General features: G+C 45.5%; 2 protein-coding genes and 3 long non-coding RNA genes across 11 annotated transcripts; 2 read left to right on the top strand and 3 right to left on the bottom strand.

The window, feature by feature from the left end:
* Positions 1 to 36,356: 36,356 nt before the first annotated feature.
* LOC148003153 (uncharacterized) lies at positions 36,357 to 48,702 on the bottom strand. Its single transcript, XR_015632219.1, has 2 exons — positions 48,061 to 48,702; positions 36,357 to 36,726 (listed from the first exon to the last, which is right to left on the bottom strand). It is a non-coding gene; the product is annotated as an uncharacterized LOC148003153 (long non-coding RNA).
* Fam20a (FAM20A, golgi associated secretory pathway pseudokinase) lies at positions 43,988 to 98,704 on the top strand. 3 transcript variants are annotated; one of them, XR_015630683.1, is made up of 11 exons: positions 43,988 to 44,957; positions 85,378 to 85,562; positions 86,167 to 86,217; positions 88,249 to 88,327; positions 92,740 to 92,832; positions 93,552 to 93,667; positions 94,095 to 94,275; positions 95,723 to 95,857; positions 96,505 to 96,586; positions 96,993 to 97,052; positions 98,077 to 98,704. XR_015630683.1 is itself a non-coding variant. In NM_001012237.2 (11 exon segments), coding segments are annotated over 11 exon segments (1,626 nt in total). In that variant the 5' UTR covers positions 43,989 to 44,553; the 3' UTR covers positions 98,342 to 98,604.
* Positions 65,490 to 77,606, bottom strand: LOC134480894 (uncharacterized). Its single transcript, XR_015632218.1, has 3 exons — positions 77,174 to 77,606; positions 72,207 to 72,449; positions 65,490 to 65,739 (listed from the first exon to the last, which is right to left on the bottom strand). It is a non-coding gene; the product is annotated as an uncharacterized LOC134480894 (long non-coding RNA).
* Positions 98,705 to 102,029: 3,325 nt separating the features above from the next.
* On the bottom strand, positions 102,030 to 120,553 carry Prkar1a (protein kinase cAMP-dependent type I regulatory subunit alpha). 4 transcript variants are annotated; one of them, NM_013181.3, is given in 11 exon segments: positions 102,030 to 104,264; positions 104,966 to 105,047; positions 105,782 to 105,903; positions 106,878 to 106,938; positions 108,634 to 108,792; positions 109,454 to 109,500; positions 110,466 to 110,527; positions 110,697 to 110,788; positions 111,523 to 111,693; positions 117,093 to 117,275; positions 120,462 to 120,553. In NM_013181.3, coding segments are annotated over 10 exon segments (1,146 nt in total). In that variant the 5' UTR covers positions 117,270 to 117,275; positions 120,462 to 120,553; the 3' UTR covers positions 102,030 to 104,091.
* LOC100912202 (uncharacterized) lies at positions 119,713 to 123,822 on the top strand. 2 transcript variants are annotated; one of them, XR_015632217.1, is made up of 4 exons: positions 120,482 to 120,614; positions 120,721 to 121,166; positions 121,730 to 121,956; positions 123,236 to 123,822. It is a non-coding gene; the product is annotated as an uncharacterized LOC100912202 (long non-coding RNA). The 2 variants fall into 2 exon arrangements; XR_015632216.1 differs by lacking the exons at positions 121,730 to 121,956; positions 123,236 to 123,822 and adding an exon at positions 119,713 to 120,271 and having other exon boundaries at positions 120,465 to 120,614; positions 120,721 to 121,250.
* The last annotated feature ends 20,357 nt before the right edge of the window (positions 123,823 to 144,179 follow it).

Raw genomic sequence — 144,179 nt, 5'->3', positions numbered from 1 at the left:
AGACAATGGCTTGTACCACATGTCTTCTTAGCATCTTAACTCTTCACCCAGACCGTACATTTTAGTGTTTTATGAAAGTTGTTTTTTTTGTTGTTGTTTTGTTTTGTTTTGTTTTTCCAGAGCTGAGGACCAAACCCAGGGCCTTGTGCTTGCTAGGCAAGTGCTCTACCACTGAGCTAAATCCCCAACTCCATTTTAGTGTTTTATATTGAGCGAGGTCACCTTCAGACACTACGGAGTACTTCTGTGTCTGAGTGGTAGCCAGATTTAGTGAGCCCAAGGAAAGTATTCAACTTCCTCTCTGCCAACTAGTTTCTTTCATATGCTAATTTTGAACCTTTTTCCTAGACCTCTCTATCTTACTCTCTGCCTTGTAATGTAAACTAAATTTCCATTCGGAGTGTTTAGTTTTGATATGGTTTGGGTTGGGTTGAATTTGGGTTTAAAGTCAAAGCCCAGAACTGTATTTGATAGACAAGGAATAATGATTGGTTTCTAGCAATAAATTCTAGGCTGCCAGTCAAGAGACCACTCTGGTACTTCAGACTCGATTCTGAAGTGTGAACGGATGGGTTTGGGACTAGAGGTCCAGCATCCTGTGATTTCTCTAACGTTCCTTAACCAGAGTCATGGGCATCTTGTAGCTACTGTATGTGGTGTGATTTCAGCCCCTGGCCACAGATAATTGCTTAGAGGATTATTCAAGGTAGTCCAGTCATTAGATGGCTCAGTAAAAGGTCAGTCAGAATTAGGGGTCGATGAGAATGGACAGTACCCCACCTCCTGCCACCCTCCTCATAATCAGCTTCAAGCCCTACCTCTCACGTCCCTGGTAACACACTAATTTATCAAGTGAGAATAGTCGTAAGTAATAAATGGGGGATGGGGGGTGGGAAATCACAAGTGTCTCTTCTTATAATTTGAAGTAATGTGCAAAAAATAAAGAGAGAGAGAAGAGAGAGAGAGTTACAATTGCTCCTCAGATGATTTAAAATATCATGTGGCAGTGTAGCTGTCGATTAGACACAGAAGAAAAGTTGAGAAAGCAGGATGCATGCAGGACTTTGTTAAGAGAAGAACATTTCCTGGGAAAGTAAGGGTCCTTTCATAGGCTCTGGGTGTGTGTGTGTGTGTGTGTGTGTGTGTGTGTGTGTGTGCTCATGCACACATACATAAGGGCCAGAGGACAACCTTGGGTGTCTTTCTGTCACTTGAGAAAAAGTCACTTGGCCTGGCACCCACTGATTCAGCTAAAATGGCTCGGCAGCAAGTCCTGGAAATCCAGCTGTCTCCATCTCTCCAATGCTGGCATCACACGCATATGCCACCAATACTCTGTTTCGTTATGTGGGCTCTGGGGATAAAACTTGAGTCCTCGTGAGCTGGAGAGATGGCTCAGTGGTTAAGAGCACTGGCTGCTCTTCCAGAGGCCATGAGTTCAAATCTCAACAACCACATGGTGGCTCACAACCATCTGTAATGGGATCTGATGCCCTTTTCTGGTATGTTGTGTCGGGCAGCTACAGTGTACTTATATATAATAAATAAATCTCTTTGAAAAATAATGGAAGTTGCTACAACAATGACTGTACTAGTAACAGTTAAAAAAAAAACAAACAAAAAAACTTGAGTCCTCATGTTTGTACAAGTATTTTCCTGACCAGGCAACCCCCACAGTTTTTATGGATTTGTTTGTTTTTCCTTGTTTGCTTGTTTTTCTTTCTTTATCTCTTCATAATCTGATCTACTATATGACTTTTGGACAGACGAGTAGACTCAGAGGAGCCTGGAATGTATTAATGAGCATCCAGCCCAACATTTTAAAATGCTACCAGATAGCATCTGAGACCTACAGTGGAGATGCTCCTGCTTTCTTGTATCCTGCCTATTGGACATATCCACAACCCAGTGATCCTCTGCTGTCCGATGAGACAGGCTCTCCCCATATCTCCCAGAATTTACTCATCCCAGACAGTATCCCTTCCCCTTAAAACTTTGAGCATTCCTTTTAGACCTTAAAACCCATCCTCATGAGAGATGTCACTTGTACTTTACAACAGCCTAGGTGACTTCTGTGTTCTCTTAGGGCCAGGCCCATCCTGACTCCCACAAGCATGTGTTTATCCCAGTCATTCTCCCTAGACCCTCACCTAGAGTGTTGTTTCTAGGCCAATAAGAAGTCTTACAGATCTACTGTAGGAAACCATATGTGCTTTGCCGAGAACTTCAATGTGAACACGTCTTAAGCTTTCCTGTACTCAGGGGCCCAAGTTGATTGCCGCAGTAATACTTTTTCCAAAATGATGCTGGGCTTAAAACCTTGGCTAAAGTACAGCAATCTGGATTAGAAGTCCTGGCCCATCATCAGTTACAATAAAATTGGGCTGAACTGAGTGGCATTCTCACCTGGCCCTGATAGCTTTTTCTGTGCCTGCTGTAAAGCTTTTGGGAGAATCTCCACCCTGTGTCATTTTTATTTTTTTCATTTTTAAATACTTCTATTTACTCTTTGAGGGGTTCGTGCATGTGTATAACATATTCTAGTCACACCCAATATCCTCCTACTCTTCCTACCGCCATCCACCCCATCGCCCTTCAAACTTTGTGTCTTCTTTTTGGTTTAATTGTTGCTCTTGATAACTTCCTGTGTCCAGTCAGTACTGCCTATATGCAAATGGAACATTAGCAACCTTCCTGCAGTCATGTCCCCAAAGAAGAGTGACTCTCCCATCCCCAGCAACCTTCAACAGTCAATAGTTCCCTGTCAAGCACGGAGCCTAGGGCCTCTTCCCATTCATTCTGGAATTTTGACTGGCTTCATCTTGAATGGGTCTTGTGTAGTCAACTAGAGTTGATGTGTGCAACAGTTCTGTCATGGCCAGAAGTCAGCATTTCATAGCTCTTCTCCTCGTCAGTCAACTCTCATTTTCCCATCACTCTTGTTCAGATGTTGGATGGGAGGAGATGGATGTTGAATGGAGGAGATGGACATTGGATAAGAGGGTATTACTACAGATGTTCCTTTACAGCTAAGCACCCATGGTTGCTCATGCTTGGCACTTTGACCAGTAACAATGCTTTACATTAACACCTACCCACCGGAAAAAGAAGCTTCTCTGACCAAGTGGAGATCTGCTCAAATCTATGGCTATAAACATAAGTGTTTAGAAGACATTTGGACATCATGATCATTTAACAGAACATCAACAGTAAGTATCCCACAGTTTCCCTAGTCATGGGCTTTGAGCCAGGTTTACAGTACCAGGCATGAAATCTCTCCTGTGCAGCAGGCTTCGTATCCAAGCGGAAAGTGATTGGTTACCCCCATAACTGTCCTACCACTATTGTACCATTGGGCGCACCTTTCCAGGCAGGTTGGTATCATAGCATGCGTGGTGCAGTGCTAGGTGAGACTACTGAAGTCTTCTCTCCCCTAGTAACCTTCGAGGCACCATATAGCACTATGTAAGCTAGCCAACAAGGAGAGACTTCTCTGGTCACTTGAGGTTTATTTCTCTACGTACCACATCAAAGTGAGTGGTGTCTTCAGCAGTAACAGCCTTACATTTAGTTATGGTGAGAAATCAAGAGCAATATCAATAGCCTGAGTCTTCAAGATGTATCTTGTGCTTGATATTTTCACTTAGTAGCCCATACCTTTGGAGAGTATCATTGTCCGCCTGTGGTGGACCCATCTGTTAAAACTCCTTTGAAAAATATATATTACATTTAAAAAAAGACTTGTTTATTTTTATTTTGTGTGTATGTGTTGGCCTGCTTGTCTCTCTGTGTACCATGACTTTTCCTGAGGCCAGCAGAGAGCATTGGACCCTCTAAAACTGGAGGTTTAGGAAGTTGAAAGCTATGTTGGGTGCTAGAAAGGAATCCAGAACCTCTGCAAGAGTGACAAGTGTTCTTGACCACCATTCTACCAGCCCTATATTGGGTTTTCTAATTGCTTTGCAAAGTAGTGAGTTTCTGTAAGGCTTCTATGCACATCCTTAGTTTGAGTTAGCCCACCCCTTACTACTCTCCCTACCCCATCACCTGTATCTCGTCTTCGCTTAAGCCTTTGACCCAGAGTACTTCCTCAGTTCTTCTGTAACATTTATCTTTCTTCTGTCCCCTCTGATTATAGTTTGTACTGACCACCCATGTTTAAGAGTGCCTTGATTTATGACCTTCTTTTGTTTGTTACTATAAATGCTTCCTAAAACTCTTGCCATGTGGATACAGTGTTTGGGATAACCTGCATTTGTGCCCTTGGGCTATGGTCACTCATGTTGAGCTCCAGAATAAACTCCCTTACTCCCTTTGAGGGGAAAGCTGTTTCCACTGACAGGCAATCATTGCCCCCTTCTACCCTTGACAGGGCCTCATATGATTCTGTAATAAACCCTGCCTGGCTTCTCACCCACCTCCCGTGCATCTCATTTGTGTTCTTTCTACAGAGATCACAACCCTGGGAAGCTAAGGGAAGCCAGGGCAAGATCCCAAGAACAAAATCAAAATACCTCCTCCAGGAACTTGGAAAACATCAGCCTCACTATTGACCGGAACTATAAATGTTAACCCTACGGTGACATGATAACTATCCTCTTTACAATTATTAAATGTTTTTGTTTTGTTTTGGTGTGTGTGTGTGTGTGTGTGTGTGTGTGTGTGTGTGTGTGTGTGTATACTAAGCTTCACTTACTCCTGTCCTAACTCAATAGACAGAAGTAATGATTTCAGGAAGATTGAAACTGACCTACTATATTATTTATGGCTCTATTCTCTCTCCATTTCCTACTCCCCTTCCTTCCCTCCTTTCTTCCCTTCCTCCTACTCTCTCTCTCTTTCTCAATCTCTTTTAGTCACACACATAAACAAAGGGTAGATGAACTCAAAGCTCCCCCTCTCGTGCATCACTTTCTGAGCCAGCTGCAGGCTATCCACAGCTCTCACTCTCCATCAGCTGTTTACAAGCAGCAAAACAATTTGACAGCTGGACGAAACGGGGTGCCAAAGAGACGGACAAATCTCTCCATAAGCCAGCAGCTCAGTTAGGTGTCTAAGCCGATGCCAAGCGAGTCATCTGGGTACAGTTTAGACATTTCAGCTTCTTCATAATCTTTAGTCAACCATTATTCACAAGCCTCCATCTTAAGAATCAGCTCTCAGAAGTAGTCACTTACAGGGAGCTTGACTGCTGAACCTCTACTGGACCACAGTCCTTTTCCAAGCCAACACTTTGCTCAATAAGAAGTAGACCGTGGGATTGATATTCTCGTGGGATGCTATTCTGGTGTAAATTATGGAAAGATAAACTGTTTCCAAGCCTCACTCTTACCATTAATGTTAAACAAAACCTAGGAGAGAGGCTTACAAAATTCCAAATGATTGAACCATATTTGGACCCTAGTATGGTTGAAGGACCATCTTATATCTACTCATTTTAAGATGTAGATGTTCCACTGAGTCTACAGCTAAATGAGAAGAAGCCCATAAATGATCTTCATTCACAAATGCAAGGTAAGACAGACACAAGAGGAAGTGTTGTTTGCCCAGCTTGTTTCCTGACTTGCTTTGGGGATTGCAGTTAAGTGATTGGATGGATCTCTGAAGAGACTTTGATCTTTGGACTTTTAACATTGTTGAGACTGCTATAGACTATGGGGACTTAGGAAGTTGGTCTAAATGTACTTTTTCATTATGCTATAGTTCAGTATAGCACCCATAGACTCCTGTGTTTGAACAAGCCTATGGGGTCCAGGGAGTGGAATGTGATGATTTGTATATGCTTTCCAAAGGGAGGGGCACTATCAGGAGGTGTGGAGTAGGTGAGTCACTGTGGGGGTGGGCTTTAATACCCTTGTCCTAGCTGCCTGGAAGCCTGTCTTCTCCTGTTTGTCTTCGGAACAAGATATAGAACTTTTAGCTCCTCCTGTATCATACCTGCCTGGATGCTGCCGTGCTCCTGCCTGGATGATAATGGACTGAACATCCAAACCTGTAAGCCAGCCCCAATTAAATGTTGTCCTTAATAGAGTTGCTTTGGTCATGGTGTCTGTTTACAGCAGTAGAAACCCTGACTAAGACAATGGTGGGACACTCACCTTGGCAGTAACCAACAGCCCTCTAATTGGCCTTAAGGCCCAATCAACAAGAGGAAAAGCATGCCTGGTACTTCAAACCTTGCCCACTACCAAGGACTAGTGAGGTCATGGCTCGTGGAAGAGAGCCTACAAATGCCACTTTACTAAATGAGTATGACCCTTAACTATATTCTAAATATTTGTCCTTATACCCACAGGTAAATGCAGGCCTCACCCCTCTACAAAAAAAAAAAAAAAAAAAAAAAAAAAAAAAAAAAAACTTCTCTTTACAACGGATGGAGACCACTACAGAAAACCACAGCTGATCAAAATGAATTGTGGAACCCAGTCCCAACTGACACATCTACGAAACAACTCCTACGCTTAAGGCTCATGGATCATTGCAAAAGAAGGGATGGAAAGATTCTATCAGCCAGAGGACAAGATGCTTGCCATCAGATTGCATGTGTCTCCTGGAAATTTTGGAAGCTACACCCATGAAGTCTCACTTACTTGGTTGCCCGAACGTAACCTGAACAGGGATGATTGTAATAACAATATCAGCGTGGAGGACAGAAAGCCATGGGGTCTCAACCTTAGGCAAAGAACTACAGGTGATCAAGTAATACTGGGTGGGAGGAATAGTTTTCCCAGGGGAAGAAGACACCGATTGATTATCCAACATCAAATCATCAGCATACACACACATATACATATGTGTAAACATATGTATGTGCACATATGTGTGTGACAGAAGAAAGAGACATCATATGATCTGAGAAGGGTGTGTGTGCGTGTAAGAGAGAGATAAAGAGAGAGGGATCATATGGACTGAGAAGGGTGTGTGTTGTATTTGTGTGTGTGTGTGTGTGTGTGTGTGTGTGTGTGTGTGTTTCTCAACAATTAAAGAAAACAGATGCCATAAATTTGAAAGAGATCAAGGATGGGGCACATGAGAGGGTTTGGGGGGGGGGGACAAAAGGAAAGGAAGAAATTATAAAATCATATTTTCAAAACTAAAATTATTTTTAAAAAGAAGTCTACTGTTTTATAGACTAGCTAAAATGTGATTTTTAAAGGGGTTAGCTTGATTGGAATTACTTTCCATGGGTACTTAAGGCTGCTCCCAGAAGTCACATCTTCCAAAGAGAAATCCCAGCACCAGGCACAGGATGCCTCCCCACAAGTTTTTTCTAAGATATCCCCCAGAGACTTCCTTAACAACATACACTGCTGTCATTGCTCTTGGATCCCCAATGGAACTAAACCGCAAGACCATTGCTGAAGACACTACACAGTCCGGATATAGGACCCAAAGGAAGCAAGTAGGAACTGACCTTCAAGCCTCTTCCATGATGATCGGCATTCACAGTGCCAGGAGGTGCCATGGAGGCTGATGAAGGAGATAAGCCACCAACCCTAGCACCTGACTGTAGAGTCTGTATGCTACAACACTGAACTGCTTGCCAAGCAGTGCCCACAATCATGGCATAAATGTGTTGAGGTACCTAACTGCTTCCAGTTTGTGTCTTAAATGGAACATACAACCCACGTACATTTGATGTAAATACTGACAAATCTAAGCAGTTGTCGTCATAGGTATTGGAGTTTCCACCCATCGGGTATCTGGCTCAAACCATGGGTATTTTTTCTCTGGCAGTGATAGAGACGACCTGCCTGAGAGCAAGAGGTTGTTTCTTCTGAGGTAACATCCTAGCTTAGCGATGGCTACCGTCTTTCTTTGTCTCCATTGGGTCTCTCTTCTGAGTGTGTGCTCTTGTACCTTCTCCTTAAACGATAGCTTTTAGGTTAAAAGCTCACTGTAACGACCACATGCAGCCACATTTACTGCCTACTTGCCTGACTCCCATTAGAACCAGTTTCTCAGATATTAAGAGTTACGGCCTGAACAAGTGAGCCAGGGGACACAATTCAGCCCATAATAGTCATAACCACTCAATGTGTACTTTTTTTTTTTACATATTCATTGTTCCCTCTTTGTCTCCTTGACTTTGAGGGTAGGGATGGGTTTTTATTGTCCCGACTTTTCTCTATTAATGTGAAACTCCACACACCAATCTTTTAGTGTTGTAGATATACTTGTGAATTATCAGAGCACAAGCCAAGTGAGTTCTTTATCCACATTCTAGGAACACTGAAGACCTCAGAACACTTGAACTCCATTTATCCACATGTTTCCTTGGCCTATGTTTCAGCTCAAAATACAGTTTGCTACTACTGGTTATGTGACCAATATTGATTTCTACTTACTTGCATGTTATTCCAAGAATAACATGTCTATTTCTTGTAGTTCCTATGCTATCCTTGGATAGAATACAGGAAAAGGGACGTTAGTCTTCTGATAAGGTAAGTAGAGGCAGGACTGACATTCTAAACTCTAGAGTTCTAAGGGAAAAAGACCAGGGAAATCAGAAAGTTATTCCCCGTAATATATGGATTCTATCATATAAGATGACATTGTTTAGCTTCTACGGTGTTTATTTTTGTTGTGTCAGTAGGGGAAAAGGCGAAAGAACATATCAAGGGTGAAGGAGGGTCTGTAGACGAGAAGGGGGACTCTTGGAAGACGTCCAAAGACCTAAGAGGGTTAGCTGGGAAATGTAACCACTGACTTCAGTTGGAATTCAGGAGTTGGTAAAGATTTGTCATTCCCAACCTTCAATCGCTGGATTAAAGGAGATCAGGAAATAAGAGCAGAGGCCCAGAAACCATGCTGGTGACTGCACAGTGAGGGCTTCTCCATATTTATGAACTCTCCCACAGTAAGCGTTCGCTGAAACCACTGTAAATACTGTCATCCTGTCCTCGGGCTTGTGAAAACCTGTCTAGAGCTTTGCAACCTGTGAATATTCAGCCTCAATTAATGCGAATGAGCCCCGTGCTCAGGGTGAGATGTCCCTGCCTCTGCCAGCTCTACAACTTGTATCTCCTTAGTGACATGATTCTGGGAGCAATGTGGACAGGTACAACCTACCCCGTGGTTCCCACAAGAATGTGAAGGCTTGCAGAAGGCTAGAGTTTGAGTCTGGCATATTAAAATCAGTTTTTGCTAAACTGACACCCTCAGAGGTATAGTGAAGCCATACTTCTGGTGGCAAAGAATCCCAGAACTTGGGCTGCCTGCAGGCCTAGAGGTCAGTTAAATGAAGGTCTTTGGTTCTCTTGGGTCTTTCCTTTCTCACAAGTGAGGACCAATCAAAGCGTCATTGGACGTGCTTCAAATGAGGAAGCTTTCAAAATATCAACTTTATTATTAGAAGATGATATTTATTCTGGGTTGGCCAAGGGAGGTGCGTTCATTGTACTCAGATCCCGTTCAGACATGGCCACAGTGCTGCCAGTTGCTCCTCTTATTGCCATATGAAAGTTTGGCAAGGTTGAATAGCTTACCCAAGGTCAACTATACAGGAAGTGCTAGGATCAATAACCAAACCTACCTTCAGGCTCCAATGCTTATGTCTTTGGCCATGACACAGTAACACACTAAAATGAGTTGTCCTCACTAACAGAATGAATTAACCCTAGTTTTCCTTCTTCTCACTATAAACTCAACATGGGTGAGCAAATGAAGAAAACCCATGTTCAAAACTCTGATCCAGCCACATTCTCAGATGCATTGCCTTATCCCCACTCCTCTTCCAGCGTGGGAGCTCTCTGGACTTCTTTTCAATAGACTGAGACAACCTGCAAAGAGGACAACTATGAGGGATTTCTCCTAAGAGAATGACAGTACTATTTAAACAGGAACGGAGCCAAGGGATGGTGGTGTAGCCCAATGGGAAAGCATTGAGAGTAGAGTAGAAGGAGGTTGAGATGCATGAGTGACACAAGTTGCATGATGGTTGTCTCATACTAGCTCATATTTAAAAGTGATAGATTTCACATATTGACCAGTTGTGGTATGGCATCTGTACACACATGTGTATGTGCATGCACATGTGCACAGCACGTGTGCACATGGTGTGTGTGTGTGTGTATGTCTGTCTGTGTGTGTGTTTGTCTGTGTGTTTGCATGTGCACATGTGTATGGATTTAGTGTAAAGATCATGTGTCTTCCTCAATCTCTCCCTACCTTATATCTTGAAACAGGGTCTTTCAATTGAACCTGGAGGTCACAGATTCAAGCCAGCACAGAACCTCCCACCCAGAGATTTCTAAATTTCTAACTCCTCTGTGTATCCCTACAGAATTGGGATGGCACATGCCACTACATCTGGATTTTGACACGGGTTCTGAGGATTAAAAGACAGATCTTCCTGAGTGTGCGGCAAGCACTCTACTGATAAAGTAATGTCTCCAATCCACACATCTACTTTGATAGCCATCAAAGTCATGTCTCTTGGCTGGCTCATCGTATAGGAGCAGGACATGGGTAAAGAGGAAGGCAGAGAATGTATATTTCCCTGGCTCTTTTGTTTTCAAAGCTAATGATGTCAGAGGCCAGGAAAGAGTTAACAACTTCAATAAAATATTTCCTGGAAAACACCTTTAATAAGAAAGGGTAAGACCATGAAGGAGTTATACCAAAAGGAACAAGGAAGTCCGTGGTGTCATGTTTAGGCCAACAAGGGAGGCTCAAATGGGAGGGGCAGATGTCTTATCCCATGCCCATACAACCAGATTATGTTCCTAAATTTTAAAAAAGAATCCAAGCACCGGAAGAAACTTCTTGTTATCCGAGATTAAGCTTTTCCACCTTCATTAAACAGGAGTTAGACTGAATTTCAAAGTGTCAGAAGTTGTTTTTCTTGTACACCTAAGCTCCGGGGCTGAGTGAGATTCACTCCTGTGACAATGCCCACCATTGAATGCAGAGAGGCAGGGCTCCAGTGGCTGACTAGGACAGGAGAGCAAGGAAGAGGTTAGAAACAAGTCTGGGAGGTTGGGGACAGCCAAGGGGACAGATGGGCCATGTTTCATTGCCAAGTCAGCTCGGATGAAAGGGCAGTTTGTCTCTTTACGGACAGTAGGGACGTCAACAATTTTGAAAGACTTCTGAAGGAAAGGCCCAAGATGTTCCACAAAGTTCAAAGGTGATTTACAGCCACAGGAGCAGTCCTAAGGCCAAAGCTTCTCTCCAAGTGTTCGGGGGTTTGTTTCCCTGAAAAGTAAGGCTATGGTTGTGCATCCAAACTGGATGCCATTGTTCATTTTGCTCTTAGCTAACAAATGAGAGGAGGGAGGGCTCCATGATTGGGTCCACACCGAGTCTCCTTTGAATGCCAAGTGTCTTGTTTCTTCGCTGCAAGTTGGAATCCAGCTTCATGCACCCAGGCACTCAGTGGATGCCTTGGAGACAGGGCAAGGGGAGGAAGGGCAAGAGGGGTGCATCCTGCATTCATAAAGGGCTCTTGACCTTTCTTTCCAAAACCAAGGCTCAGCAGAAAGAGTGGTGCCTGGGCCCTTGTTACAAATGCTTTGTTTGGAGGCCTACCCTAGTTTGGTTTCTGTTGTTGACATAAAATACTGTGGCCAAAAAAAACAATTTTTTAAAGGAAAATGGCGGCATTTAGCTCACAATTCCAGGTTACAGCCTATTACTATAGGAAACCTACAGCAATGGGAGCTTGAGGCAGCTGGTCACATCCCATCCACAAACAAGAACAGAGAGCAATGAATGTAGGCATGCTCACTTGCTTGTGCTCAGCTCAATTCCATCCATTTCATGATCCACTGCCTAGGGATTGGTGCCACCCATAGTGGCCCAGGTCTTCTCATGCCAATTAGATTAATTAAGAGAGTACCCTGCAGACATACTCAGAAGGTATCCCAGTGTAGACAACCCCTCAATGAGATGCTCCTTCCAGGTGATTCTACATTGGATTAAGATGCCAATTAAAGGTAACCATTCACCACGTCAAACCAGATTCACTTAATTAAAACATTTCAAGTTCACACAAGGTCCCCCAAGTGATTCAGAAAGCTCAAAACAGTGTGAGAAACTTTGCTCTATGGAGCCAGAGTCAGGTTTCTAAATAAAGTAGGAGACTCTCTCAGTAGCCCGGTGAGAAATATTCCTCCTTCAGGGAGTGCTTGCAATTACTCAACTGTCAGCGAAAGAGAGCAGATGCTGGGGTTAGTCAGACTGACTTAGGTGTGTTACAAAGACTTTGTTCTAAGGACTGGGAAGACAGCCCAATAAATAAAGTGATTGCTATGCAATCATGAGGATCCAAGTTCAATACCCAGCATCTATATAAAAATGCAGATGTGGCAGTGTGCACGAGGAATTGAAAAGGCAGCTCTCCGAGGCTCACTGGCCACCCAGCTCGACCTAATGAGTGAGCTCCTGGGCAGTGAGAGACACTGCCTCAAAAATAGACAGGGTGAATGGTACCTGAGAAATGACCTGCAAGGTTGACCTCTGCTCTCTACACAAACTAACGCAGAGAGAGAGAGAGAGAGAGAGAGAGAGAGAGAGAGAGAGAGAGAGAGAGAGAAAGAGAGAGAGAGAAAGAGAAAGAAAGAAAGAAAGAAACTGGATCTTTACAGAATGCACTCTGAAGCCATAAGCAATGTTATATCTGGGCCTGAATTTTTTCATCTGTTATATTAGAACAATGATAACAGCTGCCAATGTGGTTGTAAGCTTAGATGATTCAAAGTACATAAAATGTTTGGAATGGAGGCAGCTCGACAAGCCCTAAAAAATGTTAGTTACTGGCACTTTTTAACTAATTAATGTGCATGTATGTTTGTGTATGAGTGTGTGTGTGTGTGTGTGTGTGTGTGTGTGTGTGTGTGTGTGTGTGTGTGTGGTGTAGGTCAGAGGACAACTCTCAGGAGTCAGTTCTCCCCTTCTACCATGTGGGTTCCAGGGGTCTAACTCAGGTCACCCAGCTTAGCAGCAAGCCCTTCTACCCACTGAGCCATATCTCTGTCCCCAGTTACTGGTATTTTTTTTAGAGGGGATAGCTTTGATGTTTCAGATGCAAGACAAAGGTGCTAAAATCATCTTGTAGACTCCTCCCCCATCCTTCCTTCCCAGCTGAAGACCTGAGGCTGATTTGAAACCCTCCTGACAGTCCTGTGCCAAGACATGGGTCATGGAAAAAGTGCTAGGAAAAAAGTGGACTAAATCAGGGTTACCCAAACTTTACCCATTCCAGAAGCATCATCTGCACTCTTTTCTAACCATACCTATATACAACCCTTACGTGCTATTTTTATTTAAATCAATATACAATGAACTTGACTTTTTACAAATCACATCCTAAAACCATAAATAACATCTATAAAGTCAAAAGTTCAATGCAATGGGTCGTAATTCTTCCTACTGCACAGTAAAGTAAAGCCATAACCGTGAGAATAAATATGTTCACACATACATAAAAAGGTTGCAAGAGCTCCAGGCCGTCTCTCGCTTCCTAGGTTAGCATTTTTATTAGCTTCCAGCCGCACTTTGAGCTGGTTTTGACAGCAAATCTCTCTGCCCAAGTGACCTGTGCAAAACTTTTGCTTCAGGCCCAATCTTCTCCATCGAGGACCAGAACTGCCAAGTGACTTGCCTGAGATAATACAGCTAGAGCTGGGCAGATGGGAGAGATCAGGTCCCAGCTGTTTAATAATATAAGTGACAGGAGCACCTTTGCTGTCACTAAGAGCATGGAGACAGGGGCTATGCCTATGTCCCTATCCCACCCTCCCTGCTTGGTGACTTTTGTCTTCTCATTGTTTGATGTTAATTGCCTTTCGGATCTAATGTGATTGCTGAATTCATCAAAAAGAGATCTACAGACAATTATTCCTGACACCCACAGCTTTCATTTTGCAATCTTTCCGCGTTGGGAGATGGGGTGAGGATTTTCCTCAGCCTCAACCTGCCTGTCACCAAGCGTCCTTTAGGGAATAAGCTTCCGTCCTCTCAACTATTCATAGCTACCGCAAAGCACAGTCGTGAGCAATCGCAGTGAGGGTCGGCTTCCAGCCCCATTGCTTTCCTTCCGCATGTCTCCCCTCTCCGTGAATTCTCACTGCCGATATCCTGGAGATCCTAGTGTGTAGGAGAGAGACTGCAATGTATGCGTATGTGCTTTATGCACTTGCGTGTGTGCAGTGTGTATGCAGAAGGCAGAGGGGACTCTGGCGTTCTCCTGGACCACTCTGCCTTACTCCTTTGAGGCAGGATCTCTCCGTGACTCTGGAGCTTGAATTTTCCAGCTAGGCTGGAAACAAACAAGGCTTGGTGATCTTCCTGTCATCCCCCAAAGACACTAGGGTTACAGGCCTGTGTGAGACCATGCCTACCTTGATATATGCGTACCAGAATCTCAATTCAGATCTTCAAGCACTTTTAGCCACAGGGCTCTCTTTTCAGGACCTCTGGTGATTCTTAGCAATGTTATTCAGCATACAAGGAAGAACAGATTAGCCCTGTCTCCTGGGCTTCACGGTAGGTGTGGTAAGACCCTTGCATGTTGCCTATTCTACACTCAACTCCATTCAGACCAGCCACAAGTGCTACCTACTGGGAGGTCAAGAGTCAGTGTGGTATCTCACGGTCTTCATTAAAGGAGGATGTATCTGTTCCATATGGTCACCCCACCAATAAAGGTTTTCAGCTGTGTGTTTTTAAACCCTGCATTCTCAATAGAGCAGTTTTGCCTGGGGCCAAAAAAGGGTTCTTGAAAGCCAAAATATCTTACACATTACAGCCCCAAACAAAACATGTGACTCATGTTTCATTTCTCTCATCGGGGAGAAACTTAATTTAATTTTAATTGATTTAAGCAAATAATTCAATAATCTAAGTTTCAATTTTTTTCTTGGGGAGGAAACAGAAAGGGGGAACACTGGTAAATATTCATCTAGATGAAGGAAAACCTCAATGTGTCTGTCTGCCCTTGGTCCCAGCAATTGGGTTGCTATTATCTTCCTCAGAAAGAGCCCAAGAGAGAACAAACTGCTCATGGCATCGTCACCTCAGTAATAAAGCTCAGTATCCCTCAATCAGGGACGGCTCAATAAAGTACGATGCATCTCCTTTGAGAAATTCACTCGATGAGCTTCTGTGCTATTTTAATGGCTAGAAAAGGCCATTTGAAGAATGTCCCTTGACATTGGAAGGGAATCACCCCCAGGGCCCTTCAAAGATATTCAAAATCCTTCATTCAAAGGGGTGTGTGTGTGTGGAGGTGGGTGTGGTGCAGATGACTTTGTGGGTAAAGAACTCACTGATCAAGCGTGAAGACCTGAGTTTGAATTTCCCAACACCCGTATACAGCCAGACGTGGTAGCACTCATCTGTGGTTCTGTTGCTTCTCCTGAGAGAGGGGGTTGGAAGCAGGAGAATTCCGGGGAGCTCAAAGGCTGTCTGTCCTGCAGCATGAAGAAAACAAGCGGGTCAACCTCTAAGATTGTCCTCCGACTCCACATTGGCATCATGAGACACGCACATGTGAACTCACATACATGAATACACTCGCACACGGATACATACAAAAATTTTAAATAATAATTAAGTGATACACTAGCAGAGAGTTTGGGCACATCCTTCTTTATAAATCATCTTTAGATAGTTTACTATAACTAAACTGATGTAAGGGCTGTGTGAATAGTTCCTATGCTGTATTGTCTAGGATGTAATGACAGAGAAGAGTCTATACACATTCAATATGGGTGCTTCTTACACAAATTACATATTCTACCTGCAGTTGGTTGGATCTGCAGATGCAAAGCCTAGGGCTATAGAGTATGTTGATGTAGAGAGAAACATGTATAATCATAACACGAAGACACACAGAGAGAGACACACACACACATAATCACACCTATATTAAAATAAACCCACCCAGGTCTGTGATTTCCTCCTCCTCTTCTTCCTCCTCCTTTTTCCTTCTCCTTTTTCTACTTCTTTTTCTCCTTCTTCCTCTTCCTCTTCTTCCTTTTCCTCTTCCTCCTCCTCTTCCTCCTCCTCCTCTTCCTCTTCCTCCTCCTCCTCTTCCTCCTCCTCCTCTTCCTCTTCCTCTTCCTCCTCTTCCTCCTCCTCCTCCTCCTTCTCTTCTTCTTCTTCTTCTTCTTCTTCTTCTTCTTCTTCTTCTTCTTCTTCTTCTCTTCCTTCTCCTTCTTTTCTTTCTTCTTCTTCAAAACATTTTTTCATGACAGGTTTTTCTATGTAACCTTGGCTGTCCTGAAACTCACTCTATAGACTGTGCTGGCCTTAAACTCAGAGGTCCACCTGCCTCTGCCTCTGCCTCGAGTGCTGGGATTAAAGGTGTGTGCCACCACCACTGTCAGTTGCAACCTTCTTTATAAGCATGGTCTATACACAAACCCAAAAGAAAGTCTATAGGAGTGAACACTAGTGTGATACGCATAGCTACCCTAGGAATAGGTCAGGGAGGTCAAAGCTTTTCACACATCTTACATACCTTGATTTTGTCTTTCTTTTCCTTTTTTTCGCTCTGAGTGTGTGTGTGTGTGTGTGTGTGTGTGTATGTATGCCTGAGTGTGAAGTTATGTGTGTGCCTATGTGCATATCTGTGTAGAGGTCAAAGATCAATCTCAAATGGCTTCCTCAAGACGTCATCCACCTCTTTTTTGGAGACATGGTCTATCCCTGGGACCTGAAACTCACTAAGTGGACTAGGCGGGCAAGCTATCCAATCTCAGCATTGAAATGACAAGTGTGAGCCACCGTGCCAGACATCCTCTGTTGGTTCTGGGAACTGAACTAGGGTTCTCCTGCTTGCAAACCAAACACTTTGCTGACTGAGCTCTCTCCCAAGAATGAGTTATAAAAAAATCTTATAAGTAAGAGTAATAAATACTTTAAAAAGAACCCCTACTTCATTCATGTAAGATTAAAAACTATTTCCTTATCGGAAGAAAGATTTATTCATCCCTGAAGAAAAGATCTGTCACCGGATTTCTAATAAAACTAGAAATCAAATGCCTGTGTGTGCTTCAGGCGAACTAAAGCCTTATCTTTTTATCAAATTATAGAAAATGGCATAAAGATTTGCCAAGTCTTTGAAGAAATAACTCCCTAAGGTTTGACATTTAAAAAAAATCAAAAACTAAGAAAAGTAGACTTTACTAGTACAAAAGGGACCTCCCTTCTTAGAGGAGGTTTGGCAAATGTGTACCAAACCTAAATAAGAGGGGCTGTCCACCAGCAGCCATGGTCCTAGGAGTCACGCAAAGATGCTTATTTCTGAGTACTTGCAATGGAGAGAAGGAGAAGCCATAATGATCCACTACAGATGAAGAGAAGTAGAAGCCATAATGAACCACTACTGGAGAGATGGCTCAACAGTTAAAAGCACTTGCTATTCTTCCCAGCGCACATTTCTGGTGGCTCCCAACCCCCTCCAACTCCAGCTCCAGGGAATGCAGAGCCCTCGTCTGAGTCCCATGGGCACCAGCACACACATGCACAGGCACACACTTACAGGTAAATAAAGTAAAATAAAATTTTTAAATAGATCATTGTACTAATAGTAAATATATGAGAAGACTACTTGGGGGGGAGGGGGGAGGAAGCCAGAAAGTGAGAAGAGAGGATAGGCTGATTATGTCAAAGTCATAAAAATGTCACGTTGAAAACGCATCACTTTATGTAATGAATACATGCTAAGAAAAAAACAAACAAATTATTTCTAGGGGTTCGGACATACAAAGTACGGGAGATACACTGTAGACTGTGATTCATACTGAATACATCCCAATGTACCTTGTAGACACCCAAACTCACAATGCCGCTAAAATTTATATTCTAGTAATGCTGACAGTCTGCTGAGTAATGGCAGATAGCATTTATATCATGGGTACACTGGAAAAACGGACAAACTAGACAGAGTGGAACAGGACGAGGTTTCACCATCCTACTATTTACTTCTGGAAACCTTCATTTAATATTCTGAGACTCATGGGTCACAGAGAGATGACACGTCCTAATGTGAAACTACACATAAGGGAGACCCGCTGTATACAAAGAGGCCCTTGGGAATCATCCTCAATGGTGTCCCATGTTCACTGACATAGGAAGAGATCCCCAAGACGTTTTACATCAAAAAGTTCCTTAGAGGAGTTCACATTAGAAACAACCACATATATATATATATATATATATATATATATATATATATATATATATATATATATCAGATGTATCTATGTGTGTGAAGATAGAAGGGAGTTCTCGAAAAGGTGTCCACCAGGATATTAAACCTTAACTGCTTCAGAGAAATGACTCAGTGGTTAAAAGCCCTCATGGCTCGAGCAGAGAACCTGGATTTGATTCCCAGCACCCAAGTGATGGCTCACAGCCACCTACAATTCCAATTTCCAGGGACCCAGCACCCTCTTCTGTCCTCCATGGGCAACTGCATGTGTGCAGTGCACATAAATATGTGGTACAAATAAGTGCATATGCGCTAAAGAAATAAATAAAACCTTCTAAAAATAAATCTCAATGTTCTTAAATTCTTAGGATTATATATTAAGTAATCAAGAAATTACATTGAAAGAGAAGCCAAAAGTATGCCAGGGATGTAAGGAAGCTTCTAGTGATGACACATACTCCCGTGCTATTTAAAATAACATAAATGACTGCAAATAACTTGAGACCATGTTCTCCGCCAGTCATCCACAAAGAGTAATAATATTCCATGCATGTTTGTAATGCTGACAGCTACTATGTGTGCTAACATGAAACTTTTCCCTATATTTAGCTTCTCTAGAAGCAGATTGTAGCCTACAACCGTGCTATCCACCTTATAACGGGTTGTATCGGCAGCCATGTTTCCTATTCCGAAAACATTAAGTGGTAGGTGACCTAGTAGTAGCAGCTCCTTAACATCCTCAACGCATGTGTATGCGTTAGCTTCTGCTGCATAACAAGCAAATGCCACGACTTGGCTAGCATCGTTAATTGTCTCCTTGGTGTTTGTTGGCCAGCAATCCAGGCTTCAGATCTGCCTCAGAGTCATGCATATGCTTCAGTGAAGAGATCCACTGACCCAGGGTTAGTGTTAGACATGGCTGGAGAAGAATCCATATCTAAACCGTGTAGGTGGTTTCCAGTTCTTGCCATTTGCTAGGCTGACAGCTCCAGCTCTCTGCTGGCCACTGGTTGGAAGTGACCTTCATTTCCTTGCCACAGAGAAAGTGGGAGGAGCAAGAGAACAAGAGGGCAAATGAGACAGAAGTCACCTTTTTATAATGTATACTCAGAAGTGATATCCCTCTGCTTCTCCCATTTTTCTTTTTCCTTTTTTTTTCCCTAGATGTAAATTCCTAGGCTCAGCTTAGAGTTGGTTTTTTCTTTTGTTTTGTTTTTGTTTTGACTTGATTTGTTTTGTTTTATTTACAGGAAACCATAGGAATCAGGAGACAGAGGTCTCCTAGAACCTTCTTAGAAGCTATCTACCATAAATGATTCATGTAAAGACATACCATGAAGAAAATATTAGAAAGGAGGGGACATAACGCTGTATTATTGATGCTTTCAAACAAAAGCAACAGAGGAAACCAACTGCCTGTCACTCATCCTGCGGCTGCCTACCAATGAGATGACTAACGGAAGTGAAGACCCAGGAACCTGGGCTTATACTCAGAGACTGTTCCCACTTCTCACACTGACAAGTCAGAGGGAAGTGTGCGTCCTCAGGCCTGGGGGTCAGGAGACCCTGACAGGTCATGAAGGCAAGAAGCAACTGACTGGAGACTATTATTACACTTGACATCGAAATTCTCCTGGCCAATCTCAGCCATTGTGCAAATCACACTCTGAAGTAAAGACACTCAAAGTCACCACACCTTCAAGCCTCTTGATCTGGTGCCACAAATTCCTGACCCTGAATTATAGCGATCATTCCTCTTATTCTGTGTCTCTCCATAGGCTGCCAAATATTGCCGGAGGCACTTCTAAAAGCATCACCAACTGGCTCTGCCAGGCACACCCATGGCTCCTGCCAGTGAACTTCGAATTCTTTCTTCCCACCGCCCCCAGGGGCCACAAGACCTAGTTCTTCTCAGTTCACCAACTGGGAACTAAGTGTGTGAATATGTGAGCCTATGGGGGCGGAGGCATTCTCATTCAAAGCATCACACCTGTGCTCTTTGTTTTCCTTTTTGGTATTATTGCTTTGTTGTGTGTTACTTTTCAAATGGGTATATCACTGGACTGCCCAGGCTGGTCTTGAAATCTTGTGCTCAAAAAATCCACCTCCTATGTTAACTGGGGCTATAATCACAGACTACAACACATGGCTCCCCATATGCTTTGATAAGCAATGTCCAATTGTCCAATACAGTTTCTGTCTCTAACAGTTTTCCTGAATGGTGCCTCACTCAGATCTCTATTCCCGCCGTTCGGGCCCATCCTACATGATACCTGCTCAAGTCTGATTGTGGGCTGGTGGGGTGTATAGCTCCATTGGTGGAATGCTTATCCATCATACACAAAGACCTGGGTTCAATCCCCAGCATCACACAGAACCAGGCAAGTGGAGCAAGCCTGTAACACCAACACTCAAAAGGTGGGGCGGGGCGGGGCGGGGCGGGGCGGAGGCGGGGCGGGGCGGGGCGGAGGCGGGGCGGGGCGGGGCGGGGCGGAGGCGGTAAGAAAATCAGAAGTCGAACGACAACCTGAGCTACCTAAGGAGTGAGAGACCAGATTGGGCTGCTTGAGACCGTGCCACAAAAGAAAAGGAAAGAAAACCCCGTTGCTCGTTCTTGTACTCAGAATCATCTAGCACCCTGTCGACTGCCCAATTAAGACTGAACTTAGTAACACTTCTGAGAGCTTCACTCACTGCCTTACAGCTTCAAGCTCTTCCACTCCTCTTACCCACACTGAGTACCACATGTGCTCATTTGACTTGTACACCGCATTCCTACTCACCTACCATGCTACTTCTCTCTGGTGCTAGGTTATAAATTCCTTTGATCTTTGGTTCCTTGGCGGCTTATCTTTATAATATTCCCCTGGGCCTAGATGCCTATCTAATCCAGTGCCTTGTATGGGCAAAGGGGACTTGATTACTATCCCATGGGAAGAGTATCCATTACATACATACTTCAAGTCTCTCTGCCTTTTTCCATGGCCAAAGGGACTCATCTGATTCCAGAATTTGACTAAAAGATCTGAGTTTGCTTGTCCCAGCATTCTCTTTCTTCCTAGAAGAGCAAACCACAGGCAGGGAACCTATACGCTCAGCAGATCATCACCAGTTCTCAGCCATCCCGGAGCCTTCTAGGAGGGGTCATTGCTGCAAAGGGAGCCTTCCTTTTGGGGCTGCGCGGTGTTGTTATGATCCGAGGGATCCAAACAAGCTGTCAGACAACCAGCTCTGAGTCATGGCTTATAATATAAAGTTCCGTGAGTAACTGAGGAAATGTTTTTTTCTTTTGGAGACACTGATTAAGAACTTTTAATCACTAGAAGAAAAATACATGGACATGATTAAACACAGGAAAAAATAAGTAGAAAGGGTTTCACACTAACAGGAAACCACTCCTTCCTTTAACCCTTACCCTCCTTCACTCACATAGCCAGTGACCCTGTGTGAACTTCTGGAATATTCTTAGGGTTGCGCACAAGCACGCATATGCGTGGGCACGTACCCAGAAGTATACGTTTCTGAAATTTTCTCTGTTTAATACCGTGTCTCGTGGTAGCATACAGACATTGCCCATTCTTTTCTAACAACTGCATCGGTCTCTATTGTATAGAATAGAATTCTGTCTTCTCAGCGCCTGCTCCTCCCTGCTGACCACTGTTCTGCCTGCATTCATTTCTGCTGTGGTAAGCTCAGCTACCACAGGCATCTTTGTATACCCTTCTTTAGCTTCATGTGACGGTGTTTTTCTCTAATGTGTATCTAGGAGTGGTGTTACTGGGCTGGAAAATGCACGTATAAACTTTTTAAATGTTGGAGTAAATACAAACCCACAAAAACTTTGTGAGAACAGTACCCAAAAAGTTGGTTGTTATTTTTTCCACCCATAAATCTCTTGAGGTAAGTTTATGCTTTTTTTAATGTTTCTTTTCTTTTCTTTTTTTTTTCTTTTCTTTTCTTTTTTTTTTTCTTTTCTTTTTTTCGGAGCTGGGGACCAAACCCAGGGCCTTGCGCTTGCTAGGCAAGTGCTCTACCACTGAGCTAAATCCCCAACCCTTAATTTTTCTTTTATTGGCTATTTTGTTATTTTCATTTCAAATGTTATTCCCTTTCCTGGTTTCCCGAACATAAGCTCCCTATCCCATCTCCCTCCCCTTCTTCTATAAGGGTTTCCCCTCCCCACCCTCCCCCTCCTTCCCCCAACATTCCCCTACACTGGGGGGTCCAACCTTGGTAGGACCAAGGGCTTCTCCTTCCATTGGTGCCCAACAAGGCTGTCCTCTGCTCCATATGCAGCTGGAGCCATAGGTCAGTCCATGTATATAGTCTTTGGGTAGTGGTTTAGTCCCTGGAGCTCTGGTTGTTTAAGTTTATTATCTGATAACTTTGCTGCTGGAATTCCTGAACACTGAATTTTATTTCCAGCAAACAGAGGGCTATCACACAATGCCAGTATGTGAGTCTGAAAACCAGTTTAGCCTTGATATTAAATTACTATTACCTAATTAATAGTCAGATCTCTGTTCAAGTTTCACCAGCTACTCCAATAGCACGCAGTGAAAAAGCTCACATGTATTATTCCACTCAACTTCACAGTTTAAAGTATCTTTTAATCTGTGACTGTCTGGTTCTTAAGTCTGTTTTACAATTCTTTCCACTTAAGGCAGGCTCAGTGGTTGGTTTTCCAGGTGTGTTAAAAAGCTTAAGGACACCAAGATACTGCATGCATCCTGAACATGTCCTGATAGAGCTGACTTGAAGTCTACCTTAGAAACCAATTTTCCATTTGTTCACACTGTAGATGGTTAAGCAAACAAAGCCCTGTGTTATGAATAGTGTAACAGCCACATAGCCTCTCTCAACAAGGGACAGTGAAATGTGGGATTAGAGAAGCATCCTTTGCTATTGTTCAGACAGCAGGAGGTTGGGAAAAACCAAAAACAAAGAAGAGGAAGAAGAGGGAAGAAAGAAAAAAGAGGAGGAGGAAGAAGATGAAGAAGGGAAAGAAGAGGAGGAGGAAGAGGAAGAGAAGGAAGCAGAAGAAGAGGAAGAAGAGGAAGAAAGAGAAGAAGAAAAAGGAGGAGAAGAAAAGTTGTTTTCCATGCCCAATTTCTCTTCTCCTCTCAAGAAATCCAGTTTTATTTTCATTTGGTCATCGGATTTAGTTTCCCGGTTGTATTTTGTTTTCCTTTTTCAGTTGACACTCTAAATTTACAAAAAAGAAGAAAAAAGCTTTCCTGTTTTCGTATTCCAAATCTTGTCTGGAATTAACCCTTCATGTCTAGCACAATCCTTTCCCCTGTACATTTCTTTCTCAGTGATTCTACGTAGGAGTACATCTGCCTCCCTGTCAGCCATTTGCAGACTTTATGTGTTGCTTACTTTTTTATCCTCATCTTAAAACATCTGCCAATCGGTTTCATCATTCGCTTTGTCTAAAAAGTGAACCTTCAAGCCCCCATCCTCCTTGGCTCCCGGGACTCACATCTTCATTCTCCTTAGGTCTTTCCCACCGACCCCGTGTTCCTTTAACAAAGCTCCCCTTGCTTTGAAGACCCTCTCATTTCTCACATCTCTGTGGTCCTCCGCTAGGTACCTTCCTCTCTCACTCCCTGCCCTTCCCTGTGGAAACATAGACAACCAGAAGAGGCTAGACTCTCCTTGCCACAAGCCATTCTCACAAACATGAACCCACTTCCATATGAAGATTGTGTTTCTTAAGGACATAATCACCCCTTCTAGTCAACTGTCCCCCTTCTTTTTTTTAATGAATTATTTTAATATAAGCTTAATATATATTATACACTTACATTAAATCCAGCAGTTGTGTTTGTCTTTGCTAGTCCCCTTAACACACAGAGAACACAAGGTTTATTTCAAGCGGCACCTCCATAAGTAAATATTTAAAGGATCTACCTTACCCTCTAAGCCCCCTAGTCACAATCTCATGATACCTGCGTATTATTATTGGTCTGTCTCTTCGGCTTCAGATGTTTGTTTTCATGGTCTCTTCTCAGACTCTCCTCTCCTCATCTTGACCTGAAACTTTTCTGTCTCTCTCCTCCCCTGGCTGACATAACCTTCTTCCCTATTCCATCTTCTGCCCAGCCATTGTGTGATCAGCATTCATTGACAAGGCAGAGAGTAAGTGGTAGGAATTGTTTACCAAACTTGAGACAGGAGATTCTCTGGATTTAAACAAGATTCGAGGGCAGAGAAATCAGCATTGGAATAACACAAGGGTAAACTTCAAACAGTGTACAGGAACATTACACACCCAAGACACAAACTGAGAAAGCCTCCCCCTTCTAACATTGCCACAAGGACAAATTTCCACAACAGTGTTGTAGGAGACAAAGCAAACCTAAGTCGTACCTGGAAGAAATATTATCCACATCTGACCAATAAGAATATAAACATATAAGCTCTCTCTCTCTCTCTCTCTCTCTCTCTCTCTCTCTTTGGGGGGGGGTGTGCAGCTCTGCATGCACATGTGTGCAGGTATGTGTGGAGGTCAAAGGTTAATCTCAGATGTTGGTCTCCAAGTATCTTTTTGACAGAGATGCCCATTGGACTGGAGATTGCTTTGCAGGCTAGACTAGCTGCCCAAGGAGCCCCAGAGATCTATCTGCATGTGTATGATTGACTCCCCAGTACCGAAAATATAAGCAAGCACCCCACAGCACCTGGATTCTCTTACATGGCTTCTGAGATCAAGGTTAATCTCTCATAACTGGGGGGGAGGTCAAGCACTTTACCAACAGAGCCAGTTCTCCAGCATCCCAAAGGTTACTAAGAAACATTGTGCTACCTACAAAAGAGGCATACAGGAGAAACCCGTCTCTTCCCCATCCTTCCTTTCTCTCAGTATGTTGTTAGTTAAGAAGATGGAGTACTAGGCTGTGTCATCTTGCTGTCATAAGAGAAGGCCAAGCACACAGAAGCCAACATTGTGTTCCACCATCCTGAGAATCACCAAGCCTTTGTGGCAACTACTCAGTGACAACAGCCAACTAGCTTAAAGCATTCTCCTGAAACGCTTCAGCTGATTTGCTTTCACGGAATATGTTGGCATGTCTATGCTGACCTCACTGCGACCCTTACTTCCAAATATTTAAATGAAGGATACTCAGTACAAACAAGTGGAACAGATTTGAAGATTATATGCTAATGTGGTCAGCTCTGCCTAAGTGGACTAGGTGCTGCACAGTGGGATGTAGGAACAATCACATATGAGACGAAAGGTCCATAGCAAGAAGGGGGCAAAGATAAAGACAACAAATGTTGAGAGTAGTGACCACACCATGGTACAAGGCTTCCGAAAGAGTTCTCCCTACTTAAAGGACAAGGTGGATAACTTTCAGCCATAGGCCAATATGATTAGATTTAGATTTTCTTCTCTTCTCATGGCCTCTTTCTGGTTTCTTCATCAAAAAACAAACAAAGAAAAACAAACAAACAACAAAAAAAGCACTTCTGACTTCACCCCTCCCAGTGGTTGAGCAAAGCATGACTCAGAGTTTCTACCCAGCATGGAACTCTAGTACAGACACTCTTTGCTCCACAGTACATGAAGAGAGATCTTCAGATCTGCGCCACAGACAGCTGCTCTCAGCAAGCCTTTTGTGCTCCTAGTTGATTCAGTGTCTGCTTGACAGGGAACCCAACTAACCTGAAGGATGCTAAATGGGTTAAGGAGTTCCTATCCGTTACACGATTTGATTAGGTAAACATTAGATCATTTAATTTCAAAGTAAAAGGGAAAAGATTATGGAGTCCCTCAACTATCCCAAACTATTACCCACTACAACTCTTTTTCCAGTCAAGGGCTTAGCACACTCTGCTTTGCCATTGCTTTAACGCAGTTACCCCGATAACATCATGCACCTTCACCATCCTTCTAAAATGGCCTTCATTCCTGTCACCCCATTTGCCTCCTGAGTTTTATCGTGAAATTAAATACTACATGAAAAAAAATGAATGAAGCTGAACTGCTAATAATACAGAAAGTCACTCAAACCCCATGTGTGTCATCATCTCTGATTATTACCTGGCTCTTGTGGCATGAGATGAAGCCATTCAACATGTAACTTGTATTTCCGAAGGCTTTGCCTGTGAAGGTCAGGTTACACGGAGGTACTGAACACATTCTGGGAACACAATGGCCAGGAGCATTGTCGCTGGATTCATCGAAGCCATTCTCCTTCTGAGAACCCGGCCTTTTATTTCACAAAGAAGCTCATTTTGTTTCCTCCTCTTATGTCAGTCATCACTGAGCTCAAACTAATCTCCCAAGAAAATCGCATATACCTGAAAGTCTGTTAGCACTACCTCCTTACAAGGGAACCACAAAGCAGATAAAAATCAGCTTCTCCAGTCCCAGGAAGCTGCTGCCACTGGTTTCTGTCCCCTGATGTTCTCTCCCAACGGTCAAACAGCCAGCATCTGCAGACTAACTCTGGGCCCCTTCCTATTTTTATAAATAAAGTTTTATTGAAAGACAGCCATTTCCATTAGTTTACATCCTATCTGTGGCCACTCGAGTGCTACAATGCAGAAATGAGTCACCACAGCAGAAACCATCTGGCTTACAAAGTCCCAAATGTTTACTCTCCAGCTCTTAAGAGAAAAAGATGTGTTAACTTCAAAAGTCATGCCTTGCTCCTACACTTTATATAATTCAAGTTTACTGCACTAACATTTTAGCATGTCAACACCGTTATACATAAATGTCCTTGAAAACCAATGTTTGTAAAGGGATCGTAGTGCATGCTCTCCTGATTTCATAGATGATTATTTTTAAATATATAGGTTTTTTAATTACCTTCTTCCTAACGGCATTTAAAGCCGCTATTCAGTTGGTTTTTTTTCTTTTCTTTTTTCTTTTTTTTGGAGCTGGGTACCGAACCCAGGGCCTTGCACTTGCTAAGCAAGCGCTCTACCACTGAGCTAAATCCCCAACCCCTATTCAGTTGTGTTTTAAAACAACCGACTCAAGCTTTAGAATGATAGCAACAATAATAAAAAGATTCATTGTCAAAAGATTAAAAAAAAGTCAAACAGGGGGTTGGGGACTTAGCTCAGTGGTAGAGCGCTTGCTTAGCAAGTGCAAGGCCCTGGGTTCGGTACCCAGCTCCAAAAAAAAAAAAAAAAAAAAAAAATCTAACAGTTTTAACTTTAAAAGAAAGATTTTATTTTTGTTTAATTTTTTTTTACACTCCAGATTTTATTCCCCTCCCTGTCTATCCTCCGACTGTTCCACATCCCATACCTCCTCCCCAACCCCTGTCTCCATGAGTATGTTCCCACTCGTCCCCAATCCCCACCCCACCAGACCTCTAAACTTCCTGAGGCCTCCAGTCTCTTGAGCGTTAGGCACATCCTCTCTAACTGAACCCAGACCCAGGAGTCCTCTGCTGTCTATGTGTTGGAGGCCTCATCTCAGCTGGTGTATGCTGCCTGGTTGGTGGTTCAGTGTCTGAGAGATCTCAGGGGTCCAGGTTAATTGAGACTGCTGGTCCTCCTACAGGGATGCCCTCCTCCTCAGTTTCTTCCAGCTTTTCCCTGTTTCAACCACAGGGGTCAGCAGCTTCTGTCCATTGGTTGGGTGGAAATACCTGCATCTGACTCTTTCAGCTGCTTGTTGGGTCATTCAGAGGGCAGTCACGTTGGGTCTCTTTTTGTGAGCACTCCATAGCCTCAGAAATGGTGTCAGGCCTTGGGGCCCCCCCTTGAGCTGGTTCCCACTTTGGGCCTGTCACTGGACCTCCTTTTCCTCATGCTCTTCTCCAGTTTTGTCCCTGCAGTTCTTTCAGACAAGGACAATTATGGGTCAGAGTTTTCGACTATGGGATGGCAACCCCATCCCTCACTTGATGCCCTGTCTGTCTGCTGGAGGTGGGCTCTACAAGTTCCCTCTCTCCACTCTAGGGCATTTCATCTAAGATCCTTTCCTTTGAGTCCTGAGAGTTTCACACCTCCCAGGTCTCTGGTAGGGAAAGTTTTTTTTTTAAGTAATTATTCCCTAACTTGGAAAGTGGTTGTGTATTCCTCTTTTCCCTTTTACAAAATCACGTCTCTAAAAACGCCTCTCATCCGCAGATCTCTAGACACCATGGGCCATCTGATTTTTAATGATATGACGAATCTTCTAAGAATTTATCCATGAGTCATAGAAAAAGAGAGCTTTACACATTAAGCAAAAGTGATGCAAAAAGGAACAAAAATCATCTTCTGCTGTATGTTATCAAGTGCACAAAGCCTCGGTGTGCTAGGATTCAAACATACCCACAAAGGTAAGTGTGTATTTTTGACTGTCAGCTTCCCGTGTCCGCTTTCTTGCTGGGCTGCTCTCTATTCATTAGAGTACACGCATGAATGTGGTTTCTGCGTGACTTTGCTCTTCTCCCTGAGTTTCATAACTTCCCTCTACTGCCTCCTTCTCAAAGGAGATACAATCACTTCAAGTTGTGTCTGTATCCACAGAGTCATTGGTCATATCTGGTTTTTCATTTTTTTTTCAATGGATCAAACCCTGACTTTTATTCTGATGTCTCTTTACTTCAAAAGTAGCTCGGAGTTCTTCGAATGAAACTCATAGAAATACTGATAACCCCAAACCACAGAAAATAAAGCTTTGGTCGCTCACTAACTCTACCACCCAAAGAAATCACCATTAATGCTCTTATGCACTTATTTCTATAACCAGGAGCTAAACGCTACTGACCCTTGACCATACTAGACAAGATGTTTGTCCACTCAAAACTAGTAGTTACAGCTTTATTTAGGAACAAAAGACTTTTGTAAAAGCGCTAATCATCGTGCTAAAGATTTCAAAATGACACAATTCAGGATTGTCTGTCAAGCCCTAAACCTAAGGACAAAAAAAACTCTTATAAGAAAAAGGGAGCAGCATTTTGGAGGATAAGGAGACATGAAGATAGAATCTGGGGTTTGGAGTGATTTTGCCACAGGCCAAAGAATGTCCGGAGGTTCTGAAAGCTAGAAGAGGCAAGGACAGACCCTCCCTTCAGGCTGTCAGAGGAAGTGTGGTTCTGGTTCCAATTTCTGGTGTCCAGGAGTACAAGACAAATAATCTGTGTTGTTATAGCAGCTTTATGGAATAGCAATACGACAGCCACAGGAAGCTCAGGTCACACATGTGTGCCACAGATGATTACCGAATGACGAGCCAGTTAGGTTTCAAACTTTACACAGAAATGTACATAAAGGTATGTTTGAATGGGTCTTAATGTGGCTGTTTTATATCAACATGTTTCTGTCTAGTAAAATAACCATACGTGGAGCTACAAAGATACCTTAGTGCTTAAGACACTTACTGCTCTTGCAGAAGACCAGGTTCAACTCCCAGTGCCCACGTGGTGCCTCTCAGCCATCTGTAACTCCAGTTCCAGGGGATCCAGTGTCTCTGCTCAACTCCATTGTCTCCTGCATGCACATGGTGGTATGCAGACATACGTTTAGGCACATGCATACACAGAAAATAAAGTAACTACTTAAAAATAAACAAGTAATTGCCCTTCCAAGGCAAACAATCAATACCGATCTACCTTGTACATAAACCACGACTTTACTTAAGTAGGTCTTTGTGGGGTTTTTTTCTTTTCCTCTTTTAAGTATTTTTACATTTATTTTCCTTATTAAAGATACTCTTATTTCATGTGTGTGGGTACTCTGGCTGTATGTGTGTCTCTGCATAGTTCAGGTCAGGATTTATATCCTGCCTTTTCTATCCCATCTACAGAATAACATAGTTTGATCTCATTAAAGTGTCTGTAACACCCAGGGCTTAGTACCCAGTGGTGAGTCCACCATCTACATTTCAGCCTTGGGCTGGCTGTGAGGAAACCTCCCTAGTCCCTCCTTGTCACCTGTTCTTTCTGCAGCTCCTCGTCACTTTCACTACTTAACCGTTATCTCTACTAAAATTTTCCTTTGAAACGTTTGGTGAGCTCTCCATGTCCTAACTGGATATTATCAAACACCATCAACTCTGTTCTCCCTAATCCTCACCAGTTTCATTCTTTTTATTTTTTTCAATGAAAATATAAGGGGAAAATGACCCCTCGTGCACTGCCTTTATCTAATTTTTCTTGGTTGTTAGAAAGGCAGAGGGGACACTGAATATATAGCAGCTTGAAATCATTAATTCTAGGAAAGAGAACGTGATACAAGGGACAGGGGGAAGGGAGACACTATTGCCGCTACAAAATACTCTGTCACTCCAATAGTCTACAAGGAATAAGTGTTATTTGTAGAACGAAAGATGCACACGTCTGAAAATGAGCTACTTCCGCCTCCTGTGACTGCTCACTGCTGGTGTCATCGAAGCTGTTGACTTTTGCTGGGGTGTGAGTGTGCTCATCAAACCTAATCCACATTAAGTCAACTTCTCAGAGTCACACTGAGGAGGAGGGGCCCTGAAGAAGCTACTGGGGTCATGGGGATCCTATCTCATGAATGAATTATTGTTCTCCTTAAGAGGCTGAGTTGTAGGCATAAATTTTCAGCAACCTACTTTTAATAAGGGTTCAACCTGTCCTTTAGCCCACCACCCAGCAGGAGTAGCAGAAGAGAAAAGTTAGTAGGATATGGGGGAAGTGGACCTGTTCAGCAATAGTTCTTTGGGGGTGACCTCCATCTTCTTTGGCAGCAGTTCAGTCCCATAGCAAACACCAAATACGAATCAGCAGCCGCAGAGCAGTCCTCTAGGCAGGCAGACACCACATATGAACCAGCAGTTGTAGTTCAGTCCTGAAGAAACCTCAAGGAAGAAGCCACAAGATGCTCACAGGAACCTCGCAAGCAGTTCTTGGGCGAGTTTCCCTAAATGGCAGTGTTCTCACAAGTTGAACTCAATGCTATGTAAGGCGAACCAATACATGAGCGCTGTTAGGAAAGAATAGCAAGGCAGGGCTAAGCAAGGCTCAGTGTTCTTCTCCCACTGTCTGTGGAGCCATCTTTATACTCCTTCATCACGAGTCCTTTTACGTGTTTGCTATATACAAACATCCTTTCACCTGTGTCTGCTTCAGGAAAACAGTCTTTCCCGTGTCTGCTCCAGCAAAACATCCTCTCACCTGTGTGCCCCAGCAAAACATCACTTGACATACTGTCTTTCCAAACAAACGAGAAGTTTCCACTTTACTGGGTTAGTTCCTCAAGGCCTGGACTGGGGCTCACGGTACTGGATTAGTCACAGTTGACGTTCTCAGCTTACTCTCTGAGTTCACTCTTACCACATGACCTCTTCTGTTTCCTTCTAGTATCCTACCAGTAGCTGGTCAGATGTGTCCACTGACAGGAGACAGAGCCATGAACTAAAATACACCTCTTTTTATGATGATGTACTTGGCCCGTATTATTTTAGTTTAGCAATAAAAAAAAATGGACTAAGCCACCTGTCTCGGCAGAGCTGACTAAATGCTTTAGAAATGGCATATCCAATAATTGTCTCCTGAGAGACACAGACAAAGCATATCAAATACAGAGGTAAATGCTAGCAGCAAACCACTGAACCAAGAATGGGATCCCTGCTGGAGGAATTAGAGAAAGGCTTGAAGGAGCTGAAGGGGTTTGCAACCCCATAAGAACAATACCAACCAACCATAGCTCCCAGGGACTAAACCACTACCCAAAGAGTACACATGGACAGACCCATGGTTCCAGCTGCATATGTAGCAGAGGATGGCCTTGTTGGGCACCAATGGAAGGAGAAGCCCTTGATCCTAGCAAGGTGGGACCCTCAGTATAGGGGGATGTCGGTGGGGAGGGGAACACCCTTATAGAAGAAGGGGAGGGGGATGGGATAGGGGGCTTATATCCAGGAAACCAGGAAAGGGAATAACATTTGAAATGTAAATAAAAAAATCCAATTAGAAAATTAAATTAAAAAAAAAGACCTACTTGGGAGCTAGAATGGGAATTACAGTCTACAAGTTATATTATAATTTTAAATTATAAAATTTGTAATTTTATTTAAAAAAAAAAGAAAAAGAAATGGCATATCCAGAAAGAGGCACCACAGGCTCCAATGATGATCTCTGCCTCATCCCTCTAGAACACCAAAGCAGAGTGGAAGCTCAGCATCTGTTAGTGTTCTGAGATGAGGGCTATGGTTTTATAAGCAACATGTTGTTGAGTTGAAGCCCAGGTTCACAGTTTTGTCCATGGTGTGGTCAACCATACATCTGGGGACAGATAGAGGGAAAGTATGGCCCCCATTGAGTCCCTTTGCAAAGGAGGCTCAGTCTAACCCAGAGAGGAAGAGGCATGGATAATTCATCACAGACATGGGCTACAGTCATCTGCCTGATCCTAAACTGACAAATAGCTTTTGATCTTTCCATTCTTCCTTCCAAATTGAAAATAAAACCACCACTGAGAGAGTTGAGATGGTCAGTTGATTTTTTTTTCAAAAAAAATATATTTTAGAGTATGAGAGTTGGTGGGAAAGGGGGTCAGTTTAACCCCAGCACTTGAGAAGTAGGTGGATCTCTGTGAATGTAAGGGCACCATAGTCTACATTGTGAACTATGTAGTGAGGCTCTGCCTCAAAAATCAGAAATAAATAGATGAGGTGTGAGAGTTAGGATGACGTCAGGACTTTGATCCCAGTGACTCTTAATCATCTGAATCATGGTCTGACAGAATCCAATTAACTTAATATAGCCAATTGCACAATTTACTATAATAAATGGCAGGCTGTCACATTGTACATACATGACGTCCTCTCTTGGAAAGAAGACGCTTGATTACACAGCCAACTAAGATGGTGCTGTTGAACTGCGCTGTGTGGGGAATGGAATGAAAAGGGCGAGGGACAGGAGGAAAGAGGATCGTCTTCTGTGTGACCGGGACAAGGCTGGAGAAGAAAACAGACAGCAGGAGTATACACAGGAGCACAAGGAGGGAGGGAGAAAAAAAGAGGCCACAGACACTTTGTGCAGACAGAGACCGTACAAAAGATATTTAGAAACATGTTGTGGGGCAGACATCATGGCCAAGCCTGTCTACCTGAGTTCAAGTCTCTGGACTCAGGTGGGGAGAGAACCAACTCCCAGTTGATGCTCTCTGGCCCCCACGTAAGTGCCAATAAAATAAACGAACAAACAAAAATAATAAAAGCCCTTATAAAAATGTGTTGCTTACTTCAGTAAGCTAATTCTCTCTTTCCCACCTTCTCAAAAGTTATTTTGTGGAAGCCACTGCTAAGCATCCACGTTCTTTGGAGTTGTGTCTATTTATTTTAGCCTTGTTGACTCTCTAGGCTGAACTTTGAGCCAAAACAGCCGTTCCACTACGTGGATTGAATGTGCTGTTTAAGTAGGACGGGGAGACACAGCCTTGGTCACCCTGGCATCTGAAACTCACTAACCTATGAGTGGGTGCAGCTTAGAATTATCAGGGCTGGAAACAATCTGATACACAGGGGTCTGTGGATTTCTTCTCATCCTGAAACAAAATTACAATTGCTGTGGCTCAGAAGCATTCCAGCTTCCAGTGTTTCCCCTCTGTTGTATCTCCTCAGGAAACGGGGTAAATGTTTGACTTTTATTAACCTTGTTTCCCCTTCCCTTTAAAGCCCACCACTATTGAAAATATCCATTCAATGAACTAAAATTGGGTAAACATTTGAGAAGGCAGAGGTGTTTGACCTGATTTATATGTTACACAATACATCCCGAACATCACATGGCATCTCATAAAATGTACACTTTTGTGGTTTTGTGTGCCCATTAAAAACTAATTTAGCTGAAAATAATTACATACTCTTTAAATCCCAGCACTCAAGAGGCAGAGGCCAGTGGATCTCCGAGTTTGAGAACAAGACAAGTCAGGATTACTTAGTGAGAACCTATCTCAAAAAGAAAATTAATTTAAATTATTTTAAGTTAAAATAACCCCCGTATATAATGCCATAAAATGAACCAAGCCAAGCTTGTTTTGAATTTTTGAGTCAGGGTCTCAGGTACCCAAGTCGGCCTCGAACTTGCTACCTACTGAAAGACCTTGAGCTCCTCTGGTCTCCTCCTTAGGAGTGTTAAGGTTCCATGCCTGTGTCACCATGCCAAGGTTTAAGCAGTTCTGAGTATTCAGCCCGGGGACCCTAGTGTGGTACAGGAGCACTCCCCAAACACAGCTAAGTCCCCTTCCAAAGTCAAGCTTTTAAATGAAGCGTGATCAACAGTCAGGCAAATGTGGAGAGCATGCGCAGTAGCGGCGGATCGCCGTGCAGCTTTGTCGGACTTCAGCGGGTTTTAACAATCCCAGTCCCTCCCTTCGACCCCACAGGGAACGTCACTGATGAATGTGCTGCTCGTTATAGGCCGATCTGTTCAGATTCAGATGGCCAGGCCAAAATCCCCCGAGGGGAAGGTGATCGAAGAAGAGGTACTTGGGGCGTAATGGAGGCACAAGGACGGAGCTCAGATGAATGTGGTTAGTGAATCACAGGAGGGCGAATGGCCAGAGAGGAAATGAAATGTGCAGGTACAATGAAAAGATGTCCTCTGAGGGCCAAGAACAGTCCTCACGAGACACCAGATCCGCCACCACCTTCATCTGGGACTTGTGAGAAACCCGCACTGTTGAAGCCACCCAGTCAATGACAGATTTGTTAAACTCACCCACACTAAGAGCGCCTACCATTCTCCTCCGTGCCTTCTTTATAATTTTACTGCACACGTATCTATGTATTAGTATCGAGAATTACTTTTCCAACTTTAAAACGTACTTAAACAGTCATAGCCCATTCCGCTCATACACACGTCATGAATCTTTATATGTTCATGCAACCGGAGGATGCATCAACATGGAAAATACAGAAGTGTGTTCCTCTGTCCTGAGGGCTGTTTCCCAGTGTATGGCAGAATCATGTTTATGAACGTACCCTCCCTAGACGAGGGCTTATTTTCTATTTTACTTCTTTGCTACTATAAGCCAGACTACATAAAAAAAAAATTTTTTTTTCCAGTGGAATACGTGCAGCCTTTTTTTTTTTTAATCCCTTTTGGTTTTAACCTATAGCTAGTTGATTAATCTAACTGTAATGGTTTTATTCTGTAACTGTGAGATAGATAGATAGATAGATAGATAGATAGATAGATAGATAGATAGATAGATAGAACCAAAAGCAACTTAAGGATGAAAAGGATTATTTGGCTTACATCAGTGAGAAAATTCAGGACAGGAATTCAAGGCAGGAACCTGGGGGCACGGACTCTAGAGGAGTAGAGCTCACTGGCTTGCTGTCTGGTTCATGTTTAGGAGAATTAACATCAGAAATTACCTCTCACTCATCACACTTGTTTGTACAGCCCAGGACCACCTGCCTAGGAAATGGTGCCACCCACAGTGGACTGGGCCTTCCTACCTCAATTAACAACGAAGACAATCCCTCACACACATGCCTACAGGCCAACCCTATAAAGACAATTTCTCAACTGAGACTCTTTTCAAGTGGTTCTGGGCTCTGTCAAATTGACAACACCAACTGGGAAAACACCCAATAATGTTGACTTCATTTTTTTTAAATGTGTGTCTGTTGTTTTTAAACACGTGAATTGCTATGACCACTGGGATATAGAACAGTTCCATCACCCGCTTACCTAACACCACTCCTTTGTAGTCCAACCTTTGTCACCCCGTTGCCTGGCAACCAGTGATAGACTGTAATATTGACAATGCCATAGTTTGTTTGTTCATTTGTCTGTTTCATTCCTTGGACTGTAGCCTCAAACAGTGTACAATCTTTTGAGACTGAGCTCTCTCACTCAGCACAGTGCCTTTCAGATCTACCCTGCCACTGTGTGTCTCAATGTGACAGCCCTTCATCTTACTACGATATAGTCTATCACGTGTGATTCTCATTGTAGATTCCAGGCCGTCCTCCTGCCTCTGCCTTGCACTATGCGCAGAAACGCTGATTCTTGGGGTTGTGGGTTAGTATCCATTTGAGTACACATGTATACATGCATGCATGTGTATGTATATAAACATGTGGAAGCCAGAGGACAGCCTCCCATGTCACCTCTAGAGATGCATACCGTCTGTCTCCTTTGAGACAGAATAGCTCATTGGCCTGGAGTCAATTGCCAGTGGATTTCAAAGACCTCCCTGCCTCTTTCCCCAGTATTAAATTAGATGACAAGAGACACTGTGACACCTGACCTTGTTTTTAGATTTATTTTAATTAATTTATTTATTCAAGCAATCCCCCACAGACGTATCCACAATCCAAGCCAGTATAGACAACCCCCCATAGAGACCCTCCTCCCAGATGGTTCCTGGTTATATCAAGTTGACAGTTAAAGCCGACCACTATAGCGCGTGTTTTAAAGAGCTTCAGAAAAGAATTATCTATCAGCTTTACAAAGATACTTGCCATTTCTCGGCTCTTCCTTCACCCCTGATGATCCAGGCTTCCTTCTGGAAACACTTATCTTCTGAAATTTTTCCTTTAACATTTGCAAGAGCTAAATTCTCTTTGCTGTTTTTTTTTTTTTTCCAAATCTGAGGATGGCCTTATTTCATCTTCTCTCCTGAAAGAAATTAATGCTGGAAGGGAACTTTGAAATTGTCTAGCTCAAAATGCTCATTTGCATGTGAAGCAAAGCCCAGAGGTATTAAATAACTAACCCACACCATCTCTATAGCTAATGGCTGAGCCTGGGCCACGGGCTAACTCCTCTCTCCCAAGCCTGCGCTCTTCCCTCTACATAATGTCCTGACTTGTTATTTCAATTATTTGGCTTGCACTGGGAGCAAACTGATGCAAAATCGGCTCTTACTTGTTTATTAGGAAAAAATGTAAAGTTACCTCTTTTTTTAGAACTGAAGAGGGCTTTAGAGATCGTGAGCTTTGACGTTCCATATTTCTAAGTGTGGAAAATGGAGCCCAGAGAAGGTAACGCAGTTCCCCTGAAGAAATTGTATTAATGAGAGCCACGACTTTCTACAGCGAAGCCACACTACATGCCCACCGTTTGTAAACAGCAGGCTGATGCTGTCTCGTCGGCCGCGTTCCCGAGAGTAGTAATGGCTTGTGCTGAGCCAACACACTTAGACCCCTTAGGACTTCCTAATTACAATTGCAATGAGCAGCATTAGACTGTGCAGCCTAGCTGGACATCTGGGACCCAGTCTATGCCTCTGCTGCCATTAGCCTTGTCCTCCTAGCCAGTGATTCCCAGACTTCATTTGGTGTCTGATTCTCACAGGCTGTTAAAACAGTCTTGGTTTAAAGGGCCGGAGAGATGGGATGATGCACTGGCTGTTCTTCCAGAGGACTCGGGTTTGATTCTCAGCGCTCACAGCATGACTTACAGCTACCTTCTATAGCTGCAGTCCCAGGGAATGTAACTTCTTCTAGTCTCTGAGAGCACACACACACACAGACATACATGCAAACAAAACACCCATACACATACCAATAAGTAAATATTTAAAAATGAAAATAGGCTCGCTGAAAATACACATTCCCATTCCCAGCTTCTCCTTCTTCCAAACATGCTTGTGCATGTGTGCGCCTCTCTCTCTGTCTCTCTGTCTCTGTCTCTGTCTCTGTCTCTGTCTCTCTCTCTCTCTCTCACACACACACACACACACACACAACACACTCTCTCTCACCTTTCTCTCTCACAGTCTCTTCTCTGTCCCTCTTTCTCTCTCTCTGTCTCTCTGTCTCTCTCTGTCTCTCTGTCTCTGTCTCTCTCTCTCACACACACACACACACACAAAACACACTCTCTCTCACCTTTCTCTCTCACAGTCTCTTCTCTGTCCCTCTTTCTCTTTCTCTGTCTCTCTGTCTCTCTCTGTCTCTCTCTCTCTGTCTCTCTGTCTCTTTCTCTCTGTCTCCCTGTCTCTCTCCCTGTATCTCTCTGTCTCTTTCTCTTTCTCTGTCTCTCTGTCTCTCTGTCTCTCTCTGTCTCTCTGTCTCTCTCTGTCTCTCTGTCTTTGTCTCTGTCTCTCTTTCTCTCTCTCTCTTTCTCCCTCTCTCTCCCTCTGTGTGTGTGTGTGTGTGTGTGTGTCTGTGTCTGTGTGTGTGTGTGTCCACATATTTGTGGAAATGCAGGCATGCATGTGGAGTTCAGAGAGTAGCCTCAGGTGTCAGTCCTCACCTTGTACCTTGAGACAGGGTTCATCATTGTTCCTGGTACAGAGCCCAGTCTAGCTGGAGCGTGAGCTTCTAGAGACTCTCCAGTCTCTGTTCCTCAAGTGTACAGTTTTATATGGGCTCTGGGGATCCAGATGAAGCTCCTCATGCTTCAGCCTCGAGTGCTTTCTCCACCGAGTCATCTCCTCAACCCCAGCCCCAACCCTTCCAAACATTCTAATCCACTCAATCCAGGGCACAGCCTGGAATTCTCACTTTTATAAACACCAGGTAATTCTGAGACCGTCTGCACTCACTGAAGAGAGACATTCATTCTATATTGAAGCATTATGTTTCGGTTTCGGGTAGAAAATTCTAGAGCTTCTAATTCAAAATAAACAGATAGGCCAGGCAGTGCAAGTTTACAGTCCTGAGTACTACACTGACTGAGGTAAGAGGCTAGCAGAGGCTACCACAGTGAGTTCCAGTCCACCCTGGGAAACTGAGAGGGCATGTGTCTGACAATAAAAAATAAAAATGGGGCTAGAAGATATAAGTCAATGTTGCTGTGCTTGCTTAGAGTATGTGAGGACCTAGGTTCACTCCAGGACACCACACAGAAAAGATGGAGAAGGGAATTCTAGGCTGTCTGGATCTGGTAAACACCAGAGGCTACCCTCTGAACTTTGCATGTATGCCACCGAACAAATATGTGGGCAGAGAGAGAGAGAGAGGGGATCTACCACTCAAGGCCATTTCAAATGCCCACCTCCTCTCACTGATGGCTGGGAGGGCAGGTACGGCAGGCAGCACTGCCCTTACATGCACCTATTCTGCAGTAAAGCCTTGGGGACCAGGTTGTTTGCCTCCCTAAAGGCTCCTATCTACCACACCTTAGATAGCTGCAGTGGGATTATACTAGGTCTCTATTTCAATAGAGTGCTTTAAATCTGGGCCTGGGATTTATAGCTCCATGTTACTTTTTTCATGATGAACAGCATTGGAATGTGTACTTGGTTTTGTTTACCACATTAGCAAATAATCGTCATCTTCTACTCTTGCAGGAAAAAAAAAAGCCCATTCCTAAACAACTGCAAAATCCTATGACCAAGTCAGTATATCTTCCAAATTTCCTTCTGAATCTTAGATTGATTTATTTGGGCTGGAGAGACGGCTCAGTGGTTAAGAGCACTGACTGCTCTTCCAGAGGTCCTGAGTTCAAATCCCAGCACCTGCATGGTGGCTCACAACCATCTGTAGTGGGATTCGATGTCCTCTTCTGGTGAGTCTGAAGATGGCGGCAGTGTACTCCTATACATAAAATAAATAAATAAATCTTTTTTATGTTAAGTTGCCTGCCTGCTTGCATTTGCACTGCATGAATACCCACAGACACCAGAAGAGGGCATCAGAGTTCCTGGAACTGGAGTTAGGAGCTGTGCAGCTGATATGGGTGCTGGAAACCAAACACCCAGGTCCTCTACAAGAGCAGCCATTCCTCTTAACTGCTCAGCCATCTCTCCAGACCCCCAAGTTTTTACATTAAAGAAAATTCCAAGTCACTCCCTACCCACATCCATATGTTAATACACACAGACAGTCACACACACACACACACACACACACACACACACACACACACACACGCCATTTATGCTACAAAAAAAGAAATAAATATTGGTTTTTATTCATAGGCCATACTGTAGATGATATTCTGTGAAGGCCAAAAAGGGGTGGGAGGGCACACATGTCTTCATGAAATTACAGCTTAGCATTAAGAAAAAACTACACAAATAAATAAGTTATGTTTTAAGCATCATGTGAATTGCCTGTGTGGTAAAAGCAGCGTGCGAGCTTCACAGATGAAGAGCTGTTATCTTCACGAGTTGACTCCTGGAAAGAGCAAGCTTGCTCGTTCGCAAGCCTGAAGGGGAGCACGGTGCCCTTGGCATTTGCCACTGGTGAGCTATGGAGGGGCACGGATTCCCTAATCGGCCTCGGGGCTTCATTTTCTTAATTGGCTTGCAGGTACAGATAGATCCATCTCTCTAATGACCATAAAAGATGCTTGAAAAGGCAGGAAGTAACTGTGTCAGATATTTCTTCTGTGTCTCCTACAGGTTTCCAAATTGTGGCATTTTATCATCACCAATAGTTAAGCCCCCGTGGTGTTCCGGACCCTGTAATGGCAGAGATTTCCAGTGGGCCTGTACCTCACGCAGCAAGCATTCCCTCAAATGGAAGGCTGTTAGAGACCCGTGTCGGTTAATAAGTAGCCTGCTTTCCCTGTGCTCAGAGGGAGTGCTCGGTGAAGGGCACGTGCATACGGTATTAGCCTGCAAACGTGGCTGTAACAAGGTATCACAATGCGGGTAGTGCAAACAACACAAATGTATCAGTTCATAGTTCTAAGGGCCGGAGCTCTAAGCTCCCGAGGTGAGCAGGGTTGGTCTGGTCTGAGATTTCTGCTCTGGGCCTCTTGCCTAGCTTTCCGAGATTTGCGAGCATTGTCCGTCACACTTTGTCTTGTAGTTGAATTGTCCTGACTTCTGTCTTCATCTTTACCTAGTGCTGTCTAGATGTGCACCACTCTGCATCCAAACTTCCCCTCAAGCATCTGCTCTCCTCCAGGTTGTCTCCACTGTACCTGCAATGGCCTCACTTCCGAATGTGTTCACACTCTGAGACGTTGGACAAAGTTAAGGTTTCAGCACAGGAGTTTGAGAAGGGGGCATGTTTCAGCGCTGAATGCACACAATGAATTACATACAGCATGGGCGATGTTGAAGTGTGGAATTATATGAGGAGCTGGGGGATGGGGTGGGACACAAAAGCTAATAGCTCTGAGTTCAATGGGTTCAAGGACATGCATCAGGGGGAAAAAGGGACGCGTGGCCAGAGTTTCGGTAGGAAACAGATAGATGTTCATCAAGTGGGTAAAGGAGCAAGAAAGAGCATTCAGCCGAAGAGAGTCTCTTGGAACCTGAGGCACTTAAAGAATTGCAGAAACCACCGTGGGGTAAAGACTGGGGAGGGGAGAGATCTAGAAAGGAGGCTGGAGGGGTTGGGGATTTAGCTCAGTGGTAGAGCGCTTGCCTAGCAAGTGCAAGGCCCTGGGTTCGGTCCCCAGCTCTGAAAAAAAGAAAAAAAAAAAAGAAAGGAGGCTGGAAAGGAAGTTAGAAGCCAGACGATGAAGACCTGTGTCACAGCAAATGGCCTAATCTCCATGAAAATCTAAGGTGCGGGATGTCCTGGTTGTATCTTCGTGCTAGAGTCCCATTCTGGTGAGTGTGGGGGAGCGCTGGAATGGAGCTGTGCTGGAAGCCAAGAGGCGAGCCTGGAGCGTGTCTGCAAGTCTACAAACGTATGGTGCTCTGGATGCATCCGAGAGGAGAAGAGATGGAGGGGAAGATGGGCTTCCAGTGGGAAGCTGAAGCAAGTGGCAGGTCACGGAAAACCATTTGGAAAAGAAGCATTCATGGAAATTAGGTAGCTGAGGCTCCTTAAGGGAACCTGGGAGCCCAGACATAGAGAGGCAGAGAAGGAGAGCTCGTGTCTGAAACAGAAAGAGATTTGGAGAATACCTTGAAAACAGCTGGGTGAGCAGTCGTACTCTCCTCCCTAACCTCACATTCACTTTGTATCTGACTTCCATACCCTTGACCTTTATAGGGTATGTATGTTTGGATAACCTTCAAGCAAGTTAGAAAGAGCATTCCCTATACTGGAGCCAGATGAAACTGTCTACTGAGGAGGCATGAGGGCCCATTAGCTGGGGATAATCAAAGTCACACAGTTTATGGCATCTTTTATCAATCTAGAAACATGCAAACAGAACCCTATCATAGACAGGGCACCATTGTTGATCACCTGGCTTTTTCAGTCTACTGGCCATGGTGCCTAGTTAGACAAGGCAGAAGTTGCGAAGTCTCTCAGAAACTGACCACCTGTTAATATGTAATGCTAGATAAAAATGTCCAAGTCCCACGGATCTCTGAGGCTGTGACCACACCCAGCTTGTGCGAATTGGCTGGGAACGTAGGGTCTTGAGGGTTTCTGAGTCGGACTCAGTCTTAAGGAATCTAGTCGTTTTGTCTGGTGTTTTGTACTTCCAGTTTTTTTCCTGTGGTTTTCGTTGTTGCTTTTGTTTGTTTGAAACCATGAAGAGTCTCCAACCTAGCCCAGTGCTTTACAAGAAACCAGAAGTAATTATCACAGGCAGAACACGTCTCATAGTTACCTGGCATAGGCTGGGGATGTTCAGAGCAGTGTGTACACTTTAACTCATTGTAAGCCTCGGGATGACCTCATGGAGTAAATTTGCATTGCGGAATGCTTAGGCAACAGCTCAATTAGTAAACTTCTTGCTATGCAAGCACTACGCTAATCTCCAGTACCCTCATAAAAACCCAAGGTAGCATGGTGGCAGACATTTATAGCCCCAAGTGCGGGGGGGGGGGGGGGGGGGGGGGCAGAAACTGATGGTCTCTAGAGTTTGCTGATCAGCCAATCTGGTCCCTGAGGAAGAACCTGCCTTAAAATCACCAGTGTGGATCAGTGGCCCCTGAAGAATAACACTCAGAGTTGACTTCTGGCCTCCCTGTGCACGCGCGCACGCACACACACACACACACACACACACACACACACACACACACAGAGTTTCATCTAAAGGTGAGAGGACAGCAGATGCCACAACTGCAGAGAAAACTCCAGTGTGAACCCACAAGCTACAGTGTCTCAGAAAGGAGACTCTAGCAAGAAGAGCCTGGAGATCTTTAACCAGCAAAATTAGCATACATAGCGGTTTTGCTGCCCAGGCACGGAACAGCTGGCAAAAAAAAAAAAAAAAAAAAATCTTTTCCTGAACATTCTCCAGGGTGGGGCCACCTCTCCAGGCAGACTCACATTTACTATACTCCCAGATTATAAGACAGAGTAAGCCAAGATTTCAGGGCCACCCTCTTCTGCTCCTCACAGGGAAGGAGCGTGGGTGGAGAAGTGTAAATGACCTCACAGGATATCAGGAGAAAGTCTAAGTAAGCGGGTCCTCCAGTGATTCATTTGGGTGGACGACTTTCACACCAAGACACATTCAAGAGTTCGGAGTGGGGTCATTTGGGGCCCCTCCCTCCCTGCCATTTCCCCTTTCCAAAGTACTGGCAGATTTGGAGTCAAACTCTATCCAAACAGGAAATCGCTCAGGTTCTAGCTTAACGGGTGGGGGTGTCTTATTTTGAAAGGGAAAACTATTTTTGCACACCACGTGGGTATCTTCAGAGCAAGTGCCTACTATGTGCTGGACGCATGGTAGTTATGAATCCAGTGTATGCCCTGCAAGGACTATGCTGAAAGACGAAATCTAAACCCCCATACACACATCTGGCAAAGCTTACGGAAGAAAGGCATTGTCCTTTTTTTTTTTTTCCTAAAAACTAAAATTGGAAATAAAAGGCTCAAACGCACCTCTCTTGGGCTCACCAGGGTGTGTGTGAAGAACCCTGAGCAGGGAAAGTAGGAGGCCAGGGGCAAGGAGGAGGGGATGGGAGGAGAAGAAGGTTGATGACAAGCAAGGTGGAAGGGCAGAGCCGGCAGCAGAGGGATTGGGAGTTTGGCTGGCAAGCTACGCCAGAGGCAGGTGCCAGCTAAGAGTGGGCGGAGGTACCGGCGCCGGGCCAAGCCAGGCAGCAGGGAGGCTCGGCTTTACCTCTGCCTCTAGGAGTCTAGGCGCAAAGACAAGCTCGCCCCGAGGCGCCCCTGCTTCAACTCTCCATTCCCTCCGCTCCTGGCAGCCTGGGGCACGGGAGTCCCTGCCGCCTGCAGGAGGAGCCTCTAGAGCTGTCTCAGCAGCTGCGGAGCGACAGCATCCTTGGAAGAGACGCCCCAGGCTACGCAGACTCTCCAGTCTTTTCCTAGGGGGGCGAGAGCTCCCTTTCGCTCCCTCCAGTGATCGCCCCTACCCGGTCACCAGAGCCAGCCAGCACTCGTGTCCCGGGGACCTTTCCACCTGAGCGGCCCCTGAAGGAGGGGGTCACAGGGCAAAGAGACTCAAATAACAACCGGGTAGCCAGGGAACCCCAACCCCGCGTCTCTACTGGGCGAGAAAGACGACGCTGTCAACACTGTGAGCTTCCTGCACGCGGTCCCCAAGTTCAGGGGAGACACCCTTCCAGGAGGAGCTAATCCCCTGTGTGAGCATTCCAGCCCCATCCGGACTCCAGGAGCTTCTTCCGTCTGCACCCTAAGTGTTTTCCGGGTCTCTGCTTGGGCCATGCCCGGACTGCGCAGGGACCGCCTGCTGGCCCTGCTGCTCCTGGGCGCGCTCTTCTCTGCCGACCTCTACTTCCACCTCTGGCCGCAAGTGCAGCGCCAGCTCGGGCCGGGAGAGCGCCCCGCTGGCTGCCCGTGCTCCGGCCGCGCCCCCTCCACGTCCCTACACTCAGCCGCAGCCTCCCGGGACCCTGGCACCGCCTCGCACAACTTTTCAGGAGCCTTGCCCCGGGTTGAGCATCCCAGCCGCGGCCACCCTGCCCCGCGCTCTAAGCTGAAGGCCCTCTTCGCCCACTCGCTCTACCAAGTCCTGGAGGATCCGCCTCTCCTGGGACCCGAAGACTGGCTCCTGGCCAGCCAGGAGGCGCTGCGGTATTACCGGAGGAAGGTGGCCCGCTGGAACAGGTGAGGACCCTGCCTGGGGGACCCCCAGGCGCCAGACTCCCTAGCGTGACTCTCCACGCCCTATCTACCCATGTCTGTTCCCATCCTGGGCTATGGGAGCTTCACCCTGCCGTCACAGCCTGGCATTAGGCTTCGATCCCCATCTGGAACCCCAGCAGCTGTAGCAGACTTCAGACCATAGTAAGATCTCCATGTGAGAAACAGCAAAGAAATGCTCGCAGCCACTCCCGTTGAGTTCCCCGGTTCTCTAGCCAGTTACTCTCCTGGTCCAAAGCTTTCTCTGGCCTCTTTCTTTCTCTCTGTCCTGCTGTGGACAGCTGCTGTGTGTGGCTTTTGTTTTCCAGAATGAACTTTGCGAACAGAGAGCAGGGCTGGCTCAAATTTAGCACAGACCTCCGCTCTTTGGTCAGAACTGACTGCCACATTCCCAAAGACCCAGTGTTTGTCCCCTGTCCCTGTTGGGCAACCCCCGCTCAGGGTTGGAGACCAGAGAGGTCACTGGAACAGCAGTTAAAGGCTCAGCTGTCTGATGTGGCCAATCCCTGTTGCTCTCTAAACAGAATCTGTCAGGGTTTTTGGCCAATGTCCCGAACTGAAAGCAGTTTGTTATCTTTTATTATTGTGATGATTTGGGGTGAGGCTTCTGGAGGGGGCAGGGGGCTGGTAGAGGCCTAGGAATTTTGTAAGCTGGAAGCAAAATTTGCAGCTAAATATTAAAGTATGTAGGATAAGTCTAAGAGTGTTTTTACAAGAGTATGTTGGATAAAGTGGGATAAATGTAAGTGTTTTTACAAGAGTGTTGTCGAGATGGTGAGGTAGTGATTACTGGGAGGTCCCCCAGCCTAGAACAGAAAGCCCTCATATGAGTTAAGGACTCTGTTTCAAAGTCCAGAGCTTGTCTGTCACTTGAATCCAGGGTTCCCTGTTCGTGCCACACCCATCTGTTAATACAAGAGATTTCAGAATGAGGTGGCAGGGGTGGTTTTTAAGAGTCCCTCGGGAAGATGAGAAGACTGTAAGTCCCAGTTGGAACTCTGTGGCTAGCCCAAAATTTAACTGTTTTCTCACTAATTGGTGGGACTAAAACGTGAGGGGGTGGGGAAGAGTTTCCTCGGATGAAGGGAAAGAGGTTGAAAGGGATTGGCTGACGTCGAGACAGCGAATTGCATTTGCCACCTCCATGCCTGGTGATTTTATATTAGACAGCGGTTCTCAATTCTGTTGCTAATTGCATGCAATAAAAAGATTGCTTCTCAAGTGCCGTCGCTTTCAATATTCCCTTAATTTCATCAATAATGTGGGAGCATTGTGGACCAGTGAACTGGGAAACTTGCCCTTAGAAAAATCATCCAAGAACTTCAGGCTATGGGCAAAGTTGCTTGCGATTGTAAACATGGACGCTTGTCTGCCTAGTCTCATCCTGCCGCCTTAAAGTCCCCTACGTTACTTGGGCCCTGGAGGAGATTCCAGGGAAATATTTAGGGAGAAGAGCAAAATTCTTCCTCACCGAGCTGAGTAATTGATTTTAAGCTTGCTTCTAACAATGTGTGTAAACACACACACACACACACACACACACACACACATAATTTACTACCCAGAAATGTTGGTCATTTTAACAGGGAATCAGTAGGGGCTGGGGACCTTTCTTGTTTGTCTGCAGCCGATCACTAAACGTAGCAGTTTCCCAGGTCAAGTCCTATGGGGGGCTCGAAAGTTGAAGCTGTAGATGATTGTGCCAAACCTTGACCTCTGAGACAGAAAACACATTCCCTCCACCTGAAGAGTCCTGTAGCTATCAACAGGGTGACGTCCACAAGAAAATGGGTTATGGTTACACCCACGTTAAAAATGCAGTCGCTCAGAGTATAGCTCAGTAGGTAGAGCGCTTGCCTGGCATTCAGGAAGCCCTGGTTCAGTTTGCAGAATCCCATAAACCAGGCGCACATCTGTGATCCTGATCCTCAGGGGGTTAGAAAGTGGAAGTGCAGGATCCAAGGTCGTCTACTTGCTGAGTTGGAGGTCAGGGCTACACGAGAGCCTGTCTCCAGATACATGGAACCCAAAAGACTTATTGGCTGGTGTAGTTTGACTCTTCAGAAAACTTCTACTGTAGTCACACCATCCCTGACTAAGGCATGTGTCCTGGTGACTATGAGGACGGACGGATGTGTTCATGGACCCCGGAGCAAAGAAGCATCCAGATCCCCGAAGCAGATATTTAGAATGGGCAGCCGCAAGGGAGGCATAAAGAGTAGTCTAGGCAACTGTGGCTTGCACAGACATGCCCTTGCTTGTAGCCACGACCCTGCTAGCATTTTAAAGCTAGCGATATTTAAATGGTGCTTCCCTGACAATAATTACCCAACATTAATTGCTATCCGGAAACAAACCTATCAGCAAACTGTCTAGCACATTAGGAGAGGCAGAGGTAATAACATAGCCAAATCAGCATTCTTCATCCTTTGCCTGGAAGGGAATGTGATTTTTTTTTTTTTTTTTTGCTACCACATTAAGAAATGACAAAGGGAGCCAACTTCCAATAGGGGGGCGTGTAATGGCTCCTTCTACTCCCGACCCCTGAACGTTCCTTTTGGATTTCACACAGTACCAGATGGAGTCTGTGCGCTGTCCTGAATGTCTTGATCCTCATTCCATGTCAGTTCATCGGATGTATTTTAGTTAGGTTGGACTGTGGAAGCGATGCTGTGTGTTGAGTGGGGTTGGCTCCTGGGCAAACCTCCTTATACGACAGTCCTTCCTTGACTTACTGCTTCTCTCTCTCTCTCTCTCTCTCTCTCTCTCTCTCTCTCTCTCTCTCTCTCTCTCTCTTATTCGAAGTGCAACCAAGTGTGGTGCGGTCCAAGTTTAAAATGTAATCAGGGAAAGTGTCACTGTCAGGCTGTCAGCTCCTGATCACAGCGAGCAAACCAGTGCCAGGCTCCATCAACCTTGGTGACACCTCTGGCACCTGTCTGGAATATCAAAAAGGCAGGGGGACAGGGAAATGTCAGCATCACTCTTTCAGGCCGTAAACCAACGAGGCAGAACTGTGCCGCACTTGCTGTTAGTCCTTGGCCGTCACGGCAATAGTGAGGCTTACCTGGATCCCAGGTAACCGTTCACATCAGCAGCCATGCTGGCACTCTGATCTTGGAACTTCTGTGGTCCACACTGTCCCCGCCAGACATCTGTTCTTGGACGGACATGTCAAAACTGGAAGGCTTGTCCTGGCCTTTTGCCCGCATATCTTTGGTCAGTTCTTCCGTAATCCTCTGGTCTTGGTGGTCAAGGTCAAATAGGGTCATGCCTGTTTTGCATAGCAACTCCAGCAGCGGGAATACAAGCATAAGTTCTCCGACCTCTGCTTTTCTTCCTGTCTTCCTCCCATGTCAGGAACATGGTACTGGCCTGCAATCACAGAGTCAGTGTCTCTCCATCTCGAGCTTCTACCAGTTCCCCTCTCCTACCTCCTTGTCATCACGGAAAAGAACCCTGGCCCAAAAGTCTCTCTTTAGAAGTCACAGCAAAGAGACTGGGCAACTTTTCAAAAATGACAGTTGTTCAAGAGGAGTAAGCTGGCTGAAGTTTTTCTGGGGGAAGCTCTGAGAAGATCCAGAAGCAAGGCAGACAAGAGGAAAATAGAGAGGAAAGGCCAGGAGAGGAAAGAAAGAGTTCTGCTGGAAATAAGAACTGTCTAGTCTAGGAATCTCAAAAGATTAGCTCTCTCCTCCCACAGCTCTGTGCTATGAGCAAGGCACCCTTCCACTCTTCTGCTTTCCTCCTCGGTGTCTCTGTAGGTCTTTCTGGCTTACCTCCAGACCATTTGCAACATCCATTTCTCAAGAGCAGGTCAGCCTTCGGGTGGACAGAAGTCCAGATGAACAGTCACTGACAATGGCCTTCCTCCCAGAGTCAGCAGGACTCTGCTAGCTTTTGTTGGCTTTTGTCTGAGTATTTGTCCAGCAATGCTAGGTAAAGAGAGATATGGCCGCCCAGGATTTGGGAATACTCCCCAGCCTCGACCTATGCATGGTGAACAACCAGAGTGAGGATTCATTTCCATCCAGCTTAATTAGAGCCTGGCTGGGTTGGTTTGGGAAAAGCTATCATCTTGATGGTTTCCCAGACCTGGGACTGCTCTATTCTGCTCAGAATCAGAAGCCGCAAGCAGATGGTTTCTGGGTGAGTTAGTCCAGGAAACCAGTTCAGGCTCCTCTCTCGTTGTACCCTGACTCACTCCCTCAACAAAGGGCTGGATCAGGAGAAGTATCAGTGGTGGTCCTCGAAGGAGGGTAGCACATCCTGCTTCTAAACAGATCAAAATGAAGACCTTTGCTTGGTCAAGAGTCCGAAGCCATGCCATTATTTCCTGTCCCTGGCTGTCTTCTCTCACCTCAACCATTTTCTCAATGATTCTGGAAATTCAAGTAGCTATTTTTATATGTGTAAAAACACACACACACACACAGTTGATTACTCTGGCCTCAAGGTTCGGTAGAAGTAGGTACATGTAGTCAGGAGATTTCCTAGATGGGCTCCAAAGATTTCCAACCCTGGTATATGCGCGCACGCACACACACACACACACACACACACACACACACACACACACACACACGCCTACCCCTATCAATTCCTTTTGTGTCTGCTCTAAATATATTTGCAGATGTCCCAGGACAGGGGAACTCTCTGATGGGGCTGATGCCAACACATAAATCCCTAACTCAAGATCCCTTGAGTTTATGGACAAAGAGGAAACCAGAGAGTTTGACTAGTACTACTGACTTGAAGGGGGCAGGGAGCATTTGGCAGGGAATATAAATGACCTTTAAGAGTCCAGGTTGGCCCCTGCTGACACACAGCAAGAAGACAGAAATTTAGGTCCTGCGACCAGGAAACGAATTCCCACTCTCAATGGGAAAGGGTCTGGCAACAGAGGTTATACCCCATGCCACACTCCCCAGAGCCTCCACACAAGAATTCAGATCAATCGGGACCTTAACTTCAGCTCATGCAGGTCACATATCCACTGAGAGCAGGGCCTCTGCCCTCCAGAACTGGGAGGTGAAGTAGGGCGGGGAGGTGTTTAAGCTGCTGGATTTGTGATGGTTCTAAGGACTGTGATAAGTGAACACGGTGCTTCCCTTTGGTCTACTGAGTGGAGGAAACAGGATGAGAACATTATACAAAGCAGTCCAAGTCAGGCACATAGTCAACCATACCAGGCTTTCCTTAGAGTTGGGTCCAGAATCGTGTCTGTAACTACCAGCTCCCTAGCCCTCCCCCTGTCCGGTACCCTTTGACGTCCAGAAGCCATTGCCTGAACTCTTCAGGATTGTCCTCTCTGACAGCACCCTTACTGGTCCTTCTGTGGCTGTATGCCTTCTGACACACATGCCACAAGGTTTTACTTGATCATCTGCTATGCCCAACCTTCACTTCATGGGTCTTGGAGGGAGGCGGGAAGATGAATGGCCCCTTGCTCTTGGCACTGAAAGCTTGCCCACAACCACACACCATACCACACACCCCCATACATCTGTTTCAAGGTTTGCCATGGGGTAGATCTCAAGTAAACATCTGTGGAATGCATAATCGTGAACAGATGACACCAAGGCTTAAGGCTACCAGTAGATCGTCTCCTACTGGATAAAATAGATCCCAGCTGTGAAGTCACCCCCACCTGACTCGCTGACGCCTATGAAAATCTGAAGCGAAACCAGCCCAATGAGCCAACGTGAGGTTTGCATCTGGGTTCACTTCCCATGGTAGGAGCCTGAAGCAAGTCAAGTTCAGACCTGAGAGCCAGGCAAGAAGGAAAGTTGAGAAGGTGTCATTTGCTGGGATGAAGGACTTTCTTCAGCATCTTAGGCTTTCTTAGGAAGAGCAGCCAAGAAGCCTTGCATGGAATAAAAATGGGAAACGCGGGGGCTTTGACTGTGCCAAAGCGGTCCCTGCCCTGCCCCTTGGCAGGTGCCCACCTATATTTTTCTTGTGATTATTCATTAAGCTGGAAGCTGATGAGAAACTGTGGGTCCTGCTGAAGTACGCCTGCGTACGGCTTAAAGCCCAGCGGGGGTACCATTCTAAACAGCTGTGGCTTTAGTGGAGCAGAAGTTACTGGGCACAAATGACTACCTGTTATCATAGGCAGGCACTCGTGTATGTGCCTAACGAAAACCACAGTATGGAAAATACACTTAGCTGTTTGTGCCGCCGCTTGGCACAATGTCCTGGGGCTGAAAGTGGGAAATCGGGCCAGAATTGAGTTTGTGGGCTATGGGGAGAGGCCAGCGTCCAAGACTTTCCATCTGTAAAGCCTGGCTTTAGGGGCCAAGCCCTGAGGGCAGCCAGGAGAGTTTGGCTGGAGCAACAAGAGACCAAGTGGAGTCCCAGCGAGGGCCTGTTTTATTGAATTCACTAGTAATAAGCCAGATAATAAATTTGTGGTGCCACAGGAAACAGAGCAGTGAGGAACTGTGGTTCCCAAGAAGCCCTGTGTCTGTAATAAACCCAGCAAAATACAGAAATGCTGGCCAAGGGGCTGGAGAGATGCCTAGGTGGGGAGAGAGCCCTCTGCACAAACTCAGTAGGCTCAGTGGTGCACGCCTGTAATTTTAACACCGGGGAGGCAGAGACAAGGGGGACTCGCTGCCTCGCCACTCTAGACAAATGGGTGAGCTCCAGGTTCAGTCAGAGAACCTGTCTTTAAGAAATAAAAAAAAAAAAAAAAAAAAAAAAGGAAAGCAATTTAGGAAGATACCCAATGGTGACTTATGACCTCTGTATTCATATGCAGGTTCGCGCATGGGCGTGAGTGCATTGATGCATGCGTGGGTAGGTGTGCATGCATACGTACATCTGTCTGTCTCTGTGTCTGTCTGTCTGTCTCTCTCTCTTTCTCTCACACACACACACACACACACACACCACACACACACACACACACACACACGTTGGCATAGAAGAGTATATCTGAGAAACTGGATGACAAAAAGTACGGTGGCCTGGAGTTATTTTACCATACGGGGTGCCAAACCCAATCTAGATCCCCCTTGCCAAGCACCCACTCCACCATTAAGCCCAAGGCATACACCAAGGAAAAGCAAAGCTGTCCATCCACTAAGCTAAGCGCAGCTCTCAGACACTAAGCCTGTGTCAGTCACCAGCACTTGGGTCATAGGTAAACATTTTTGATGATGCTAACCAAACCAAAATCTACACACAGGAACAGATCATCTCTCCTGGTCTACCAAGTCACACGTCTCAGGGGAAGTCTCAGCTTCAGCGGTTGAGATGGGCGTGTGTAGCAGTCTGGTCCCTTTTTCTCTTTAACAGCAGAAAAGCCACAGGTCCTGTAGGAAGAGGGCAGATCTGTTCTCACAGCTCAGCTCACGGTCTTTCTTACCCTGAGAATAACGCACCACGGGTGGTGCTTATTTCTGCATCCTGTGCTCCCCTGAGCACTCAGGAAAGGAGTCAGACTGAGTGACCCCAATTCTGTAATCAAATCTAACCTCTTATATTAACCAAAGTTTCGTTGCAGGGGATTTTAACTGGGGTCACTGTTATCCCACTGAGTTCAGGTAGGATCCACATTTTTCCCTTGAATTATGCAAATTTGCATTCTGAGCATATGTTCGCCCTCTTAGGAAATAGTTCATTATACTTGCAAAGTACTCCTCGCATCCATCAGGCTACTTTGGTTTCAGGAGCCAGAAATACAATTCAAGGTGGCTCAAGCAGGACTAGGGAACAAACGTAGAAGTTCAAGAAGCCAAACCGGAGGAGAGGGCCAGCAACTCACAGTAGAAGCAACCTTTGGCCTGACCCTGTTCCTGCTCAGCACAGCACCCTTGCCTGTCTCCACCCTTCCTGTGTCCGTTCTTACTGTCCAGAGCCGTTCTTTCCACAGACCGACAAGAACCAGAGGTCTCTTGGCTCTCCTCTTTGAACCTCCTTAGCTTCCCTGCCTCCTAGATGACATAGCTAGTCTCAATCCTTCCATGAGGTAAAATAGTTCCTCTCCCCTTACTCCTTTAATCTGTTTATACAGGTAGACTGAAAGTCCTGCTTCTTCTAGACGCCCCTCCTTTGAAGTCAGAAGCTCAAAACCGGCTCTTTATGGTTCTCTTATTATATAACACTAATCGTCAGGGCTGGAGCTCTGGCTCAGTACATAAGCATGCTGGCTGCTTTTTCCAGAGGACCAGGGTTCAGTTCCCAGCCACCAGCACTGCATGGTGGCTTACAACCATCTGTAACTCCAGTTCCAGGGAATCCTCCAAGGACACCAGACACTCACCTGGTGCACATAAATACATATAGGCAAGCGTTCATACCCAGAAAAACATTTTAAAAAAATAAATCTAAGTTAATAACAATGTCCAAGGCTAACAGATGCTGTGGTTGAAGGGGTTAAATATATATCCACTTCCTCTCTTAATAACAAATGTAACATTTAGAAGTTGGGGATTTAGCTCAGTGGTAAAGCGCTTGCCTAGCAAGCACAAGGCCCTGGGTTTGGTCCCCAGCTCCGGAGGGGGAAAAAAAAAAAAAGAAACAAATGTAACATTTAGAAACAATGAGGAGGGGTGGAAAGAGGGGACGATGCCATTGAGATGTAAATAAGAATCTATTTATTTGGAAAAAAGGAAACAATAACAAAGACTTGTTTCTCCTTATGAGGTTTATTAAGAGTTTGTGTTCTGTAACAGAATTTCCAGAGAACACTGTCTTTCCGTTTCTCTGTTGGACATTGGTGATTTGGGCTGAGAATGCCTCACTCACTCCAAATGCTCAAGGCTGAAAACATTTTGGGTTTCGGACATTTTTATATAGAATGAGAGATGTAGGGGTTGGGTACGTGTCTAAACACATAGGTGGCTTTGTAACACCTGTGTCCTGCACACATAGCCTGAAGGTAACTTTGCACCAGATGATTAGAACGCCTGGTCTGACCGTGTTCCGCCACATGACATCAGTTAGAGAAAAAGTCGCTGCCCTCCTGTCATAGCAACACTGAAAAATTTCCAGATAGGGTGTCCAACCTATAATAATTGTCAGCATTAAAACCATGAACATGTAGAGCCAGCTATGTAACTAGTTTCCTACTGAACAAGACTGTTCTGAAGCTGAACATGACGCACGTGCCTGTAGCCTATTCACTCAGGAGTCTGAGGCAGGAGGATCCCAAGTTCAAGGACAACCGGGGCTATATAGCAAAAAGAGAGAGTGAAGTCTCCAACAAGCAAAGTATTAGTTATACAGCCAGTAAGACTGGCCTGAACAGCCCCTTCCAAAGCCAACAGACAATTCACAGTTTCTTAAGTGCAGATGCCCCTACAGTTTCAGTTGCCTCTGCATAGGGCCTGTGGGGGGTTGAATAAAAATGGCTCCCATAGATCCATAGGGAGTGGCACTATTGGGATGTATGGCTGTGTCGGAGTAGGGGTGGCTATGTTGGGGACACCACTAGGGGGGTGAGCTTTGAGGTCTCAGAGGCTCAAACAAGACCTAGTGGCTCATATCCTCTTCCTGTCGTCCGCTGATACAGAGGTAAAACTCTTGGCTCCTTCTCTTACTTTAGTCCATTGGAGTCCCCTAGCCCATAAAATTCTGCCAACGCACATTGAAGTTGGATCTTCCTGCCTCAATTAATTTAATCTAAAAGCTACCTCACTCACCTGCCCAGAGGTCCATTTCTTGGGTGAGTCTAGGTCCTATCGTTATTAACCATCACGCCATTAAATAAATAAATAAATAAATAAATAAATAAATAAATAAATAAATAAATAAATAATAATGGCCTCAGTGCACCTCCATGGCCCCAAAGCAATATGGAGGAAAAGTGTGTGTCCTATACTTACAATTGCAATGTTACTTTAATGTATAATAATTTTTAAGGCTGTACCGAGAAACAATGAATGGGTCTCCTAGGACAGTTTGCTATCGGAAGACAAAAATCCATGAGGTAGATTTCCTACTATAAATGTTTCTGTCCTCCCTATCCTCAAGCTCTCTACGGAGACTCTTCACAATCCACGCAGTCCCGGCTGGGTGCCTGAGACGTCATGCTTCTAGCCATTTGGAAGCCTTGGGACCACCCTGCAATTCCCAAGCACGGGGGAATCAGGCACTGTCTTTGTTACCGAGGCTGCTGTAACATGTTGCATCATCTGTGCCATTGACGGTGCCTTCAAACAGCACCCCTTTGCTCTGGAGCGATGCAGCCTGGGTGCCAGCCAAAAGCCTTCCTCCAGAGGCTCCAGGGAGGTTTGAGTCTTGCTTCTTCCAATGTCTAGGAGTCAGTGGCACACATGAACACCTTATAATGGGCTTCATGGCCACATCTCTTCCATGCTTATGTGTACCTGTCTCTTCTGCTGTCTCTGTGTACCTGTCTCCTCTCCTGTCTGTCTGTACCTGTCTCCTCTCCTGTCTGTATGTACCTGTCTCCTCTCCTGTCTCTGTGTACCTGTCTCCTCTCCTGTCTGTGTGGACCTGTCTCCTCTCCTGTCTGTGTGGACCTGTCTCCTCTCCTGTCTCTGTGTACCTGTCTCCTCTCCTGTCTGTGTGGACCTGTCTCCTCTCCTGTCTCTGTGGACCTGTCTCCTCTCCTGTCTCTGTGTACCTGTCTCCTCTCCTGTCTCTGTGTACCTGTATCCTCTCCTGTCCATGTAGACATGTCTCTTCTTCTGCCTTTGTGTATCTGTCTCCTCTCTTGTCTGTGTGTACATGTCTCTTTGTCTATCTTTCCCTTCCAAGACTCTTGTCATTAAATCCATGACCCATCAACATAATACAAGATTATCTCTTCTCAAGAACTAATTTTCATCCACAAAGAGTCTTTTTCCAAAGAAAGACGTGTTTACAAGCTCAAGGGGAGCGGGTCAGAAATGTATTTGGGAAGTCACCATTCAGCCCTGGATATGTTTCATTACAAATACAAACTCTGTATAGTGGCCAATTTAAATGGGTTTTTGAAACCTTTTTGATAAAACAGAATCAAATATTACCCATCAGATAAGCTTTCAGATATATCATAAAATAATCATGACTGTTGCGATATAAAATAAAAAAAAAAAGAGCTGAAAATTAGGTCAAAGAGAAAATGAGATTCAAGATCAGTGGATCTGGGTATAAGGAGTTTCTCATAGTCTTTGCCAAGAAAAATGCCAGAATCAGTTCTGCTTATAAACCACTAGCCATGTCTATAAGACAGAGGCCCACAAAAGCACATCAATTCCTCGAGGTGACTCAGCAAAAGAGTGTCATCCCAAAGCCCTCCTGTCTTAACCCCCATCACTATCACCACCACTGCCACTGGCACTGTCACCACCACCACAAGTCATAATGTTGCATAAGAGCTGCCATACTCCTCCACATCCTTAGGGCACCCCCCCCCAAGATGGCCCTCAGCATCACGTCTTGTGGAATTATGTTCACCCAGACCCATGGCTGGGTCCTTATCACACCAAAGGAAAGAAGGTAAAGTCTTGATGCTACAGGGCAGTGGACATCAGCCATCATTTGGACCATTCTCCACGAGTCTTATCTTTTCTTTTTTTTTTCTTTCTTTTTTTTCAGAGCTAGAGACCGAACCCAGGGCCTTGCGCTCGCTAGGCAAGCGCTCTACCGCTGAGCTAAATCCCCAACCCCCGAGCCTTATCTTTTCAATGGAGCTTCCGATCTCGACACTTGACTGACAGCTGCATTAAGCTAAAACTCCAAGAGCGCCTGGACTGCAGCTTCTCAAGGTTGTCATTCAGTGCAAAGAAACAGAATCAGAAATCAACTGAAGTGGGACATAGGAACAAATGGTTCTGTCGTAGGTCGTAGAGTTAAACAGGCAAGAAAGTGAACTCAAAGCCACTGACCTCTGTCCAAAGAGAAACCAAAGGTCCCCAGGCCAGCTAGATTCTTCTCAGACTTCACTTTCAAGTCTGCTGTAATAAGACAATGTGTAATTAATCAATCAATATGCCATGGATGTGGCTGCAAATTTAGGGGCTGGGAAAAAGTTAAATCGATTATAATCAGATGAAAACCTGATCAATAACGTGATCGTTGACTGCCTGATGTATCAGTGGCCTCTCCAAGATAAACTCATTACAAAGCGAAACAACCAGATACCCCCATTGGGCAACATTCTGTACTGCTGTTAGTTCTAAACCCATTAAGAGATAGAAGTCAGCCAAAAGCTTATAAGCTTGGATTTATACATTTTTGTATTATATCTGTACAAGCCATGACCCCCTTTCTTTGGCAACCATGGAGTCCATGATCTACAAAGACGATTTATACTTTGTGATAGTAAAACCATTTCATCTATATGCATGAGAAGTACATCTTCCCCGATCTCCTGATAAGGAGCTCTGTGCTCCTCTCATTGGAAACATTACCTACTGACAAGGTTATGATTTAATGAGCAGGTACACCAGAAGAGCTCAACTCTCCCAGAGTCAGCCAGCTAACTCTTCCACTTGTCTAGGTCACCTTTTCAAAGAAAAAAATGTTCTATGTTACCAACCAAAGGGAATCCTGGGTGTTTCTTTTCCCCAAGCCCCATTTAACTTTCCAACACAACTTGTTACAGTCTTGTTTATTGAATAACCTCACTGGATCCTAGGCTTCCTAAGGATTTCTTGGGTTGAATGAGGGTTCCACATTTTAACTCCTGGGTCCTGGGACTAGCATCTCACTCTGGGAAGCAGGGGGAGTCATTTAAGTAATTAAGTCAAAAATAACTTTTGATTGATTTAATTAAGTTAAAATGAAAGCTCATTGTAGACTATCAAGATGCCTCCCCACCCCCACAAATCCATTGCCAAGCGTCCTTATAAGAGAGAGAGTAAACACAAAGGAGGTGGCCATGCAGACAGAGACTGGAATGAGGTGTCCAAGATGACAATCATGGTCACCAGAAGCTGGAGAAACAGAGAAATAGACACTCACATAGAGCCCCAAAAGGAGTTCAGCATTACTGACATGTCTTTCAGACTCTTAGATTCAAGCTGTGAAAGAATATGTTGTTTCGAGCCACCAAATTTATGATGACTACCTACAATAGCCAGAAGACATTCATAGAAGGGTGAAGGTGTGTTTGTTCTAGTACCTAAAATACCACTTGTACAGCATAGGTGTTCATAAAATATCAGATAAGTGGATGGATGGATGGATGGATGGATGGATGGATGGATGGATAAGTGAGTGAACGAGACAGTTTAAGGGGCTCAGTAGGCAGTTCCTGAGCTCCATTATGGCTGCCCCGTATGTGCTGTGTAACCTGAGGCTTATTTCCTGGAGCCTGAGTTTCTCTGGTCTGTGGAGGAGGGTGTAATATGAATCCAAAGGGGAGCTGGGATTCCCTCAACACTGGTTTCAACACTGAGTCACCAGTAGTGAAAGACCACCAGCTGGTTTTCCGCTAGCATTCCATGTGAGTTATTTGGTTCCCAAGCAATAGTCGGCCCTCTCCGTTTGTGTTTGGTGGTTGGGTTAAGAGTGAAGAAACAATGTCCGTGGTCTCCCATGCCAAGAAAAATTCACCCACACTTGCAGGCTGGTGATTGCCCTTTGTCTGACTTAGACAGAGCTGACCCTTCCACAAAGAAAGTAGGGAGCAATCTCTCCCGCAACGTTCAATGTCAAATACCTAGAGCTTGGAGGTGGATAGAGAACATAGAGTAATCTCTCGCTGTAGTGTGTTCACGTGTTTCAGAAACATTTTCTCCATCCATCCATCCATCCATCCATCCATCTATATATGTATCTATGTGTCTTTGTATTTATCTATCATCTGTCCTCTATCATCAACTACCTATCTATCTGTCATCTATCTATTTCTATCTCCTCTTTCTGCAGATTTTAGAGAGCTCCCTCTCTTTGACTAGCAAAACAAGCTGACCTCGACTTACGAAGACCTTTTCCCTCAAGCCGTACCTCTATGGACCTTGCCATACAGAGGAGGCAGCTGACATATGACAGCTCTTCCTGCTTGGGACAGTGTTAAAACAGTGTATCATTTAACCCTCAGAACTCCGTGTGAAGGTACTCTTGTTATCTATATATTCAGACTAAGGAAAAGGCTCATTCAGGCTCGGTTACACAAAATAGCTAGACTTCCGTGTCGGGAGATGTTTTGGGCACAGGGAGCCAGGTCCTTGTACTGTTGCTATAAGAACCTGAGTCCATCTCCAGAATCCACGTAAAAGAAAAGTGGGGGCTGGGTGGAAGGTGCTGATCTCAGTGCTGGGGAGGTGGAAATTCCTGAAATAGATTCCTGAGCTTTCAGAACATAGCCTCAGGTCAGTGAGGGACCCTGTCTCAAGAGCTAACAAGGTGGACAATGTCTGAGGAACCATAGACTGTCCTCTGGCTCTCACAAACATACTCACATGTTCATGCATACACACACGCTCCTGCAGACACACACACATACAGAGAGAGAGAGAGAGAGAGAGAGAGAGAGAGAGAGAGAGACATAGAGAGACACAGAGAGAGACAGAGACATAGAAAGTCAGGGACACAGGAAGACAGAGACATAAACAGACACAGAGAGCAGAGACAGACAGACAGACAGACAGGCCCATAGAAAGACACAGAGACAGAGACAGACAGACAGACAGACAGACAGACATGCGATAGAAAGACACAGAGACAGAGACAGACAGAGAGACAGACAGACGGACATGCCCATAGAAAGACACAGAGACAGAGACAGACAGACAGACAGATAGACAGACACGCCCATAGAAAGACACAGAGACAGAGACAGACAGACAGACGGACAGACAGACAGACAGACGGACATGCCCATAGAAAGACACAGAGACAGAGACAGACAGACAGACGGAGACACAGAGAGACAGAAACACAGAGAGAGACAGAGAGACATCCAGAGAGCCAGACAGAGACAGAGATAGACACAGAGGCAGAAAACACACAGAGAGAGAAAGAAGAGAGACAGACATAGAGGCAGAAGACAGATACACAGAGAGACAGACACACAGAGAGAGAAAGACAGACAGACAGACAGACACACACACACACACACACACACACACACACACACACACACACACACACACTGGGTTGTTTCAGTTCAGACATTTTCAACTGTAGACCTGAAATGTAACACTGAGTTCAACTTCATTTCAGCCAGGTCATAGAACCAAAGACCAGATGAACACGAGTTCAAGAGGCATACTGCCCAGTTGTCTGGGGCATCGATTCTCCTCTTTGAAGCTCAGACATTAGGGAGGCAGATTTATTTCCATGGAAGTGTAAGCTGTAGTAGTCTGTGTTGATAGTGGGTCAGTACTGGTGGGATCTCTGGATCAAATTCTGGTGTCCTGGGGGCGGGGATTTAGCTCAGTGGTAGAGCGCTTGCCTAGCAAGCACAAGGCCCTGGGTTCGGTCCCCAGCTCAAAAAAAAAAAAAAAATTCTGGTGTCCTGCTTGGAGTCTGTCATAAGCAGGAATTTGTCATAAGGCCGGTTGCTGACAGTGCCACAGCCATTGGCACCAGTTCCTGGCTCCCAAATCCTTACAATGGAGAGAATAAAACCATGCTGATACCATCACGAGCTCCAGTGAGGTTTGAATGGGTTAAAATTGCGATGTTACCTAAACAGTGTGAGGAATAAAGTCAGGGTTGTGTCAAGTTTACCCATTGCCTTTGTTCAGACCCATTCCGGGTCTCTGGTTGCTCTGAGATTTGATTCGTCTATTTTCCTCATCGGGACAGAAGTCCCTGTGGTCTGCAGCCCAAGGACAGTCTATGATGTGCACATTCTCATTTGGGTCCCTCTCCACAAGCCACACCACCCTCTGGATAGGTATTACGCAATAGCTGAGCCAGGGCTGTGCACGTACAGGGTCAGGGCAAGGCCAGCACCAGGCAGTGAAGAGGCCCCGTTGCAACACATCCAGATTCCAGCTCTTGGGGAGAGGAAGCAACGTGTCCTCGTCACCGAGGGAGGACTATGCGTCAGGAAACGGGGACTTTTTTGGTAATCATCTCACTAAATGTCCATGCCGTTCTTGCTTTTTCAAACAGCAAACGGATGACAAACCCCTGTGTTTCCCCACACCACAATCACTGTGTGCAGGAAAGTGGCATCAATCAGCTTCCTTATTAATGTTTTAGCGCACAAAAACGTTGGGTTTCATTGTGTTCCTTTCGCAAGGGTGTATCATTGCCTGACACTCAGAGTCACTCATTAACTTCCCCTGTGCCCTCTGCATAGGATATGTAAACCTTAGTTCCACATAGGAAAGGGAGCAGACAGTGTGTCCTTTTCCCTTCCTGTCACCCTTTCTTATTTCCTCCCGCCCTGACTCCCCACCAACAGTCCCCCTTCTACTTTTATGTCACTTTTTAAGTCTAGACTCTGCGCATGGAGGCACGGTTTACCTATCGTAGCACGATGCCGTCCACTTCCCGGCAATATTCTTGCGAATGACATAAGTTAATTTTTCTTTAGCCCCCGTGTAGGTGCATGCGTATATCTGCACCCCATTTTCTCCATCCATCTGTTGATGAGCATCTGGACTGGTTTCCTATCTTGGGGCTAACAGAACTGTGGGCAGGTGTCTCCGTTCTAAGTACTGGATAAATACCCAAGTGGTATGGCTGGGTCGTGTCTATTTTTAGTTTCCTGAGGCTGATTTCCATAGTGGCTGTGCTAATTTGCATCCCCGTCAAATTAAATTCTTGACAAGGCATCAGTTTCTCTCAAGCTACTGGGGAAGAGCGGGAAAGGCTGTGGTCAAAACCCAGCTTCATATTAAGCTTCCACTTAACCGTTATTACTTCTACTTGTGGACCTTAATCCTCTTCCGGGTTGGAGGGTTCTAGAGTAAGATAATCTATTCAAATGGCCCAAAACTCTGCCTTCAAGGAGTGCTACACAAATGTGCAATATTGATGGCGTTAAGTTAAAAGAAATCCTATAGCAGAGGCATTACGACGCATAGCCGTAACGTGTGTGTGTGTGTGTGTGTGTGTGTGTGCCTGATGCCAGGCCAGTGGGTGGGTCCTGTGACCAGCTCTAGCTAATGGCATGATGTCAACTGCAGCTGCCAACGTCACTACGTGACAAAGTATTGGGAAGCCAGGGCTGAACCCCACGGTTCCACTCCTTGCTTCGAGGACCCTGAGGTCCATGTCCTCGAGATCCTTTGTGTCTATCAAACGGGCTTCAAGCCATTTTACGGAGTGGAATCCCTAATGACCTTGGCTAGTCGCGCAGCATAACAGAAATCTGTCATGGTGGTAGCAAGTCACTGAGGTTTGAAGACTTAAGTGTTACTACTGTACCCGAACCAAACGGAGTCTGACTCACACGGGAGGTAAACGGGTAGCTGGATCGTGCGCCACCAGTGCGATCGGAAAAGAAATGAAGATCTGCCTCGTTCTCCAGAAATCAAATCAAAGCCCCCTTTCTATTAAGACGGCTGCAAACTGCATCTCAGACACCACAGACCTCCTTCTAGCAGACCCCCCCCCTTAGGGCCAATGTCCTTAGGGTCCAGGTCTTGTGACATTTGCAGAGAGCACATCCCAGCCCATGCATATGGGTGATGCTGTCACCTCTCGGTTGGGGTCCAGCACAAGACTATTGGTTGAGACTGAATTCCTGGTGCCTAAAATGAGTCTTTCTTGGTACCAGCCAGGTCCTCTTCAGCAGAGGCCCACAGGCAAATTCCCTCCCCTGACTTGAAGAATGCTTCATGCTTCTCCCGACTTTTGTCCACTTCCTTCTCCCTGCCAATCCACACAGCACATTCCTTCACCCAATCGGGACTTTCAGAAAAATGAAACAGAAGGAGGAAAGAGAGCCAGTCTGCTGTTTCAGCTTCCAGTCGGTTCTGAATCATAATCGCCCTTTAGACAAGGAAGCATGAAGGCCCAGTTGCCTTCTTATAACAGAAGTGTAGAAAATTCCAGAAGACCAAAAGAAAAAAAAAAAAGCATTAAATTTCTCAATAAATTTTCCAACCACATGGTTGACCGCTCATGTCGAGAAGGGAAAGAGGCCAAATCCACAATTACTATCTATTTGTAAATCAAACGGAAAATAATACCATGCAAATTAGCAGTGGTTCATAGGCCAACGACTGGAAAAAATTTAATCTGGGTGGATCACAAGGAAATTTGCCTATATGCCACAAAAAAATAAATAAGTAAAATAAAATAAAAGCTTGCCCGCCCTGCGGCAAGCCCCTCCATTCAGATACCATTCTCTTTCAATACGCATGGGAGACCGGAAGTCCCACACCCGAGGATCCCGGCCAGCAGCAGCTCTCTGATCCCAAACCCCATGGGAGAGAGACCTCACCGCCTGATCAGGCTGCGGAGCAGAGGAGACCACCAACACTGCCCACATCCCTGGCCCAAGAGGCAACTGTATAAGGCCTCTGGGTTCCCGTAGGGGAGGGCCCAGGAGCGGCAGGATCCCTGCGCCTGAGACACCGCCAGAACCTGAAGGAAACAGACCCAGACCGGATAAACAGTTCTCTGCACCCAAATCCCGTGGGAGGGAGAGCTAAGCCTTCAGAGAGGCAGACACGCCTGGGAAACCAGAAGAGACTGCACTCTGTGCACATCCAGACGCCAGAGGAAAACACCAAACGTCATCTGGAACCCTGGTGCACGGAGGCTCCCGGAAAGAGCGGCGCAGATCTTCCCGGTTGCTGCCGCTGCGGAGAGGACTTAGGCAGTACCCCACGAGCAAACTTGAGCCTTGGAACCACAGGTAGGACCAACTTTTCCCCTGCAAGGAACCTGCCTGGTGAACTCAGGACACAGGCCCACAGGAACAGCTGAAGACCTGTAGAGAGGAAAAACTACACGCCCGAAAGCAGAACACTCTGTCCCCATAACTGACTGAAAAAGAGGAAAACAGGTCTACAGCACTCCTGACACACAGGCTTATAGGACAGTCTAGCCACGGTCAGAAATAGCAGAACAAAGTAACACTAGAGATAATCTGATGGCGAGAGGCAAGCACAGGAACCCAAGCAACAGAAACCAAGACTACATGGCATCATCAGAGCCCAATTCTCCCACCAAAGCAAACACGGAATATCCAAACACACCAGAAAAGCAAGATCTAGTTTCAAAATCATATTTGATCATGATGCTGGAGGACTTCAAGAAAGACATAAAGAACTCCCTTAGAGAACAAGTAGAAGCCTACAGAGAGGAATCGCAAAAATCCCTGAAAGAATTCCAGGAAAACACAATCAAACAGTTGAAGGAATTAAAAATGGAAATAGAAGCAATCAAGAAAGAACACATGGAAACAACCCTGGACATAAAAAATCAAAAGAAAAGACAAGGAGCTGTAGATACAAGCTTCACCAACAGAATACAAGAGATGGAAGAGAGAATCTCAGGAGCAGAAGATTCCATAGAAATCATTGACTCAACTGTCAAAGATAATGTAAAGCGGAAAAAGCTACTGGTCCAAAACATACAGGAAATCCAGGACTCAATGAGAAGATCAAACCTAAGGATAATAGGTATAGAAGAGAGTGAAGACTCCCAGCTCAAAGGACCAGTAAATATCTTCAACAAAATCATAGAAGAAAACTTCCCTAACCTAAAAAAAGAGATACCCATAGGCATACAAGAAGCCTACAGAACTCCAAATAGATTGGACCAGAAAAGAAACACCTCCCGTCACATAATAGTCAAAACACCAAACGCACAAAATAAAGAAAGAATATTAAAAGCAGTAAGGGAAAAAGGTCAAGTAACATATAAAGGCAGACCTATCAGAATCACACCAGACTTTTCGCCAGAAACTATGAAGGCCAGAAGATCCTGGACAGATGTCATACAGACCCTAAGAGAACACAAATGCCAGCCCAGGTTACTGTATCCTGCAAAACTCTCAATTAACATTGATGGAGAAACCAAGATATTCCATGACAAAACCAAATTTACACAATATCTTTCTACAAATCCAGCACTACAAAGGATAATAAAGGGTAAAGCCCAACATAAGGAGGCAAGCTATACCCTAGAAGAAGCAAGAAACTAATCGTCTTGGCAACAAAACAAAGAGAATGAAAGCACACAAACATAACCTCACATCCAAATATGAATATAACAGGAAGCAATAATCACTATTCCTTAATATCTCTCAACATCAATGGCCTCAACTCCCCAATAAAAAGACATAGATTAACAAACTGGATACGCAATGAGGACCCTGCATTCTGCTGCCTACAGGAAACACACCTCAGAGACAAAGACAGACACTACCTCAGAGTGAAAGGCTGGAAAACAACTTTCCAAGCAAATGGTCAGAAGAAGCAAGCTGGAGTAGCCATTCTAATATCAAATAAAATCAATTTTCAATTAAAAGTCATCAAAAAAGATAAGGAAGGACACTTCATATTCATCAAAGGAAAAATCCACCAAGATGAACTCTCAATCCTCATCTTCGATTGGTTTATATACAAGTGTGCAATTTCTAGGCTTGAAAGTAAAATGATGCTATCTGGTGCTGGATAGAGGAGCATTATTTTTTATTATGGCAGCTTGCTATTTTTGTAACATGGTGATTTGGTTGAACACAATAAAGTACAGTAGTAACTGATCTCCCCCTCTTCCTGGATGAGTGAGGAGATGATTAAATGTTGATGTCAGCATCCATGAGCATATTCAGATGAGCTTCTGCTTCTGTTGAAAAGGATGCTGTGTTTGATTGTGGTCCGAAGCTTTGAAGCACCACTTGGCATCTCCTTCCTTGGCGGTCTCACTGTTTAAACATAACAGATTTGATAGCTTGTTGGTAAGGTGAGGTCCAGCTTGTCTCCACTAGGTCATCTTCATGTGAATCCAGTGGTTATACGGTTTTGTTCTAGGGATATTTCATTTTTTTAATAACGGTTTTAGCTGACATTCATGGAGAGAATGAATCCTTAGAACTGTGCCACTAGTGAAAGGAAATCCTGTCTAGAGTATGTTTCTTTACAAAGCTGTGTCACACCATCCTTTGGGCCCTCAGCTGGAAAAGTAGAATCAAGTCTCAAATAATGCCTTTTAAATTGTATCCTCTAGTATTATAGATGTAGGACAGTACTGTATCATACCTCTGTGGATGTAAAATAGCTTGTACCTGCTTTATGATACGTAGTAGTGACCGTGCTTTATCAGAGCTGTTTTTAATGATGTTGCTCAGAATGTTTTCTTTCCAGATGATGATTGAAAAGCTAATTTAAAAAAAAAATGGTGCCAGGTACCACAAGAGTAACAGAACTGTGCTGTTTTCTCCGGTTTTGTTTTTTTACTTTTTTTTTTTAATGGAGTATGCTGGATGTCTCTACAGTTTTGTTCAGATGACTGCAGAACCTGGAAAAGGTGTTGCTGCTGTTGATGCATAACACACTGCTATTATTGGTCTTTTTATATAAATATAAATATATATATACAGAAAAAAAAGAACTGCTAATCTTTTCAGAGATTTATAGAAAATTGTTATCTTTCATATTACCTCAAAGCACATGGAGTGCTAAACTGAAATAGGAACAGAAATATTTCACTTTTAATTTTTTGGTTTAAATACTAATAGACTAGTGAATTTATGTTAAGATAATTACAGAACATTTTAAACATCATGGAAGGTATATTAATTTATAGAGAACATATGTATGATGCATGAATATTGAGAGATAATGATGTAAAAAAGCAGAATATTTCTTTTTTAGAATTTTTCCTAATTAAAAAAAAATACGCATGGGAAAAGGATAGCAAGGCAGAGTTCTTTGTTGAAAAACAGAGATACAGCAAACCCTTGATTGTTGGGAACTCCAGGGTGTGTATTTTTTTCTTCTTTTTTTTTGGAGCTGGGGACCAAACCCAGGGCCTTGTGCTTCCTAGGCAAGTGCTCTACCACTGAGCTAAATCCCCAACCCCCAGGGTGTGTATTTTTAAACCACCTGAGTCTTCCTGGTCTGCTGGAAGTATTATCTTTAAACCACATTTCTGCTTTCTGTGCTCAGAAAAATCTCAGAGGAAAGAGAGGACTCATACCCATCTACATCAGTGTTATGTACTAAAAATGGTGTGTATGCGCATGTGTGTGTGCGCGCATCTATGTTGTATGTATGTATTATGTACATAACTGTGTATAGGTATGCATATGTATATATGTGTATGTTTACATGTCATGTGTATATGTGTGTATATGCAAATGCATGTATATGTATGCATATGTGTGTGATTACATGTCCTGTATATGTGTCTGTATGTATATATGCATGCACATATTGTATTGTGTTTATGTGCATTTGAATGCTTGTGTGCATATGTGTATGAATGTATGCATGGGGATATGAGTGTGTATGTGTATATGTAAGCGTATGTGTATATGGGTGTATGTGTATATAGTTATCTATTCTAGGATTGCACATTAAAGGGTGAAATACAATTTGCCATTTAAAGACATCGACACTGCACCTACTGAGTTTCAGTGTCTTGTCAATAAGTCTGTTAGGCTGGGGTAAGTCTGACAACGAATGTTCTCTGATACAGATTTACATAAAAAAGCAATTAAGTACCATTTTAAATTTCTGCTGTACAGAAGATATACAGCGTATGGGGCCCCGAGGAAGACGTTTATGCTGTCTACTGAAAATATTAAATTGCTCAGAGTCAAAAAATCCATCACAGCGGTTCTCGGGCTGTCATCAGAGGATTAAGTGCTTTATTTCCTCATGATTCCGTGGCTCTAGTCCAGGGTTTCCAACCCCAGTATTACTGACCTCTGGGGCCAGATAACCCCCTGTGGTGGGACTTTGTTCATTGCATCCTAGGGCACTCCCGTCTCTCAGCACTCCGCCCAACCGTTATGGCTCCCACCAGGGCCTCCAGGCATTGCCAACTATTCCTTGAGGAGAACTAACTCCTCACTGAGAACCAAAGCATGCAATCATCATATGAAAAGCAGTGGTCTGTGGCCGGGAAGCCCTGTTCTGTGAAACTCCATATCACAGTGAGGCTGGGAGGCCCCGTTGGGCTGGTATTCACGGTTCATATTCATGGTTCACATTTCTGAATGTACGTTGCATACAGCCATTCCTGGGGCTGTGGAAAGAAGTGTTCTCTAAGCAGGAGCCTTCGTTTCAGGACTTCTCTGAACTTTGGCTTGTCCTCTGTGTACTAAAACTCACCGGAAAGGTCAAAGTTCAGCTTCTCTTTGCAAAGCATTTGCCTCAGACCAGTGATGTTTATTAACCATTCTGGTCCTTAGCTCCACACCCAGAGCTAGAATCTAGGAAAGGATCTACAGTCCCCTTTTGTGACTCTGGAAACCCTTAGACTAGTGGGTCCTTCTCATGTTTTGCTCCAGGGTGTATAGATCCCCACATCTCCCGTGATCAATCTACATACTGCAAAAAGAGGGAAATCTTAATGCCAGTTCCTGAAATGTCCCTTCTAGCTTGCCGTGGTCCTCTCCTTCGATCTAGAAGCCATCTAGACTCAAATGTGTAAGGCCATTCAACAGTAGCAGTCAGTGTCTGGGCGAGTCCTGGCACACTGAGAAGCCATGAGAAAGAGTCACGCCTGGACTCCCAAGGACCTAGGATTCCTGACTTTCTCTAAGATTTCTGTATCGGTTCAAGTCCCTTTGTTCTTGGTTCCTAACTGGCATCTTCTAGGAAGGTCTCAAACAGATGTGAGATTTAATTGAAGGCTAAGTACTGTATTCATTGCAATGCATTTATGGTTTTCCTTATAGCAGAGTGGATTTGGAGACTCAACACATGTCTAAGCGAGGCCCTGGGAACTCTTAGAGAAATGGAATCCCATCCCTCAGGAGATTCTTCTCCCCGCGGTATGGAACTGGATAGAAACTCGTCTGTGCGGCTAATGACTAGTAACGTGTAGGGTAATTTGCTGTGTGCACAGCACTTTACCAAGTGCCAAAGAGGATCCAAGGCAGAGTCACGTCCTAAGGATGTCAGAATTTAGTTGAGAAGGTGACACATGGCGGAACCTTTCACTCAGCCCCGTTTTCCCTTCTGATGCTCTGGTAACACTGAGTTTAGAACCAAAGTTTTGCCTGGGTGGCTGCCTGCCTCCTTCCTGCCTTCCTGTTTAGGACCCCAGGACTAAGGTTCTTCCACAATGCCCTGATGATGGGAAAGGGGGTTACCCATTTTAGCCCCCTACCAGCCAATGGCACCTCTTGGAATTGCTTGAGGACGCGTGCATGGCTCTAGGACATGAGCTGTGGTCCAAATAATTCGGGCATTTCACCCGATTCCTCCCCGGGGAATCTCAGTAAGTCAGTCTGCTCTGCTGCACGGACTAACGGCTGGGTAAACAGTGACTTTAGCAAAGCATCGCTGCCCTGGCGTGCGATTTAAAGAGCTCTGCTTGAGCAGGTTTTGCATCGTTGCTTCTGGAAGTGAGACTGTGGCAAGATGCCAGCCAGAGAGTAGTGACCTCAGCAGAAATGACAGAAGACCTTCCCGTGATCAGTTTAGTCTTTCCTGACTCAGGAGGGCTAGAAAGTTTTAGGAGACGACGCCACGGAAAGAAGGAAGGATGGAGGGGAAGATGTCTGGACATTTTAAACACAGAACTTAGATAAGAAAGGAAAAAATGGGGACTGGGGATTTAGCTCAGTGGTTAGAGCGCTTGCCTAGGAAGCGCAAGGCCCCGGGTTCGGTCCCCAGCTCCGGAAAAAAGAACCAAAAAAAAAAAAAAAAGAAAGAAAGGAAAAAATAACACACATGTTGCATATGTACGTGTATGTGTATATAATGTATATGTTTGTGTTTGTGTATGTATGCATATATGTAATGCCTATGGTATGTGTATATGTAATGTATATGTGTATGCGTAATGTTTGTGTGTTGTATATATGATGGATATGTATGTTTGTGTATGCATATGATGCATGTATATGTATGTGTATATGTAATGTATATGTATATGTGTATGTGCAATATGTGTGTATATATGTAATGTACATATATGTACTAATATATGTGTGTATGTATGTAATGTGTATATATAATGTATGTGTATGTGTATATGATGTATATGTTGGTGTTTGTATATGTATATATACGTGTTTGTGTAATGTATGTATATGTGTATGTGTAATGTATGTGTATGTTTATGTGTATATGTATGCACACACATATATGTATGTATGTGAGTCCACTTGGGATATGTTAAAGGTTTTAAATCAGAGAAGCCATGGAAAGATTCTATAAGAAGCAAATGCTTGAAGACACATTTCACAGCTGATTTTGATGGGACCCAGAGTGAAGAAGGGAAAAAAAATAAAAGATTGTCATCATAAAAATCAGCTAAGAGGCTATTCTGCATGCTGGGGAGGAGTGCAGCTCAGTTAGCACAGCGCTTGCCAGGAATGCATGAGACCCTGAGTTCAATGCCCAGCACCACACAAACTGAGCACAGTGGCTCTCGCCTTGGCTACATGGCAACTTTGAAGCCAGCATGACGTACATCTGACTCTGTCTCAAGCAAACGAAGAGGCTGTTAGCAAACTTGGGGGTCACAGTCTGTACCCCTGGTTAGGTTGAGCCACCCATCCCCGATAAGCCAATTAAAAGAGCCAAATTAAAAACGAAAAGCAGAAAAAAGGCATGTGTTCAGTGTGGCCACATTTGGAAGAAAGACAAGTAGTGAGCCCCTTGTGTCCAATATCCTGAAATGAGATTAAAGTTTAAATTGTTTCAGATTTATTTATTTTTATTTTATATGTATGGGTGTTTGTCTGCATGGTCTGTGCACCATGTGGATGTTGCACCCATAGGGGAACAGAAGGGGTTGTCAGAACTAGAGTTCAACATGGTAAAAAAACTAACACGTGGGAGCCGAGAATCAAACCCAAGTCCTCAGGGTGAGCAACCAATGCTCTTAGCCACTGAGCCACTTCTCCAGCTCTGAGATCAAAACTGAAGCAGGGAGCTGAGGATGTGCGCATCTAAGCCGTCCTGGCAAAGGTGTGGCCCTGACCTTTGCCCCGTCATTATCTGGGTTTCTGTCTCATCCTGTAAGGCGTCTGACAAGTCCGTAGGATTGTTTGCAATCTCTTTTAGGGAAACAAAGTTACCCCATCCAGCTTGTGTCTTTTCCTTCTCCCAGGTTGAGATTCCTTGGGCGGGGGGGGGGGGGATTCCCGTGTCTTTGGGGTTCATTGTTTCAAGACCCTGGTAGTGAGACTGAGCGACACACGTGTCTCTTTAGAATAGAGTCATCTGCCAGGCCGGATACAGGGCTATTCCACTACCCAAGCAAGAGAACTGAGTGACAACACAGGCCACCGGAAGGTAACCAAAAGGAAGAACCTGTGGGTGCAGAAGTATAGAATGTGGAAAGGAAGGGGGTCAAAGACGCCTGCGTTTGTGTTGTGCAGCCAGGACTGGGGAACAGAGCTAATTCTACATTGTCAGAAGAGTGAACGTGCACATGTGTGTACACACAGACACACACACACACACACACACACACAGGTTTTCTACTTTCCCTTCCAATTCTGTCCCCATAGCTCTTCCTTGACCGCCATCAGAAAATACTATGTGTTCGTAACTGTCTGGTCTGGTACCAAAATTCTCCAAAAGGGCCTGATCCCTGGGGTTGGGGATTTAGCTCAGCAGTAGAGCACTTGCCTAGCAAGCGCAAGGCCCGGGGTTCGGTCCCCAGCTCCGAAAAAAAGAAAAAAAAGGGGGGGGGCCTGATCCCAACACAGAAGGAACACTACATAGAATAAAATCGACACATGTGCCCTAAAATCAAGTGTGGATTGGGAGTGTCAATCCTAGCCTTTCTATTTCCTCAAGACCAAGAAATGCAGGCACCAGGAGATGCTTCTAGAACAGAAGCTGTGTGGCCTGTGGCTAGATGGGTGAGGAGCTTGCCCCAGCCTGTGCAAACCCTGTAGATCCTCCTGGAAGCCTCTGAGTCACAGCTGTCTTCCCTCAGAGTCTCACAGCGCCTGCCCGGTTAGCACCACACCCCAGTAGTGACTCTTCCCTCCCGATTCTGGTAGGAGAATGGAATGCAAGTTGATGCCCTCAGCTCCTTGAATCCCATGAAGCTAATGAAAACCCAGGTCCTGCGGACTCCACTTAAATCTCACCTCCAGCGCTGCCCACCTGTGTGTCTCCCACAAATAGATGTCCCCACCTGTGTCCCAAGCACAGACCTGCTGGATTGCCTTGTCCTAGCTTGATTAGAACTTACCCTGCACACTGAGACACCATGAACAAGCTACAGCGAGACTCTGAGGTCAGGCATGATCTTCGCCCTTGAAGACTTGCCAAAGCTTGCAATGATGGTAAGAATCCCTGTGGCATGGATGCGCCCCCCCGCCTTGATTGTAGGGTGTCCTAGGGGTTTCGTCCTAGCTTGCAAAGCAGGTTGCTTCCGGTTCCCCAGTAGAATTGTAGTTCTGAAATTCCTCCTCCTGGTTCCTAGTCTCTACAACTGGTAGAAAAGTAGTCATTAAAATGAGCAACCAAAGGTTGGAGATGGAGTTCAGAGGGTACAGGGCTTGCCTAACATGAACAAAGCTTAAAAGTTCTATATCCAGCCCTGCATACATCAGGCATGTTGCAGCATGCCTGCAATCCGGGAGCTTGGGAAGTAAGCACATCATTCTCGGGTACAAGTGAGTTCAGGGCCAGCCTGGGCTACAAGAGACCCATGTCAAACAAAACAAAAATGTCTACGGTGAACTCACTTTTGGGTTGGGTTTCAGTGCTTGTGTTGATAGACAAGGATAGCGTTCAGGACCTTCGTTTTCCACAGTTACATAAACCGAAGCTCTGGAGCTTCAGTGAACTGTTGTCACTAAGACCGTGTCTTGGTCTGTTTTTTCCTTTGCAAACTGTGGGTAGGAATGGGCATCTTGTCCAGGGGTCGGAGGGTCATCTGAGATATTGGTGCTTAGCAACAGTGCTAGCTCCACCCTTGGAGGAGAGGTGGTAAATGGGTGTGGCTGTTCAGGAGTACACTTGGAGGCCAGAAGGGGAAGTGGGTCTCCTGATGGAGTCTGTCTCTGCCTCACTTCCTTGAGACGTTGTATCCCAGTGCACCTGGTGCTAGTCTGGCAAGCCGGCAGACTGGACAGCAATCTTCCTGCCTCTGTCCCAACACTGAGGTAACAGACATGGATGCAGCCACACTCAGCTTCTGACATTGATGCTAGGGTCCTCTGCTTACATAATATTCACTGTTGCCCACAGTGTCATCTTCCTGGGCCCCAGAGTCAGCACTGTGTGACGCAGCCATGTGTCCTTTTCTGTGATAGCATTCCCAGTTAGCTCTTGTTTGGCTCACTGTGTAGATATCACACTGTGTAAATATACCACACTGTGCGGTTACCACACTGTGTGCACACACCACACTGTGTAGATGCCATACTGTGTGCACACACCACACTGTGTGTAGATGCCATACTGTGTGTAGATGCCATACTGTGTGCACACACTGTATGTAGATGCCATACTGTGTGCACACACCACACTGTGTAGATGCCATACTATGTGCACACACCACACTGTGTGCACACACCACACCATGTGCACACACCACATGTGTAGATGCCATATTTTGCACACACCACACTATGTGTACACACCACACTGTGTACACACACCACACTGTGTGCACGCACCACACTGTGTGCACGCACCACACTGTGTAGATGCCATACTATGTAGATTCCACACTCTCCTCATCCCAGCAGGGGTCTAGACTGGCCCTTGTCATCACTGTTAATAAAAAATAGGCCTTGTGCTTTGCCTTCCCCTGTTTATTCTTCATCCAGAGTGTCAACGATAGGATGGTAATGGAGATGTGGGCATTTGAAGTGGTCCTTGAAGGAGCTCTCAAGGTAAAGACTAATGTGAAGATAGATTGGAGTCTTGGGTCCTTTCCCAAGGAAAAGATTGTCAGGGAAGAGAAGAGCAATGGCTATAATTTATCTAGAGATGAACCAAGGGTTAATCATGCAGTGGTGGCGCTGTGACTGATGAGAGTGGCACCTCCCATGATCACTCGCGTGTAAGAGAAGAATAAGGAAGTAGTTTTGATTAAAGAGGAAAAAAAGCCAAAACTGGGCTTGGTGGCTCGCACCTGTGACACCGGCGCTTAGCAGAGAATCAGAATTTTTGTCTTAACAAAAGTCAAAAAGGAAACAAGCAGGGGAGGGGCCCCTAAAAATTGTAGATGTGGGGTTGGGGATTTAGCTCACTGGTAGAGCGCTTGCCTAGCAAGCGCAAGGCCCTGGGTTCGGTCCTTAGCTCCGGAAAAAGAATAAATTGTAGATGTGGCAAATGGGTTTCAGACCCTTGCTTGGATGTTGTAAGGCAGAAGACATGGCCAGTTCTGTCCTGCCTTAAATGGACAGTGTAAAATAGGAGCTGGCATTGTCTCTGATTCTGTTCTGTGACATACGAGGAAGATCTCAGTCTTTCAAAGGGCAGCAGAGAGAAACCCCACCCAAGCCTGTGGGAGGAAGGTGTTTCATTAAAAGAGGCATGAAGCCCAAACGTGACAACTGTATTAAGATAGACAGAAGATGTCACTGGGCCATCTGGCGACATCTTGCTCTCTGATTTCCTTTCTCCCAGTGGTGACAACTACAGGGAGGTTGTTCTGGCCACCAGCATCTTCTCTTTTATAGTCTCTTCCTCCTTCCTCCCATGATAGGGTATCATACAGCCTGGGCTATCTTGTTTGTAAATCATAGAAATGAAATAATCGTTTTAGGCATATAAAGACGACGAGGGAAAGATTCACGACCCTCTACAAAATAGTCCAAGAAATACCAATGTCTCCCGAGAAGATGTAAAGCAGCAGCCTCGCTTACAACAATAGAGACACGCAAACTCAGAACACAATGAGGAACCACTGTTCACCTTTGCCAGTTGACAAAGATCCAAAAGGCGTAATAGCACTTGTGTGGAAAACAGTCCCGCACCGTGCGTAGCAGGGATGGGGAATTTGAGCGTCTCTAACAAAGACCTGCTTGCCCTTATCCAACACTCTGTCACCTCTCCAGGAATTTATCACACAGATGCACTCTCGCACGGGGGAACACTGCTTGTCAAACGCTCAGAATTTCGGAAGTTATATTAATAAAACCCCAGAGGACGGATGGCTTGCACGCAACGTTCATTTCTCGCAGTTCTGAATGTTTGGGAACTCCAGAGTCAAGTGAGTCAGAGAAAACACTGTCTCGCTGTGTCCTCACATGGTGGTGGGGCCAGAGCTAGCTCTCTGTGAGATAGATAGATAGATATATCCTAGTCCTGAGAGCTCCACCCACCCCCAAAACCTTGTTAGACCCCCACCCCTGGAGAATTGGTATCAACATATGCATTTGGAAGGGCACAAACACCCACACAGAATGTGTCCCTTTCTTTTCTGTTGCTGTCATAGAACACCCTGAACCAAAACATCTTAGAGGGGAAAGGGGGTTGTTAGGCTCGAAACCCCAGGTCACAGTCCATGACTACAGGGAAGACACAACAGCAGGGGCTTGAGACAGATGGTCACAGCCCATCCACAGCCAAGAGCACGGGCCACCCTGCCTGCTTCCTTGCTTAGCTCCCAGCCACCTCTCTCTACGTTTAGACAGTGCAGGGTCCAACCCAATGAAATGGTCATGCCTACCTTGAGGGTGGGTCCTCCCATCCCAATCAACCATCAAGACACTTCTCCCCAAGCCCAGAGACGTGCCTACAGGTCAACCTGATCCAGTCATTCCTCAATCGAGACTCTCCTCCCGGATAATTCTAGGCTGTGGCGAGTTGACATTTTAGCACTAACCATCACACCGTCGCAGGTTAATTACATGATTTTCACACATCAGGCTGTGGCCTCGTCTTAAAAAAAATGTTCTAAATAGAGAAGCCAGGCACCATGGTGCATGCCTGTAATTATAGCACTCGGGAAGTCTACATACACAGAAAACAGTTGAGTTACAGCCCTACCTTGACAATTATAGCAACTTATCTGGAAAAAAAAAAAGATAGCCTTCTGTATACGGAGTTGAAAAATTGCCAAGATCTTTTGGTGTAATTTCTTCGTGTAGATCTTATAGCACCACATATTTAGAAATGAAGGTGAAAAACAGTGAGTGGCTAGTGACATCACTTGGCCCCAGGGAACAGGGGTGCAAAGAAATGTCAGAGATTTAAAGTTCTGAATTATGTCAACACGTTTTCTATTCAAAACTATGTAAGTTTTAAAAAAAAATCCTACACTTTTACAGTGTGTTTTACCCAAAAGGGATGCTGTGCTTTTTAGGGAACATTTACTAAGGGAACTTCATCTCTGCCTAGAGAAAGGAGCACAGAGTGGGTTTTCTAGCTCAAGGTCAGGATGGCACTGGTAACTAAGGTGTTTTATTGACGTGGGGAGCGACCTTGGACAGAACGTCTAGTGCTTAGTGCTTCGTTTCCATGCTGAGTACTTTTTCCCTTTGAACGACAGTTAGCTTCAAAACCGGGGTACTCTTGTGATCTTCCACCCTGCTATACAGATCTCCACCTTATAGGAACAGGTTTTTATATACCCACTTAAAATAGAGTGATATTCTTTCAGATGCTAACTCTAAGCCTGCTTCCTCTGGTACTTGGGGCTTCCTTAAACCCTCTGTCCAAAACCCCCTCCCCACCATGGGGTTGTTTCTCTGCCGTGCTGGATCTGACATCGTATCTGCTTGGATGGCATGACTTCTTCTCCAAATCATGGTGGATCAGATCTACCTCTTACAGCATTTCTTCCTGTGATCACACACACACACACACACACACACACACACACACACACACACCACTGAGCAAAACCACAAAGCATGGAGGGGTTACCTTGTTGCCTCGTCCTTTGAGGATATAGACCTCAATATACAGGTATGGTAGGATGCCTTGGTGCCTTAGTTTCTGATGTGGTGGGAACAAGGTACCTGCAGCTTAAAGGGTGTTTAGCCATAAAAGGCGTATTCTGATCATCGGGAGACAGTTACCAGGACACCCTACAGCCTTCCTCAGCAACCTCATATAGAGCTCCTTGTCTGCAAGGTGGTCTGGGGTGCTCCCTCCCTGGAATAGGTAGAGGCTCTTTAAGCTACCCTTATGCACAATTTTATCTGTTGCAACTAAATGTACTAGATTTATGAATAAGTAAGAAGGTCACTGTACCTTGCGTGTATTCCTCAGGAAGGTCTTGTCCGTGTCCATCAGAACCTGACAAGGCCAGCTTTGTCATTTTCCCGGAGCCCTGTCATTTCTCTTATCTGGTCAGCTTGGCTATCTCATACCCAGCTACAAGTCCTCTTACTCATCGCTGCCCTACCGAGCCGCTCTGTCAGACTTTTGCTTTTTTTTCTCTCTCTCTCCCCCAAAGCCTGATACGCAGGGTTGCAGAAGCAAATAGATTTTTCTGTATATTTACTATTTTTCTTTCCTAAGCACGCAGCCACCCTCAGACAGGCTGCTCTGGGCAGCCGGCCTCTCTGAGAGTGAAAATGCTCTAACTTGTAACATTTGCCAAATGCCGTGGTGTAACCATTCCAACCATGTTATGCGTCTAAGCCATCTCTCCAGCGCCTCCCCACTGGCTGGCTACTCAGAAGCAGAGAGCACTCGCACTAAGCCTCTGCAAGAAACGGATTACTCTTTGCAGCTTTACTTTGATCACTTATAAGAAAAATTCACAGAGGAGGACATCCCAGCAGCATCCTGTCTTTCTCCTACACAGCCAGCAGCCCTAAGAGAAGTGGGACTCCATCTCTGGTAAGGGCCAGCATGGTCAGCCTGTGAGGCCTGGACTCCCCACCTGACAGGAAACCATTTATGACTGAAGATGCACTCCGTTTGCCACACACGGGTGTTCCGGTTCAGATGCTGTGTCCCCCAGCTGTGTCCCTGACTTTGGCTGAAGCTATGATCTATTTGCCAGCACTTAAGAAAATGCCACCTCATCCCCAAACCCGGCTGGGCCAGGAAAACCATTTCTCCTCCTCCAACTCAATCCCGTTCTGTGCTGCTCTGGTTCAGGGTGACTGACTTGGCTGGCCACTTCCCACCCCTTCCAGCAAACTCCCAAGAGAGTCTAGCAATCATACAGTGGTAGCTTCCAGAGTCCTGGGAACTAGGACGGGCAGATCTGGGGTTTTATTTTCTTTTTCTATTTTCTCCCCCCTCCTAAAAATAAAATGTTAATAAAGGAAAAGTTGGCTAGAGACCTGGCCAACAATTTGCCCTCTCCCTTGATTTCTATAAAATGCTACTTCTAGAAAATTTTAATACTGGACGTTTTCAGTAATTATAAAACTAGTACATGTTGACCTTTTGTTGGGGAGGGAAAAGGAGGAGGACTTCACTGGCCTGCGGCTGAGTTTCAGAGACCTAGCCAGCCTGGGTTCCCTCCCTCTACCCCAAGCTCGAAGCTAACCAGGGGCTTGACCTTGTGGGAAGAAAAAAGATTCAGCCACAATTTTTTTTTCTGTTCTTGGAATCAATGTCTTTAATAAGAAGAATGCTTCCTTGTCTTGTCTCATTTGTAGACTTTCCCCAGCCTGTCAAATCAACACGGTGGAGGGTGGGCTTTTAATATCATTTCACATTAACATTGCTTGTTTCCCAACAGGGCAGCGAACTCAAAAGGGCTATGAACTTGTTTGGCCTCAAATGAGATGCCGTTTAATCCAAACCAACCTTTTTTTTTTTTTCTTTTTAAATGGAGATACTTAATTGGGATAACGATCTGGATGTGTGGCTTCCTTTGGAAAAATTCAGAATAAATTACTTGCCTGAAAGATGTTCCATGAGAAAAAGGAAAAGCACTTTATTTTGTGTGCAGCTCTAGTTCCAAAATATAGATCAATATCTAGCTCTCGGCAAACATTTGACGGATGAATGGTGTCCGTTCAAAACAACACTGAGCTAAAAATGAAAGCAGTTGCCCGTTGTTGTCTGGGGAGTTCCTCTCTAATTTGACAAACTCGCTCCTTGCTACCTTCGGCCTGCATTCTTTTCTCCTTTTTGGTGCCTGCCCAGCGTGAGAACGATGTGCTTGTGAGTACACATTTAATTCGCTTCAGGCACACGAATCAGTCTGTCCTCTCTGTGATTGTTATAAAGTTTACATGTCTCCTGCCCGGTGACCCCAGAGAATTCAAATAAAAAGTCTATCCGAAAGTCAGTTAACCATTTTAGGTACAAAAAGGAATGCTCTGAAGCATTAATTGAGTCGTCTACATTTAAGAAAAAAAAAAATTAGATCCGGGATGGTGGTTACATGCCTACTATCTTATATTCTCAGCACTCGGGAAGCTGAAGCAGGAGCATGGCGAATGCAGGGATGCCTTGATATGATAGAAAGATGGACGGACGGATGGACAGACAGACTGACACAAACTGAAAAGAAAGAGAAAGGAAGTGAGGGAGGGAAAGAAATGTAAGGTATAGTTCTGTTTCGGTTTGGTTTTTTTGAGACAGGATCTCAATTTGCAGCCCTCGGTACCTTGTGACTCACTACACAGACCAGGCTGGACCTGAACTTACAGAGATCTGCCTCCCTCTGCTTCCTGGATGCTAGGATTATAGAATGTATTTAAAAAAAAAATAGGGGGTTGGGGATTTAGCTCAGTGGTAGAGCGCTTGCCTGGGAAGCGCAAGGCCCTGGGTTCGGTCCCCAGCTCCGAAAAAAAGAACCAAAAAAAAAAAAAAAAAATAGAAAAGCGCTTAAAGTAATGGTGTGTGGCTTTTCAGCCTCTTTGTGAACAGAGCATGTATCATTTCTCACTACTTTGTATAAGCTACCTTAAGCTCAAAGACGTAAGCAGCACCCATTTTGTTCTGAAGTTCAGAGGTCGAGGAGGACGTGGTTTGATCTCTCACAAGATTAAAATACAGTCCACTGTCAATCAGGAGATAAGGGATCCCATTTTGAGCACCTTTCTACTGTTGGTTGAGTCCTACTGTTGGTAGATTCTGTTCCTTATTCGGCCATCAGGCAGTAAACATTCTCAGCATTGTGTGATAGGTGGGTGGTCCTTGCCCTTGACCTGCGCAGTCTTGCAGTCTCGGCTTTTGTGATTGGTTGGTGGTCCTTGCCCTTGACCTGCGCAGTCTTGCAGTCTCGGCTTTTGTGATTGGTTGGTGGTCCTTGCCCTTGACCTGCGCAGTCTCACAGTCTTGGGCATTTGTGATTGGTTGGTGGTCCTTGCCCTTGACCTGTGCAGCCCTGCAGTCTCGGCGTTTGTGATTGGTTAGTGGTCCTTGCCCTTGACCTGTTCCAACTTCAGAGCCAACCACAGTGGTTTTGCTCTTCCTAACGATTTGTTTTCTTCCTGCGATTTCGATTTGCTACCAGCCAGAGAAAACCTCTTCTTTTAAGGGTCACAACAACAAAGCAGAGAGAGCTTAGCAATCATACTCCATTCAACGGTACCATGGACTGCTGGCATGATCACAACTGCAAGGAGGGATCGGAGATTAATAGTCTGCACTGTAGAACACTAGAACGGTTATGATGATAAGGATGGAGTCACAGAACAGCACTGGGAATGAGGTCACGGAATGTGTGAGGCCAACCTTAGAATACTATATATGAAAGCATTCTCACATTTTCTTACAGCTATGAGATATGTTCTTTTTTATGTTTTTTATTCAAAATGCATTCTGGCTTTGGTTAAAATAATAGAAGGGACATGTTCTCCCCTTCCCTGGGCAATGTAGAGCCCTCACACTTCATTCTGGATGTCATAAATAGGGTGTGCAAACATTACTGCCTTTGTCCATTTAAACCACTGTAACAAAACACCATACACTCAGCGGCTCATAAACAAAAGAAATTTACCTTACTTTCCATAGTGCAGAAGCCTAGACCTTCCAAGATAGGCATGCCAGTCATTGGATGTCTGATACACCCCACTTCCCGGCCCATAGGCAGTTAGCTTCATGCTCTCACGCTATACATCAAAAGAAGCAAAGCTTTCTCTCTGGGGTATTATCTTTGTAGACACTGATCTGATTTAGGACGTCTCTGCTTTCTAGACCCAAGTATCTCCAAAGCCCCCCCCCCCCTTTCTAATAGCAGCACTTAGGAAACCAGGATTTCAACACATGACCTGGGGGAGGGGCAGAAACATCCTGTCCATCACAATAACTAAGATCGGCAGATGGACCCAAACCTCTGGTCTTGGAAGAATCATGGGAGTCGTCGGCAAAACTTAATATGAACATGTAGTAATGCCAAGGCCACACAATAACTATCTTTGAATATCATAACGTCTACAATGCAGGAAAGGAATGTGTTCTGCCTAACTTCAGGGCCTAAAATAAAACTCATTGATAGAAGGTAGGAGAATATTTTGGGCTCCATGTTGGAAGTAGACAGATTGAGCTAATCTGCTTGTGGCTTGATGTTCTCCCCGGTACACTGCTACAGAATGAAAAGGTAACAACTTGATAAGAATGACACGAAGAGGAGGAGTTGGGCTAGGTCCACCTCTATGCTCCCTCCCTCCCCCTCCCCCTCCCCCTTCCCTTCCCCTCCTCCTCCTCCTTTGTCTTTGCCTGTGATGTCAGGACTCTTTCTCTATCATTTTCCACCTTATTCTTTGAGACGGGATCTCTCACCCAAACCCAGAGCTCACTCATATCATTAGTCTACCTAGCCGGCTTACTCCTCAGGAATCCCCTGTCACTGCCTTCCAGAGTTGGAATTGCAGACCAGCCACCACATGCATCCAGTGTTTATACAGATCCCAGGGATCTAAGCTCTGGCCATCTTGTTTGGTCAGCAAGTGGTCTAACCACTGATCCATCTCCCAAGAACCTTCATACATAAATTTCTTCCCACCTTTAAAAACCATAAGTTGAGAGGGTTCCACAGGAGCTCAGGCTGCTTTGACCTTGCTATATAGCTGGCTGAGTATGGCCTTGAACTTCTGATCCCCTTGCCTCTACCTCCTGAGTTCTGAGATTTCAGTCATCACACCCAATTTATACAGTGCTGGAGATGGAACCCAGGCCTTCCTGCATGCGAGGCTAATACTCCATCGGCTGAGCCACATCCCTAGCTCTCCTTTGAGTTCTCTTGAACCCTGAGGTCATTCATTATTTGACAATGACATCACAACTTCCTTTACACTTGCTTCTTTGACCCAAATCCTCTGCTTTTTTTTTTCTTTTTTTTCTGCTCCTCGACCAGGTACACCTCTACTTGTTCTCCACCATGATGGTAAGACGTTACCATCTAAAATCAGATTCACCGCATCCCGTTTGCAAGTTCCTTATTTTCACAATTAAGTCTGAATAACAGAAAATGTGGAGTGCGGATGGAAAGAGAAAAGGTGGTTGATTGTGCAAAGGCATGAGTGTAAGGCCAGCAGAGCTCTGAGGGATAACCATGGGGGTGAGACTCGGGAGAGAGGAGCTAAAGGCCAAGGATCAACAGAAGGATAAGGTACAGGCAGGATAGGGGTTCTATCGGGCTACGTCCAAGGACAACCCAGGATCATAAACACAAATGAAAATGGACACAAGGAACAAGGTTAATGTAACAATTTCATGGTTAGAAAGTCTGTGGAAACCGTTTTTATAAGATGGCAAAGCTTCAAGACTCAGAACGTAGCTAAGCAGGGAGCTCGCTTTGGCCCTGAGTGGGAAAGCAACTCTCAGGAGACCAACCACACGGTGAATTCAAATGTCAAGAACAGAAGATGGCAGAGACCCAGATGGGTCAGAGTGGATATTCAATGCCAGGTGTAAGAACTTCCCCCAAAGACTAAAGAACCCTTCATCCAACATCAACAAATTGGAAACCTTGTCCCTCAACGCTGCCCTTTCAAAGGAACAATTCCAGATGTTGAAGGGCTGATTCCTGGATCAGAGCATGCCCGGATGAACAACCTGATCAGGTCCCAGATGTCCAGGGTCAACGACACCTGACAGTTTGAAAGCCTGATAGAAATGGAATTTGTCACTGCCTCTTCTGGACTCCTTAAACACGTCGGGAAGTCACTCTTGTGAACATAAAAGATAATGAATGCCTTTGTTCTGTGGCCTTCTTTTCCAGTTAGGGGGTTTATTTGTATAGGTAGAGGAAGTCCAGATTGGTGTTTCGTAACCAACTCTTGGTTTCTTGGCCAGTATCACTGCTACATCCTGCATGGTTAGGTCCTGGAAACCTGGCTGGGGCAACTGGGAATGAAGAAACAATAGATGATAAAGAAATGGCAGATGTGTGCCCAGAAAAGCTGAGATCGTGTGGGCTCTGCTTGCTCCCATGGAGGGCACCTGCTATGCAACCAGAAACGTGTGAGTTTACTGTATACAGTACAAGAAAGAGGGATTGGCTAGGTTGGGCTGGTTGGGGAACACTCTCAGGTTGCCATCATCCTGGAGGAGGAGGCAGAGGATGCTAGTTTTGCACACACTGATCAGTCATTCATGAACACTCAAATTTGAACTACAGGAAGACATTCCCTTTTCTCTGAGACTTATCTGAGGAAAGGCCTGCCATTGGTGGGGGCGGGAGGGACAACACTGGGAGTAGAGGAGATGACATGGCAGTGCTCGTGTCAACAGGACAAATTTACTCAGCATCCATCCATTCTCCATTGAGCTTTGTCTTCACACTTGGCTGAAGAAGAACTCTAACATGGACATCAAGAAAGGACTAGGGCTCTGGGAACATCTTTAAGAGCCAGAGGACCAGGAGGACTGTTGCCAAAATGTCTTCCCGGCTCCCTCAGGGATGCAGCACCCATGAGCTCTTAACAGTCCAGCTACCAGAACAAGACCTTCAGAAAATTGCCCACAACCAACGTGCAACAGTGGATGAAGGAAGAGATCTCAAAGCCGCGCCACAACGTCAGGACACCGCTGCTGAGGGATGGAAAGCGGTTTTACTCGAGAACAAGCCTCCAGATGATTGCCCATGCCCATGTGTGCTGCTTGTGACCTGGACTACTCGCTGCCCGACCCTACCTCCCTTAGGGGTTGGAGGTGAGGTGGCATGGAGTCAATGGTACAGAGTCTGGGGAGCAGGTTGAGAAACGCCGCAAGCTCGTCTGAACGCTTCTGCAAGCTCCTTTAATATCCTCCACCTCATTGGTCCCAAGGAAGCATCTCTTCTGAACAGCAGTTCCCGATTGGCTGGCACTGTTTGGGTCAGCCATCCTTGGTCTCTCAGGTAGTCTTCAATTAGGTCTTTCTGCAGGAGATGAATTTGCAGCTGCGTGGCCACTGGCATTTACGTAGAGGTGGGTGCCACCGTTCAAATACAGGTGCACAAATTAATTGTACTCAGTAGTACGTGCGGGTGCATGCATGTGTGCATGTGTGCGTGCGTGCGTGTAACTGTTCTAGAAGAAGATGACATGAACTTGAAAGCTCGAAAATACTTTGTGTTCATGTATAAAATTCTAAAATAAATAATAAACAATTTTAAACGGATTTTTTTTTAAGCTCGCTGTCTTTTAAGCCTAAAGTAACAGGAATCAGTAGCTTTTCAGTCCGACCTTGTGAGTTAGTGTTCACCACAGAGGGGTAGAGGCGGAACACAGAAGTCCATATTTGCCTGTGCCGAGTATTTGCACACTCAGAATTCATACATAGCAGCATCAGTGTCCAACGTATTGGATTTTTTCTTTTTTTTGGAGCTGGAGACCGAACCCAGGGCCTTGTGCTTGCTAGGCAAGCGCTCTATCACTGAGCTAAATCCCCAACTCCAATGTATTGGAATTTAAAGGTAAATTTTCCTATATTTCCCTAATTACTTCCTAAGCATACCATGTGTCTTCTGAGTGAGACTCTGAGCTAATCAAAGCAGAAATGTAAGTTTCTGCTCTCCTCCTTGCAGGAAATCTATTGAAAGAGCAGTCAGAAAACAGCTCGTCATCCTTTTCCCTGACACCAAGACCCACACCCTCCATTCCCTTTATCCTTACTAGGTTACCTTCTCTCCATGGCCTCCATGCTCCTTGAGGTGTAAAATATTGAGAGACATAAGAAATGCAAATGGTCTCAAAGTCAGGACATGCCCACTTCTACTCGTAACCATCTGCCTTTTCTTTCAGGATCCTCGCAGTTTGTAACTCAGTATTTATGTCTGCATGTAACCATGTTGCATGAGTCTGTTACTTAGTATTTATTTATGTCTGTATGGAACTGTGTAACATGATTTTTCTCATTAAGATTAGAGGCTCTCTGAGGACAAGGAGGGAGCAGGGGCTGTTTTATTCCCCGTGGTATCCTAAAAGCGACATAAATCCTGGCTTGTAATAGATGCTCACACACCTGCTGAATGAACAAAAGCATGAGTACATGCGCAGAAAGTGCATTCCTATTCTACCAACCCAACAACCAAATCGCTCTCCTGGTTCTTGCAGACGGCACAGGATATACAAAGAACAATTCAACCTCACCTCCTTGGATCCCCCAGTGCAGTTTCGACCAGAGGCCAGCTGGGTCCAGTTCCACTTGGGGATCAACAGCCACGGGCTGTACTCCAGGTCCAGCCCTGTCGTCAGCAAGCTCCTCCATGACATGAGGCACTTCCCCACCATCAGCGCTGGTAAGGTTCATGGGAAAATCTAGAAGGAACTTTCTCCCAGAGGCTCGGGCTCCAGGAACCAGTCAAGAGTTGCCAGCAATACATGATTATACAAGGCCAATAAACATATCATACTCCTTATGAAGATTGCATGGCCTTAATCTCATCACAGAGACCTAAGTTCTGTACTCTTTAAGGAAGGTGGTTGACATTGTTTACCGAATGCTCCCATTGTACCAGGAGCTGTCTTCTTTTTTATACCATTCTGGTATAAATATCATCGCTGCCATTTACAGGTTGCGGATCAGCAAGCTGGCAAAGCCAGTGCCAGAGCTAGGACTTGTATATAGGTCTACTAATCCCAAGCACCTATGACAGACATGCAACCTGGGAAGTTATTAGCTAGACCAAGAATGGCTGGCGTATACAGAGATGGGCTAGAAAGTGTGGAGCCTGGAATGGAGGAGGCAGAAAATTGTAACCCCTGATCTCTAAAACCTAGCCGTCTGGGTACTCATGGCTGTAATTCCCAAGCTACATCAGTCCCTCCTCTCGTAGGGCTGGGTCAGAGGTGGGAGCCCGTCTTTGGCCAGCTCTCTCAGGATTACTATTCTTCCCCTTGCAGATCACAGCCAGGATGAAAAAGCCTTGCTGGGGGCCTGTGACTGCTCCCAGAGTAAGTGACATGACTCCCCGCCTCCAGCCAGCCTCCAATGGGCTCTCCCTGACCAACCTCTGAGAATACAACACCCCCCCCCCAAGCCACCCACAGTAAAAGGCATCTTGGAATCTCTGAGGAGCATCCTACAGGTCAAAATGCAGTCGGTACAGGGCTAAGCGCCGTCAGCATCACTAGGGAGCTTGTTAGAAACACAGAATCTCCAGCTCTGCTCCCGTTTTCCCAATCAGAAGCTGAATGTTGGTAGAATCCCCCGTGATTGGAGTAGGATTTCAGATCCAAGAGGCAATCGTACAGGACAATGGCTCCTGATGCTGCTTCTCAGCCCTGAGAGCTTTAGAAAGTACTGTTGCCTGCCCCCCCCCCCACCTCCAGACGTCTGGGCTCAAGTGCGGCAGAGAGGGAGACCCATGGCAACCTTTTTAAAATATCTCATGTGGTTCTCACACAATCAACGTTGAAACTTAACTGGAGTAAATGACAGACAGAATGGAAAATCCAGGAGAAAAAAAGGTAACAGAGCTCCCCTCTGGGTGCTACAGACTGGTTTCAGGTAGGTCTGAACAGTGAAGCCAGGAAATTGCCCCCAGTCCTGAGTGGTCTTGGTTATTTACCTAGATGTGCTGAACACAATTTCTATATATGTGTGATCGGCCACATGCTGTAATCCCAGAATTTGAGAGGCTTAAGCAGGAGGATCATGAGTTCCAAGGCCAAACTGGGTTACATAAAAAGGTCAAAGACAGCCTCAACTACACACCGAGACCCTATCTCAAAGAGTGAAGGGAAGTAGGGGAGGGGAGGGGAGGGGGCAGGGCACAGGAGAGGAGAGGACGGGAAGGAAGGGAGAGGGAAAGGGGAAGGGAGTGGAGGAGGGGAAGAGGAGGAAGGGAAGGGAAGACGAGGAGAGGAGGAAAGAGGAGGGGAAGGAAGGGGAAGAGGAGGGGAAGGGAAGAGGAGAGGAAGGAAAGAGGAGGGGAAGGAAGGGGAAGAGGAGGGGAAGGGAAGAGAAGAGGAAGGAAAGAGGAGGGGAAGGAAGGGGAAGAGGAGGGGAAGTAGGGAAGGGGAGGGAAGGGAGGAGGAAAGGGAAGGGAAGGGGAGAGAGGAGGAGAGGAGGGGAGGGGAGGAGGGGAAGAGGAGGAAGGGAAGGGAAGACGAGGAGAGGAGGAAAGAGGAGGGGAAGGAAGGGGAAGAGGAGGGGAAGGGAAGAGGAGGGGAAGGGAAGAGGAGAGGAAGGAAAGAGGAGGGGAAGGAAGGGGAAGAGGAGGGGAAGGGAAGAGGAGAGGAAGGAAAGAGGAGGGGAAGGAAGGGGAAGAGGAGGGGAAGTAGGGAAGGGGAGGGAAGGGAGGAGGAAAGGGAAGGGAAGGGGAGAGAGGAGGAGAGGAGGGGAGGGGAAAGGAAAGGAAAAACTGGTACAGAAGAGAAATGAAAAGACAAGAAGAGTAGGGGAGAGGGGAGGAGAGCAATGGAAGGGAAGGGAAGTCAAGAGGTTAGGGAGAAGCATAAGCATCACGATAAATCTTCAAACTCACAAATTTTCAGGTCCGTAAATGGCATTCGCAAAAATACTATTTCAAGACAGGAAGCAAAAAAGTTCCTGGTTTTGATTCCCAGAGCCACAAAACAAAATAAGATAAAACCAAGAGTTTTATAAGCCCTAGACCTAGCACAGGCGCAGGCTCTTACACAGGGAGCCATTATAAACACTGACAATGGACAATGTAGTGGGAACCTACAAGATCACAGCTGAAACCCAGGGAAGAGAGGCCCAGTCCCTTTAGTCTATGGGAAGTTTTCAGGGATGTCTTCTTGGGGAACCCTGTGTAACCTGACCTCTCCCCAAACTGGCAGAATAACTGTCCTGGGCCCCTCTGAACACATGGACCACAGCCTGATGCGGCGGGCTTTGCCACTAGGGCTTTGCAAAGCCTGTAGTCTCTGGTGTCTTTTTAAGTAGCAGAAAAAGGTTGGGTTTCTGAGTAGCACCACAGCCCGCAGCTTAGACATCCCCCCTTCTACCCCTCACAGTTGTGAAACCCAGTGGGGTCCACCTGAAACTGGTTCTGAGGTTCTCAGACTTCGGGAAAGCCATGTTCAAACCCATGAGGTAAGTGAAGCCTTCTTCACCGGGACCCCTGGTGGCAACCCTGGGGAAGCTTTGACCAAAAGGTAGTAAAAGTAACCTAGTACCCTCAGACATGTCTGCCCCACACACAGAACTCTTTTGGTGACAAGGATAATAATTAAAACCAGCAATAGCTAATGTCTTAGTTAGGGTTTTATTGCTTTGGACAGATACCATGACCATGGCAAGTCTTACAAAGGAAAACATTTCACTGGCGGGAAAGAGGGTGGCTTAGAATTTAAGAGATTTGGTCCATTATTATCATGGTCGGAAGCACAGTGGAAGGCAAACAGACCTGATACTGGAGGAGGAGCCAAGGGTTCTCCATCTTGACCCAAAGGCAGCAGGAGACTGTATGCCACACAGGCATAGCTTGAACACAGGAGACCTCAAAGCCCGCCTCCACAGTGACACGCTCCCTCCAACAAGGCCACACCTCCTATGGGTCAAGCATTCACACACATGAATCTATGGGAGCCACACCTGTTCAAACCACCCCGGCTACTCTCACGGTTGACTTGGTCCCTCAAACGCACCAGTGCTACATACACTACATGAATTGTGGGTTTGGACATCAACAGTCTCACAGACCTCACGAGCCATGTACTGATATAATTTATGTCTATACTGAGGTGAAGATACCAAGCCTGTGAGAGGCCAGCTTGCCCCGGACTCCACACAACAAACAGGAGGCCCAAGAATTGCAGCCAGCGGCTAGACTGCTGAGCTGACCCTCTCCCATTGAAATGAATCCTCACCCATATCCAGGATTAAGAATACCTCTTTGACGTCACAGGGTTTTCTTCACATGACGATGCTTGCTTTGATTGAAAATCTAGGCACCAAGGAGGGCTGCTATAAAGTCAAGTGTGTGTTTATATTGATTTCAACATCTGTCTTTCGATTTGAAGTACGGTGTATGTGGGTGGAATGATGGCAGAGAGAGAGAGAGAGAGAGAGAGAGAGAGAGAGAGAGAGAGAGAGAGAGTGTACTAGCTCCCAGAGGGTCTGAAGACCACAAGTTTGGCTTTCTTGGAGTAGAGTACAGTGCTTTTGGCCCCAGAGAATGTCCCCCTTGTAGATGACATGCATAGGAAAGAATGTCCCCATAAAGGGTTCCATGGCTCACATTCCTCTAAAGTTTCCTGCCTTCCAGTGCTGTTTATTCCTGTTAACTTAGATCCACACTTTCTGGCCTACCAAGAAGACACCTCCTGAATAGCCCCCACGCAGTGGAGCCTAGAGACAGGAACAGTGCTAATCTCTCAGTCTCTGAACTAGGAGGAAAACAAAAAGCGTCTCTTTAAGGACAAGTTTGGAGTAGGAGAGCAGCATGCTGGATTCCCTTTGGAACTTTGAACAACCTCGATGTCTAAGTCCCATTCTCTCAGAGCCCAGTGGCTTCCTCCAGCCCCACTCCCCATGATCCCAAGGCCCCAGCAACCTTCAGAACCTTTTAGATGAGGAGTTTTCTCCTTTGGGAATGCAAAAGACCAAACTGTTTACAACCATTCAGTGGTGATATGAAAGAAACATTTGAGTATCATCTGTTCACACTTGTTGATTTTTTTTTGTTTTATAAATCTCACCACCCGGCCTATAAAACAATACATGAACGTAAAAATGTTACCCATACACACATGTCACATATCAGTTGCCATAAGTACTAGTTCTGGACTCAGGCTGAGTGTCAGGGTTAAGCTGAGAGTCAATTCCTCCCTCTCCTCTCCCATTACCACCGCTGTTTGGGTCACTCCATCGGGCCACACGACCAGCACGGAGGAGGTCTTCCCGCTGTTAGCTTTTACAAAGCTGTAACCAAATGTCCAATAAGTAACTTCACAGAAGATTTGCTTTTTGCTCAGTGTTTCAAAGGGCTCAGATCTCTGTGGTGGGGAGGGCATGTTGGAGCAGAGCAGTTCTTAACCGAACTACCTAGGAGGCAGAGGAAAAGGCATATAGGATGGGCTCAAGGCCCAGTGACTACCCCTGCCTCCTTCCTTTCGCTGCCTCCCCCAAGATGCCCTCATAAGTATGACCTAATTGGCTCTCGAAAGGCTATACACATATCCAGAAGTGTTTTTGCTGACTTCCTAGGCTTTTCTCAATCTAATCCAGTTGCCAATGACGCTTATAACCACCGCACACGCTAATGAATCTGCCTCTGTCAGATAAATTAAACCATGAAGGAAATTGAATGGAAGAACGTTACTTTTCCTAAGGATGGTTTCAGAGGGGATCTCATCATATGGCCAAACACAGAGAGCACTAAAGTCGACAAATTGTGCGTGCGTGCGTGCGTGCGTGCGTGCGTGCGTGCGTGCGTGTGTGTGTGTGTGTGTGTGTGTGTGTGTGCGCGCGCGCGTGCGTCCGTGCGTGCGTGCATACACGCTCACCTTAAGTATTGTTCCTTAGGTCCTGTGTGTTTGTCATTCTGTTCATTAGTTTGTTCCTTGAGATAGAGTATCTCACTGGCCTAGAACTCAGCAAGTAGGTGAGTGTCTCTTTGAATGTGGGTTCTGATTGAGCGTCCGTTCTCCAGCTTTCAGATTGAGCTACCTCCCCGAGGTCATATGCCTTTGTCTCATATTTAAGAGACCGGGTTTTTCCATGGCTGGTCTCAGACTCCTGGGCTCAGTGCTCTCTCTGTCTTGGCCTCCCAAGTGGCCGTGCTCTTCAGTCCGAGTGAGCAGACACAGCCACGAGCAGAGACCCCAGTAGGCGTGTGACGCTTCAGCGTCATCCTCCTAACTCCATCAATGGGGTTCTGGCCAGTGAAGAGTTTAAAATCACGAGGGCCTGTACAAGACTACCGGTTAGATGGTCATCCTAGGGACACTGATGAAGGAAGCGAAACAATGGAGGACATGTATAGCCATAAGTACTACATGAAGTTTCACCTGCAGGTCTATGAAATTCAGTTCAAAAGAATCAAGCATAGTGTCTTTTAAAACGTATTCCCTTCTTTTGAAAAAGCATGTGGGCCTTCCCTCTGAGTAATATAAAGTGAAAAAGCGCTTGTCCCTTTTCGGAAAGAGTGCAAGTTTATCTTTGGAAAGTCTACATTCTAAACGAGAAGGTGATACTTTTACATTGATTTGTTTGTTGTTTGTTGTTTGTTTGAGACTGGTCGAAAACTCTGCAGCACACTCTTGGAAGCTCTTGGGACTCAGATCTCTCCTTCCGCTATGTGGGACCCAGGGACAGAACTTGGGTCATTAAGTGAGGTGGCAAGCACCTTTATTCACTGAGCTGTCTCACGGTCTCCAAGGTGATACTTTTAAAATGAAATATCTATGACACATTACCCATGAGAGGTACACTCCTTAGTGCTCAAAATAGAAAAATCAATGGTGTCGAGGAAAAAATAACCTTCCAATTTTAAATCTATCATAGCTCATATGAAAATCTGAGAGCGTATGCTCATATGGTAGAATGGGGACAGACAGGCAGCATCCAGCCAACACCCTCAGCCCTGGACTTGACGATTACATTAGACCTGGCTGCATCTCTGTCTGTAGTCTCTGTTCGTACATCTGGCAGCCTCAGTGCGGATTTTCAGGATTGGCCTGTGCCCTTCTGGCAAGGTGTGCCTTACTATTTTGGTTGTGGAACCTGGTTGTCCGTGTGTTTGTTCATGGTACTCCCTCCGTTTATGACTTCCTTTGCTTTTCCAGCCTTTGGAACAGGTCCACATTCTGGACTATAAAATTATTCGAAGGTCATTATCCTTCCCCATTTATTATTAGCATAACAGGGAAGTCACTGTGGAGGCCCTGGAAGTCCGCTCAGGAAGCCCCAGTGATTAGGAAGCACTTTTCTAACAGGGCACCACAACCCCACCCTCACATCCCCCGGCAGACTGATTCTCTTCAGGAATCCATCAGCAATTTGAAAACGGAACCGGATCAATATCATCTATATCTGCTTCCCTTAGCTCTCTGGCTGGGCCTGTTCTCACTCCCCACCTGAGTTTCTAAGAGTTCTGTCGCCTGTATTTCTCCCCCAGACCCATAACTTTCCAGTCCTTGCTCCCATTGCCAGGTCTGAGCACGCCTCACCGTTTTGGGTGTCTAGGTCCACCCCGCCATCACTTCTAATATCCCACACTCTCGATAACACCTGCACGGGAATGCTTGGTTTTCTTCCCTTGATTTTGGGTAAACCAGCCACTCCCCTGCAGAGCTCCAAGTGCAGACTTGACACTGCCAGTGCCTACAAAAAGCCTGCTTTTTCCCACTTTGCATGTCTCCTCCCCGCTCAGGGAGGGAGGGGCCCATTGCTCATTTGCGGGTCCACCATCCACATCCACATGAAAAGCACCACACAAGGCTCTCTCCTAGGGCTTACCACCGAAGGCTGAGTCCAGGGCGTGACCCTTCCCTTCCTTCCAGACAGCAGCGAGAGGAGGAGACACCCGAGGACTTCTTCTACTTCATAGACTTTCAGAGACACAACGCTGAGATCGCAGCTTTCCACCTGGACAGGTAGGTCTGGCCCCTGACCGGCACCGACTGCAAGGGCCAGTGGTGCCCTGGGGGAGGGGATGCTACCCAGACCTTTTCGGAGAGCTCATTCTGGCTTCTCATCTCTTCTACCTCAGAGTAGGGCCTTCAAGTCTACTATCTCCTTCCAACTCTGTTAGGTTAAAAACGCTTAATATAATGGACAATTTGTGAATATTTTTATCATTTTATTAAATTGTATTATGTTTCGCCGAGGAGTATTATGAAGCTTGGTTTGATCTCGTAGCCGAGGCTAGATTTGAACTTCTAATCCTTTGGTCTCTGTTTGCCAAATACTGGGACTCCAGGTATACACTTTGCCTGGAAATACGAAACAATTATAGGGAAACATTTATTGGCCCAGACACAGGGCTTTCTTTCAAATCCCACCGACAGCTGCATACTTCCTCTAACTGGGGACCGGATGTTCAAGTAACTGAGCTTATGAGTACATTCTCTTTTGAAGGGTTACTTTATACGCATTGGTGGTTTTGTTTTTTTGTTTGTTTGTTTGGTTGGTTGGTTGGTTTTTTTTTTTTTTTTTTTTGGTTCTTTTTTTCGGAGCTGGGGACCGAACCCAGGGCCTTGCGCTTCCTAGGCAAGTGCTCTACCACTGAGCTAAATCCCCAACCGACACAGGGCTTTCTTTTTCCCAGTCCCTGACGATCCTTCACATCTGAACAAGAATCCTTCTCTTCCAGGATTCTGGACTTCCGACGGGTGCCACCCACCGTAGGGAGACTATTGAATGTCACCAAGGAAATCCTGGAGGTCACCAAGAATGAAATCCTGCAGAGCGTTTTCTTTGTGTCTCCAGGTGGAGTATCAGCCAGAGCCATACTCTGGGTCTTAAGTATATGGTAAGGCATCATGTCCACTGGTAGGGTCAACGGTGGTCTGAGCTCTGCCATTAACGCATGCGTCACTGGGGTAGGAGGGTGCTGCTGCCCAACGCTCCCAGCCAGGTCTCCTTAAGTGTAACACCAGATGAACTACGGACAGTGAAGAGTTGTGTGAGAGACTGGTCTCCCAGGTGCTGGAGATTATACATCCATCCTTCCATAGAGCACTCATCATACGATAGGATGCTCTGAGACATTCGAAACTTGGTACCCTAGGCCCAACATCCTTTTCCCAAGCTGGGAGTTTGAGTTCCCCATCCTATTTCTAAGGGGTTTCTCAGGGCAGAAGATGACTGACCTATCAGCCCCTGCTTCATTTCTCTCTCTTCCCTCAACTTCCAGCTAACAACGTGTGCTTCTTCGCCAAGTGTCCGTACATGTGCAAGACGGAGTATGCTGTCTGCGGCAACCCACACCTGCTGGAAGGTTCCCTCTCCGCCTTCCTGCCATCCCTCAACCTGGCCCCCAGACTGTCTGTGCCCAACCCCTGGATCCGTTCCTACTCACTGTCAGGAAAAGAGGAGTGAGTCGGCTCCCTAGCCACACCCCCTGCCCAGGGCCCTGCAGTCCAGTTCTTCAGGGTGGTCACCCTAAACCCTAACACTGCCTCAATCCTCTTACTGATCCTAGGATCGACAGATTGGATGTTCACTACTCCTGGTAGCTCATATACTGAGCTTCAAGGCACTTATTCTATAACAAAGAACCATGGGGGAGAAGTTCAGTGGGTAGTGCCTGCTGTGTCAGCCTGAAGACTAGAATCCAGATAGACAAAACCCACTGTCAGCCAGGCATGGCAGCCACCTACAAACCAAGCATGTGAGAGACAGGGACACTGGGTCCCCTATTCCAGGTGGCTAGAACAGATAGACTCGTGGGAATTAGCAAGTCAGAAAAGACATTGCTTCAGTAAATAGTGGGGATGCATGGAGGAAGACACTGGACATCGACTTCAGGCCCTGCATACATGTGCACCTACACACACACACATGTGCACCTACACACACATATGCACCTATACACACACATGTGCACCCACACATGAACATGTATGCATATATACATGCATGTCACAGATAACTCAAAAAAAAAAAAAGCAGCACACAAGAGTTGAGGGAGTAAAACCTGGAGCAAGACCCATTGACTATACGCCCATATACAAATATGCTATATATAGCATATCTTGCACAGTGTGTGCACCAAATGAATGGACTCCATGAACAGGTCCATTGGCACATCACCACAGTTATGACGGGAAGAAAACATCTACAGAAGAATTTCAGGAGGACATGACTTTGGGAGACAGCGTGAAGGCAGGACATGTGAGGCAGACACCAGTCTATGGGAGGTCATAGGTGCTGTGGGGATTTTAGAGGAGCAAGGACCCAGAGCAAGCAGGTGCAGTGCCAGTCTTTCTGCCACCTGCTCTGTGACCTCTCTCTAGCACGAGGCACCCCCACCAGCCACTTAGCGTTCAGCACAGTCGGACTCTAAACCTTCCCCTCATCTGGAATCTGCAACCTTTCTTTGTAGATGTCCTTCCCCGGGGTCCTCCTGGAGGGAGCCAGCTACTGCCTGGCATCTTGAGATCCCTGGGGGGTTGGGGATTTAGCTAGGTGGTAAAGCGCTTGCCTAGCAAGTGCAAGGCCCTGAGTTCGGTCCCCAGCTCCGGAAAAAAAAAAAAAAAAAGAGGGGCTGGGGATTTAGCTCAGTGGTAGAGCGCTTACCTAGGAAGCGCAAGGCCCTGGGTTCGGTCCCCAGCTCCGAAAAAAAGAACCAAAAAAAAAAGAGAGAGAGAGAGAGAGAGAGAGAGAGAGAGAGAGAGAGAGAGAGAGAGAGAGAGAGAGAGAGAGAGAGAGAGAGAGAGAGAGAGATCCGTGGGCCAGGGCAGGTTTGGAGAAGCAGGGATGTGTGCGTGCGTGGATAAAATGGAGAGGGGCCCCAACACCCTGGCATCTTGGCTTTTCCAGCCCCAGGACTTCTTCTCCCCCTCAGGTGGGAGCTCAACCCCCTCTACTGTGACACGGTAAAGCAGATCTACCCATATAACAGCAGCAACAGGCTTCTCGGCATCATCGACATGGCCGTCTTTGACTTCCTGATTGGTAAGTACCCGACCCGGGATACCTGGCAGAACTGTACCCCACTCTTTGCCTAGGATTCCTTCCGGGAGACCTTCGCCAAAATTGCAGCCGGGACCAGGATTAGACAGCCCTGCATCTCCCACATACTCATCGGAGTCCAAGGGAACAAACAACGTGCCCTGGTTTCTTAGAAGGGGGCGGGGTAGCGCGGGTTGGAGGTAGAGGTTACTGAAGGGGTTCCCACGGTCGAGGAAGATGCACCACCCTGTTAAGACCCAAATGGGCAACAGACTTGAAGCTGGATGTTCCCTTCACTTGGTGAGAGAAAGCCAGGACAGGGAGGGCCAAATCAAGGCCGCAGCCCCACAAACCAGTAATTCTACCCTCTAGTCCCACTGGGACCCGGAAGGAGGCTGCATGTTTGAGGCTGCCTGGGCCCAGAAAGCCCAACAGCGATGTGTTCGGGAGGCACAAGGGCACAGTTCTGCTCACTGGGCTGCCAGGTTAAGGCTCCAGGATGGGTAAAGTAAAAAACCTAGGCACGTTGTGATCCGAGCTCAGGCTCCTGTCTAAGTGTTACCGACCAGCCACATCCCCAGGACCCAGGTCAGGCTCTTCTGTACCTGTGGCCTTCAGACCCTAGCTCTGATCTCTCCCCTCCATTGCAGGAAACATGGACCGACACCATTATGAGATGTTCACCAAGTTTGGGGATGATGGGTACCTTATTCATCTTGACAATGCCAGAGGGTGAGCACCGCTGCCCACATCCCACTGGAGAACCCAGGAAAGCCTGCACTGACCCGGCCTGTTTCCATCTGGCCCTTTTTCCCACTAACCTTTGGGTGTTTTTTTCTGCCCCTTACTGAAGAGCACAGATTCTCCGGTGTGAGAGCACTCTTGTGTCCACCAGTGAACCTGACTGAGACTTTCAGTAGATGCTACTTTCCTGGAAGCAGAGTATGGCTTAGCCTCCGAGGCTGGCCTGCAGAAGCAGGGAGCTTGAGGCATCTGTGACCTGACTGACTGACAGGGGTGGGGGTGGGGGCCGTTGAGATGGTTGCCATGGTGTCTAGCGCCTTATCCCACCTAATTCACAGAAGGGTTATGGCAGAGATCACCCAGAGTGAAGGAACAGCTCTGTCTCCTCTCCTAGGTTCGGACGGCATTCCCAGGACGAACTCTCTATCCTCGCCCCTCTCTCGCAGTGCTGCATGTAAGTTTCTGCGCCATGGGTACCACGAGCTGTGGGCAGCACCCACATCTCTGGCCTAGGACGCTTCGGACAGAATGTGAGCTGCCTAGCTTCCCACACTGCAGCTACCGGCGTTCCCTGATGTCTTCCTCATCCTTTACCAGAAAACGAGTTAAGATCTGATCTTCTAAGTCACCAACTTTAATCTTTAGCCCACTCGGATAATCACCCGCTTTTACAGATATCAGTGTTCTTTGATATTGCTAATCAGCCCTTTGGTTTCCTTATGTAAGCTCTTAAATATTGCTATTACAGCACCATCTTAGCAAAACCTCGAAGTCTGGTAAAACTGGGTCAGACTGAAATTCCAGCCCCTTCTCTAAAGGACACCTAACCTACTTCCGTATCTTGTGGCACTAGGGCCCTCTTAGCTGTCGCTAATTATAAAGATGTGACTGAGACCTAGCAGAACCATCCCATTTGTCCCCTTGGCACATGAATGGTCCAAAGCAACTCCTTGGGTTCATTCAAGTCTCTCTCCTCTGGACAGGATGAGCAGTGGTTGCTTTGTGTCAAAAATCAAACAATCAGACTGCTTGCATGAGTCCAAAAGAAATCCAGTCCCTAAAGTCAAAATGGACCTAGTCACTTGTCATCCCTGTGGTTTTAGAATCTGACACAGGAGACGCATGATGACGTTGGCATGTTGGAGGTTGGATTTTTCAGACAACAGCTTCATTCACCTACTCAAAGTTTCTTCCATCAGCTTTAAATCTTTAAAACCAACAAACCCTAAGCCCCCTACCCTCCCCTCTGTGGCTCCCTCCCTCCCCTCCCCCCACCACACACAGAGCAAGTAAATCGAACAAAGGCTGTTACCCACCATTAATTCCTTCTCCACATGGCTCTTAGTGAAGTATGTTTGCCTAGAAATAAAATCTCTAAGAATACCAGCTGCCGACAGCGGTTTGTGGGGAGTGGGCAAGCGCGGGTGAGCTACCTTCCTTAATTTGCTGATCTGGCCGCACTGGCTTTGTCTCCTCAGGATAAAAAGGAAAACACTCTTGCACCTTCAGCTGCTGGCTCAAGCTGAGTACAGGCTCAGCGATGTGATGCGGGAGTCACTACTGGAAGATCAGCTCACCCCTGTCCTCACGGAACCCCACCTCCTGGCCCTGGACCGCAGACTCCAGATCATCCTTAAGACAGTGGAGGACTGCATAGAGGCCCACGGAGAGCGAAGAGTCATAGCTGATGGGTCAGCACAACATTCAGCTCCAGACTCTGGCCAGGCTAATCTGACAAGCTAACGGCAGCAAGCGTGGGGCCTCAGAACACAACTGGAGCCAGCACTTCACTTCGTGCTGATTTGTAGGCCCCTGCTGCCCCATTCCACCCTGGGGTGCTGGAGGCCGAGTCACAAGCTCAGGGAGGAGGCAGGAACACTTTGAAAAAGCACACGGGATCCACCAAACCTCATCTTTACCCTTGGGTGGAGGCCACTGCTTTTACAGTGCACTGGCTGGGGCTCTCTCTTGGCTCCATGAGGGCTGCAGACTATCTTCTAAGCACACTGTGAAACCTGGACCTGGGCCAGGCTTGGAAGGTTCGGAAGCTCTGTTCCTAGGAGCGGTTTTTACTCTACCATGTCAAATAAAGGGACATCAAGTGGATAACTGGCTTCCTCCTAGTCCTTACTGTATGTATATGCAGGTACAGTAAACCACATTTAAAAAGAAAAATCTCCAGACCTAAAATCTGTCAATCTCAGGCTGATGCAAAAGAAAAAGGCCATTCTTTTTTATTGACATTCTGGTCCCTCACACTATCTGAATACAATAATCCCTACCAGGTCACACCTCAGAAATACTAAAGGTAAATTTGCTCAGTAAAGGGACACTTCAGTCTGAAGAGTGTTATCAGCTTACGAATTGGCAACAGAGGAGCTTCGTGCCTCACACAGTTGGTGGAGTGCTTGCCCATCAGGTTCAACCCCCAGCATCACATAAAACCAGGCACAGTGGCAATACCTGTTAACTACCTGCACTCAGGAGGACCACAAGTTCAAAGACATCCTTAGCTACACAGTGAGTCCAAGGCTAGCCTGGGCTGCCTGAGGAAGTAACACCATGTATGTCAAAACTAAGAGACACAAAAGGGGAACCTGGCAGCAGGTTAGGGCTGCATGGCTCTATCGGGTCACTTTTTCTTCTGATAAAAGGCAGAGGATCAAAAAAGTATGGAGGGGAAGAAGAAAAGGCATCACTAAGAACCAGAAATGTCACCCAGACCTCTCTGCTCACGTCCAAGGACAGACGGGATGACCGACAATGGGTAGTATTGTCTTGGTCTTCTGAGATTGGAGTTCATGTATACCAGGCTGGCCTTGAATTCTTGATCTTCTCGACTCCACCTCCCAAGAGCCTGGATTAAGGCATGAGTCACCATGCTGGTCTCCCGGTGGATGGTTCTGATTCATCCTAGCACCCCACATTATGGGCACACAACCCCTGAACCCAGTTTGCATAATAACCTTGCTTCTGTTCACCCTAGTCTTGCCATGTCCCAGACACTTTATTAACCATCAAGTCAACACGTAGGTTTGCAACCCTTGTGAGCAGGCCCAACCTTTTACTTCCAATGTGTGAGGAAGAGAGCTAAGGCTCTCGAGGGAGAAAACCACATCGTCTTGTGGTTTAGGCTTATTCCAAAATGCACATAGCATCAAACCCGTTTGTGAAGTCAAATTTGTTAGTTGGAAAAAAATTAAGCTGGGTGCTGTGACTCAAACCGGCAAATCCCAGCCCTTGAGTGACTGAGACAAGAGCGTGAAGTTGAAGGCTGGTCTGGGCTATGGGAGGAAAATAAAATATGCACATCAACTCTTTACCAGAGAAAACTCCTTCCAAAGACTTCCCTATCAGGGAGGCCCTTTGGTGGGGGCACAGCTTCCTACAACATCAGTTGTTTCTCCTCTTCCCCCCTTAGGGCAGCACTAGGAAGGGGGGATGGAGGTTGGGGGGGGGGGCGCATGGTCTGAGGCTTTCAGCCAGTCTCGCTTGGGTGAGTTGCAGTCCCCATCTCCAATGTGGCCTCCCTGGATGCAGACCAGTTTCTCAAGATTCTGAAACAACATTTCTGCTATACTTTTCAAAACCGAAGTAACTGAATTTGATCACAATATGTGGGGTAACTACATAGATTACTTTTCACCATCGGTTTTTCTAACACCGACGGGGGGAAAAAAAAAAAAAAAAAAAAAGCTTAGACCAGCATTTTTCAAAAATACCAGAAAACAAAAACATTCCATTCTCAAGAGTGTCAAGCTCTTACAACTTACGCACTCTGAAGCATTGCTCAACTTCCCATGGAAAAAAAATATTCCGAGTCTATGTGAAAACTTTCCATGTTACCACTGGCAAACAAATAAAAAACCAAAGACTGTGTGAACTGGTAGGGACCAGTCTGAAGGGATATGCCACTACATTCTCAAAATCCGGGACAGTTCTGATCTAAGGATAAGTCAACTCTCATACAGGCAGCAATTCTGTCTGTCCTATTAAGCCCCTGGCCGCTGAACTGTAAATTGTTACTGCCCCCCAGGGGAAACACAGGGTTAGGCTCCTAGGATTCTCTGGTCTGATTTCATCGGCCCATTACTACGGAATCTCACCTTGTGTGGTAAAGACCATCCCTTTACACTGTTGGTTCTTTAACCCGGCATCTGCCTACGACACATTCACAGTACGATACAGCTTTCTCACACTCAGGAACGTGAGCTGGCCCATGAACACTGTCCTTAGGGACCTTTTAAATACTGAGGGACCCTTAGTGACATAGTCACAGCTGAGATGAGGCAGACCTCACTCTGCCTTGGGTGGGAAGGAGTGCAGGGGATAATCACGGTTTCCCTGTGCATGCAGCTCAGGCCCCGGGTGCTTCTGGTGTTCTGGTCTCGGGGTCACACATTGTTCCAAGTAGGAAAACATGCAAATACAGAATCTGCAGACACCAGGGACAGCTGGAGTCATCTGGGCTTGACAACGCTGAGAAGAATGTAAAAGTTCTCCATCTAGTGGCAACTTTTTAAAAATCACAAAGCTACTTCAACTCATTCTTACAGGGACACACCTTAATGTCATAGTTCTAAAGTTATGTCAAGAAACAAATTTTGTGTATGGACAAAAGAATGATTCGTACAGAAATCCCTCGAACATAACAAGGGAGAGACTGGTGTTTCCCCTTGACAGACATGCTGGAGGACAAATTAAACGGTTAGCTAACCATGATTTTGGTCCACCTGGAGGTACACTCCAGGGCTTAGCAAAGTTCACAAAGGGTGCACCTCTGAGGTTGGAGACCAAGTGTCAGCTGGCTCTGCCATCCTGCTAGTTCAAAATGTCCACACAAGGTAGGATGAATCCCGGGCCACGGTTTAAAGGAAGGACTAGGCCACACTGACGGCTTGGGTGACATCCAGCTGGTGAGAGGAAGGGAACTGCGAACCTGGACCAGGTAGAGCGGAGGAAGCAGAACTCCGAATGCTCCAGACTAACTCCTGTCCTGCATGTGATGACACAGAGTAACCCTTTAGCTACTCCTTAAACTCCAGGAGAAACGTAACCAACAAGGTTTCCTGTGTGTAAGATCCCTAAGCAGCTAACAGCCCATCTGATAAACCAACCCTCTGCTGACAAAGAAACCAGAAATCCTATCAAGTCTGTGAAGCCCCAAGGCACAGACATGTCTGTGCTGTCAAACTGAAGCTGTGGCTTGGGACAGAATCTTCCTTCTAGGACTTGTTACTGAGTCTGCCCCACACCCATGAGCAAGGTTTGGAAATCCACCCTTTGACAAACTGAACTGGAATGTATTAAAAATAAATAAATAAATACATTACTTTTTCAAAACTCTAATCCCAAAATTCACTTTCATTCTTTCCCACTGAACTTTTGGGGAAGAACAAAGGAAGAAGAGGAGGAAAGGAAGAAAAACTGATTCATTTAAGAATTTAAATGATTTCATCTTTTTATTCTGTGACCTACCATGGAACAGTGTGTAACAAAAGAACAGCGATTAGATTAGCACAGAGTGTATCAGACTAGTGTCCAGGAAACAGCAACTGTCCCTTTGGCCAGCTCCACTTTCTCAGCAGATCTCCTAAATTCACCCACCCATCCAGGGACACCGGTGCCTAGAGTCCACAAGGACACAGTATGCCAACCATGACTTCTGACTGATTTAAATTGCACAAAGATAGAGCTTTAAACGTGGTAATTTTTAAATTTAGACTTATCTTGAAAACTCTAAGTAAAACTACAAAAGGGAGTGCATAGCGAGCTAGCATTGCGTGGGACACTTAGAAAGCGGGGCGTGTATCTCCCTCCGTACAGACCAAGGGGATCCACACACATGAAATGCATTTTACGGCGTGCTACATCATTCACTTAAGTACATTGTTTTGGCATTTAAACAAATATCAAATTAAGCTTTAAGCTAGTAACATAATTTTTATTTTTTTAAATATAAAAAAGATAGCCAACCACAAAGGAAGTACAGAAACCCTCATTTAATATAGATTATGGAAGTTTTAGATATGGCAACAAGGCAGCTTTCTACCCCACACTAAAACCTAAATGAAACTTTTTCCCAAGTTAGTAACAATCTAACAGCTTTTTAAGCTACCAAGAAAAAAAAAAAATCTACCGTACCCAACAATTTAAGTTAACTGGGAAAGGAGGGAGGGGATTATTAATCAGGCCCACTTGCACACCCATGGAAAACACAGTCACTCCCAAATAGAACCCGACATTGTACATAAGTCACAAGATAAACATGCCTAGTTACGAACTGTGAATTTTGTTTAAAAAATAACAGTAATAAAAATAAACTGTTGGGTTATCATTGGAATAATGTAACACATAAGGGTGGAAAATACTGAAATACAGTTGAGAACACAAGTTTACTTTAAACACACACACACACACAAACAAACAAAAAACAATAAAGAAAGTTTACCAGAGAAATTCAAGGTTAGACAGGAAAAGGCAGGACTCTCAGCAGGATGGCCTATCAGACCACAGCACAGCCACGCCCTACCCACCTGGTAACATAAACCCAGACACACAGCTTCCTGTTTCTGGACACCTACACTCCATCCGCCTTAGCAACACTGCCTCCATTCCCTTCTCTCTGGAGCCTGTTGTCTAAGTAACTCCAACGTCCGAGAACCCTCAGTGAGGGCGTGAGGGCCGATCACACAGTTACGCAGTTAACTCCCGAGTGACGCCCCCGCCCTCACTATCCTGCACCTCTTCAGCATTTGGCACCAGCAGGGTAAAGTTATCAGAACCTGTGAGCTCTGACAGGCGTGGTTAGGTCACCACCCAGTACTTGCCATCTACGGCTTGATTTCAACTTAAAGGCAGGTATAGACAGCCAGCCACACCAAAGTATTTCAGAGTTGGAGAAGAAACACTAGCCACAGACAAACCAAACCAGGCTGAGAGGGGACTGAACTAGTTGAATGTGTCTGGTAATTAGCAAAACATGGGCACTTCCCACACTTAAGCTACTTTAATTACAGGCAGGAGTCTTTCTACTGTGCTAGGATTTTTCTATATTCATTCTTCTATTCCTTAAAGGTTAAAGTCATTTATTCTATAAAGAAATACAGCAAACATGGCCACAGTCTAAATATGTCACTTGTGTCATATGGAAATGGAAATCCATGTCACTTAAAACCCCCGCACTGTTATTACATCATTATGGTAATTCATGGTGCAGGGACCGCCCTCAGCAGAAAGCACGGCACTGGCTGCCCAGGTTGAACACTAGCACTGCACAGAGAAGCGGTGACAGCCGAGTCCATACAACTCTATTTATTTGTGAGTGAGCATTCAGTAACGCTCCAATGGAAAATGGTGCAATAAAGCAACCTTTAGTATACAGAGACAAGAAGCTGTGAAGCCAGTGGCCACTTGGCGCTGCAGAGAGGGAGGAGAAAGCAGTCTGCGTGAGTGAAGCATAGACTGGGGAGGAGAGGCACAGGAGGCGGATCTCAGACGGACAGTGACACAAAGCTGTTGTACTGCTGGATGTTTCGCTTGAGGATATCTGAGCATGGGCCAAGGACGCGTTCAAACCGAGGTCGGTCCAACTTAACGCACTTCAAAGGGCCACGCGCAACCACAGTGGCAGCCCGAGGACGATTCATCAGCAGGGCAATTTCACCTGGAGAAGAGTGAGGCGGTTAAGACATCTCCACAGAAGCTGTCTTACTTCTGAGAAAGTGAACAAAGACGCAAGTCTTCTACTCATTTAGTGAACAAAGACGCAAGTCTTCTACTCATTTAGTAGAGGCCACACAACACATTTGTACACTAATTAATAATAAAGTCCCTACAGTCATGCCTACAACACAACACTTAAGGGGCAGAAGGTGACCAGTGAGAAGCAAGCTTCACTGTACAATGAAGTCCAGGGAGTTTAGGTTACTTAAGACACAGGCATGTGTGTGCACGTGCACACATGCATGTATGTCTGTGTCCATCTATTAACTGAATAAAGTTAAATCTTACAGTATTTCTCTGAGAACCAAAAGAGTGTGAGTTAAGAAATCCACAGGTACGACTATAACCCAACACTTAGGAGGCTAAGGCAGATCTGAACAAGGCCAACCTGCACTGTTACCATAGCCCTAGCTCAAAACCAGTAGTAAAGGCAGGGTGTGGTGGTGCCTACATTCTAGCTCATCACTCTAGAAACAGAAGCAGATGGGTCTCTGTGAGTATGGGGGTAGTCTACAGAGTGAGGTCCAGGCCACTCTGCCTCAGAACTAAGTAAAGGAATGAAAACAAAACTAATTATGAAAAACTATTCTGTTCCACAAAAGATAATTACACCGTATGTTCTTATGAACAAATTTAACATACCAAAATAGTCAGAAGGCCCCAGGCGTCCCACTTCAACAAACTCTTCGTTTTCTGACCGACGCTGCAGCACAGCGGCCGTGCCCTGTAAGGACACCAGCACAAAGCTGAACACATGCTTCCTAAGTAACCCGGAGGGAGCGCACACGCTGTGCAGTCGCCGGCACCTGGGTGAACTTAGCAGTTATTTCACATTGTGTGCGTGCTTACTGTCACATGTGCAGGGCAAGTCAGATCACCCCCAACCCCCACTCGCCCTGTGATTTCCACTGAACCAGCACCCCGCTCACTGATCAAGCTCAAGCACTTACCAAGGAGGTTAGACTCGGGTGGGTAAACTTTCTGTAAAGGGTCAAACTCCAGCTTGCTGCACTTTCGAAAGTAAGTTTTTATAGCCTGTCACACTCGGGGCTCTCATCTCTACGGCTGCATTTTCAGTGTGACCAGAGTTCAGACTCTGAAGCTCTGTGTGGACCTGCCTGGCAAGCAGGGGATAGAGGGGGATGTTCCAGATAACGCTAACTTCTAGAACTGTCAATCATTACTAAATGGCCGAAGCACTCACACTTTTAAACAATGGCTCAGACGCACCGGATCTGTGAGGACTGAGGGACTTTTAGAAGAGTCATTTCACCAATCATGTATGGGCCCTTGCAGGATTCTGACTCTAATTCTTTAAAACTGTGGCAGCCTATATTCACAAAGTTGTACTTTGAAGTAAAAGATTTAAATAAAGCTGTCAGGTAGCCCTAAAAAGTAAAGCTACAAAACTCAGAATGGCTGCGCGTCTCCTAGGAGATCACACACAGAACTCTGTACCTCTAAAATAATGAAGAACTCATCCCCCGGTTCTCCTTGCACCACAATCTTCTGTCCATCTTCAAACTGGACAGGCTCCAGTGCATCAGCTACTGTGAGACGCTCCCACTTGTCCAGAGACTCTGAAAAGGAAGAATCAAAAGAAATTCTCTACATATCCAGAACAGCTAAAAAATAAAAGTGAAATAAATAAAACAATAAAAGTTGAGCAAAACCAAACTCTACAGAGATGCACTCATGGCATCCCCACTGTACAAAGGGGACTACTCTAGGTCAAGCGCAGCCACAGCAGCTGTCTGCAATCCCTCCCAGCCTCAGCAGGACTCCCCTATTACTGCAGATGCCTCAGAGCCCTCCTTTTACCGTTAGCTTTTATCAACGTGCTAAGAAAATGCAGTTCTGAGCACTGACTAGGTGATAGGTTCCCGGTCACAGCACTGAAAGGTCAAAGTGTTTATCCACTCAACCGCTCAGCTCAGTCTGCCTTGTGAGCCAATGACAAGGTGCTACAACAAATACTTTGTTTCCAAAGACCCAACTAATATTCAGAACACTGTAACAAGCGGTAAATGAGGTAAGGAAAGGCATCACTGCAACAGAGCAAAGGCAGACTCACCCACCCACACCCAACACCGGACAGGTTTTAACATCTCCAGTTATGTAAGGAAATCTATAGAGATAGGGTCAATCGACCACTTGCTTTTAAATTTCAACAGCTGTGGATCTTCTCCAGAGGCCAACAAATAAATAAAAACTTTTCCCAGACAAAACCCAGTCCCAGGAAGAGCAGCAGGAATAACTGTGAGTGTCTAGAGTGCAAGGTATAGTCCTAAAAGGAAAGGACAGCACCTTGGCGGTCACAAGCTTTGCCAAGTGTGATTGCGGACGTCTGTCATATACTGCAAACTGAACACACGGGAAAATTACCATTTACTTTGCCAAACTTTCAACACTGTCAAAATGCCGTATAACCACGATTAGCAAAAGCAAAACAATAAATAAAAAAAAAATGGAAACATATGAACTATAAAACTTCTGTAAAAAACTGTGCCAAGTATCACAAATTATCAATTCTCCATATAATTTTCCAACTCACCTAAAATAGACACTTTACTAAGAAATTCTTCATACATCTTCCTCTTTCGCAGAGTGCTTCCCTATAAATAAAAAAATGTCATGTCTAAAAGAGATGTGATTATCACACAATGTTGCAGAACAATTTACATTTACGTTTTAAACAAACTAAAGGAAAGGTCCATACGAAGCCGGCTGCTCCTGCTCCATGACTCTAACCAATTTCCTTGTCCTGCAGTGGGCGCTGGGTGAGGACCCTAAAGCAGCAGCGGGTGTGCAGCCCAGGGAAGAACACAGTTCCCACAAGCAGCAAGTGCCACAGTTCTCTAAGGCAACCAAGTGGCTAATGCATGTCTGTGCATGGGACCTCCACACTGGAGCAGTTTTCCCAGTCCAGGATGATCCCCAAAGGCTGCACACAGGGAACAGACTCCTGCCACTTACAGGGGAGAGGACAGGGCCACAGTCCTAAGCATAACTAGGCTTGTCTAGTCACACTATCCTCAACACTCTAAATATCTCTAAGACAAAGCTTACTGGGTATACTTGAAAGAAGCAGGAATACTAGTGGTAGAGCGCTTGCCTAGCAAGCGCAAGGCCCTGGGTTCGGTCCCCAGCTCCGAAAAAAAAAAAAAAAGCAGGAATACTGTATGTTTTATGACAAACTTTGCTCACAAGGTAAATGAATGACTTCAGCACTACTACATACACATACATAAGTGCATATGTACATGTGTACATGTTACATACAACAGCCACTGGTTCCACATCTGCAGTCAATTGCAGACCAAAATCTTAGGGGGCCCTCAGGGGCCATAACACACTGTTGCTCAGCATGCGGACTTTCTTCCTGTCACTTCCCACAGACGAGAAGGTCTCAACAATCTATTAAACAGTGTTTAGTTTAGTTTAAGTACCTCGGCTAAGCTAGTGATGGCTTCCAGCATACAGACCATGTACACTTAATATGTGCAAACACTGTCATTTTAGGTAAGGAACTTGAGCATTCATGGGGTTTGGGGCACATGACAGATGACCAGAAAAAAAGCCTGAAGCTGAGGAGCTAATGAACACTGACAGGATATTGACACATATGCGTGTGTGTACATACACACATATATGAGTGCACAGAGGTGTGAGAGGGACACGATGCCCTCTCCCTCAGGTCCAGTGGTATAAAATTGCCAAAGAATAAAAACATTATTTTAAACAAAAAGAAATACACAAAGATTTCAAAGCATATAAATTAGCTTATTTTTAAAAATCCTGTGTATGTCTGTGCACAGGTTTGTGCACAGGAGTGAAGTGCCATGGAGTCTAGAAGAAGGCATAGATCCCCTGGAGCTAGAGTTGTGGCTGTGAGCTGTTTGGGGTATGAAACCAGACTTAGACCCATGAAAAATCGGTGCAGCTCTTAACTGCCGAGCCATCTCTCTCCAGCCCCAGACTGCATATTTTCAAATAGCTATATGGGCACCACGAAAACTTGGAAGAAGACAATTTGGAATGGCTAGCACCACTCACTGAAACATCTAAAGCTCCTCTATAAAATTATCGGATTGCTCAGGCAGTCTCACTGTAAGCAGAATGCCTCAGTGGTCTTCCTGTTCTAACAGTCCTCTAGGAAGGCAGCATGAATTTATTACTGATAACCCAGTTTTAGTCTAGAGACCATGATTACTTCTGAATGGCTTTAAATGACATCACGCACTTAAAACTAGCCCATTTGAACTGGGAACAGTTACATGGGTCAGAAGTCTAAGCCCACAGCCTCTCACCATGAGGATTCTCCGGTAGCTGTCTCGGTCAATGCCCCACAGTTTCACGTTTGTCTTTGCTTTGACAGTGGCTGCTCTGGGTGTTCCGTAAATCAAAGCCAGCTCTCCAAAGCTCCCTCCTTCCCCAACACTGGTTGCCCATTCATTATTGACATACACCTAAAATAGAAACGACACCAAATGTGTTAACTCTCAAACTTTTCCAAAAGGAAGAATTCTGAACCTGTTTAAACAATAGGATATACACTACATGTGTAGAACAGAGCAGAGCAGAAGCATTAACTTCTGACAGGTTAAATGATCTGATAAATGTGCCTCATGAGGATGAGGAGAAACATTTAGACAAGCATTAATATCAAACGACATACATTTACAAATGCTGTGCTGGGCACCTTATGTCTACTAGGTCACTGGAGTTTCTCATAATCCTATGAGACTAATGCCATTTTCTTCTTTTCACTAGTTAAAAAAACAGACTTTTAAAAGCTGTACTATTTCACAGTGGTGCCCTGATTTCTCTTACACCATAGGATACATGCACTTTCCAACTGCTACCCCAGAGAAAGTAGTAAATGGCATGTCTAGACAGGCCTCTAAAGTCGGTCATAAAAATACTCGGCAAGTGCTGATGGAATTGATTTGTCAAGGTCACAACTGTCTGCCCCTGCAAACACTGTGCTTACTATTTAGAAATTAAGTTAAAATCAAGATTATCAACATATTTTTCCTATCATTAATAACTCTTTCATCCCTAGCAATCGCAAGGCCCTGGGTTCGGTCCCCAGCTTCGGAAAAAAAGAAAAAAAAAAAAAACTCTTACATCCATTTCTCCTTGATCAATCACATAGAAGTTATCCCCTTCATCCCCTGAAAAAGAGTAAAATGTCAGGATAATTAATGAAACAATCATAGTTGTTTAACATAAAATAGTAAACTCATTGGTGGATGCTAAGTGACTGACTAAAGGGAAAAACAAGCAACTTTAAACAAACGAACATGAAATTAGCCACTCTTTTTGGTCACCTCACAATCTTCTACAACTGTTCTATAATAAAGCAGTTCATAGACCCGTGAGACGGCTCAGCGTGTAGAGCATCTATGGGCAAGCAGACAAGCTGAGTTTGACCTCTGAGTGAGAAACCTCAAGATGTCTTCTGAGATCACACACCAATGCTGCAGCACACATGGGTGCCTGCATGTGTGCTCCATATACACAAAATAAATCAACAGTGTAACTGTAAAAAGTTAAGCCATTTATGCAGACAAAGTTAACTACTACAGAATGTATAAGCACTACAAACAACAGTGACTAACAAGCGGCCACCCTGCCATAAAAATGGAGAAATACTTGGCTTATGGGGATCCATAAAAATGTTAGGAGTAAGAAAAAGAGAAAATACCCAATAGATAAGATTCTTGTTAGTCTACATGGGTAAAACTGGTTAAGATTCTGCAGGAGACACAGAACCATATAACAAATGGGCTATACAATGCAGAGTTATGGGGTGGTTTTGCAAATGCGGTTATTAATCAATAAAAAGGACATGAGAATTATTGTTGTTCTGAAATTCTACACAATATCCAGTGTAACCCTTCAATGGTGACTATGTTATTGTCAGAAGTAGTAATCCCATAAACTAAGTGTTCTTTTTAACTTAGAAAATTAATGAAGAATTAAGACCCAATACTAATGCTAAGACCCAGCACGCTCATACCTGTGCACATACACAAACACACCACACACACACACACACACACACACACACACACACACACACACACACACACACTATCCCTTTCTTGTAATCACAATGCACGCCAACAGTCCTTACCTTGCTGAATAACTGTCTCTCCAGCAATAAAGGAGACTGGAAACATTGCATCAAAAATGTCACTGCAGGACAAAAGAGGCCTGGGGTTAGACTTCAACCCTTCACACTGAAGCTCTCAGGTTCTCGGTCCTGTCAGGTGGTCAACAGCTAAATGCCTAGAGCGTGCAGTAATCGCATGAGTTTGGCACCTCCACCCCACTGGGAAACGGTGTGAACAGAACCTGCACCTACCTTCTCTCATTGTCATCAAGGTGTGAAAATAACACGTTCTTTTCGATGGCCTTGGCTAAAGCAGCCATTGTCTTATAATCTTTTGGTATAACCTAGAAAAATATTAAAGATCAATTGACAACCTAGAAACCAAAGACACTTCATGTCTGCAACTTGCATTCCAATTAAATACCATGCCACATAATGGTATTAAACACTGGTATTTTGAGGTAAATGTGTTCACTACGAGATACCTGTATGACTCAGAAAGTGCTCAACAAATAAACTGATTAATCCCCTTGCCTAAAGCCAGGCTTAAAATAAGGATCTGTACTTGATTCCAAGCTAACAAGTAAATAGAAAACACCTAGACAGAGATCAGTAACTGAGGCGTAACTAAGTGTTTTGTAACAATTGGTCACTTTGTAAACTGTGATACAGTATTACTAGTTTCACAGGCATCGAGTGCCTGGAGCCCTTTTCCCCCAATGGTAAAGCCTAACTCAAGTGGCTAGCAGGCCCTGAGGAAGAGCTGACCAGGACCAATGTAACTTGCAGGATAAAAGGTTAAAGCCCAAACCTGAATTGTAGGGCATCAAGAGACTAACAGCATGCCCTGAGAGAAAGGGAGGCCTGCCTGCTTCTGCTACAAAAGAGCACAGAATTCAGCACCGCCTGAGCACAGTCACTCGCTGCTTTACAGTCACTACTTGCCCCTTGTGGAGCCATTACAGAGTCTGCTCTCAAGCTCTAACACCTTGTCTGTCTGTCTTTGCAATAGAGTATATACGCAGCTATACACGAGGGTCTCAGAGATAGCTCCCAATCACTTCAACAGCGAAGCTACCTTTCTAACGTAGGACGCAGCATCTTCCTCAGTGTAAACCTCAGCGCTGATAGCACCGCGGCGCCGACGGCCCTTCACCACCGGATTTGGGGGTGGAGGAGAGATCTCATCCTCCCTCGAGTCTGTACGAATGCCGGATTTCTGTAGGCTCTGAATCTGTCTTGCCTCCTCCTGAAAGAAGGTTGCTTTTTAGAATCTGATAGCTGGTCCCTCAAACCCCAGCGATCACTCAGTTCACTTCAAACCTCTTCCAGTGCCGATGTAAGTAAAAAGAACAAGTCAGTTCCAAGTTGGTGGGGAAGAGGGGTGAACAGGACAACAGAGTAAAATCTAAGAAAAATCACTCCAGTACAGTTACTGGGGTGGTCCAGCACACTCCATTAGAGGCAAGAGTCAGGTCACATGAAGACTGAGATCTATGATTTCCTTCTTATTTAATTAACCAGCTTCTAACGGTCACCTTTCATTTCTTCATTCGCTTCACCCATTCTTTGACCCCACCAAAACATCTTTCGAATTCAAATTAACTTAGCAATAAGCAAATTATTTAAAATAGAAGTGATAAAACTTAAACTATTTGTCTCCTACATAGCTCTTGTCCTTCTCCCAGCGAGTAGACCAATCCATGGAGTCTCTGCATCTAAGGAAAGGGAGGACTGTGGCTACCAAGAGGGTATGAGAGCCGCTCCCCACTAGTGCGATTTCTTCTTTAGAGGAAAGCTCTCGACCCAGGAAACAAACCCAAATGAGGAAAACAAAACTCTCTGCGTTTTGCATGTGTGTGTCTAACCCGGAGCACATTTACGCCATGACTCAGTATTCCAGCCCTTCTGCTTCTAGATCCAAAACAAGCTCATGTGTGAAATGACCTCTATATGGAAACATATCACCTGGTTTATTTCCTCAAAATAAAGCACTGGAAACAGCCAAAATGAAGACCGGTGGGGAACAGTCATATTGTATTCATACAACAGGGTGCCACCCTGTGTTAGAAAACACATGCAACTGACAGGGCCAGGGAGTTAGTTCAGTCAATAATGAGCTTGAGCAATCCTAAGGACCTGAGGTCCAAACCCACTTGAAAAAGACAGACAAGGCCAAACTTGTAATCCTAGCACTGGGGAGGAGACAGTCCCAGCTCCCTGGCTGCCCAGCCTAGAAGAGCCAGGCCAAGGAGAGATCTGTCTCAAAAGTACAAGATGAAGGCTACTAAGGAATGGACCCAGTGCTGTCTTCAGCCTTCCACATTCTTAATACATGAACACATACATACACATGCACACAAGGAAAAAATAAAACCACTCTTTCAGAAATGAATGTTATCTATAAACACCCATAGATTATATCCAGAACACTGGCTACAGAAAAAGACAATAATAGGGTGGGAAGATCTTTTACTGTTAAGCCCTTTTAAACTGGCTCAATTTCAGTCTCTCACTCATTTAAAACTGTATTTTAGAAAATTCACTCATTTCATGCAGGTAGTCCTAGTAACCAGTAAGACCTTCCTGTCCCATATTAGCACAGAATCACAAAACAAGTCTTCCCTAAGTTCAAAGCATTTAAAAAGAAAGAAGGAAGGGAAGGAAGGGAAGGAAGGGAAGGACGGAAGGAAGGAAGGAAGGAAGGACGGAAGGAAGGAAGGAAGGAAGGAAGGAAGGAAGGAAGGAAGGAAAGGAAGGAAGGAAGGAAGGAAGGAAAATTCTATACCCCAAACTAATTGTCACTTCAAAAAAGTTTCACTAAAAGATTCACAAATGAGGGGCTAAGGAGGTGGCTCCATTCGTCATGGACCTGCCATGTGAGCCTGAGTTCAGATCCCAGCACCCAATAAAAAAGCTCGGTGTGGGGGTTGGGGATTTGGCTCAGTGGTAGAGCACTTGCCTAGCAAGCGCAAGGCCCTGGGTTCGATCCCCAGCTCCGAAAAAAAAAAAAAAAAAAAAAAAAAGCTCGGTGTGGGTGCACACAGCTACAAATCTTAGCACTGGGCAGACAAGCAGATTCTTTAGCATTTGGACACCCAGTCTACTCCTTTAACCAGTCAGTCAATGCCAAGTTCAGTGAGAGTTTCTACTTTTAAAAGATAAAGAGAGAGCTGGAGAGATGGCTCAGCAGTTAAGAGCAATGACTGCTCTTCCAGAGGTCCGAGTTCAAATCCCAGCCACCACATGGTGGCTCACAACCATCTATAATGGGAGCTGATGCCCTCTTCTGCTGTGTCTGAGGAAGCTACAGTGTACTCACATATGTAAAGTAAATAAATAAAATCTTTAAAAAGATCAAAGAGCACCTGACAAAAATCTCTGGCCTCTACATGCATGCATACGCTCATGTACCCAGTAGCATACACCACATTCACAAACACTGTATGCACTAGACACACACACACCCTCACAAATGAAGTCTTATTTAGGACTGACTGTATTCTAGTAAACCAAATTTTAAAGATAGTTTTGAGATAACAAAAGCATTCTGCTGTCAACATTCTTGTGGATTCCAGTAAGTATATAAAAGTTATCTGATGGGGTTGGGGATTTAGCTCAGTGGTAGAGCGCTTGCCTAGCAAGCACAAGGCCCTGGGTTCGGTCCCCAGCTCCGAAAAAAAGAAGAGAAAAAAAAAAAAAAAGTTATCTGATTATAAGCCAATCTTAATGGCTCAGAGCCACTGCTGCTACCATCAATTGCTAGCTGTACGAGGGCACACGGTTATACCCTTACTCTGCTCCCGTCAGTCAGCTCTGAGTCTTCCTCAAGCTCTCAGTCTATTCACTGGCTAGTAATTTTCCTGACTCTTCTGCACATACTCTGTACTAGACTGAGCTAAAAACTCTCAATTCTTAGGTTCGAATTCTGCTTTCCCACTCTAAGGATCTATGTCCTCCCTGTCCTTGTCATCTTTCTCAGCAGACAAGCGTCCCACCCCAACCTTAGCGTCCCACCCCAACCTTCAGGCCTAGTCACACGACTTGCTTAGGCCATGCAGTGTAAGTGGATAGGTCATACTATTCACATTACTGTGGTCTGCTTCTGGTGGCCTTGAATTTCTGTTCTTTCTTTGACTTACCAGCAAGCCCTAGCCCTACCAGACCTGAGCCCCTGAGAATATATAACTGACCCCACTGTCTGGCCTCCTGAGCCAAACGGGAGAAAGCTTTGAATATGTCCCCTTATATGAGGAACTCAGCATACAGACATTTACAGTATCCCCACTAGAGTGGGAACTCAGTCTGGTAGGGCTAGATAATGGCTGTTCTTCCCGCTCAGTAAAGACAAGGGAGCCACATGACCAAGAAGGACACCAATCATGGTAAGTCACTGAAATTCCAGGGTTACATGTTGTTGAAAAACCCAACTCCTAGGATCACAGCTATGATTTAATTTAACTTCCCTTAGAATCAACTGTTTGCCTCAGGAAAATGGTATCAACAATCTACGCTACACATCTAAAGTAACGGGAAAGAGAAAGAGAGAGAGAGAGAGAGAGAGAGAGAGAGAGAGAGAGATAGATGCTTCACGTAGTACTTGGCACACAGGAAACATTCAAAAGTAACAGCTACAATTCCTCTTATCTACCAGACAGGCAAGGTTTTAGTAAATACAGGCATAAGAGTAATCTAGTAAACTCCAGGCCCAATGTAGCTGTCTCCATTGACCAATTCTGACCATTTTGTCTATTTCTTCTAAAGCCACTGAAGATTCCAGAAATAAAGGGGAAGGAGATGGTAGGAATGTAATAGTTTATTTTCCGACATAAAAATTAGCACATGATATATGAAATAATGGCTTTGTTAAAAAAGCAAAAAATCTAGTAAATTGAAAATCCAAGTGTGTGTATATATATTTTCTCACACACAGAGACACACAGACATACACACACATTCAACTCTGGAAAGTTAACAAAGAATTTCAATGTACAAGAAAGGTGTCTTATGCACCTTCTACTGGAGAGAGGACAAAGTTCACGCACATGAACTATAAAATCCTACCTACAGAAAAACTACTGATTATTTGCTGGTTTCTACCTTGGTTAGTCCTCAAGGCCTATGGTAAATACAGGCTTTGAAATTAGTGTCATGCATGCAACACTCCCTATAAAAAGACAGGCACTTTATGTCTCACCAACTTAATCCTCCCATTTGATTTCTATTGATGTCTGAAGAAGAGGGATCACCTTACCGTGACCCATTTCAGAACCAGATCTCCAGGAACGCGCTTGATTTCAAAACAGAGCACACTCCTGGCCAGTGTGTCCATTATTCAGCCATTGCTTAAGTAAGAGAAAGCCAGCATTTCTATTAACAAATCCAAGGTGGCAAAACTGTGCAGAGACTGTTCAGCAATTGTCTTTTTTCCAGTTGATCTAATCATAATCAACGGCATTTTAAAAGTGTCCAAGGAAACAGTATAAAATACCTGCTTACTGAACTACTCAAATGCTTCTTAAAAATCTTCACACATATTTTTATGTAAAAACTTGCACAGTACGAAACTGTCCAAACCAATGTGAATACTACAAATGTTTCTGCTCTACAGTTAGGTATTTAACATGTGCTAAAGACATGAGCCCCGGCATTGGGAGCCTCTTCAAAGCCTGAGCATTCACAGCAAAGCAGTACAGCCCCTCCAGGGACTGACAGAACAAAGTTGGATCAACTTCTTAAAACACTGGGGGGACCCAAACTTTTACACTCATCACTTCTTGAGGAAAGTGCATTGAAGCATCATCATCCTGTATGCAAAATTGTAATTCTGCTTAAAGATGCACACCCTGGAGGCTGGAGGAAAGCTCTGTAGTTCAGAGCACTTGCTGTTTTTTGCAGAGGACTCAGGGTCAGTTCCCAGAACCCACATGATGACTCAATACCATTCCGTAACTCTAGCTCTGAGGAGCAGACAAAAACATTCATACACATAAAAATAAGTAAATCTTTAAAAGAAAGAAATGAATATCCGCTTTGTCTGTGGGGCACACTAACCCACACAAAATACAGATGCAACGAGGAGTAAAAACCAGACTGTGTATTTTATGGGAACAAGCACCAGCCAGCACTAAACAGAGTGAGCAGGTGGTGGCCACCAATCAGTCTCCTGTCTTCTCTTTACACTTAATCCATCCACAGTAGAGCAGGACCTCAGAACCTGTTATGCTTACACCACCCCACACTAGACACAAACCTATTTCTATAGCTTTAAAGGTGGGATAAGCTAAAAGCTCACCTGCTTTCTTGAAGAAAACCATGAACTGCTTTTAATTACTTCTCAATTCGCTGTCACACTACTTTTGATTGATTCTATCTTTTAGTCTATTTTACATATTATTTCAAATAGTTAAAAAAAAAAAAAACCATCTGGAAACCCTGTATTAGCCACACAAGCAGCATCAATTTTGTTTCTGGCAAGTTCTAATTAAAATTACTAAAAAGATCCTTTACTGCCTGATAATCTGAATTTCTGTTACATTTGTTATTTGGTCAGAGCTCCTCTTCCCCAAAGGCACAAATCAGTGACATTCAGAGGCACTAAGCAGGGCAACTGTCACAGTCGTCAAATGGCTCCCTCATGTATTTTACCTTCTCCAGCCTCTCAAAGTATTCCCGAAGGAATGCCATGGGCCTCTCGGGCCGAGCAGTGCACAGCTGCACGATGGAGTCCTTCAGCAGGGCCTGGATGTTGTGCTTCTGCACATAGAGCTCGCATTCCCGGAGACTCCGCTCTTCCTCACTGGCTGCCATACTGCCAGACGCCATGGTTCTCTGGGAGAAAAAGCACAGGCATGCTGGGTAAGCTATAAAGCACAAATATAAATTAGGCCTGTAACTTATTTAAATTCACTAGACAGCAGATTCATATATTTCTTTTCCTTACTCAACAGAGTTCCGTTTAAAGAGGAGGTGGGGCTGAATATAAACTATCCCAAGATTCTACCCTTCTGTCTTAGCTGGTGGATCACTCACAGAAGACCCTCAGCTCCTGAGAGGAAGGATAAGCCAATGTGCCCTGCTGAGCAATCAAGGCTGTGCTGAGGCCTCATGCCCTTAAGGGACTTTCATTCAGTTCTCTTGCAAAAGACATCATGACTATGACGTGGGAAATGTGTAAATGGTAAACAGGACAGAGAATTACAAGGGCACACAGGTCGGCTCTAAGTGAAAGCACAGATCACAAAGAAGAACACCTGACCGTCCCCTGTGTGCACCTCCCATCCCATGTGCGCAGCTAATGGCACAGCAAACCACAGGGGCAAAGACGCTGATTAGCCAAATATTAGTGGAATCGAATTTTCTGAAACACAAAAGAAATCTTAGGTGCCTTTTCTCCAAGATCTTTCATTCCATTACCTTTTACTAAACTCCAGCCCTTGACTTCGTAATTCAATTGCCAACAGAAAGAGTTAAAAAGGCTGCAGTACAAGAAAGTAAATAATCTCTACCGAGAAAACTAAGCTGTTCTTCGTCTGGACAGGAGTATGTTAAAATACACTGGTTTAAAGCTTACAGTGTGACTCAATAGGTAAAACTGAATTTGAACGACAATAATGTGAAATAGAAACACTAATGGGCAGCCAACCTGCCACAGAATTAAAAGCTCAGTACTTTAAGCAGCCATTCAGTTTTCCCAACCCCTAATTACTAAGCACTTGAGATTAGAGATGACTCCCTCTCCACTCTGCATACCAATTCAACAGTAACCACGCTTCAAATCATAATGCTCACAAACCCACTGCCGTTAAACTGAACTTTAAAAAAAGCCAGGACAAAGAGCTATTTTAAAGTGCTGCACTGATAATGTTTTGACAACTTTCAAGATGAAGGTCAATAAGAAGCAATCAACAGACCAGGAGAAAGTTTGCAGCTTCATGACAAGCACAACAATTAGAAACCAGACACACGCACACTCATCAACACACACGCACACACACACCACGCTGTTAGCTCGGGATAAATACTAAAGATTTTTACTGTAAGATATCGTTTGTTCTGGCTGTGCTTCTAGGTCAATCATATGAAACAAAGAATCCACTTCAGTGGAATTTTCTCCATTTCAAATACTGAAGGCCACCAGGAACGTGGATAAAACAAAATCTATTCTGCTTCAAAGCACCCAATTTTATTTCAAGAATGTCAATATATATTATATATATATACACATACACACACATATATATATAACTGATATATAATATACATATATTTAACTGATCGAAGAAATCCTTCTTAAATCTGGTCTCTGGCTGGGAGAGATGGCTCAACTGGGACTAATAAGTGAAACATAGTTTATGCATTACAAAGACCAAAAGGAAGGCACTGGTAAGAAAATGCAAACACTCCCCCCAAATTACTGCACTCATCATATGAAACCCCAAATTATCTAATTTTATGGCCTCAGTATTTTTAATCCGGTATGTCTTTGTTCCACGTTTGTACTTACTTTTTAAAAACCCAACAACTTAACTACCCTCCAAAACAAACACTTTAAAACCATCATCACTGCACCGAGTATTCATAAGAGGGCAGATTCTTAAAGAAATTCGGTTCTGATGAAACTCTCACTGTCAGAAGGGCCACATTGGAAGACATTTAAAACGCTTTGAGAGCCTGTTGCTGACAGAGCCCACGTCTCCTGGAGGATACCGAGCAACTCTAACAGGGCCTTGGGGGAGGGTCATCACCTAACGCGAGCTTTCATTTCTCTGCTCAAGAAACCTATCTATCCTGGCTCCCTCAAGTCATCGGCTATCCCCCACACCCGCGCTGAGCTGGAGGGGTTAACAGGCGCCGCGTATTTTCACAAGGGAGGGCAGGAAAGTGCCCTTCACTTCACTTAGGCCACGGTCATGACCACTGAGTGCAGAAAGAAGACCCCCTCATCCCCCATCAGGCAGGAGACCGCAGACGTTGAGCCGGAGACCTGGGAAGGCAGGAGTGGGCGGCGGGGCTCTGGAAATCGGGAAAGGACGAGAACTGGAAGGGGGACAAAGGGAAATGGAGCTAGACTGAAATCACCGAGTGGAGGGGTGGAGGGAGACGAGCCCCGTAGAGGAGGGGAACCCGGTGCAGAAAAAACGACCAGGCAGAGATGAAGACTACAGCCCAATGACGAGGCCAGATAGAAAAGCCATGGCGGATTCCGGCTAAAAAATCGAGCTGTTGTCCTTCAGGAAGTGGGGGAGGGAGGACGGGCACGGAGGCCGCGGCGCGCGGGGGCGGAGGCGGCTAGGGAGCCCAGGGAGGCCGAGAGCAGCGCAGGACCGGGAACCAGGAGACGCTAAGGCCGGAGGAGGGACGGCGGGGGGCACGGGCGGCCTAGAGCCCCGCGGGGAGGGGTGCAGGTGCGGACCGGAGCAGAATGCGAGGCCTGCGTGAGGCACCAAGGCCGCTTCGGAGGCGCAGGGGGTGCGGCCGTCCCCCCGCAGCGCGCTCCCCGGGGCGCCATCTTGGCTCGCTCCCGCGCCTTCAGGAACGCGCAGCGGAGCGCCGTGGCCGGCGGCTCCCCGGTCAGGCCTCCGGCCTGCACTCACCTGAGGACGGGCGGCGGCGCGGGCCTGAGTAGCGCAGGGCGAGGCTGCCGGGGGTACCGAGCGTCCAGAGGGCTCAGCTCGCAGCCTCACTCCAGTCTGCGATAGCGGGTCCGCGACGGCTCCACCGGAAACCAGCCGACCGCGGCCAATCAGCGTTCGGCTGCTGACGTCAATGCGCCTCGCTCTGGCCAGAGCGGTTGCCTTGGCAACCTTAAAGGCGCAGACGCCTAGGTTCCTCCTCCGCCCCCTATCCCCCCAACCCCCACCCTTAGCCCGTCGTCGTCTAGCTAGAACTGTTCTCTTGTAGCGCATCTCTCCATCTTACCTTGTCGCGTATACGCAGCCCCTTCCTCGCCCCCATCTTTTCCTTCTCTTCACGCTAACCCGTTTCTTTCTCCTTTTTCACTTGCCCCTTCCTTACCAGGTGTCGAGGGATCCTCTAGATTGTTCTGCTGTTCGGTGATCTCCGCCTCTCCTCCGTTCCTCCTCGCGTCTGCCTCCCTCAACGCCTCTGCCTTTTCTCCCTCCCTTCAACCCTCCTCCCGCAGACCCACGTGGGACGTTTCGATGACAGGTGGGCGACTCCGCCCTGGGTCCTATGGGGCGGCGGAGAGGGGCGGGGGGGGGGGGGGGCGGTTACAGGACGCTGGGCGGACAAGGAGATTCCTGCTGTTTTCCAGGCCCTGGAACAGGAGGACGCCCTAGCGGATCTGCCACAGCTGAACACAAGCGGATGCTGGGATGCGCCTGATGGACACAGTGCGCATCCTGTGTAGACCCCCGCAATATCCGGGGTTCCGGGCTCGGCCTGTCATCCGGTCCAGGAAATATGAGCCCCTAGGGAGCCTCTGCGTGGCTAATCTGACTGCTGTCTCCTCTAGTGAGCTGCCATCAAGGGAGGCCCTGTGGTACTTCCAGAAGCACCAGACATAGGAAAAGACTTCCAAGAGGAACCCGGAGTTCTGATCATGCCCTACCCTCCTATCATTCAGGACTGCGTGGTGGGCAGTACAGACAGACAAATAGACAGGCAGTACAGCAGATCAAGTCACTGACCAAGCATGAAATCTGAGCTGCATGAGAAAGCAGGAGAATTCATTATTCCCTCAGTCAACTTTCTCCTTAAGTATGTGAAAATGAAAGAAGGGCAGACAATTTTAGACATATGAAATTAAATAACATAGGCCTAAATAAATACATAAATAAAATAGTCCCTCGCAGTGTACAGTTCTGAATAGCGGCAAGCTGTTAACAGCCTCGTCGTGTATGTTCTAAGGCAATGTGTGTAGAAAACTTTGGGCTAAGTGGTGTTTGTAAATTTCACCTTTTGAAGCCTGTCTTTGTCCTTGAATACCCCAAACTATGACAAGGGCTTTGAATATTACCCCCTGCTAGTGAGAGGAGGGAAGGGGGAAGAGAAGGATGTCACTTCCTCTGCTGCCCCTCCCCAGTATGTTGACTATTGGTGCTTTTTTTTTTTTTTTCCTGAGATGGGTAGAATGGAAAATTAGAGACCTAGACCCAGTCATACAGGCTCTCACCCTCTCCAGTGCAAAGAAAGGCTGCTGAACTCAACCGTAAGCTGGCCAACAGGAGAGGACATTTGATAGCATTGAGCATGCCTGGTCGTGTTCTAAGGAAAGGGGAAAAAAAAAACCCTACTGCAGATAAATCGGAATTTGTTTTCAGGTTCTGCCATCTCCGGTGATGAACTTAATCTCCTTGAGCTTCATTTTCCTCCATCTCCGAAGGGATAACTGGGACTGCATTAACATAGACTAATAAAAGCAAACAAGCAGAGAGCACCTACCACGTTTGTAAACTGCCCCGGGCGCTCCAGACAAACTCATAATCATTCTGTGATGTTAACCGTTCAGAAAGAATGGGACACAAGAAGTTACGTGACTATAGCTTGGGTAGGTCAAACTCAGGCAGTGATGGTAAATCGACCTCCCTTGAAGCATGCACCACACACACACACACACACACACACACACACACACACACAGATGCACATACATGCAAATGCACACACATACACACACAGATGCACACACACAGACACAGGTACACATACACACACACACACACACACACACACACACACACACACACACACATAGTGCCCCCACACAATGTAGGAAACATGAAACATTAAATGAGAGTCTTCTTCCTGTGTCTCTCCCTTCCTAACTGCAAGGTTAAGTGCGAGTGATTTTGTGTCCAACATTAGTGTTACCTTCCTAAGGCAGCTTAAGCCAGGTTAGAAGAAGAAAATGAGCAAGCTGGTGACATCGAGCCTGATGTTCGGAGTGACAGCTGCTTCCCTGCTAAGACCTGGCTGCGTGTCCCCATTCAGCCGCATGCAGGCGTCAGTCCAGCCACCACCGTTTCCTGTGTCAGCCACAACCAACGATGTTCTGGCTGCCAGATTCTCATATGCTAGAGCTTTAGAAGACAAAAAGGGAAATGGGCAATGGATCGTTGAACCCGGGAGGGGTCATCGAGACAGCTGTTGTGAAAATCCAACAGCCTCCGGGCTTTCCAAAGGGCGCAAATGTGCTTGCAATGCCACTTGGCCCACTCTGAGAATGCCAGCCGGCCAATTACATGGTAGAAATAACAGTTGTCTGACTGTAGCATCTTTAACATTTCCCTTCCCCAGAGACCCTCTGCCCTAGACTCAAAAGCTCTGACATTTATTTTCAGCCCGTGCCCTTAAGAAGCTTAGATTTCTAAGACAGTGAGTTTGTAAGTGAATTGTATTCTTTGACACAGACTTCCATAATATGGCAATGTTTGTAGAACAGTAGCAAAAATAATTGTCCCCCAAAGCAGAAGAAAACTGTAGCACAAAAAGAGAACCTAGAGAGGTGTCTCTGGTTAAAATCGCTTGCTGTTCTTGCAAAGGATCTGGGGTCAGGTCCCAACATACACACGTTGGCTCACAATCTCCTATAACTCCAGTTCCAGGAGATCTGACATTTCTGGTCTCCTCAGGTAAGAGGCATGTATGGGAGACATATTGTATGCATTCAAGCATACAGGTACTCACACATACACCTAAATTTAAAAAAAAATATCAATCTTTCCTCTTTAAAGAATGTGGGCTGGGGAGATGGCTCAGTGAGGAAACTGCTTGCCCCACAAGAATGATGACCAGTTTTTTTTTTTTTTGTTTGTTTGTTTTTTTAGCCTCGGCACCCATTTAAATGCTGGGTTGGCTTAGTAGCACCACACCTATAACCCTGTGGCTCAGGAAGCAGAGACGGGAGATCCATCCCTGGAACAGGCTGACTAGATGGACTGGTTGAATGAATAAGGTGTGTGACCAAGCAAGAGACTCTCCACAGATGAGGTAGAGAGAGACTGAGGAAGACACCAAAAGCAGCTGCACACAGTGCACGCTGTTTCAAAAGGACCACTCTGGTGGGCCATTTCTGAGTGTTGCTTATGCTTAAAGTTCTACGGACTAAACGCAGATCCACATACTCCCAATTTCCAAGGAAAACTTTATAGACCATCGCAACCTAGTTGGGGTATGCACTGGCCTGGGTATTTATGCTTCCTAAGGGACCTAAAGTTACGATTTCGGATAAAACCCAATTCCGGCACACATTCCAGTGCCAAAGGTTGTCCTATTTTTTCCTCCCAATGGAAAATGCACTGAACCAAAAAGAAATGTTTATCTTGCTCATGTACTGAAACGCTTAAACAGGGGAGAGCAAGCTTGGGTCTCACCCTAGCAAGTGAGTTCCAAATAAAGCTATCTTTACCCCAAACATACTTCCATCGAAAATAGCACATTGAACCCCACAGTGTCCAACAACAAGAAGGAATTATGTCAGTAGGGGTTCACCAGAGAATTAGAACCCATAGGGTATGTGGACAGAGATTTATTTTAAGGGATTGGCTTACACAACTGTGGGAGCTGGCAGGTCTCAGATCCCCAGGGCAGGTGCAAGACAGTTCAGCAGGCTAGACCCAGGGAAAACTGGTACTGTAGTCTGAAGTCCCAGTCAGATATCCTTTCTCAGTCTTTTAAGACCTTCAGCAAGGAAGAGAAGGCACACCCATGTCATGATTGGAGGACGCCTGCTTTACGTAAAGTCTTTGGTCTGAGTGCTTCTATCTTTAGAGAAAATTTTACAACATCATCTAGACCAGGGTGTTCTCTCTCTCTCTCTCTCTCTCTCTCTCTCTCTCTCTCTCTCTCTCTCTCCCTCCCTCCCTCCCTCCCTCCCTCCCTCCCTCCCTCCCTCTCTCTCTCTCTCTCTCTCTCTCTCTCTCTCTCTCTCTCTCTCTCTCTTTCTTTTTTTCAGAGCTGGGGACCGAACCCAGGGCCTTGCACTTGCTAGGCAAGCACTCTACCACTGAGCTAAATCCCCAAGCCACAGGGTTCTCAACATAAGGGTTGCAACCCCTTTCACAGGAGTCATAGATCAGATATCCTGCAAGCAGATGTTTACATGATGACTCATAACAGTGGCAAAATTACAGTTACGAAGTAGCAACAAAAATTATGTTATGGGGGTTGGAGGAACTGTATTAAAGGGTCACAGCACTAGGAAGGTTGAGAACCACTGGTCTAGAGTATAACCTACCCTGGTTAATCCCTAGTTAGCTCTCACAAACATGTATCCAACAGCCCTGAGCAGGGAACTCAAACAGAGGCCATTGTTTTCAATGTACTGTCTGCCAAGGACTGTGACCTCCACTATAAAGGACAAACGCAAACAAGTCTCCTCTAGAATCTAATGAAGAGAGGAAAGGATTTTAAAAATTAGTAAATTTTCTTTTTTTTAATTATTTTTATTGGTTATTTTATTTATTTACATTTCAAACGTTGTCCCCCTTCCTGGTTTCCCCTCTACAAATCCCCCATCTCATCCCCCCTCCCCCTGCCTCTATGAGGGTACTCCCCCACCCACCCATTCCCACCTCACCATTCTAGCATCCTCTTATGCTGGGTATCAAGCCTCCACAGGACCAGGGCGGGGAGCCCTCCCACTGATGCCAGACAATGTCATCCTCTGCTACATATGTAGCTAGAGCCGTGGGTCCTTCCATGTGTCCTCTTTGGTTGGTGGTTTAGTCCCTGAGAGCTCTGTGGCATCTGGTTGGTTGATATTGTTGTTCTTCCTATGGGGTTGAAAACCCCTTCAGCTCCTTCAGTCCTTCCCCTAGCTCTTCCATTAGGGTCCCAAGGCTTAGTCTGATGGTTGGCTGTGAGTATCTGTATCTGTATTGGTCAGGTGTCAGCAGAGTCCCTCAGGGAACGGCCATATCAGGCTCCTGTCAGCAAGCTCTTCTTGGCATCCGAAATAGTGTCTGGGTTTGGCATCTGCAGATGAGATGGATCCCTAGGTGAGGTAGTCTCTAGATGGCCTCTCCTTCAGTCTCTGCTCCATTTTATTTGTCCCTGCATTTCCTTTAGACAAAAACATTTCTGGGATAAAATTTTTGAGGTGGGTGGGTGGCCCCATCCTTAAATGCTGGCTCCAATGTGGGGAAAACAGGAAAATTATTTATTATTGGTGGGAGTACAAATAGGTGCAACCACTATGGAAATCAGTATGGGGTTCCTCAAAAAGAAAGGGAGGGAGGAAGGGAGGGAGGAGGGGAGGGAGGGGGGAGGGAGGGAGGGAGGGAGGGAAGAAGGGAAGAAGGGAGGGAGGAAGGGAAGAAGGAAGGGAAGAAGGGAAGAAGGGAGGGAGGAAGGGAGAGAGGGAAGGAGGGAGAGAGGGAAGGAACAGAGGAAGGGAGGAAGGGAAGAAGGGAGGGAGGAAGGGAAGAAGGAAGGGAAGAAGGGAAGAAGGGAGGGAAGGAACGGAGGGAGGGAGGAAGGGAGGGAGGGAGGGAGGAAATTATATCATCCAGCTATACCTATATAGCGTATATATCTGGTCATATGTCCTAATGACCCTATCACACTACAGAGATACTTACCCATCCGTATTTATTGTTATTCCATTCCCAATAGTCAGAAATAGAAGCAACCTAGTTCTCCAGCAGCTGATGATAGAAACGTATACATATACCTTAATGGAATCTTATCCATCTGTAGAGAGAAAGGAAACTATGGAAATTGCAAGTAAGCTGATGAAGCCAGACCCAGATCCAACGTCAAATGTTCTCTCTCCTATATGGCTTCTGACTTTGAACTTGACATATGTGTGCTTGAATTGGAGTACCCACAGAAGACAGGGGACTAGTAAGGGGCCATGCTGGAATTTCAAAAGAATCAGGGAGAGTACATGTGCTAAGAAAGGGGGAAGAGGAATTAGGGAACAGAAGGGATTAAGTGGCCTATGGAAGGGAGGGCAGAGTGAAACACTAAAGACCTTTAGGGAGGCCATATGGAAGCCTACTGTAGACAGTCCCTAAGTTATATATACAATACATATACAGACAGTTTAAATGAAATTACCTTGTAATCAAGGAACAATGGCTTTCCCACACACTACAACGAGCTATCAAATTAAAACCCTAGCGCCAAGTATGGGTTGCCTCTTTTCAAGTTGTTGCTTGGTAAGAACACTAAAGGCTATTTCCATTGCTCTTGGTCACCCTCCAGAACTTAATGGTAAGTCCCTGCTGCTGAAGACACCAGGTACTTGAGTAATAGGACAGAGATGAATCAAGCTGTTGCTGACCTGGAACCTTCATCCCCATTGGCTAGTTTTCATAGTGCTCGAAGGTTCTATGCACACTACTGGGGGAGAAATAATAATCAACTGTCAAACACATCTGCAAACCCAGTGAACTAAAGTGACCACTGACCTAGCAAGATACGCTGATTGACGCAACAGAGGCATGACTGTTACAGGAGCAACCAACCACTGTCCCATCAGATTTAAGGACCGTTCCACAGCCATGCCTAGTATTGTTAACTGGGCCAAGAACCTGTGGCTAGCTAGCTCATAGGCCCCAAAGGAGAACCGACTACAGTTATTTTGATCAGTGAACATAGTAGTAAGCTGCTCCTTGAGTACTTATCCTTACACCCATGGATTAGTGCATTTCTCAACCTTCAGAGAAGCTTAAGCAGTGAATGGTAATTAATACAGAGACCAACCACTGGTCACCATGCTGAGAATGAGAGGAGAGTGAGTGGAGGTTAGATCTGATCAAAGCACCTTATATGCCACGTATGAAAATTTTCAACAAAAAGAGTGTAGAGCATCGCCAGCTTTACACTAGACATCTTCGTGTAGTGGTCTCCATAACGGTCATGAACGAACCTTAATAAAGAGCTCTTGGCACTGGCAACCCTGGAAGGGAATCTCAGCTTGCAAACTTAAAGACTCCATTTCTCCTGGATTTGAATCCCAGAACGGAATTTTCTCCTACTTTGGGGTTGATTGGTCTTATCCACTTGTCTACTCTCTGTCTCTGTCTCATCTGTCTGTCTGTATATGTCTTTCAGTCTCTGTCTTTGTTTCTTTGTCTCTGTCTGTCTCTGTCTCTGTCTCTGCCTGTCTTTCTCTTTCCTCTTTTTTCTCTCTTTCTTCTCTTTCTTTCTCTCTTTCTTCTCTCTCTTTCTCTCTCTCTTTCTCTCCTCTCTCTGCTCTCTCTCTCTTTCTCCCTTGCATGTGCACACACACACACACACACACACACACACACACACACACACACACCGGCAGAGAGAGAGAAAGAAGGAAGGGGGATATCCCTGATCTCTGCACCGAGTTTGGCATTCTGCATTTGCCGGTGGCTTCCTAGCCATGGCTCTAGTTCTATGGACCCTTCACTTCCTGCAGTATCCGTGACACAGCCTAAGGCCCTGCTCCAGTGTTTGCCTGCTCTTTGCCATTTTCCCACCATTTATTAATCATCCTAGATTGCTTGCTCTTCAACAATGTTTACAAGTGTGAGGTGTCAGAAGTATGCGGTGCAGTCCTGGATGTGTGTGACCTAAGGCTGGTGTGATGGACTTTGGTGGTTAACAGGCAAAATGGAGCCATCGGGGGCAAAAGTATAAAGAGAAGTTATGAGTCACTGTAGCCTTCAAAGTACAGTTGTCCAAACATTAAATCCAGCAATGCTCAGAGTAGTGGTCTCTGCATCTGACCCTGTCCGTAGACGACCCTGACTTAGAATGGTTTGGCTGACAATTTACAATCACTTTACAGTGGGCTTAATGGGACGTTAAATACGTTTTCAACTTACAACTTATTAAAACATAGTTCTGGTAAGCTGAAAGCATCTGTACTTTAAGTCAATACAAATGATATGTCAGTAGTTGTTTGTTTTTGTTTTGCTTTTTTTTTTTTTTACAGAAAATGACCAGGCCAAAGTCCTTACAAGTCCAGAAGATATGCTGGTTTGTTTCTAGTACCCTCTATTCATGGTCGTCAAGTCTTTAGAGAGTAGGACCCATGAGTACAGAAGGCCAACAAACTACATGTAGCTGGGATTTCATGTCACCTGATTTTATATTTGTATAATTCTAGCTCATACTTCTGTGTCTACCCAGCGCTTTGACTTGTTCCCACTGACAGACAATAGACAGCAGGGTTTCTCAGAGAAGATGGCTTTAAACAAATGGAAAGACACAGGGAGAGCTAACAAAGGCTCCCATCACCACAGAACTCAAGAGTCTGAAGCAGAAGTCCAAGGTCATCTAGGGAGATGGTGGTGCTTCATTCACGTTTAGAAATCCAAAGGGCTACAACACGAGATTATATCTCAAACAAACAAGCAAACAAAAAAGTTGCTGAGGCAAGAGAAGGAACGTGTTTTGAGCAGAAGAAGCAAACGTATGCTGAAGTAAGAGGGTCCTAGTGGAGTGCATTTGGAGAACCAAGACATCCAGTTGAATATCAAACTAGAAAAACTGCCAGAGGCCATTTGTTCACTACAACATAGACAACGCTCTAGAAGGTGTGCTTTGTGCCTGGAACCACCATGGTGCTTCAGGTGTGTTACCTCAGCCCTCCTGGCCACGCCCTTTTGGGACAGGTGCTCATTTTACACTCGAGTCATCTAGATGCCTTGCAGAAACCACATGGATATGGGGTATGAGCAAGGCTTGTGAACTTGGCCTTTCACCAGCGAACTACCGGAACCCTTCGCCGAGCGGAGGGTCTTGATGAGAGAGGGTACAGTGGAAAGGCAAAGGGATTCCAGCCTAGTGCCATCAGCAAAATTGAAACTGGGAACGGTGGGGAGATAACACTCAGAGAAGATGCCAACAGGCCTTGGGGCCAGTCTGAGACCGAAGGGGCAGAAGCATGGTTAAAGTTAAGGTCATTTGTCCCGTTTCCAAGAACTAAATGGGGACCCGCCAAGAAGCCAGCCAAGGCTGTGGGAGATAAGGGCATGGGAATTGAGCCTAAAAGGCTCAGAGCTATTTGTTACAGGCAGGAGCCAGCCTGCTAGCGCCAGCCCCTGAAAATTATTCAACCTTTTGTTTTTGCAATGCTAAGATGCTCAGGGGTCAACTGACCAGAACTATGGCTTTGCCACTTTCTAGTGTAGCTATGTGACCTTGGGCATACGATTAGTCTCTTTAAGCTTCAGTTTCCCCAGTTATGAGATGAGGGGAGAAGGGGGGGTATCGTTGTTCTCGGAGCACAGCGCCTGTTCACTGTGTCACCCTCTTCACAGTCATCCGCCCATCCTTTCAGGTCCATCCAAGGTGGTAGCCACAGACCCAGAAGGCTCTTCAGATTTAAAGGAAGTTAATTGAACAGTACCCAATGGCCATTCCTCAATAACAGTAGTCTCGTTTCAAACGTTACTCATAGGTAGTGGCTTCCATGTTGGACAGGACAGACCGAGCATACTCGTACGACCAAGGAAGTATCTACAGGACAGTCGTGTCTATGCAGGACTGTGTTAGCTTTCTCGGCGCTGTGACAGGATGCCTGACACAATTTCAAAGGAGGAGAGATTTAATTTGCTTGGGTTTCAGATTGTCACTCTATTGTGACAACAGGGGCCCTGGTACAACAGCTGACGTCATGGTGGGTAAGAGGCAGAGCAAAGATGTAGTAAGGAGGGGCCAAGACACAATTCAACTGTCAAAGACATGCCCTCCCCTAGTGACCTACTTCCTATAATCGAGACCCACTTTCTACAGTTACTACCTCCCACTCTATTCAAAAGTTGAATCTAGGCCTGGGGGGGGGGGGTAATGGTTAAGCAGACAAAGGCATTTTCCATGCAAGCCTCACAGCCTGGGTTTCATACCCAGGACTCACATGGTAAAAAGAGAGAACCAACACCCACAAGTTGTCCTCCAACCTTGCATGAGCACTAGACCTACACATATGTACACACACACACACACACACACACACACACACTGTACTGACTGATTTTGTGTGTCAACTTGACACAAGCTAGAGTTATCACAGAAAAGGAGCCTCCGTTGTGGAAATGCCTTCGTGAGACCCAGCTGTAAGGCATTTTCTCAATTAGTGATCAAGGCGGGAGGACCCAGCCCCTTGTGGGTGGTGCCATCCCTGGGCTGGTGGTCCTGGGTTCTATAAGAAAGCAAGCTGAGCAAGCCAGGGGAAGCAAGCCAGTAAATAACATCCCTCCATGGCCTCTGCATCAGCTCCTGCTTCCTGACCTGTGTGAGTTCCAGTCCTGACTTCCTTTGGTGATGAACAGCAACATGGACGTGTAAGCTGAATAAACCCTTTCCTCCCCAACTTGCTTCTTGGTCATGATGTTTGTGCAGGAATAGAAACCCTGACTAATGGGGTTGGGGATTTAGCTCAGTGGTAGAGCGCTTGCCTAGCAACCGCAAGGCCCTGGGTTCGGTCCCCAGCTCCGAAAAAAAAAAAAAAAAAAAAAAAAAAAGAAACCCTGACTAAGACACACACACACACACACACACACACACATTCACACTCATATATGTATATATAAACAGGCTTGTAAAGTACACGAAACAAGTGATAGGTTATAGTTTTTATATTTCATTTAGACAAGTTGCATACTGTCACGATAGCTAATCTTCACTGTCAGTTCCCTGGGATTTCAAATCACCATGGAAACACATCCCTAGGAATGTCTATGAGGGTTTTTATTTCAGGAAGAATTAATAGAACAGGGAAGACCTCCCTCACTCCCATCCCTGAATGAAGGCAACACCATCCCCATGACTTTTACCCTGGGCAACAGGAGAAAATTAGGTCACCAGTATTGTCTTTTTGTTTCCTGACTGGATACAATGTAACCAACTGCCTCTAGGTCCTACCAACCTGACTTCTTCACCAAGGAGGATGGCCGCCTTAAACTGTGAGCTAAAACAGTCCCTTCTTCCCCTAAGCTGTCAAATATTGTTGACCATAGCAAAGAGTAACTAATGCAAACATCTAGTAGGCTTCTGGTATACCTTCAGGGAGAGTGAGGCAGGAGTGTGACTCTGAGTGAACTAGCTCGCCGATGCTCAGGTAATGTCACTCCCAAAGTGTCCACAGCCTACTCCTCGAACCTGCAAACATATTGTGATACTTGGAAAATGGAAATTAACATATCAGGTGGGTTTATGATCACATCAGATGACTTCACGATAAATTATCTTAGACCATTTAGATGGACCCGGAAATAATCAGGGGGCCATCTGTGTAGAAGAAGGAGCAAGAGCCTGAATCAGAATGAAAAAGCATGAGGAAGACTCAACTTTACAGGTTTGAAGATGAGAGAAGGGATCACCAGCCAAGAAATGCAAGCTCCTTCTAGAAGTTGGAAAAATGTTATTGTTTCCATCTTAAGTCCCCCTCAAAGGTCCAAATGCTGAAGCCTTGGTTAGTAAAATCTCTCAGAGGAGGGGTGTGGTAGATGAAGTTGTATCATTGGAGTCATGCCTTTTAGGGAGCTATAGAATCCCTGACCATTCTCTTCTCTTTGCTCTGCCAACATTCTCTACCATGACGTTCTTGCTTTGCCTTAGCAATGAAGCCAAGTGATCAACGGCTGAAACCATGAATCAAAATAGGGTTTTCCTCCTTATTAAGCTGATTGATCTCAGGTATTCTGTCTTAGTCACAGAAAGCTAAATAATGCATGAAAGGAAGGGGGTCTTCCTCCAAAGCCTTCGCCAAAGGATACAACACACTCAGCAGCATCTTGATTTTAGTGTACTGAGAGCTACTTAGGATTTCTGATTTCCAGAGTCCAGATAATAAATTCACGAGGCTGAAGGCAGGACATGTGTAGCACATGTTACAGCGGCAAAAAGAAAGGAATACACAGAGTAGTGCAAGAGATAAACGTATAGCCTACAGGAGGAGTTGGTGACGATAACAGTGTGTGACCAATTGTCTTAGGGTTTTACTGCTGTGAACAGACACCATGACCAAGGCAACCTTTATAAGGACAACATTAAATTGGCGCTGGCTTACGGGTTCAGAAATTCAGTCCATCATCATCAAGGCAGGAACATGGCAGCGGCCAGGCAGGCATGGTGCAGGAGGAACTGAGAATTCTACATCTTCATCTGAAGGCTGCTAGCAGAATACTGGCTTCCAGGCAGCAAGGATGAGGGTCTTAAAGCCCACACCCACAGTGACACACCTACTCCAGCAGGGCCACACCCTCTTAATAGTGTCGTTCCCTGGGCCAAGCATATGCAAACCATCTCACCAGTGTACACCATTAGCTCAGAGGCAAGAGATAGGACCCTATTTGAGGGGCAGAGAAGAAGAGAAGTCCTCTTAAAGAACTGTTAAAACTACACTTTAAGAACGAGCAGGAATTTACCAGGGTAACGGAGGAATTAGTAGACGGTCAAGAGGGAGCAAAGGGGTGGGAGCTAGGATGGGGAGAATCGTATAGGCAAGGGGAATTAAGTGAGAAACTGAGGTCAGGAGAGAGCACATCACAGAGGGTGAAGACAAGAGAACATTTAGGAACCTCTAAGAAACCTGAAATTACAGTATTGTGGGAAGGGAGGGGAAATAAGGAAGGAGTGGTGGCAGAACAGATCCGGTAGAATTGAGCTCTGGAAAAAAAAAAGTCTTTTCCCATTGGAATGCCTATGACCTCTTGGCACCTAACAATTAGCAATGTTTCAACAGCAATCCCATTCTATCTCATGATTTATGGATCAGAAAGTTTGGTAGGCTCACCTGGGCAACCGTTTTGCAACTGAGGTCAATGGATGCTATTCAGCTAGACTCAAGCTAGAGCAGTGGCTCTCAGCCTTCCTAATCCAGGACCCTTTAATGCAGTTCCTCATACTTGGTGACCCACAACCATAAAATTTTTTTCACGCTACTTCCTGACTAATTTTGCCACTGTTATGAATTGTAATGTGACTATCTAAAATTCAGGATATCTGATATGCAACCCCCGTGAAAGAGTCGTTCGACTTCTAGTTTGCTCATGGCTGGTGTGATAAAACACACAGGTGAAAGGCAACTTGGAAAGGAAAGGTCAATCAAGGCAGGAACCTGAAGTCATGCCAGCCTGCTATTACACACAATATTACCTCCAACCAAAGAACTCACTCACAGCCAAGGAAGTACAGCAGAAACCATGGATGCCTGCTGGCTCATGCTAAAACTACACTGACTTTCTTATACAGTCCAGGACCGCTAGCCCAGGGAATAGTGCTGCCCACAGTGGACTGGAACCCTGCCACACACATCAATTAATAATCACGCTAATCTCCCACAGACACACACACAGGACAGTCTGATCTGGGTAATCCCAGTAGAGACTCCTTTCTCAGGTGACTTTAGCTTGTGTCAAGTTTAGTCAAGCTAGCTGGGATACCGTAACCTGGCATTCTTATTTCCAATTGCAACCCTCCCCTGTGTGACCTTCCACACTTTCTGTATTTATCTACCTGACATAATTATTTCACTAGTTTATTCTCTCTCTCTCTCTCTCTCTCTCTCTCTCTCTCTCTCTCTCTCGTTCTCTCTCCCGTTCACTTACACATACACACACACACACACACACACACACATACACACACACACACACACTCAGAATGAGAGAAAAATATTTTGTTGATCACTGTTATACAAGAGTGGTGTCTGGCTCATAAGGATGATGGTGGTGGTAGTGGTGGTGGTGGTGGTGGTAGTGGTTGTGGTAGTGATAATGATGATGGTAGTGGTGGTGGTGGTGATGGTGATGGTGGTGGTGATGATGGTGGTGATGGTGGTGGTGGTGGTGGTGGTGGTGGTGGTGGTGATGGTGGTGGTGGTGGTGATGATGGTGATGATGATGATGGTGGTGGTGGTGATGGTGGTGATGATGATGGTGATGGTGGTGGTGGTGGTGATGATGGTGATTATGATGATGACAATGACAGACATGGTTATGCATAGCTTGCAATCCCAAGCACCAGGGAGAATAGTAATACAGGAAGATCTAAGTTTGAGAACAACCTGAGATACACTGTAAGCTGTGCTGTGAGTTCCAGGCTGCCCTGGGATGTATGGAGAGATCCTGTCTCAAAAGGAATACCAACAAAAAGTGCAAAAAATCCTTTTTGAAGTAATTCTATTGGAATAAGTATAAACATATAATCGTTGGCACAGAGAAAACTCAAACAAGATTAATTTAAGCTGCAGTTATGTAGAGTTCACTTTATAGCGCTGTGCCAAGGTAAATAAATATTGTTCACCCCGGTTGTTTACAGTGCTAGGATTCAAGAGTGTACTTATTGATAAGGTTCCTTTCCCAGACATTGAATGGTAGGTAGTTTTAGTGAGCCTCATTTCCTGTCTCGGTTAATAAAACAATATTTTGTTCCCTCACTCCCCCTGACACTGTGTGTGCACACAGGCATGTAGAAATCACAAGTCGATGTTGAGCGTGTTCTTCAAACATTCTACAGTTTGTCCCTCAAGACAGGGTCTCCCTCTCAACATGGATTCTCTAGTTCCTCAGCCTAGCTGGCCAGCAAGCCTCAGGAATCCTGTCTCTGCCTCCCTAGAACACTGGAGTTGTAGGTGGACGGTGCCGTGCCTGAGTCTTTGTCAGTACTGCGGATCCAGCCGCAGGTCCTCCTGCCTGCACAGAAAGCACTTTACCAATTGAGCCATCTCCCTCAGCCCAAGAGAATGCTAATTTAATGCCAAGTTTGATTTCGGAGCAACAGTCACTCCATGCTGTGTGGTATTTTCTGCAATGGCTTATTTTATTCTTCTGAAGAAGGGGGGGGGGCTTTTTATTACAAGGGAGGGGGGAGATGGGGAAAGGGGGACCCTGAAGATGAAGATGAGGTGGAACATAATGAAAGGAGCTAAGGAAGAGGAGGAGATGGGGGGGGGGGGAGGAAGAGGAGGAGAAGAAGTCTCATAGTAGAGAGCTTTGTAACTCGTGGTGCAGTAAATGGACTTCAACCCAAAGACTGTTATGGAATGGTGCCCTGAAAGCTATTTATGCTCTCCAGACTCTACTGTCAGGGAAACATCAAAAAGCCTCCTGGGGTCTTCTCTACTTAACTGAGGCATCAATCTGACTCATTAAATTGACTGCAAAATTGGCTAGTTCCCAAGAAACATTTTCTTTTCATTTGGAAACATCAGTCATCTCTGACTCACCAGGAAACGGGCTTGTGACTGCATCGCTCAATGCAAAGGCTCTGTACAATGAGCTTATTTGAGCACTGGCTGGCCTGGCCCCTTGCTCTGTAGACCAGGCTGGCCTCAGACTCACAGAGATCTGCCTGCCTCTGCCTCCCACAAGTGTTGGGATTAAAGGGGTGTGCCACCATGCCCAGTTTGAATGTCCTTTTTTTTAAATGAAGAAAAATGTAGTTCTTCAGGCTTTGCGGGTAAAACGGGGCACTGGGGAGATAGTCTACTTAGTAAAGGGCTTACTGTGCAAACATGAGGCCCCGAGTTTAATTTCCTGTTCTCACATACAGAGCTGAGAGTGGTTCTGCTTGCCTGTAATCTAGTACTGCGGAAGAAGGCAGAAGGGGTTCCCTGGACTCACTTGGCCATTCTGCCTGGCCAAATCTTTGAGCTCCAGGTGATTGAGAAAGACACTCCACATCGACCTCTAGCGTACGCGCGCACGCACGCACGCACGCACGCCAGAGTAAAGGAAATGTTGCCCTTTCTATTCATACAACCCCTGCCCTCGCAAAAGTTCTGCATATAAAATGAAGTCTCTTTCAGTGGTGCAGACATTGCCGCCTTTTTCCTAACACAAGAGGGAAACGGAAAGCCTGAAGCATCCTCTCTCTCCAGAGCAAAGATCAAAGGGCTGAAGGAACACGGGGCCACTGAAAGAGAAATATTTTTAGACAGCTTAACTCCCCGAGGAGGAACAGATGTCCTCTCTCTCCTTTGCCCTCCCTCTGTTACAAAGCAAGCCCACTACTGCGTTATTACAGCGCAATCCAGGGAGGCGCAGGGACCCGGGGTCTGGATGAAGAGCCTTGCACAAAATGGCCTTGGTTTTAGAGGTCATCATTCCACTCTCCGCTAGGTCAACCGCCATCTCCCGCTCTGCATCTGTGCTGAACTCGAGTCCTCGGTCAAAACAAACAAGCAAGGAAACATTCACCTGCAATGTCCGTACACGTTCCACACAGCTTGCAAACCAGATTGCTAATGTGTTAGTCCTTATTGGGTGTTATGATAGAACATGCACTTACTTTAAAGCAAATGGAGCAAACGGAAGTTTACTCGGGTGAATTAAATATGATGATGTCATCCGATGAAGCCCCGCCTTCATTTTCACAACAAATTTGGGAGTTGCTTTTCCTTTTCTGAGTCTGAGCTGTCTCCAAGATCAAGACTTCACCTACACATGCTGTCTGAAGCCCTGATGAAAGACTATTTTATTTACCAGCTCTTTTCTGGCTGACTTTGATGAGAATCCAAAACTAACCCAGGCACAGCTCCCTCAGTGTGAGAAAAGGCATCTGTGAAAAGCATCATGAGCCTGTGGGGCCAAGTGCTTTTCATCCAAGATCCAGGACAAGCCAAGCCGTCAGCCTTCATCACCTCCGCTCAGCAGTGCGAGGAAGGTCCTAGTTAGTTCAATAAGGCAAGAACACAAAGTAAAAGGCATCTATATCAGAAAGGAAGAACAATGATTTTACAAGAATTCACATACAGCCACGCGAGCTCGGTGCGGTATGTGAGGTTAGCAACATTGTATAACAATGTAAACTACAAAACTTGCTTGTAGTTTTATGCACTAACAATGAAAACTGAACAGCCAAACTTTAAAACAATAACCATTCAGAATAGCATCAAAACCTAGAAAGATTTAGGGGCTGGAGAGATGACTCAGCAATTGGGATCACTGGATGCTCTCCCAGAAGACCTGGGTTCAATTCTTAGCACCCACCCACTGGTAGCTCACAACCATCTGTAACTCCAGTTCCAGGGAATCTGAATGCCCTCTTCTGACTTCTGTGGATGCCAGGCATGCGCACGGCTCACAGACGTTCATGCAAACAAACCACTTCCACACATAAAATAATTATGATTTAAAAATTTAGCATAATAACGGGAAAATGTAAGATATTTAAAGATAAATCTACCAAGTGATTCTTGGCAGATATTGGCAAGTTGATTCTAAGTAACTGCAGTTCCTTTAAGACACACACACATGGGGCTGGGGATTTAGCTCAGTGGTAGAGCGCTCTCCTAGGAAGCGCAAGGCCCTGGGTTCGGTCCCCAGCTCCGAAAAAAAAGAACCAAAAAAAAAAAAAAAAAAAAAAAAGACACACACACATGGGGTTGGGGATTTAGCTCAGTGGTAAAGCGCTTGCCTAGCAAGGGCAAGGCCCTGGGTTTGGTCCCCAGCTCCAGGAAAAAAAAAAAAAAAAAAAAAAAGACACACACACATACATATCCAATAAGGATTTGCCGAAGCAACACTACACAAAGAACAGGGGTGAAGGACTAATGCCATCATAAAATCCTAGCAATAAAATAACATACTACTGTTGACATCAGTATAAACAAAGAGACCCAGGGGCTTGAATGGAAACCCCATATTCACACTTATATGGGCATCTAGTCGTTAAGCAAAGGAACAAAGACAAGGGCTGCAGAGGGAACCAGACAGTAAAGTGTTTGTCATACAAGAATGAAGACCCTGGATGCCACACATGCCAGGTAGACCCTGTAATCTCAATGCTCAGGAGACAGAGACCGGGGACCCCCAGAGCAAACTGGGCAGTTCAACTAATTGAGCTGGCAAGCCCTGGGTTCAATGGGCAGACCCAGCTTGAGCATGAACAAGGAAGGCAACTGGTGTCAACCTTGGGCCTCTACATGCTCACCCACACAGGCACACCTAGACACATGGGAGCACACGTGCACACACAGATGGATAAAAAGTTTAAATTAGGGCTGGAGAGATGGCTCAGTGGTTAAGAGCACCGACTGCTCTTCCAGAGGTCCTGAGTTCAATTCCCAGCACCCACATGGTGGCTCACAACCATCTGTAATGGGATCCGATGCCCTCTTCTGGTGTGTCTGAAGACAGCAACAGTGTGTACTCACATACATAAAACAAATAAAATCTTTTTTTAAAAAAAGTTTAAATTAAAAACAGACACAAAGGTAATACAATTCGGAAGGGCAGTCTTTCTCAGATGAGATGCTAGAACAATCTGATGACCTGTATGCGGGAAGAGCGTTGGATCCAGTTCACCCCGCAATGAATATAAAGAGGACCTCGAGAAAAGTTTCATGACTTTAGATTAGACAAAGACGTCCCGTAGGGAACAATACGATGTGATTTGTTTTAAAAACCACATGCCCGCTTGGCATGGTGGCACGTGCCTTTCATTGCAGCACTCGGGAGGCAGAGGCAGGAGGATCTCTGTTAGTTTAAAGGCCAGCCTGATCTACATAGAGATCAGGGACAATTAGGACTATATAGTGAGACCCCCATCTAAATAAATAAATAAATAAATAAATAAATAAATAAATAAATAAATAAATAAATAACCATGTGTTTCTGCCACTGTGTTTCCCTGCCCTAGTACAAGAGCCAAGCAATTAGGATCTGAACCTGTGAGCCAAAATCAATCTCTCCTGATTCAAGTTGCTTCTGTCAGGTAATTCAGTCAAAGCAGCATGAGCACAAGGAATATGATAAATTATTCATGCAGTGAATTGTCTATGACGCATGAGAGATGTTCTCCTAATAGAAAAAGGCGGGCCCTCAGAATATGAAGAACACATAACATTTTTGAGGTTGTGATTTTTTTTTTCAATATTTTGGGGCAGGTCGCTTGCTTGTCTTTTCTTTGTCAGGCATAGGGCCTCATGTAGGCCAGGCTGGTACTGAACTTTTGATTCCCCTGCCTCTACCTCCCAAGTACTGGGATCACAGGCTCATACTGCCATGTCCATCTCTTGGTTGGCTGTTTCTAAGGGATTAGAAATAAGGTAGCCAGCAGAGAACAACCTGTCTAGTGCAGAGATATCTGTGTTACAAAAGAAGAGGAAAGGGGGGCTTGGGGATTTAGCTCAGTGGTAGAGCGCTTGCCTAGGAAGCGCAAGGCCCTGGGTTCGGTCCCCAGTTCCGAAAAAAAGAACCAAAAAAAAAAAAAAAGAAGAAGAAGAAGAGGAAAGGGAAGGGGGTGGGGCGAGGGGAAAGAGACAAAAGAGAAAGGCAGGCAAGGGTTGACCTGAAGAAATCTCTGGAAGAACTCAGAAGCAGTAAGTGAATCTGCACGAGAGTAGCAACTATGTAACTTTCCCCTTTGTGTCTTGCGTCTTCAAAGTAAAATGTTTGCCTCGGGCTCTTGTTTGAACACTAGGTCCCTAGCTGGGGGCATCGTCTCCGAAGCTTGTGGAGTTGTCAGGTGATAGAACACAGCTGGAGGAAGTGGGTCACGGGGGCGGGTTGTAAGGGTTAGAACACAGCTCGACTCCTCAAACAGAGTCTCTGCTTCCTGATTGGTAGAGAGATGTGGGCAGTCTCAACCACACAGTCCTGCTGCAGTGAACGGATGCATGACCTCCCCCGGGGGATGAAGTGCATCTCCTCGAACCCTGAGCCACAATCAATCCCTGCTCCCTGAAGTCGCCTACCAGATATTTTGTTACAACGCTGAGAAAAGTAACTAATGTGATGTGGTTTTTTAAGTTCTTACGTTTCCAACCATGTGTACGTGTTATCTATTCCAAATGTATCGTTTATAATTAATAAAGAAGGAAAAAATGGAGGCTTATACTTCTTACAACAGGACACACCAGATATTCTAAAAATCCTTTGCCCACAAAACAAAATTGGCAGTGCTAAATATACTGTGATCACAAAATGTACAACCAGACTGAGTAATTTTCAACCTCCAGCCAAGAAACCTAAAACATAAGCAAGGAGATTCACGGTTTGGACGAAATAATTTAAATGTTTTTTTTTTTATTTATGTGACTGTATGAGTGTATCTCGTGTATATGCTTATAGAGGCCAGAAGAGGGCACCAGATGCCCTAGAGCAGGAGTTAGAGACGCTAGTGAGCTGTCCAATATGGGTGCTGGAAGAGGAACTCCTGTCCTCTAGAAGAGCAGAAAGTTCTCTTAACTACTGAGCCACTTCTCCAGCTGTGGAATAATATAATTTAAAGGCTTGGTCCCCTAGACAATGGAGAGAGTCTCGAATTCACACTCAGCCATCCTAATTCTTTTTAAGATCTATTTTTATTTTTTTATTTTTATTTTATAGTTATCAGTGTTTTGCCTGCATTTATGAACTTACTCCACCATGCAGTGCCTGTGGAGGCCAGAATAGGGCACTGGATTCCTCCAGAAATGGATTTAGAGACAGTTGTGAGCTGCCGTGTCCTTGATGGGAACAGAACTTGGGACCTCTGGAAGAGCAGCCAGCGCTCTTCACTATTGAGCCACCTGTCTTGCTCAATGAAAGACAGGCCACACCCATGCCTTCACGTTCTTTTTGAAGCTTGACAAAACATTTATCAAAACAGATCAGTCCAGGTACACACAAATGCATTTGGGCCATGGGTAGAATCACAACAACAACAAAACAACAAACAAACAAAACTAGCAACTATGTCCCTTGCAAAATCTAAAATCGACTTTAAAAATATCAGTAAGGACTGTGGGTACTACAGCCCCTAGGTGAGTTCCGGAGGATGATGAAGGAGACTCCATCGCTCCGATAGTACAAGTGCCCACGTCCACTGGCATACCAAGTGACACAAAATCAAGAATTCTAGCAAACTGGAGGAACCTCAGAATGGGTCAAGAACGGAGCAGTGGCTCCTTTCCCTGTCTTGCAGAGCAGCCTGGCACCTCCCCTTAGTGACAGTGGGCTGATTGGCTACTCCGGAGCTCTTGTTGATTCCGCATTGGTCCAAAGGCTGCATAAAAACACTCGCTGCTGTGCAATACGGTATACCTGCGTTCCGAGGCTGGTCTCCCAAGTCTGTTTCTCAGGTTTGTGACTCCGCCTCTCTCACCCACTCCTGGACCCTGGTTTCAGCCTAGGGTCTCACTATGTAGCCCTGGCCTGGAACTTTCTATACAGACCAGGCTGGCCTCAAACTCACTTTGCTTTCTGAGTGCTGGGATTAAAGGCGTGTACCAGCATACCTGTCTGAATATTGTTTCTTTAGAGCATATTGTCAGATAAGAAAATTTAATTTATCCACTGTGCCAAGAGTACCAATGTCCTGAATAACTCGAAGGAAGTGCTTTCCGTGTGTCTCCAAAAAGCTCACTATTTGCTTCAGGTTCTCCTCACGTGGTTTGGTTTCATTTGGCTGTGTTGGGGATCGAACCCAGGGTCTTGCTCGTTCTAGGCACGCGCTCTACCACTGACCTACTGTTTTATTTTGAAACAACACTTTACTAAGTTTCCCAGGCTGTCCTCTGGCTTACACTTTACTGCCTGCGTCTCCTGAGTAGCTTGGATGACAGGCCTGTGCCAGCCTTGGCAAGAAGTTTTAAGCAGTTAATTTTATATTTGGTTACGGAAGTCCCCTTGCGTTACCATCTGACTGAAGATTCTTGTTGTTAAATGCCTTGAAATCCACTAAAAGATGGATTGACGTGAGGCAGGAGAGCTGGTTCATTGGTTAAGATTCCTAGCACTCACACGCAGCTCACCGCCATCGGTAACGCCCCTTCCAGGGGATCTGGCGCCCTCTTTCGGCCTGCAAGAACACTGCATACATGTAACAAACAGAGTTTGCAGGCAAACTACCCATAAACATTTATTTAATCAAAGAAAAGGAAGTACTTGGTCTTGAGCGCTAAACATTCTTTTGTTACAGAAATGAGTATTTTCAGTTTAAAAACAGACACTTTAAAAATGTTTTCTTCACTCAGTAAAGCAAATAGGAAAACAGAGGGTAGAGAATAGACATTGGTATTCTACAGTTTTCTCTCGTTAAGGCGCTGATTGGGAAACCTTGGCCAGGAGCTGGCTGACACGGTGCTCTGCTGACCATCACGGGACAGACTGGAGGCTGGCTGCTCTACGACTGCCAGCCTTCTCACTATGTGTGATATCAGGCAACCGGAGATCAGCAGGCCCCTGGGGCATTACTGTGTAAGTTATCCAACTCACAGAATACTTTTGTCCACACAGAGAGTGGCCAAGGCAGGAAATCACCTCCTGTCAGCATCGTCTCTCCGTCTCTCCGTGTTCGGAAGCATACTTCACCTCGTTAAAAACGGCCACACGACAGCTGCTGTCTTCCTCCCCCTCTGAAGAGGTAGCATCAGGGAAAAGCAGTGTTGATCTGACTTCATGCCCGTAATCTGGAAGCTTGTCAACATTTTCTGTTTGAACTGGGGCTGCTTAAGCTATATATAGTGGTATGTAATCTAAAATGAATTTTAAAATACTCTCAATCGTTTTCGAGAGATTAGCAAGAATCAAAACATTATTAATGATCAGCAGAGCACGAAGATTATAAGTCAATGGGCATTTCTTTCTTTAAGAGTCTTTTTTCTTTTTAACAAGTTAAATTGAAAATGTGCATGTCTTTTAAAAAGAATTCCTAACAGTGGGGCTAGGGAAACGGTTAAGTACGTTAAATATTTTCTATGGAAGTGTGAGAAGAGTTCAGATCCCCAGAACGCACATAAAATGGTGGGTGGGTGTACCATAAGTGTTAAAGGCTTATTCTTCATTTAGCACTTGGGGAAATTAGGACACCCTTTAAAAGTGGGAAGTTTTGGGGTTGGGGATTTAGCTCAGTGGTAGAGCGCTTGCCTAGGAAGCGCAAGGCCCTGGGTTTGGTCCCCAGCTCCGAAAAAAAAAGAACTAAAAAAAAAAGTGGGAAGTTTTAGGTCACTGGGTCCTACCCTTCAAGATGGTCTCAGGTGTTCAGTGTTTTCGTCTATTTTACTCTCCTATCATGCTTCTCCCACATCATGGATCCAAAAGAACAGAGTAAGTCTGACAGGGTGGGTCCAAGTATCTCTTCCCTCTGTAATAGTTGATGTATCTCGGGTTTTGCTGTAGTGATTGAAGAGCTGATAAACACCCAGGGAGTGGTGCTAACTGGGAGAGGCACAGAAGCCTGCTCACCAGCCCTTCACTCATATCAGAAGGCAGGGGGGGGCATGGAAACCCTTGAGGTGATCAGATATGGCCCCCTAGGAAGGTCAGTCTCTTGGAAGCATTTGCCACACACTGTAAAAAGCATCAAACAAGAAAGGATGACAATGACATCACCCGTTCTTTTTATCTCTCTTTTGGGATCCACATCAGAAAAGGATGTTGATAAACCAGGGGAGTGGGGAGCAGGAAAAATCTCCCTCTGGCTTACTCAGCTCCCTTTTATACAGCCCAGACCCCTAACCTGCCTAAGGGATGGCGCTGCCCACAGTGGGCTCTGCCTTCCTACAAAAATTATCAACCAAAACAATGCCCCGCAGACATCTGACCTAGCAATCTGGTTCGGGCAACTCTTCAATCAAGGTTCCCCCTTTTCAGGTGACACTAGTTGTATCAGGTTGACCATAAAAATAACCAACACAGGTAACCTTGCATCTGACTGAGTAAAGAAGCCTTGTGTTGAAGCAGCCATCACTCTCACTTTTGGATCTTGTCGAATTCTTCCACAAATTATTCGATTGTTTTTAAGGTTTATTGTATTTTCTCTATCAGACTTTGCCTACATGAACACTGTGTATTATATGAACGTAGTACCCATAGAGGCCAGAGGAGGGCAGCAGGGCCCTGGAACTGGAATTAT

This window comes from Rattus norvegicus, chromosome 10 (genome assembly GCF_021556685.1).
Source record: "Rattus norvegicus strain SHRSP/BbbUtx chromosome 10, alternate assembly SHRSP_T2T, whole genome shotgun sequence".
Taxonomy (NCBI): domain Eukaryota; kingdom Metazoa; phylum Chordata; class Mammalia; order Rodentia; family Muridae; genus Rattus; species Rattus norvegicus.
This window is presented reverse-complemented; position numbering and strand designations above follow the sequence as displayed.

What these genes read in the sequence shown, in the direction of transcription:
- Fam20a (XM_087572488.1), top strand. Translation starts at nt 85,535, where the DNA reads ATGAGGCACTTCCCCACCATCAGCGCTG. An exon ending in CTTCCCCACCATCAGCGCTG is followed by an intron (nt 85,563 to 86,166) that starts GTAAGGTTCATG and finishes TTCCCCTTGCAG; the next exon opens with ATCACAGCCAGGATGAAAAA. An exon ending in TCACTGTCAGGAAAAGAGGA is followed by an intron (nt 94,276 to 95,747) that starts GTGAGTCGGCTC and finishes TCTCCCCCTCAG; the next exon opens with GTGGGAGCTCAACCCCCTCT.
- Prkar1a (XM_087570022.1), bottom strand. Translation starts at nt 119,955, where the DNA reads ATGGCGCCCCGGGGAGCGCGCTGCGGGGGGACGGCCGCACCCCCTGCG. An exon ending in TTGATCAAGGAGAAATGGAT is followed by an intron (nt 108,793 to 109,453) that starts GTAAGAGTTTTT and finishes TTTCTATTTTAG; the next exon opens with GTGTATGTCAATAATGAATG. An exon ending in AGTTCTTCATTATTTTAGAG is followed by an intron (nt 105,048 to 105,781) that starts GTACAGAGTTCT and finishes GTGTCCTTACAG; the next exon opens with GGCACGGCCGCTGTGCTGCA.